This window comes from Schistocerca piceifrons, chromosome 2, assembly GCF_021461385.2.
Source record: "Schistocerca piceifrons isolate TAMUIC-IGC-003096 chromosome 2, iqSchPice1.1, whole genome shotgun sequence".
Lineage (NCBI taxonomy): Eukaryota > Metazoa > Arthropoda > Insecta > Orthoptera > Acrididae > Schistocerca > Schistocerca piceifrons.
Genome location: NC_060139.1, coordinates 495,140,920 through 495,285,098, shown reverse-complemented (window position 1 = coordinate 495,285,098; position 144,179 = coordinate 495,140,920). Strand labels below are relative to the sequence as shown.

General features: G+C 41.2%; 1 protein-coding gene across 2 annotated transcripts; it reads left to right on the top strand.

Moving 5' to 3' along the window:
* Positions 1–44,040: 44,040 nt before the first annotated feature.
* LOC124776594 (P2R1A-PPP2R2A-interacting phosphatase regulator 1-like) lies at positions 44,041–110,629 on the top strand. 2 transcript variants are annotated; one of them, XM_047251654.1, is made up of 6 exons: positions 44,041–44,925; positions 50,858–50,948; positions 63,686–63,871; positions 78,295–78,497; positions 100,394–100,558; positions 108,793–110,629. In XM_047251654.1, exons 1-6 carry the CDS (start codon positions 44,822–44,824, stop codon positions 109,019–109,021), a joined length of 978 nt encoding a protein of 325 aa, XP_047107610.1. In that variant the 5' UTR covers positions 44,041–44,821; the 3' UTR covers positions 109,022–110,629. The 2 variants fall into 2 exon arrangements, with proteins under 2 accessions (XP_047107610.1, XP_047107609.1); XM_047251653.1 differs by having other exon boundaries at positions 44,044–44,925; positions 78,292–78,497.
* The last annotated feature ends 33,550 nt before the right edge of the window (positions 110,630–144,179 follow it).

Sequence of the window (144,179 nt, the reverse complement as noted above, 5' to 3'; positions counted from 1 at the left end):
TGGACAGCAAATGGTAATTTATCCAATCATATTAGGTCATTTGTCTTTATTTGATCAATAGCACTAGATTTAACGTTCTCATTTGAAAGAGAATTAGACCTATTAATCAAGTCACATTCCTCTTCTATTTCTTCAGATAAAGAATTAAATTCCAGCTGAATCGAATTTACAGTTGTACATTACTTCTCTTGTCAAAAATCAGCATTGTCTGATTTCATTTCATGATGTTTTGTTGGGGTACATAGTTTGTATACCTCTTTGTCATTCGTCTAACCAACAACATGGCCAGATATAGCTTTCTCATTGAACTTGGAACGAATTTTCTTTGGAAAATAGACACAGAATTTTGACTCAAAAATGTGTAAATAGTTAAAAGTGTCAAACACTTTGGCAGTTAACAACTCGAAAAGTGTGTTACCTTGGGTTCTTCATTCCCCAGTACAGCTGAATAGAAAACTGAATGTATTACAATCATGAGAGCAAAATGATTTGATAAGTTGCTAGATGATAACATGGAATGAGGGCATTTTACAGATAGAGTTGCTTGTTCCGCAGCACCATTTTGCTCAGAAGTACCTGGAAAATTACGGAAAACTCAATACCACAGTCTCGTAACATCTGAAATTTAAACATTTTATGGTGTTAAACTGTTATCGTCCCACTGAGACACTGTGTGTGAATGGTACTGGGGTTTGGTAGTTGTGGGTGCTGCCTGCCTACCTCACTTACGACTTCAACACTGAAATGCTAGACGAGTAACTGCAGTTCTCATTACACATTAATTTAAACAAATTAATCAGAATCTCCAAAGTGTGGGCACTGTACTGCAATGGAAACTCCATCACAGTAAGACAACAAATTAGATACCGGTATGCAAATAACTAACAATGTTTATTATTTACAGGTTTTAGGATTAGTTGCAAGATAGTTGGATTTATAACTGCAAAGCATGAATGCAAAAGTTCTACTTAAACCAAGGAAAATTATTACTAAGTAGTTTCTATCATGAGATAATCAGTTCTCTGAACATTAAATACAAACAGTGAATCACTAGACGCTTATCTGTATGTTAATGTACCCTTAATACATTGGAGGGGAACACTACCTGGGAAGCACAACAAGCTTTTGTAATCTTCACAGCTCGAAAATCAAAGTAATCGATTTGCAATAATCGCGAAATAAGAAACATAACAAGCACAATGTGAAACTTAGAGCTCAGAAAACATGTGCCCCAGCGCACAAGTCAGCACCAATTGCAAAATGGCTTAGAGAGCATCCGAGAATAGCTGTCACCAATGTCAGGACAGGTCCACTCGATGGCAAGTCTCAAAACGGATTCCTGTTATCTCTCTACCTCTCGAAAAATTCAGTCTGGTGGGGAGGCTCATTGAAGGGATTTTAGTATGCAGAAGGTTGCAACTGATTTCTGTGCAGATTCCGCTCATTGGTTGAGTCCTTCGCGACAAAGCATGGCATCAAACAAGATTCAAATGATTGGAGAGAAGACAACGAATTTTCCCACAGTAGGCTAGCAGCACCATATCGATCTCTTCTGCGTTCTTTGTACTGGAAGGTGAATTCGTCACACATGGCTGTTCTCTGGGTGCGACTACTTTCAAAGGAGAAAATCGCATTCATAGCCGAAATGGACGGCCAGGTACTTACTACGGACGGTTCTGCGAAAAGCAGCACTCATGCGTTCAGCCTCCTTCCACCAGAGCCTTTGTGAGAGATCCCCTGTAGTCACACCAGAACCACTATGTGGCCACTCAGTCTACTCGCTTTCCACCAAGGCAAACTGATATCTTTCTCCATAGTTAGCCAGTCTTCCAAATACATAATTAAAATTGAGAAAATAAAAAGTTAAACACCGCATCATGACATTTCACTGCAATGTCACACAGTATAGCTACCATGTTATAACTAAACTCTCCATCATCGTCAGGCTAGAACACTTTTACCACAATCAGCAGCATCACACTCATTGAAAAATGTTTTAATATTGTCAGCTACTTCAGATTTATTTTGGATGACGCATATTCGAGCGAAACAAGAAACATCATCTTTGAAAATCACATTGTGACGAAAACCATTTATAAGGGCAGCATATATTGGTCTGAGGTAGCTTTCTCTGTTAGGTGCAGCGATCGTACCAGTAATGGAGATGACATGTTGATATGACGATATTGCTTTGCTGCTCATTACAGGACATACAATACATTGACATGATACAAGGTTCTGCACTGAGTCAGCCACATGTGTTCTTTAGTCAGAGATGTTACTTGCGCTAGTGTCCTTCAGACGTCCCCCCTTACACCTAGTGTGGGGCACTGGGGGGGGGGGGGAGTGGTGATCAATGGGCACCCTCTAGTAGTTGGGTTGCACATAGATGTGTTTCACTAGCTCTGTTGTGACCAGCTGCTGAGCAGGATATGATTGGACCATTTCTTGGTGTTGGTCCAACAACCATCCTGTGGCCAGATGCAAAGCAAGATATAGTTGGACCATAGTTGGACCATTTCTCATTGTGGAGTGGCCCACAGCACTGTTCAAAATGGCTCTGAGCACTATGGGACTTAACGACTGTGGTCATCAGTCCCCTAGAACTTAGAACTACTTAAACCTAACTAACCTAAGGACATTACACACATCCGTGCCCGAGGTAGGATTCGAATCTGCGACCATAGTGGTCACGCGGTTCCAGACTGTAGCGCCTAGAACTGCTCGGCCGGCCCACAACACTGTGCCAAATGTTGAGGGAGTACGGAAGTGACCAGACCTAGATTCACTTGGTACAGGCGTAATGGAGGCTGGGGCGGCTGTGATGGTACATAGATAGGAAGATCTGAAGCTGTTTGTGATGTGGTTCCCTCAGCACTGTAATAGTGAGCACGCCATAAGCTGAAAAAAGCGAGGATATAGCATTCATATGTAACAGATATGTGTATGTGAGTCTTCAAGGTGTTGGTCCATTACTGCTCTGTAACGTTCATAGCAGGTGTCCATGCACAGATCATTGTCTACAACTTTCACTCAAATATTCTCTGGATCAAGGAATCTCATGTCAAATTTGATGATGACTGGCTTCTTGGAATTCGAATTAGCTGACTGCACGTTGAGATGTAAATGACCACATGGGGCATTATCCATTTCTTCTGGGTCTGCATCCTGCATAACTGTCTGTTTAAGCAGACCTCACACTTGTTTTAGGTAGTTTAATGACACTTTGTTGATCTTCCATTCAACAAACTTTATACAAGAATGAGTAGGGTGGCTGTAATGCTGGCCAGATCATATCATCCTGTAATAATAGAAATTCACAGTTCTCAGTATGCTTTGCAAAAAAAAAAAAAATCTTTTGGACTGGTATGTGAGGTAGGCAGTTGCACCCATGTATGGTTGATGTCCTCTTCACCTGCTGGACCACTGCTGGTCAGTCTGCTGTTTCAAGCTGATGGGTCGGTAGAATGAGCTTGGCTGGGAGTGTGAATGATTCACCATGCAAGATTTCATAGGACTTCCTTGAATGCAGCACGAATACCATATAAAATAAATTAATTCTTGGGTAATCATGGCTTTTTCATAAACCTTAGTCTAACCTGGTTTAATTTTGTGGGAAAACAGCTTCAAGGTAAGATAAGGATGTATTTTAATGAAAGTGTTGTAACTTTCATTCACATTATAAGCACTGAATATGTCACTCCTGATCTTATCTCTGAGGAGTGTCCTACAATAATCGATTTTTTGCTTACTGACTACCCTCTTGGACTCTGGATTAGTGGATTTTATATCCTGAATAGTATTAACATTTAAGAAAAGGAGCCGCATGTCATGGCTGAGAGGTCATTGACTGTTGGTTTTATAGTACTATTTTGTTCATTGTACTTTTTTGTAAATATATTGTCAATGGCTGTTTTTGAGAAATTTGCTATCCTAGTTGGAAAGTTTCATCTGTATTTATGTCTACATACATACTGTACAAGTTATCATATGGTGCATGGCGGAGTGTACTCTGAACCACTAACAGTCATTTCCTTTCCTGTTCCACTCGTAAATAGAGCGAGGAAAAATGACTATCTATATGCCCCCATAAGGATCCTAATTTCTCTTATCTTATCTTCATGGTCCTTACGCGAAATATATGTTAGTGGTAGTAGAATCGTTGTGCAGTTAGCTTCAAAATCCAGCTCTCTAAATTTTCTGAACAGCGTTCCTCGAAAAGAACGTCGCCTTCCCTCCAGGTAATCCCATTTGTGTTTCTGAAGTATCTCCATAATACTTGCGTGTTGCTCAAACCTACCGATAACAAACCTAGCAGCCTGCCTCTGAATTGCTTTGATGTCTTCATTTAATCCAACCTAATGTGGATGCCAAACACTCGAGCAGTACTCAAGAATATGTCACACTAGCTTTCTGTTATGTGGTGTCCTTTACAGATGAATCACACTTTCCCCAAATACTCCCAATAAAATGAAGTCGACCATTCAGGTTCTCAAGCAGGACACTGCTAATGCTCTATTCAAATATTACAGGTTTGTTTTTCCTACTAACCTACATTAACTTAACACTTTTCTACCATTAATCACACCAACTAGAAATTTGGTCTAAGTCATCTTATATCCTCCTACAGTATATATATAAAATAATAGTAGTCCTATCACACTTCCCTGAAGCGTTCCTGATGATACCCTCATCTCTGATGAACACTCACTATTGAGGACAATGTGTTGGGTTCTATTAGTCAAGAAGACTTCAAACCACGCACATATGTGGGAACCTATTCCATATGTACATACGTTCGTTAACAGTCTGCAGTGAACCACTGTGTCAAATGTTTTTTTGGAAATCTAGAAATACTGAATCTGCCCTTTGCCCTTCATCCATAGTTTTCAACATATCGTGTGAGAGAAGGGCAAGCTGAGTTGCACACGAATAATGCTTTGTAAAACCATGCTAATTCGTGGACAGAAGCTTTACCGTCTCAAAGAAATTTATTGAAATCGAATTCAGAATAAGTTCAGGAGTACGCTGTGTAAAAGGGAATTGGGATTCCGTCCGAAACCGGCGGCTTATTCACTCTCAGCCCTTTCAGTTGTTTCTCTACGCTGGGGATGCCTCTTACTATGTTATCTATAATGGAGTCTGTGTGATGGTAAAACGACAGTATGTTTGAACGACTTCTTAAAGGCGAAATTTAAAACTTCGGCTTGGCCTTCATTATCTTGTGCTGCCATACCAGACTGGTCAACGAGTGACTGGATGGAAGCCTTAGAACCACTTTGCGATTTTGCATAGTACCATAATATTCTCCGGTTCTCTTCCAGACCTTTTGCCAAGGTACGACGGTGGTAGTTGTTGTACCATTCGTCCAATGACCTTTTTACAGACGCGTGAATATCTACTAACTTTTGCTTGTCTTCATTTGTGCGTTCTCTTTTGCACAGTCAGTGCTACAGCCTTTGTTTCCTCAACATTTTACGAATTTCGTTGTTAAACGACGATGGTTTTTTCCGTCCTTAATCTGCTTACTAGGCACATACTTCTCCAGAGCATGATTTACAGTCTGTTTAAACTTCGTCAATAATTCCTCTATGTCCATCGTACTGGAACTAAATGATGTCAATTCATTGTCTTATTGAGATGCTAACAACTGCTATCTGCTCTTTCTGGTGGAGACGCTCTCCTAGCCTTCTGGACTGGTTCATTAATTTAGTAACAATAGTCGCTATGATGCCATCATGGTCACTAATCCCTGTCTCTGTACTGACGTCTTAGATAATATCTGTATTTTTACAGTTACAAGGTCTAAGATATTTCTATTGTGTATGGGCTGCCGAAGTAGCCGTTCAAGACAGTTTTCAGAAAATGAGTTTAAAAGTATTTCACAAGACTGTCTGTCTGTACCCCCACAGTGAATCCATAGACATCCCAGTCTATACTCTACAGCTTAAAGTCGCCTCCAACTAGTATTACATGATCTGGTTATTTACGCGTTACTGCCCACAGACCTTCTTTGAATGACTCTAAACTGTCACAGCACAATTGAGTGGTTGGTGAAAGCATTCCGCCGGACATGGTGTCCGAGCGGTTCTAGGCGCTACAGTCTGGAACCGCGCGACCGCTATGGTCGCAGGTTCGAATCCTGCCTTGGGCATGGATGTGTGTGATGTCCTTAGATTAGCTAGGTTTAAGTAGTTCTATGTTCTAGGGGACTGATGACCTCAGAAGTTGAGTCCCATAGTGCTCAGAGCCATTTGAACCATTTTTTGAAAGCATTCCACAATGATGTTAATTTCACCTAGACTGTTATACAGGACTAGATAACTTCAGTGTCACATTCGATTTGGACCACAACAGAGACAATATTTTTGACAACTGCAATGAACACTCCCCCTCGTAAGGCATCTAATCTGTCTTTCTGATATACGTTATATGACTCACTAAATATCTCACAGCTTTCGACTTTGGGTTTCCGCCAGCTCTCAGTCCCAAGAATAATTTCAGTGCTTAAATTTTCCTGGAAGGCTGAAAATTTGGGAATTTTTTTTACGAATACTTCGACAATTTCTGATAAAATGTTGACAGTCGAAAGTCTTTACTCTGATCGCTGTCTGGTTTCGCTACCTGCGTATCGTCTGGTGAGTGTTCACCAGAGTACCTCAAAAACCTAAAAAAAGAGCCATGTGCACTCCACAAATACTCTACTATCCGAGCAACTGCTTCCTGTGTATAATACAGCCCAGGCCTATCAAGGCGATGTCTATAATTCCCCACCTGATAACGCAGGTCCAGAAGTCAGCAGCCAAGACCGTCACAGAGTCGGTGAAGCCTTTGACGGACACCTTCCACTCGCTCCAAACCAAAGGGCTCTGATCAACGCAGGGAACAATGCTGCAAATTCCAAGTTCTGCTTGTACCCAATTTACACAGGGAATTAAGCTTGTAGGACATTTGTGGAGTGCACATGCTTTTTTTAGGCTAGGTGGTAGTTTGATGTACTCTGATGAACACTCGCCAGACGATATGCAGATAGCGAAATCAGACAGCGGTCAGAGTAAACACATTTCGACTGTCAAAATTTTATCAGAAATTATCGAAGTATTTATAACAAAATTCCCAAATTCACAGCCCTCCAGAAAAGTTCTCGCACTGAAATTATTCTTGGCACTGAGAGCTGGCAAAAAACCCAAAGTTGAAAGCTCTGAGCAAAATAAGTTGAATAATAATGTTACTAACTGCAATAAATTGTTACTGAAATATTTATTAACCAAATCCACATTAAGATCACCAACAATCAAGATTTCTTGTTTTTTTACTGTTAAAGAGGGTTTTATGGTGATTTATGAACAGCTTATAACTACTTCCAGTTGCTCATTATACACTTACTGTCATAAAAAATTCTTATGAAGTTCTACTTCTGTCACATGTGCTTCCATACGATGCTCTAAGCAAAATTTGTGAATATGTACATCCTAAAATTTATGACAATTCCTGCTGAATGTGCCATCTCCTTCTTTCTTCATTTCTACTCTACTAAAGCGCGATCGTAATCTGAATCCCATAACCCTTAACACATCTGTATCAATGGCCACATAATGTAAAGAGAGGCACATTACATCAACTGGTCTTTATGATTGTAATTCATTAGTGCTGATAAACAGTTCATTTCTCAGTCCTCGAATATTTCGATACAATAAAGACAGCTGGCGTTTAACAAGACAAAGACACAACTGGGTGGAAATAAAAAATATGGCAATGGCTAAAACTATGCAGCGAACAGCTTTTTGTACTGATGTAGTACGTGAGAACTGTGTTGTTTAGCTCATTTCTCAGACTGAAGATTTGTTTCCGTCCTAACCTCTCTTAAAAATCTGTTTCTTTCTGTCCTCCTTATCCTAAAAAAGGTGCTGCTCTGACACCTGTAACCACTGGTATGTTACTATTGATGACAGCGTGTCCCCTCCCCTAGGTTTTCTGCTGTTACCCAAGCCAGTTTACCCTGCTATTTACTGCTAAGGTGAAAGTCATGCATAGTATACTCCCATAAACTGACAGTACCGACAGGATACACGCCGGTATGTGACCATGAACCCTAAAAAAGTAGCTGTTGCAACCCCAAATTAACTGTCCTGACAGAAGAGTTCAAATGGGGTCTTGGCATAGATACAGACTCAACACCTGAAAGTTTTGATGCTGATGTAATCTTTACCATGTCCCACTCTGTATTGTGACACAATCTCTGTCGACACCTTGCCAGCCAACACACCATAATCATGGCGTCTTCCTTGGTGAACTCTTTGCAAAGTGTTCCTAAATCCTTCGTCACCTGACCCAGACCAGAACTAGGTATAAAAAGCTGTTGATATGGTAAGCTGATCCTAGTTTTCTGTGGAAAATTAGTCACCACCTATTGTGCGACGAGGTACCCAAAAACAAAACATTCTTTCTCTTTACTGACTTCCATACATTCTTATCTTCAGCTTACTGTTGAAATTTTCCTATGTCCTGTCTGTACCTACCTCTGCCTGAGACTCATCCGTTTCTAACTGAAGGAACAGATCAAACTTATTTTTCATGTTCACCACATAGCTGCCAAATGAAGCTCTGTGCCTGTTTCTTCTATTACCTGTTGCCACTTCCTACCTTTCTTTACCCTTCTCCTCCTTTAATCTGTCCAGATCTTTTCTAGCCTTATCTAATTGAGCTGAAGAGCAGTAATTTTTCCCTCCTGATCTACTGTCTTCCTATCTCTGTTGCAGCCTACAAATCCTCTGAAGGGCCTCGTTTATTTCCCCAATTTCCATGCCAACACAGTCACCTCATTGGAAAATGTACGGCTTGTATCACACACTACCATGGAAGTAACAATTCTGTGGCAAGTTGCACACTTTTCACTCGTAGTAAAATAATAAAGTCAATTAAATTACAGATAAACAAGAAAACAGGTTCACAAAAAGTTGGCCTACAGTTACCTGTATGTTTGCAAAGTTTCAGAACCAAACAATTTAAAATTTACGTTACCACTTGGAAATACGAACTACATAACGAAGGGATGTGGTTCGCTTAAATTCTGGCAAAAAAACTGTTAAATAAGATTCTTTAACTCTATTGTGACTAAATGTAAACAAAAATACTTCAACCTGGTTCCAAGATTTTTTGCTTCTTTATGGAATAATATCTAAAGACAATTAATACCTTTAATAATAAGTTTAAACGCTAACTGACACACGTATTTACCAAATAATCAGCACTAAACTATGAGGGCACAAAACTCGCGCATGTCATCTTGCATGGTGCTATTTATGGAAAGTTAAGAGTTTGGAATTGACTTGGGTAAGACCGCAGTTGCTTCGAATTCTTTAAGAGGGAAAATTAAAACAGTTGACCTTGCACCAAACAAAGAAATAGTAATAAAAATTTTTTTGAACTGATTACCAAAAAGAATTAACAAGGTAACGTAATCTATTCGATCTGGCACCAGGGCAACCAAATACAGGGTGTCTAGAAAGTAACTTGGTATTATAAAACGGCTGTAGAAGTTTTGATATCGATACAATCATAATGGAAATATTGCGCATGTGCAGGCCATTAAATAAGGTTTGGATTTCTATACTCACGGTGAGGGTATGACTCAGCTGGCTCTGAGGACCTACTGGCCCCGATAAAGCAACAGATATGTGGCAGCCAAGCTAGACTTACACGTCACAATCGGAATTTGTTTCCGTCTCTTCCTGCTCCCTCCCCTTCCTCTTTTTTCCCCTCGGCAAAATCTTGTTTTTACATTTTCTGCAATACAAACGCTTGTCGTGAGAGGAACTGCGCACCTGACTGTTCAATAGCGAGCACAGATTGCTACACTTTATGAACTGTGGAATTCCGTCGTTCCAGTGCAAGGATGGCAGCGTGCTGGGAATGGAGTAAATGCCACAATTCGTCCTGAGACAATAAAGAATTGTCACACCGAGGACCACATGCTCCATAAAAGATGCTAGGAAACTGGTTGTCCATCTTAGTCTCGATCTGATGATGAAGTGGAGACTGTGCAGGAAATGCCTGTACACAGCCCTTCGAAATCAACAAGCCGAGCAGCACGTAAAAATGGACCCACAAGTTACACGACATATAAGATCTTGCATAAACAATAGAATTATCGTAAGTGAAAACCTCATCATGTGCAACAACTGACACTGAAAGACTGTGATCGCAGAATGGAGTACAGGCAGTCGTTGTCAGTTGTTTAATAATGTGCTTGGGAGTGACAAAGCCGTATTCCACGTAGGAGGTTTTATCAATCGACACTGATGCCGTTATTAGGTGGGGCAGGATCCTGGTGTTGCGGTCAAGAATACGCAGACTCGCCCAAAAGTGACCCTATGGTGTGAAATGACTGCCACAAATGTTATAAGGCCATTTATTCTTTATGACACAACGAACACAGAATGCTACCTGCAGATGCTTGAAAATTGTATTTGGCCCACAGTATCTGCTTGGGATCACACCGAAAATATTATTTTCATGCAAGATGATGCATCCACTTCACTTTGCAAATGTTGGACACGCTTGGTTGGATAAGAAGTTTCCAGGCTGTTGGCTGGGAAAAAGCAGACCTCATGAGCGGCCTGCAAGAAACCTAGACCCGACACCATGTGACTTCTTTTTACAGGGCTAGACAACATGAGGTGAACCAGATGAAACCTTGCACACTGGAAGAATTGGAAGCACAGGTTCGGGATGTTGTCAGTAGTATCCCATGTGGCTTCCTCCAGAGAACTGTGGATTCCATATGCGGCCATTTGAGACGATTGGTCGACATCACAGGCACCTACATTGAATTTTAAAGAATGCATCCACATTCTTGTATAATAATGCATGCATCATATTACTTTTAATAAATTAGCATTGCAAATGTATAATTTATTCGTCTTTCTCAATATCTAGATACTGAGTCTCCATGATGTAAGTTATGTGGGATAGGTGTGAATGACGTGACATCATTGTGGATAGCACTGCTCAGCTTTAGCGTATGAAGTAAAAGTTTTAGAAGCACATGGATGTGTTGCCACATGCCAAAGGGTTTACTGATTGCCAATTTAGATGTCCTACAGGAGGATGACATAGCTAGATCAAGTAAGCTCCTTTGCCACAAACAAACTGTTGATGCATTTGCATTACAGGAGGAAGTAAAGAATATACATAGAAATGACATGAAAGTGATGGAAGACTTGTTACTGTAGTTCACAGATTCGTTTTATCCAAGTGGTCCATTACCAGTGATGCCAGTCACACAGCAGACAATAACAACAGAGAACAATGATCCAATATATAGGAAACCATGCAGGGTCCTGAGAAATATGCAACCATTAATGGAAGAATTTATCATTCAACAACTGCCTGATGGGATTATTGAACATAGTGACAGCGATGCATCCTGGTCCTGCAGAAATCATTAGATAGTACAAAGAAATATAGATTCTACTCTGGTTACCAGTACCACAAAACAAGAACTATCAAGAATATGTATCCCATACCAAACATAACAGAAACTCTGCATAACTTGGGTCAGTGCAAATGTTTTTCAACAATGGATTTGAAGAAAGGATATCATGAGCTAGAAGTAGCGTCGGAGTGCCAGCCAAACACTGCCAATCATCACAGCACTCCAGGACGAAATTCTGGAGCAACTAGGTCATGAAGGTCATAGAGCAACTGACTGATGAATGACAGAAAGTTTTGGTGGAAGACTAGGAAACAGAATGACGAACAAACTAGAAGAAGACCAGCCAAAATAACATACCAATTTGTTTTTAGGTTATTATTGCTTCATAAACGCTGATGTTAAATAATTTTTTATCAGGGCCTTCCCTCATTCACTTGTAAGTTACGCTATCTTGGTGTCATGTTTTTAAATTAATATAAATCATACGTTTCTGACATTCCTATAAAGCTGTATAAATGTCATTTTAGACCATCGTCAGAGCAAAATGACATAGGAGTAAGAAAAAGTAAGAAATTCTGATAAACATTAGATATTTGATATAGTTGTACTTAAGAACAAATAAAACACTGTTTCTCAGTTCATTTGTACAAAAAGTGAAGACTGGAAGTAGAATTACAAATGTTAATTCATGAAACAACAAAACTAGTTCTGTTTTTGAAATAAATATTCTCACCAATCCTATCTACCTGCAGACATCACAAATAAAGTTTTTTGTTCTGTGGCTTACCACAGCACATTCAGTGTGTGTCCACAAATTACACTACTGACACCTTAACCAGTGTTCTCCTGGTTCTGCATGCGAGTTTAGTTCCAAGCAGTACAAACGGTGACAGTCTTCGGAAGCACCAAAGTCGTCACCAAAAAGTTGTTTTACATACAATATTTCTTTTGTAAAACTAATTTTCTCATGCTTTTTTCATTGCAGTACATTCTTATTTCTCATGTTTCTCTTCATGTCTCTGCTCAAGCTGTTTTACGTAGGAACAGTTGGTTAGCACAGTAGGTGTCTTATTTTTTTGTTGCTGTCTTTGGAATCCATCTCCAAATGAGCTGGAAGGAATATGACTGATGTCTGCAACTGCCACTTGAGTGGGAGCCACATTCCATTCCTCAGCTTCAACATGTTTGTTTGGTTCTTTGTCTTTGGTTTCACAATGTGAGGTGGTCGACTCATCAAAGACTTCAGGTGTCTTTGGAGGTTCACAATCTGGAATATCTGTACTTGCAGCTGGAGCATGGAGGTGTTCTGGAAATATGTCAAACTTATGAGGCCAGAGTCCAATGTGTTGAAAGCTACTAGCAGCATTAGCAAGTGTTGTTGCTTTCTGATAAGATTTAGTAAGTAGAGGGCACATTTGATACTAGGAAACCCTTCTTCCTGAATTATACACTCCTGGAAATTGAAATAAGAACACCGTGAATTCATTGTCCCAGGAAGGGGAAACTTTATTGACACATTCCTGGGGTCAGATACATCACATGATCACACTGACAGAACCACAGGCACATAGACACAGGCAACTGTGCATGCACAATGTCGGCACTAGTACAGTGTATATCCACCTTTCGCAGCAATGCAGGCTGCTATTCTCCCATGGAGACGATCGTAGAGATGCTGGATGTAGTCCTGTGGAACGGCTTGCCATGCCATTTCCACCTGGCGCCTCAGTTGGACCAGCGTTCGTGCTGGACGTGCAGACCGCGTGAGACGACGCTTCATCCAGTCCCAAACATGCTCAATGGGGGACAGATCCGGAGATCTTGCTGGCCAGGGTAGTTGACTTACACCTTCTAGAGCACGTTGGGTGGCACGGGATACATGCGGACGTGCATTGTCCTGTTGGAACAGCAAGTTCCCTTGCCGGTCTAGGAATGGTAGAACGATGGGTTCGATGACGGTTTGGATGTACCGTGCACTATTCAGTGTCCCCTCGACGATCACCAGTGGTGTACGGCCAGTGTAGGAGATCGCTCCCCACACCATGATGCCGGGTGTTGGCCCTGTGTGCCTCGGTCGTATGCAGTCCTGATTGTGGCGCTCACCTGCACGGCGCCAAACACGGATACGACCATCATTGGCACCAAGGCAGAAGCGACTCTCATCGCTGAAGACGACACGTCTCCATTCGTCCCTCCATTCACGCCTGTCGCGACACCACTGGAGGCGGGCTGCACGATGTTGGGGCGTGAGCGGAAGACGGCCTAACGGTGTGCGGGACTGTAGCCCAGCTTCATGGAGACGGTTGCGAATGGTCCTCGCCGATACCCCAGGAGCAACAGTGTCCCTAATTTGCTGGGAAGTGGCGGTGCGGTCCCCTACGGCACTGCGTAGGATCCTTGGCGTGCATCCGTGCGTCGCTGCGGTCCGGTCCCAGGTCGACGGGCACGTGCACCTTCCGCCGACCACTGGCGACAACATCGATGTACTGTGGAGACCTCACGCCCCACGTGTTGAGCAATTCGGCGGTACGTCCACCCGGCCTCCCGCATGCCCACTATACGCCCTCGCTCAAAGTCCGTCAACTGCACATACGGTTCACGTCCACGCTGTCGCGGCATGCTACCAGTGTTAAAGACTGCGATGGAGCTCCGTATGCCACGGCAAACTGGCTGACACTGACGGCGGCGGTGCACAAATGCTGCGCAGCTAGCGCCATTCGACGGCCAACACCGCGGTTCCTGGTGTGTCCGCTGTGCCGTGCGTGTGATCATTGCTTGTACAGCCCTCTCGCAGTGTCCGGAGCAAGTATGGTGGGTCTGACACACCGGTGTCAATGTGTTCTTTTTTCCATTTCCAGGAGTGTACTTTAGCCACTTTGTTACCTCTTGATCAAAATAAGTTTTTAGTGGGTCAAAAAATGAATCAGCTAGTGGCTGGAGCCCATGGGTACAATGTGCAGAAAAACAGAGCATCATGATACCCTTATTCTTAGTAAAACACCTTCAACATTCTTATGATTTATAAATGTAAGCTTCCACTGACATTGTCACATTCAGTAAAATTTTCTGCGTTTGTAACCGCATTGTCAATATATAAAACTACCAAGGTTTCGGTCCCTGTCGCAAGTGACCTTCTTCAGGATGTTTTGTTTACTGCTGTTACAGGAAAGGATACGCCATGTTCGAGTAAGTCTCGACACAAACAACAGGAAGCTTTGTCAGCTGCACCTCTTCCTCGCTGGAAGGCTGGACATGGAGGACTGGGAGAAGGTCGACACGTTAACCTTTCGACAGGCTACAAGGTCGAGCGATAGTACCGCCATCTATCAGATGAGGAAGTTCGACGAAATGCAGCAGAAAACCACCGAGGAAGGACTGGTGCTGGACACTCGACGGAAGGCGGTTAACCTTTCCAGCCACATCACAAGTGATGCAGCCACACAAATTCTGGATAAAGGAATGAATTTCGCAGTCGCACCAAAACGAGTCTCGAAATAAGACATAATCGAATCTGTCGAGGCTTCGATCCGTCATCTACCACAAGTTGAGGCCGAGAAGATTAGACAAGAAACGGTACAGGTCCTCACTCAAGCAAAGGCACCAAAACAAAATATCAGCAAGGAGCAACGTCATGCTATAGCCGAACTGAAGAACAGCTCTCATTTAGTAATAACATGAGCAGACAAGGGAAATGCGACCGTTGTGTTGGACACGGAAGATTATATGAAATGGATGGAGGATCTTCGGAGTGAACCCATTTATAAGAAGCTCAAGAGAGATCTGACAGCCAAGATAAATCGACACAAGCACCACTAAAGCAAACTAGAATGAATTTCGACATGGCCAGAAGACTCATCCCACTAGTCCCACAGGCACGAAGGTCCATAAAGAGCCCTTTCCTTTACGACTGAGTGTACAATTAATTCACCGACGTACAGTCTAGCAAAGGAAATGGTTCCAAAGCTCCGATGTATGGTGAGCCACACAAATTCATACTGTAAGGACTCTCCACATTTTGTAGAACTTTTAAAAGAAAAGTGTATATTGATCACAGAACCTAAGGTTAGCATCGAGGTGAAGTCTTTATTCACGAACGTACCAGTACAAGACACCATGAACATCTTAGAAGAACGCATGGCACCCGATATCTGCGATCTAGTGCGCCACTGTTTAACGACCACCTATTTCAGGTGGAAAGGGGAATTCTGTGAACAGACAGATGGTGTAGCTATGGGCTCCCCTCTCTGGCCTATTGCAGCAGACATAGTCATGGAAGCATTTGAAGAAACAGCGTTCCAGTCCGCACCATTACGCCCATAATGTTGGCTCCGATATGTTGATGATACCTTCGTTATCTGGCCCAATGGAGAAGAACAACTACGAAATTTTCACCAACACCTCAATCAGCAAAAATGGTTCAAATGGCTCTGAGCACTATGGGACTCAACTGCTGTGGTCATCAGTCCCCTAGAACTTAGAACTACTTAAACCTAACTAACCTAAGGACATCACACACACACCCATGCCCGAGGCAGGATTCGAACCTGCGACCATAGCAGCAGTGTGGCTCCGGACTGAAGCGCCTAGAACCGCACGGCCACCACAGCCGCCCACCTCAACCAGCAGCACAGCAGAATCCAGTTCAGTATGAAGATAGAAAAGAATGAGGTGCTGCCTTTCCTCGACTTGTAAGTTTACAAAAAGTCTGATAGTAAACTTGACCATGGAGTATATAGGAAGCTAACCAGTACTGACAGGTACCTACATGCCACCTCTCATCACCACCCTACGCAGAAGAAATCCGCCATGTACACTTTAACCAGGAGGGCTCACAGAATCAGCGATAAGGAACATCTAAAGGGTGAACAATAACACCTCAAGTCCACTTTTGGTGCCAATGGTTATGAAATGAAACTAATAGATAAAACTATGACAACAAAGAATGAAGGCAATAGAGGAGAGCAGAAGGAAGCACAAAACATCGTTCTATTACCATATGTTCAAAGTGTCACTGATGGGTGACAAATTCTCCGCCGAGCAGGCATCAAGCCGATTTTCCGAAGCAGCAGAATAATAAGAGATGTTCTTCATACAACGAAAGATGCAGCTGACAAACTACATGCTGCTGGAGTTTACGAAATCAGGTGCGAATGTGGATTAGTGTATGTAGGCGAGACGGGGCGGCCCATCAGCACACGGATATCTGAACACAAAAAATATATCCGTCTAAGACAACACCCCAAGTCAAGGGTGGCAAAACATCAGGATGAATGCGGCAAATACCGGGTGATCAAAAAGTCAATATAAATTTGAAAACGTAATAAACCACGGATTAATGTAGACAGAGAGGTAAAAATTGACACACATGCTTGGAATGACATGAGGTTTTATTAGAACAAAAAAAAAAAAAAAAAAAAAAACAAAGTTCACAAAATGTCCAACAGATGGCGCTGGACAGCGAAACGTCAGTGACTGCGCATGACAACCATGTATAAAAGGAGCTGTAATGAGAGAGAGAATCAGATGCGCCAGCAGTCGCAGCATGTTGATGTTACCTGAAAAGGCGCTTTTAGTGAAGCTGTATTATCAGAATGGGGAATGTGTTAGTTCAGCGTTACGATCCTATCACCATAGGAAGGGGATTCGAACGGGTAAAGGTCCGTTGACAATGCAGCGGTGGCGAGAATGATTTCGAAGTTCGAGGCCACGGGCGGTTTAGACCATAGACCCCGTAGTGACCGACCGAGCACAAGGCGTAATGCTGCTGAGACAGTTCAGGAAGAAATGGAGACTGTAGCAGGTTTGTCTATGCACGGGGACGTCAGCACTCGTGTAGTCATACGTCGCACCGGCATTACATACACTACTGTTTGGTTGGCACTGACGAGTACTCTCCGTTGCTATCCATACAAAATCAATCGGCATCATGAACTGTTACCTGGCGATTTAGTGAAGCGGAGGGCATATGCGGTGTGGGCGTTTCAAAAGAGGCGGAAGATGACGATTGATTGAGTAACGTGTTGTGGACCGACGAAGTTCATTTCACGCTCCGAGGGTCTGACAACGCCCACAACTGCAGAATTTCGGCTACCGAAAATCCTAGAACTGCCGTGGGAACTCCATTGCACGACGAAAAAGTCACGGTATGGGTTGGATTTACCACATCTACCGTTATCGGGCCTTTTTTCTTCGAGGAAATGCGTGATTCTGGTTTTGTAACTGCTACCGTGACGGGTCAGAGGTACGCCAATATGTTACAGAACCGCATCATCCCCAGCCTGGCTGATAAACACCTGCTGGAACGTACGATGTTTATGCAGGATGGCACTCTACCCCATATTGCTAGATGCGTGAAAGATCTCTTGCGCGCGTCGTTTGGTGATGATCGTGTGCTCAGCCGCCACTTTCGTCATGCTTAGCCTATCGGATCCCCAGACCTCAGTCCGTGCAATTATTGGCTTTGGGGTTACCTGAAGTCGCAAGTGTATCATGATCGACCGATATCTCTAGGAATGCTGATAGACAACATCCGACGCCAATGCCTCACCATAACTCCGGACATGCTTTACAGTGATGTCCACAACATTATTCCTCGACTACAGCTATTGTTGAGGAATGATGGTGGACATATTGAGCGTTTCTTGTGAAGAACATCATCTTTGCTTTGTCTTACTTTGTTATGCTAATTATTGCTATTCTGATCTGTCGGACATTTTTTGAACTTTTGTATTTTTTTTTTTTTTTTTTTGGTTCTAATAAAATCCCATGTCATTCCAAGCATGTGTGTCAATTTCTACCTCTCTATCTACATTATTCCGTGATTTATTCAGTTTTCAAATTTATACGGACTTTTTGATCACCTAATCGATTGATTTTGGTAAATCTCGCGTACTGGCGAAACAGCCTCTTACTTTCAGGAGGAAGATTAGAGAGGCAATATAAATAGCATAGCGGCCAGCCGGAGTGGCTGTGCGGTTCTAGGCGCTACAGTCTGGAGCCGAGCGACCGCTACGTCGCAGGTTCGAATCCTGCCTCGGGCATCGATGTGTGTGATGTCCTTAGTTAGGTTTAATTAGTTCTAAGTTCTAGGTGACTGATGACCTCAGAAGTTAAGTCGCATAGTGCTCAGAGCCATTTGAACCATTGAGCCAAATAGCAAAGCGACCCGCCAACATGAACAGAGAAGACGGGTACCGACTTCCGACGTCCTGGCTGCCAGGAATAACAGCGTTATGGGACGACAGCTCACGTGAAGCAACACATACAGGCGCGCGGGAGACCGCAGCGGCCGCAGGTACATACAGTATTGGTGCGCCTCGGCCGGCGTTAGAAAGCAGGAAAACAACGCCATGTCACATCTGCCACCTGGTTTTCCATTCGCCAATTCCCACCACTCACAAGCAGTAATGCAAACACCAATCAAAACGTCGGGTTTCCACCAACGAAATGAAATAATAATAACACCAAATAAGACTTCTAACATCCATCCCCTTCATCCTTAACAACCTATATAACAGCCTATATAACAGCCAGGTCTGCAGGTATTTAAGAGGCTAAGTTATCTCGTTCAGCACTAAACGAAAACACCCTGAAGAAGGTTACTTGCAACAGAGACTGAAACGTCGGTAGGTAATTGACAACGCGATCACAAACCCAGAAAAAAATTGTTTTGAATTCTTATGACTTGGACGTCCATGTATCTGGAGGATTACTTTATTGTGTAGAGAGGGCTTCACAAGAGAACAAAAACGCTTGAGCCACTGCAACAGAAAGTCACCTGCCATCCAGCCCAGTTCCTCGGCAACTCCCAACACAGCCCTGTCAGTTAATTCTTTTTTCCGGTGTTTTCCACAGTAAATCAGCATGGGTAGGACAAACCCAGAGGGACTCATGCAGCATACAACAGTAACATGAACACCTCTTTCTTCACTGTTATTGCGCCTACCTGCTTTTGTACCCTCTACAAAAATACTTTCAAAGGTTTCTGAACACTACTCGGACCAGATTCATCAATATTACAGGAAATACCGTCACTGTCCATTACTTCTTCAAAAATGGGAAAGAATTTTTGGACAACAGGTTTGATAAAACCTGCTGCCCGAAATGCAGATTTTGCCTCAGTCTTACTTAGGTTAATGTCAAGATTTCACTTTAAGAAGCCGGCAACCCCGTCCCACCCATCCTTCTTCTTTTCCTTGAGCATCTGTGCTCTGTAAAATTTTTCTCGGCTATTTGGAATGCAAGTTGTCTCATCAAATATGTGCGGCTCCAACAGTTTCAGGTGTTGTACCAGCTTATGCTCCAGTGCAATGTTGAAAGTTGGCGGGACTCCACCTAATCCTTTCTGAACACTATTGAAGATTTTGTTCCTAAATCTAGTTCATCTTCTAAGTGTATCCTGGGAAACTCCAAATGCTTTCGACGCCTGCAGACATTCCTTCTCGCCTCTGGTAACGGCGCCTACAGTGTGCTCCATCTGCACTGCATCCCAAGACTGTCTTGACGATTTCTTTACTTATTCCCTGCCATCAGAAAAGGGAAATTCGCGTACTTATATTTGGCCTACGTAAATTTGTTGCATTTGTGTATTATTGTACATTTATCAATTCATGTTTAATGTTTTGTTTAATTTATTTTATTACAGAGTGACCTATTGCCAATACTGTTAAATTTAAACAGTTGCATAAAACAAATAGCTTAATTAATATCAAAGAGCACACACAATAAAACTAGAATCCACATTGAGGTAAAATGCGCGGCAGCGATGGAAATGTTACCGATGATTGTGCCACTAAAGCGGAGTTACTACTCGTAAATACAGTTTTCCGTAATTCCTTCACGAAAGAAGAAAAAGTAAATATTCCAGAATTCGAAACCAGAACAGATGTTAGCATGAGTGACATAAAAGTAGATATCTTAGGTGTTGCGAAACAACTCAAGTCACTTAAGAAAGGCAAGTCTTCCGGTCGAGATGGTATACCAATCAGGTCCCTCACAGAGTATGCAGACACAGTAGCGCCTTTCTTAGCAATCATATACAACCGCTCACTTGACGAAAAGTCTGTCCCTACAGACTGGAAAGTAGTACAAGTCACACCAATATTCAAGAAGGGAAATAGGAGTAGCCCATTGAATTACAGACCCATATCACTGACCTGAATTTGCAGTAGGATATTTGAGCATATACTGTACCTGAACATTGTGAATCACCTTGAAGAATATGACTTATTGATACATAAGCAACGCGGATTCAGAAAATATCGTTCTTGTGCAACACAGCTAGCTCTTTATTCCCATGAAGTAATGAGTGTTGTCGACAATTGATCTCAGATCGATTCCATATTCTTAGATTTCCAGAAGGCTTTTGACACCGTTCCTCACAAGCGACTATTAATCAAATGCGTGCCTATGGAGTAACGTCTCAGTTGTGTGACTGGATTCGTGATTTCCTCTCAGTGAGGTCACAGTTCGTAGTAAATCATCGAGTAGAACAGAAGTGATATCTGGCGTTCTGCATGGTAGTGTCATAGGCCCTCTGCTGTTCCTGATTTATATAAATGATCTACGTGATAATCTGAGCAGCCCCCTTAGATTGTTTGCAGATGACGCTGTAATATACTGTCTAGTAAAATCATCAGATGATCAATTCCAATTACAAAATGATCTAGAGAGAATTTCTGTGTGGTGTGAAAAGTGGCAATTAGCACTAAACAAAGAAAAGTGCGAGGTCATACACATGGGTACTAAAAGAAATCCGATAAATTTTGGGTATACAATAAAACACACAAATCTAAGGGCTGCCAATTCGACTAAATACCTAGGAATTACAATTACAAGCAACTTAAATTGAAAAGACCACATAGATAATATTGTGGGGAAGGCGAAACAAAGACTGTGCTTTGTTGGCTGAACACTTAGAAGATGTGACAAACCCACTAAAGAGACAACCTACATTATACTTGTCCGTCCTCTGCTGGAATATTGCTGCATGGTATGGGATCCTTACCAGGTAGGATTGACAGAGGACATCGAAAAAGTGCAAACAAGGGCAACTCGTTTCGTGTTATCGTGCAATAGTGGTGAGAGTGTCACTGATATGATACGCAAGTTGGGATGGCAGTCACTGAAACGAAGGCGGTTTTCTTTGCAACGAGATCTATTTACGAAATTTCAATCACCAACATTCTCTTTCGAATGCGTAAATATTTTGTTGACACCCACCTATGTAGGGAGGAATGAGTGACATAACAAAATGAGAGAAATCAGGGTTTGAACGGAAAGATTTAGGTGTTTCTTTTTCCCACACACCAATCGAGAGTGGAATGGTAGACAAGTAGCATGAAAATGTTCGATGAACCCCCTGCCAGGCATTTAAGTGTGAATTGCAGAGTAACCATGTAGATGTAGATGTAAAATGATATAGTGTTTCATTTTACTCTGGCATATGGTGTGTCATTGTAGTTTGAGACGCCTTCTTTGAGTCATTCAAGAAACAATCAATGACTGTGTGCTCTAGAAGAACCTTCTGTCTTTCAAAACATCGCTAAAAGTGTGCTTTAAAAGATAATTTATACTTTTCTCAAACATGTAATTACCTGCAATACTAATAAATGTACACATGTGAATAAAGGTAAAAAGTTTGAGTCTTACTCATAACCTTTTCATTCACAGCACCAGGATGGAAACCGGCAGCTCCTCACCATGTATGTAAGAACAGGATTTAAAATACAGCTTAGTGCAGGTGCTGCCAATTAACTAGTCTTATCCATAGCCTTGCTGTGCCATTTTACCTGGGTATGCCATTATATCCTGACTCCCTTTATAAGGAACTGCATACCCAGTGTGCTATAGGCTGAGTTTATCACAAACCAATTCTATTACAAAGTCTACCAGAAGCATTGAAACCATTCAAAATGATAGGACTGGACATTTTAGGACCATTTAATAGAACACCAATGGGTAATTGGCACATATAGACCGTAACAGATCGTTTCTCACAGTTCATAGAGATGACTGCAATTCCTCACCAGCAAGCAAGTATAGTAGTACAAACAATGGTAAATAACTGGTTGCTCGCATTTGGCATTCAAGATATTTTAGTCATAGATCAAACCACTAATTTTATGTCTTATGTGATGAGCAACTGTGCCAATTGCTTTACATTTGCAGGTTTAGGACAAGCCTTTCCACCATCAAGCTAATGGGAAAACAGAAAGAGTTCATTGCCTGATTGCTAAGATGTTAAGATATTATGTGAATAGTGATCATGAGAATGTGCATCTTCACTTCATAACCATATGTAAAATTCCAAAATGCACACAGCTATTGACATTTTGCTGTACAAAGTAATATACTGAAGAGCCAAAGAAACTGGTACATTTACCTAAGATCGTATAGGGCCCCCGCAAGCACGCAGAAGTGTCACAACACGACATGGCATGGACTCAACTAACATCTGAAATAGTACTGGAGGGAACTGACAAAATGAATCCTGCAGGGCTGTTTATAAATCCATAAGAGTACGAGGCATCCCAAATATGCTCAACAATGTCCATGTCTGGGGCGTTTGGTTGCAAGCGGAAGTGTTTAATCTCAGAAGAGTGTTCCTGGAGCCACTCTGAAGCAATCCTGGACGTGTGGAGTGTCACATTGTCCTGCTGGAATTGCCCAAGTCCGTTGGAATGCACAATGTACATGAATGGATGCAGCTGATCAGAGGGGAAGCTTATGTATGTGTCACTTGTCAGAGTCGTGTCTAGACATATCAGAGGTCCCATATCACTCCAACTAAATATGCCCCACAATATTACAGAAACTCCACCAGCTTGAACAGTCTTCTGCCGACATGCAGGGTCCATGGATTCATGAGGTTGTCTCCATAACTGTACACATCCATCTGCTTGATACAATTTGAAACAAGACTTGTCCAACCAGACAATGTGTTTCCAGCCATCAACAATCCAATTTTGGTGTTGATGGACCCAAGCAAGGCATAAAGCTTTGTGGCATGCAGTCATCAAGGGTACATAAATGGACCTTCGGATCCGAAAGCCGATATCGATGATGTTTCATTGAATGGATTGCACTCTGACACTTGTTGATGGCCCAGCACTGAAATCTGCAGCAATTGGTGGAAGGCTTTTACATCAGTCACATTGAACGATTCTCTTCAGTTGTCATTGGTCCCTTTCTCGCAGCATCTTTTTCCAGCCACAGCGATGTCAAGCATTTGATGTTTTACCGGATTTCTGATATTTGCAGTACACTTGGGAAATGGTCATATGGGAAAATCTCCACTTCATCTCTACCTCAGAGATGCTGTGTCCCATCGCTCAACAACACCAGATTCAAACCCATTTAAATCTTGATAGCCTGCCGTTGTAGCAGTAGTAACCAATCTAACAACTGCGCCAGACACTTGTTGTCTTATATAGGTGCTATACTAGTTTCTTTGGTGCTTCAGTGTATATGTCAGGAAACTGCCCTTGCCTTTTGAAGTGGTAGAACTAAAACTTACTGATGGTTAATCAGTAAAACAGTTTGCGAAAAGGTTGTGAGACATTTGGCAAAAAGTGCAATTTACACATATGAATGCTTTACAGCATTAGGGCTGGATAGAACAATGTGTGGAGAAGTTGCCACAATAGAAGACTGGTCAATGCCAACCTAATGGTAAAATGAAGAAATTCCTAATCTGACAGCAGGAACCTTTCATTTGGTGGAAATGACATCGCCAATCAACATTAAGAGACAGATGTCGACAAAAACTTCTGTAATTCACATGGGACGCGTTAAGCTATTTAAGGGAATTGTGAATGCTTTACCACAAGTGACATCATCATCTGCAGTGCAAAATATCAAGTCTAAAAATGTAAAAAAAAGGAGTCATCCAATAATAATCAAAGTACACAGGACGGCTGGCCCTTGTGGCCGAGCGGTTCTAGGCGCTTCAGTGTGGAACCGCGCGACCGCTACGGTCGCAGATTCGAATCTGTGTGTGATGTCCTTAGGTTAGTTAGGTTTAAGTAGTTCTAAGTTCTAGGGGACCGCTGACCTCAGATGTTAAGTCTCATAGTGCTCAGAGCCATTTGGACCACTTAGCCTGTAAGAAATAGGCTTAAAACGGAATTTTTAGATTATTTTTGGTGGTTATGTTGCACACTAATTGTCCTTATCTATTTTATTATGGCGTAATACGAGTTTTTTGGACTATGTATCATGTGGTTTAAGGGAATTGTTTTCTTCCTCACTCTTTGTTGATAAGTTGTGTCAGGGGTTGAACTGTTGTGCGTTGGGTTGGTGTTGTTCATCTCATATAGCTTCACCTTTCGAAGGAGAAAGGGGAAGAGGTGGATGTTGCTTTCTCTCAGGTGACGTACCTACACGGGCATCCTGAAGAAATGTAACCTTGCATTTCACCAGACGGAAGTAATGATCACATTGCAGATGCAGCCTCTCAAGCTTGGAGTTTTATTTTCCGGGTAAACAGGACATTTTACTGACTAACCATCAGCAGACACTTAAATACATTTTCAATGCATGCGAAGTGAGGAATGAGGTGTATAGATTGCAGAATACATTTGTGGAGTTGCATGGAGAGGAGCAGAAAGAGGGAGTCCTGATGGAAGTGCAAGGGAAATACCATGTGTTACAACTGTTGTAGAAAAAACTAGGAAAACAAAGGCTTAAGGCAGTAATGGACTTAGTATCATAAATCATGGTACGCTGCAAAGGTCCCTAACGGTTACTACTAGATAGCTGCTCCTCTAAAAATCAGTCCATATGAGCAAACCTGTAGCTGCTTTGTCTGATATTGCTCATAATTGGGCTATGTGCATCTCAGTGTAGTCATAGAGTCAAGCTGTGCACAGCTGCTCTCAGGCCCGACAGATAATTCGTCACAAGTAATAACCTGTAGCTGTGATCCTGCTCTCAAACAGCCTATAATAGGCTAGAATTGTGAATTAATAAATTACACACAGACTTAAAATAAAAGATAAATGATAAATTTAATTACAAGGTTTCCATTTTACTGTCTGTAATTGATTTAGATGACAGGGAATTTATTATGAATAACGTTTATTCAAGAAAGGACTTCTCAAATAAATGGGAAGTGGTCCTACAATATTCAGTTGAAATACAGGAAAGTTACAGTCCATTGAGAGCGTTTCGAGAATGGTGGCAAAATCCTCAGACTAAATAGTCATCAAAGATACATGAAAACTAAGTCCATTTCATAATCATCATACACGAAATATTCACCATCTCAAAACAGTTCTGAATTCAACATGATTCACAGATTACCACATCTGATGCAAAGAATAATAACGTATAAGAGTCCTTCTCTGGAGCACATTCAAACATCTCGTAATATAAGTCCCTTCAGGACATGAAGTTTGGTAACGACCATTCACCTCCACAATGGAATAGCACTTGGTGCCGTAGGCAGGTCTGCATCCTTTCAGAACTTTCGTAAAAGTGCCCATAATCGCTCCCTTAGGCTCTTCACTCAAGAAGTCCCAGTCTCCTCTTGTCTCCCATAGTGTTTCTGCTACTGTCTGTCTGCTCCTCCCTTGGCTAAAGGCCGTCCCCATCGAAAATACATCGAACTTACGTGCTACAGACATGATTTGACTCATCTAGATCAATTGCTGAACCAAACTAGTATATTACAATAATATTTAAATAAAAAAATTTGTAAATATTTGGTCACACTCAGATCATTCACAACAATTACAAATAAACGATTGCTCATAAATAAATAAACTACTGTTCTTAAATCAAAACGAATTGTCTTTAAATATTATTTAAACAATTATTTTGCCTTCTTGACAAAAGAATCTTTTGGTTCTCTTTTCAATTGTGGTGTCCACTATCACATGCGATCGACCACTATTAAATTAGCACAGTTTTTTAATAGCACTTGCAGTCCACAGTGAAGTAATGTTACTTCGCAAAATACTAAACTGCTCATTAAATAAAAACAAAGTATGAAAATTAGTGAGGTATTCATGCTCTGTTTGCTGGCTGTGTAAATGTGGAAAATATGATGTTCTAACAAGCTTTTCCATAACAAAAAGTTATAAATGACATCATGAGTCAATAAATAAAATAGATACAGATACATAGCTTTCAGGGATGATAGCTACAGTGCAATCTATCACCTGAGATAACGTTTGTTGAACTCGCATAAAGTGATTATAAGTTGTTAATTCAGAGGGTCATTGCAAAAATCTTTATTTGCTGAGAGATATTAACTTCTCTAGTTTTAAAGATAATGAGGCATTGTTGTGTCACTGACTGCTCCTCATTTTCTTGGGATCGCAAATGTATTCTGATTTGCATTAATATTTGATGTGAGTTATTGTCGAATCTCAAAGAGCTGTAACTTGGCTATCTTTGGGAGTGTCTGACACTCCGCCATTCGCTGGAGCTCATTTTGCAGAACAGCAATGCGAGCATCAGCTTTCCAAATTCCCAACATTGGGAATTACCCGTTTCTCTCTAGGCACTCATTGTCTCTGTATCAGAGCTCACCTGGGGCAGCCGCTTGACATCCTCATCCTGCCAACTCACACACAATCAAACAAGCAATTTCATCTCTCTTCAGTTTCAGCCCTAGGTGGAAGAATAAGTCTCTCACATACTTGTACTGTTACAACATCAAAGGAAGGATGGTTAGATGCAGGTGCAAAACTGCTGCAAACAAAGTTTGGCGCAGCTGACAATGAGGCCAGCCATAACTTTAATGACACAGTAAGATAGACACATGCACTGCAGCATAGCATACCATGAAATTGTCAAGCTGAGAGTTACAGGTGCTGAACAACACGAAAATAGTGTGAAAATTAACCACTGAGTAATGCTGCACTAGTATTAGTCTTAGTCGTAGGAAAGGGGAATTTTGTTAAAAATTCAGTAAAGGCAAGGTTGGGCGATGAAGTCTGGGGCCGCTGGCAGTGTGTGGTAATAGTCAGCAGCCAGTAGGCCAGGCAGAGTAAACATGGCGCGGAGCTGTAGCGGCGTATTGCACGTACGATTGTTTGGAGTGGTGAAACAGCGAGGCAGGGAACTGAAGCATTGCTTTAAGTTATTGTGTTGTATGAGGTGACGCAGTAGGCCAGAGCCCAGAGTGGCGATGTGTAACTGGCTGACATATGGGACTTTACCTCCGCCATAGTTTCTGTCTCTCTCTGACACTATGTCAGAAGCGAGGGGAATAGCAGTATAAATAGTAAGGCACTTTTAGCTTGAGGGAATGGGCCAGCTCAGTCCAGAGTCGGGTCAGACCTGTGCTGGTCTATGCTGATAGGGGCCAGTCTGGCAGCGATGTTGTAAATACTCTGTGTAAATCTGTACTTTGTTTCTGTGTACTTGTTCGGGATGTATTCTGCCTCCGGGGACACAACACCGGGGCAGGACGGAATGGCAGATGGGTACTTGGAGATTGCATATCCTGCCTGAAGGAGAGCAGTGACAGCAGTCTGCAGCGGGTCCAGGACGGGCCACGTTCGCTTCCCACCTGGTGTACCAGGGTCTGGGCGAGGCGTACGCGACAGGAGGCGCAGCCTCGCTGCGACAGCACCAGAGACGAATGTGGGTGTTACCATCTGGCAAGCACCACTAGCGGCAAGTTGCAGCACCACATCCAGGAGGGCACGGGTTCGTGTCCAGTCCTGTCCTGGGAGCAGCAGCGGCCGAGGGTCAAGGGTGACCAGTACATCCACCTTCGTCCCATGGTCAGATAGAGCAGGCCAAACAAAGTGGACAGCAGCGGGGACTAGGGACTGTAACAGTCTTCGGAATCGTGGGCAGCCACGCGGCAACCGGGCGAGCGTGGCTGACTTCCAGCTGAGTGGCCTTGATGACGGAGCAGCAACGTCGGCATACCAGGAGTTGCTGAGCCGGCTGGACTTGCGGGGACAACACTGCGGGCGGTACGCCGACACTATGTTGCACCCATCGTAGTACTGTAAATTATGCGAATAAAGGAATACTTCTGAATACCGCTGAATCATTCTGCACTGCACCTTGATGCTATTGAACTTGGTCGGCCTCCTGACGAAATACAGCGCAGTGGGTCCTGACTTCAGCTCAGCCATCTGGAGTCCCAGTTTCGACCATCGATGCCCCACAACAGTGGTGTCAGAAGTAGTGCTGGTTACAACGCTGGTACCAGATTTTGACTCCCATATCTTATGTCGAGCAAGTAGCGTTGAAGTGTGCCTGTGTGGAGGGGTAGTTGAGGTATTTGGTTGCATTGGTTGTGGATGGTCATACACTTCTTGTTACATCTTGTCGTTCAGGAAGTGTTCGTCCAGTATAGGGACGAAAGCAGGACTATCACCTGCACACGAGTATGATGGGGATGGGTGAGTGACGTTTGATTTATTGGTTATGTGTCATTCTTTTGTGTTTTAAGGGTTTAAGTGTCAATTAGGAGGACATTCTGAAGGTGTCTTTTGTAAGGCCAGAGGAGCCTGTAGATTTTTCTGAATTCAGGGGAAATGGGGGACATGACGACATAGCTCCTAAGCGATGTAATTTTTGTAACCTATCAGGTCACAGATTACCATGCACAAAGTGGGTGCCAAAGAGTTGTTTTATTTGTAACAGATTTGGACATTTGACGAGCAATTGTTCGGAATGTAGATAAGCAATGATTCGCCGCAAGAACCAAGATTTAGGAATAGCAGAGTGGAATTAATACTAACAGTAGAGCTACATAACAGGAATGGTGGAAACATGGCAAACAGTGGAGACTGCAGCAGTGACTACAGCGGAAGCTGTAGCTGCTGTAACTATGCAAATTCTGGTATTGTCAGAGGCGAGGATAAGGGACAAAGAGAAATGTGAAGAATTAGTGGGTAGATTTGAGGCATTGCAAGTAGGGGAAGGGATGTCGGGTGAAAGAAAATTGCAGGTCAGGGAGTGTTGTAGACTGTTTGACCTGGCAATCATGGCAACTGATTAACCCATTTTTGGGTCAAACAATGGAGAATATGTCGGTATTCCTTAATGACACCATCACAATGGCTGAGGCTAATGGATGGTCAGATGTTGTAATGTTGAGAGTGGCGAAGTTACGCCTGATAGGGGATGCCAAGTCATACGTACTGTACCATGAAACGTTGAACAATGTGGAGACGTTTGCAGAGCTTGAGGCTGGGTTATGACAGAGGTACCAAAGACAGAATAGTACCAGGTTTTTTCAGGAAAAATTGAGTGCATTAGTTATGAGAAGAAATAAGACTGTGGAGGTTTTCTCAGCCAGGATTCGAAAGCTGAATGCACAAACGTTCGAACTGTCACCGAATGGGGAGAATAATAGAGTGATGTTACAGGAGGCCAAGAACAGGGCGTTAGATGTGTTTTTGCGGGGAGTACCGCCAGAGATGTCACGTCGGGTGAGAATGAAGAATCCCAGTGATCTTGCGACAGCTCTAAGGATTACCACATACTTAGAGGAGGTAGATTATGCGACGAAGCAAAGGGTGGAGCATAAAGTTCTGGCAGCAAAAAGTAAGTGTTTTGGTTGTGGCCAGGTAGGGCATATTAAGAGGCAGTGTCAGCGTCAGTTGCGGTGGTACTCATGTGGGAAAATTGGTCACTGGGCAGTGAACTGTAGGAGTAAAAGTAGGGGGGAACATCGGCGACAGCAGCCGTGAAACGAGAACGGGACTGCTTCAACCATCGGAGGACGGTCCCAGTGAAATTAGGTTCAAATGGTTCAAATGGCTCTGAGCACTATGGGACTCAACTGCTGTGGTCATTAGTCCCCTAGAACTTAGAACTACTTAAACCTAACTAATCTAAGGACATCACACACACCCATGCCCGAGGCAGGATTCGAACCTGCGACCGTAGCAGCAGCGCGGCTCCGGATTGGAGCGCCTAGAACCGCACGGCCACCATGGCCGGCAGTGAAATTAGGTAATGCACTTGTAAGTGCACCAATGGAATGCTGCTTATTAGGTTTGGTGAATGGAAGGGAACAAAGGTTTCTGGTTGACATGGGGGCACACGTATCTGTTATTAGTCTAGACCTGGTTAGAAGGAGAAAGCTTGAGCCAGCACGTTATAGGTTGCGGGGGGTGGGGGATAATAAAATGGGGTCATTGGGTACGACGGTACTTCAATTTGTGATCGCTGGAACTAAGTTTAGTGAGCAGGTAGAGGTGTTACCATGTGTGGGTGAGGGGTATTCGGTGATTCTCGTCTGGACTTCCTTGACAAACATCGTGCGAAGATAGATCTTTGGCAACAAACAGTGGAACTCAGTGGAACAATGTTTTGCGTGGGGGAAACGGTTGCAAAATGGCTCTGAGCACTATGGGACTCAACTGCTGAGGTCATTAGTCCCCTAGAACTTAGAACTAGTTAAACCTAACTAACCTAAGGACATCACAAACATCCATGCCCGAGGCAGGATTCGAACCTGCGACCGTAACGGTCTTGCGGTTCCAGACTGCACCGCCTTTAACCGCACGGCCACTTCGGCCGGCAAACGGTTGCAAAATGACGAATGTCGCAAGGCACACTTATCGCGAAGGTGATGCCAACTAAACTGTGTACGGATTCATTAAATGTTGATCAGCAGGACAACATACCGGCAGGTACAGGGAAGGTAGTCTGGGTTTCGATAAATCCGGACTTACCAAAGGAGACGTTGTGCATGGTGGAGCCACTCTCGAGTAAGGAGGAGTTGGATAATGCGCACTGTTTTGTGCAGAGGACTTTAGCTCACGCAAGTTATGTGGAAGGAGATTATAGGGTTCCTGTAAGTATAGATAACTTCGGCAGAGCGGATTTTAGCTTGTCGAAAGGGTTGTTATTGGCCACATGGGGGGTTGTTGATGAAGACGACCTCGACAGGGAGGATTTAGAGGCGAGCCATAAGCAAAACGTCGATGCAGCGAAATTGAGGGGAAAATTACAGCATTTGCAGGGAGACGACGGGGTCGCATTGGAGGAATTGTGACTGACATTTAGCGATTTATTCGGAACGGAGGGTATGTTACCGGCAACACCAATTACGAAGCATCACATACCAATGGAGGATAATACACCAATGTTTAGGAAACCATATAGGGTAGCACGTCATATGCAACCGCTACTAGAGGAGTTTATAGAACAACAACTATTGGATGGAATCGTAGAGCATATTAATAGTCCGTATTCAAGCAATGTAATTCACGTACCTAAGAAGTTCGTGGATGGTAGAAGAAAATATAGGTTTTGTTGTGATTATAGGTTTCTGAATGCGAAAACCATTTGAGACGCATATCCGATTCCGAATATCACGGACACATTGAATAATCTGAGACAACATAAGTATTTTACGACGATGGATTTGCGGAGTGGATACCACCAGTTGGAAGTAGCGGCAGAGGATAGGGCAAAGGCAGCTTTTACTGTTCCTGGGGGACACTATCAGTATTATTCGTAAGCCGTTCCAGTAGAAGAATGGACTGGCAGCTTTTCAGCGATTATTAGATGGGATTTTAAGGGGATTGAAACCAAAGACACGTATGGTTTATCTAGATGACATTATAGTGTTTTCGAAGGATATACCACAACGTGTATTGCGTTTAAGAGAAGTCCATAGAAGATTGCGGTCGGGACGGTTAACATTAAGTTTGGAAAAATGTAATTTTGCGCAGATGCAGGTCAAATATTTAGGTCATGTAATCAGTAAATGAGGGGTTTAAACCGATCCTCGGTTAACAGACGCAGTTCAAAATTTTCTGACACCACGTACAACAAAGCAATTACAATCGTATATCGGTTATGTTCATATCGTAAATTTGTAAAGGATTTTGCTAAAATAGCCGAGCCGTTAGTTTATGGTCCGATGTTGGTGTTTCCGAAATTTGAAGAAGACTTCATCTTATCATGTGATGCTTCAACTGGCACAGTAGGATGTGTTCTGGGGCAAATGGTAATGGGAGAGGAGCATCCGGTGGCGTATGCTTCCAGACAGTTAAATAGGGCAGAACGGAATTATTCCACAACAGAAAAGGAGATGTTGGCTGTAATATATGGAGTAACGTATTTTCGTTGTTACCTTCATGTTAGGAAGTTTAAGGTCATGACAGATCATGCAGCATTGAGATGGTTACTGGGACTCAAGGATCCTTCTAGTCGGTTAACGTGGTGGGCTCTAAAATGAAGTGTGTTTGACTTTGAAGTAATTCATAAGCCAGGGAAGAAACACGGGAATGCAGATGCATTAAGTTGAAAGGTAGACGCATTAGAAGTAATGGGTAACAGTGTCACGGAACGGCAAAGGGCACAAGCAGAGTGCCAGTGGTTTAGAACTCAACCACATTTCATTGTGGAGGGAAATTCATTGTGTAGAGTTACCAGGTTTGGACCACAGGTAGTGGTACCAAAGAGTTTGAGAGAGGAAGTCTTAAAGCAGGACCATAATCATGTGCTTTCAGGGCATGGGGGTCGTCAAGCAACAGAAAGACGAGTAACAGAACGATTTTGGTGGCGCACTCGGAGAAGGGATTTGGAACAATATGTAGCAAATTGTTTGTTGTTTTAGTTTTTTCATTGTATGGGGGAGACTATTTTCAGAGAATTCGATAGGAGCAGAGTGAACTATCGGGAATTTTTGAGGATGTCATACAATGTTGTAGTGACTTGTAGTGGGAATGGTTCTGGAGATATTATTAATGCAGGATCTGGCATATTTAAACTCCACGTTAGATCTAGAGTTTTTGGAAACACTGAATTCCTTTATTAATGCACAGGAAGGATCTATCACGATTAATAAAGTATTGGAACATGTTCAAACGTTACAACAGCATCGCACCGACAGACTAATTACAGTGAGCATTTTAGCGGCAGGGTGTGCCGTTTTTCTATTTTTCTTGAGTATAGCTTTGTGGAGAGTGTGGAACGTGCACCAGTAGAGGAGGTGCCAACACATCAGTTGCCTACGGCATGGGTAACAAGTGTAAACAGTGTATAGGGGTAGTATTAACGTTTTTATGTTCTCGTTAGTTTTAGTCTGTAGCATATAAGTTTTGTGAACAAGGTATGTTTACACAGCCACAGACCACATCTGTTACATTTCGATTCGGGACGAATCTTGTTGAAAGGAGGGAAGTGTGCTGCGCTGGTATTACTCTTAGTCGTAGGAAAGGGGAATTTCGTTAAAAATTCAATAAAGGCGCGGTTGGGCGATGAAGTCTGGAGCCTCTGGCAATGTGTTGTAATAGTCGGCAGCCAGTAGGCCAGGCAGAGTAAACATGGCACAGAGCTGTAGCAGCGTATTGCACGTACGACTGTTTGAAGTGGTGAAACAGCTTGGCAGAGAACTGGAGCATTGCTTTAAGTTATTGTGATGTATGAGCCGAGGCAGTAGGCCAGAGCCGAGAGTGGCGATGTGTAACTGGCTGACGTATGCTATTAGGGTCACTGCAAATTTTGGCGCTATACATCTCAGTAAATTAGCTTACCACGCCTATTTTCATTCTATGCTTTCGTATGGCATCATATTCTGGGGTAACTCATCATTGAGTAAAAGATGTTCATTGCACAAAACCATGTAATCAGAATAATTGCTGGAGCTCATCCAAGATCATCATGTAGACACTTATTTAAAGAGCTAGGAATCTTCACTGTAGCATCACTATATATATATATATACTTATGAAATTTGTTATTAACAATCTGAACGAATTCAAAAGTAATAGCAGTGTACATGGCTACAACACTGGGAAAAAGGATGATCTTAACTACTCAAGGTTAAATCTAACTTTGGCTCAGAAAGAGGTAAATTATTCTGCCACAAGTCTTTCGTCGCTTACCTAATAGCATCAAAAGTCTGGCACATAGCCATATAGTATTTAAAAGTAGTTAAAAGAATTTCTGAATGGCAACTCCTTCTACTCATTAGATGAATTTTTGGATATAGTAACTGGATAATTTCCCCACCCCCCACCCAAAAAAAACAGTATTAAGTGTCGTAATATTTTGTGTAATGTAATATCTTGTATTGACGCTTGTTATTAATGTTACTTTAAATCCGTCTTGATTGCAAATTTTTTCTTTTTTATTATTCATATGACCGGTTTCGGTTCATTCAGAACCATCTTCAGATCTGTAAAAATAATTATACTAATTTACTATTTCACGAAAGCAAATCTTTTTCATCCTATCTTATCAACATCAAATGTACCAGAACGTACCTGATATTTAAGTTACAGGAGTAATCCGTCCAATTCAGCAACTTTCACATGCTACGTCACATAAAATTGGTTGGCAGAGTGCACGTCATTTATATTAATTATGACACTATTACCGACAGGTGGCGTCTGGTACATTTGTTACATTCCATTTGCACATAATGTATTCAGTAGATCTTTTTTATATTAAAAATATGTAATTAAAATATGTAGATGTCAAAGCTAAAATCTGTACTTGTCAGGATTAAAAAACAGTAAAATTATCATTTTTATACGATCTAACAGGCATAGGGCGATTTATATATCTATGGTGCTGGTGTGAACTTGTTTTCTTCTACGGTCTGCTTCCGTGGTTCCCGCCACTTTGGTGTTGTGCCGCGGTCCGCTCAGTCGTCTGCTGTCCATCGCCGCGGGCAAGAGGGCCGCACAGGAGGGCCCCGTCAACGACGCCAGGCGTTGCACGCGTCTTCCGGCTTCTCCACCGCGCACCATCTCTCATCCCTTGGCCTGGATCTCCATACGCAACAGTTGTCATCTTAGTAGGTCGTCATAAATGCTAAAATAGGCGTTATGATTGAATTCGCGTTGTTCGTTGAGGATTAAATCCGGATCTTTATTTTTATGGGTGTATATTTCGATCTCTTCTAAAATGTTAAGGAACCGTCCCTTGTGAGCTCTATGCAGGATGTCTAAGTTGTTTTCAATATTCGTGACTGAGTGCTTTGTCGCAGCCATATGCGCCCCAAAAGCTGTTTTGTTTTGAGAGTAGGTGTGCTCCCTGAATCTGGTTTCAAAGTTCCTACCAGTCTGCCCTATATATTGTTTACAGCAGTCATTACATTTGATTTTATATACACCTGAATCCTGAAATTTATTCCTACTATTACATATTCTATGCCGGAGCTTCAATTTTAACGTGTTATTTGTTCGGAACCCTATTTTCACGTCGGTTTTACGAAAGCATCTTTCAATTTTGTCTGCAATTCTTCCATTGTAAGTGAGAGCTACATATTTTTTCTTGTTGTTCCTCTTAACTGCTACTTGCCTTCCTTCTGTTTGTTCCATTTGCCTCTTCTTTATCTTCCTATAAATATTCATCACCTGCTTACACGTATATCCGTTCGCTACGGCCACTTGTTTTAAAATACTTAACTCCTTTTCTACTTCGTGTTGGCTTAGTGGCAATCTTAGTAGCCTGTATACCATCGAAGTAAAATATGCCCATTTGTATAGCGGTGGGTGACAAGAGCGCTCGTTGATAACTAGATCCGTACACGTAGGTTTTCTGAATATGCTAAATTCATGCTTCCCATTTTTCTTTATTAGTGTTAAATCTAAGTAATCTATATGGTTGTTTTCTTCAAATTCCATGGTGAATCTAATTTTCGGGTGTTGAGAGCTCATTTTTTGTGCTAAGTTTTCGATATCATTTTTATCTCCTTTGTATAATAAAATGGAGTCGTCCACATATCTCCTGTAATATAATAAAAGAAACGATTGAGATCATTAAGAACAATCTCCTCACTCATGGTAAATTGGCACTGGGGGAAGTGATTGAGCTAGTGGAAATGTTGGAACATGTCTTGTCGTTCAATTACTTTACTTTCAATGGTAAAATTTATCAACAGAAAGACGGGCTGGCAATGGGGAACAGTTTAGCTGGGACGCTGGCTGACATTTTTGTAAATCACTTAGAAAACAAATTCTTTGATGAAAATCCTAATATCGCTGAGAAAATTGTATATTACAGGAGATATGTGGACGACTCTATTTTATTATTCAAAGGAGATAAAAATGATATCGAAAACTTAGCACAAAAAATGAGCTCTCAACACCCGAAAATTAGATTCACCATGGAATTTGAAGAAAACAACCGTATAGATTACTTAGATTTAACACTAATAAAGAAAAATGGGAGGCATGAATTTAGCATATTCAGAAAACCTACGTGTACGGATCTAGTTATCAACGAGCGCTCTTGTCACCCACCGCGATACAAATGGGCATATTTTACTTCGATGGTATACAGGCTACTAAGATTGCCACTAAGCCAACACGAAGTAGAAAAGGAGTTAAGTATTTTAAAACAAGTGGCCGTAGCGAACGGATATACGTGTAAGCAGGTGATGAATATTTATAGGAAGATAAAGAAGAGGCAAATGGAACAAACAGAAGGAAGGCAAGTAGCAGTTAAGAGGAACAACAAGAAAAAATATGTAGCTCTCACTTACAATGGAAGAATTGCAGACAAAATTGAAAGATGCTTTCGTAAAACCGACGTGAAAATAGGGTTCCGAACAAATAACACGTTAAAATTGAAGCTCCGGCATAGAATATGTAATAGTAGGAATAAATTTCAGGATTCAGGTGTATATAAAATCAAATGTAATGACTGCTGTAAACAATATATAGGGCAGACTGGTAGGAACTTTGAAACCAGATTCAGGGAGCACACCTACTCTCAAAACAAAACAGCTTTTGGGGCGCATATGGCTGCGACAAAGCACTCAGTCACGAATATTGAAAACAACTTAGACATCCTGCATAGAGCTCACAAGGGACGGTTCCTTAACATTTTAGAAGAGATCGAAATATACACCCATAAAAATAAAGATCCGGATTTAATCCTCAACGAACAACGCGAATTCAATCATAACGCCTATTTTAGCATTTATGACGACCTACTAAGATGACAACTGTTGCGTATGGAGATCCAGGCCAAGGGATGAGAGATGGTGCGCGGTGGAGAAGCCGGAAGACGCGTGCAACGCCTGGCGTCGTTGACGGGGCCCTCCTGTGCGGCCCTCTTGCCCGCGGCGATGGACAGCAGACGACTGAGCGGACCGCGGCACAACACCAAAGTGGCGGGAACCACGGAAGCAGACCGTAGAAGAAAACAAGTTCACACCAGCACCATAGATATATAAATCGCCCTATGCCTGTTAGATCGTATAAAAATGATAATTTTACTGTTTTTTAATCCTGACAAGTACAGATTTTAGCTTTGACATCTACATATTTTAATTACATATTTTTAATATAAAAAAGATCTACTGAATACATTATGTGCAAATGGAATGTAACAAATGTACCAGACGCCACCTGTCGGTAATAGTGTCATAATTAATATAAATGACGTGCACTCTGCCAACCAATTTTATGTGACGTAGCATGTGAAAGTTGCTGAATTGGACGGATTACTCCTGTAACTTAAATATCAGGTACGTTCTGGTACATTTGATGTTGATAAGATAGGATGAAAAAGATTTGCTTTCGTGAAATAGTAAATTAGTATAATTATTTTTACAGATCTGAAGATGGTTCTGAATGAACCGAAACCGGTCATATGAATAATAAAAAAAAAAAATTTGCAATCAAGACGGATTTAAAGTAACATTATAAAATCACTGATTGCTGTTATCCCATAAGACATTATGTCTGTTTTTGCAAAGCTTGTTATTAACCTGACACGTTCCACATCGTTACGAAGTGTTGTAGTCATGATCTATGAAACAAGTACTAATCTAATCTAATCTATGGGAATTTACCCCTGCCATAGTTTCTGTCTCTCTCTGACACTACGTCAGAAGCGAGGGGAATAGCAGTAAAGTAGTATTCTTATAGGGGCCAGTCTGGCAGTGATGTTGTAAATATTCTGCCTGAAGGAGGGCAGTGACAGCAATCTGCAGCGGGTCCAGGACGGGCCACATCTGCTTATGTGGCGGGAGGCGCAGCCGCGCTGCAACAGCACCAGAGATGGCGGCAGGTGTTGCCATCCGGCAAGCTCCAGTAACAGCAAGTTGCGGCACCGCATCCAGGAGGATGTGGGTTTGAGTCCAGTCCTGTCCTGGGAGCAGCAGCAGCCGAGGGCCATGGGTGACCAGTACACCCACCTTTGTCCCATGATCAGACAGAGCAGGCCAAATGGGACGGATGTCAGCAGGGACCAGGGACTGTAAAAGTCTCCAGAATCGCAGGCAGCTACACGGTGCAAGACACGACGCCTCGGCGAACGGCGGCCGGGGAGAGCGGCTGACTTCCAGCTGAGCGGCCTTGATGATGGAGCAGAAATGTCGGCATACCAGGAGTTGCTGATCCGGCTGGACTCGCGGGAAACGCTACGGGCGGCATGCCGACACTATGCTGCACCCATCATAGTAATGTAAATTATGTGAATAAAGGAATACTTCTGAATACCGCTGTATCATTCTGCACTGCCCCTTGACGTTATTGAACTTGTTCGACCTCGTGACAAAATACGGCGTGGTGGGTCCTGGCTTCAGCTCGGCCATCTAGAGTCCTGGGTTTGACCATCGACGCTTTACAACAGTAATAACAACACTCAAGAAACTCTGTGCAAACCATAAATAGCGATTTAAAAAGATATAAAAACGACTGAATACAGTAGAGGGAGACTGGATGTAGCTAGATTATTGTGTGCATTGACGGATAATCTGAACGGTGCAAGGATGGGAATGACTACGTTACAAGGAACAGTATATCATGCCATGCACAGAGAACTGAGTTCTGTGTAGATGCTTCCACAGAAAATCGTAGCCGGACTATGCAGAACACAGAAGGAATTCACAGCATAGTTACAGCAGATAGTGCAATCAACCGAGAAAAGCTTCACACTATTCTGTCGTATGTCAACCGTGGAAATGGGTACTGATTTAGTATGATTAGAGCTGTTTATTCGATTCCCAGTGGCATGTATGAACGCTCAATATAAATTTTTGCAGTTACGCACCTTTTCAGTTAAGTGGTAATTGCTCGCTGTAGTCTTATGGAGGAAAGTGGTACATTCTTCAGGACTAAAGACTCACATTATCAAGGAGCAACTTGGAATCCCTACGATGTCAGTGAGAGTGCTTTGGTAGTGTATTGGCCATGCTGCTGAGGCAGCACAGGCAACACAATCCATGCTGGGGCTAGTTCGCTGTGACGTTGCAGGGCGCCAAGTATGCAGCTCCCTCACTGCGGCAGCTGCGACTGTGAGACACACTGGTGTCAGGGCATATTGGTGTGGCTGGCACCCTTCTCCCACTGCACTGCTGGCAGCCACAAAGCAAGATAACAGTGTACCTCTGATCAATAAATGTGAATTCTCAATAAATGTGTATGCCTCATTAGCGCCTTTGGACGCTTGATAGATCCTCACCACCACATTCCCCACAATGCTATCCTGATGACTGCAGAAACCACAGTCCTAGCTCTCTATAACCTTAATAAGCTAAGTGGCACATTCTTGAGGACTACAGACTCACATAATGGAGGAACAGGTTGGAATCCCCGACTGTGAATTCAGACTTCAGCTACCTGTAGTTTCCCTAAATAGATTAAGGCAGATACTGGAATGGTTTCTTTGCATGTTCCCTTACCTTATTCAGGCTTGCTCTATCTTCGTTGGCTTCACTGTCGGTGCTAAGTCCTAATATTTCTACTATTTCATTTTTTGAAGGGCTCTTTGAAAGTATATGTAACTCTAATATTCAGTCTTGAGGGTGCCATGCTAGACTCATATGTTTCCTTAAATTGGTCATATTTCTTGATGTGATTTACTTACGCATCTGCTTTACAAGTAGATTCCATCAACAACAGTGATGGCCCTAGGCTATACATTGATATTCTGTGAGCTCTATGCTGTTACCCTCAGCTGCAGTTAAAAGTTGGGCTGCTTAGCTATACATCCCCAGTACTCAAAAATTTGTTATGATTTTACTTTTGTTTTAAAATTCATGCAAAGATATGTTTTGTAGACTCTTCATCCACAATCACACGTTTAATACAAACATTAAACCTTAAAAATAACAAATATTTACAGGGAATCTGCTATCCAAACTTTATTATTCGCCAAAGGGGTGTTTCGGATTCTTATCCTTAGCCAAGTTGGACTGGCTCACATGAAACAGCACTGCCTATCTTCTCCTGGGGCTGCCATCTGTCCCAATATATTTGGACCGTCATCTTTATGGACCTTCTTGTCCCAACATCCTGACAAGACCCAATTTTGTCCCGATTTTGCAAAATATTATTACGTTCTTGGCTCAAGTACTGAAGTAATGCCATCTTTAAAGCAACATGTAAATGCAGCATCCGTTAGTTATATTTATATCAACAAGTTTATGTTGACAAGGTTGTGTCACAGATGGCGTAGCAAGTTGCGTATCCTGTATTGACGATGCAAGGACCTTCTAGATCCTGCGCCATCATTCGAGAAAATATCAGACTTCTCCATAGTATAGTTCTGGAACTACTTAAGCAGCACCATGTGGAAGAATCAGGCAGTTCTCATTTGAATAGCGCTCTGATAAGACGATTCTTTCTAAATGTATTACGAACAAGCAGTGCAAGTTAGTAATTTTTGAAGTGTATACTGCGGGTATAGAGGGCGTGAAGCATACAGTGACGTTTACTTCCATGACTAAATTGTTATTGTCGACTGTTTACCGTCTAATAAACTTGTCTTATCATAGTTTACGAAAATGCCTAAGGATGGAAAGAGTGTCATTTTCGGATGGTTACATGAAAGATTGGTCTCTTGTTAAAAAAGGATGTGCAGACCAGGAAGTGTTATGTGAGATTTATAGATGTTGCATCTCATTAACCCATGAGGCTAAGGCAGATGTGAGACATCACATTTCTACTAAGGATCATACAAATAGATTCGCGATAGCATCGACATCAAATCCTATTTCATAATTCATGGTTAAAGAAAGACGCCAAGGAAGAACTGCTGGTTGCTACTGGAAAATCAAGAACAGCTTACAAAATTGTCGAGCATCATCAATCCTTCAATTCTCTTGACTGCACCATAAAATAGAATACCACATTGTATTCTGACTCCAAAGTCGCTAAAAAGCAGTCTGCTACAGCCAAGATCAAAGCTACAATGATTCTCTAAAATATCCTTGTCCGCTCTCCAAGTCCAAATGCATAAAACAGTTCATTTTGCGGCATAGGTGCCGACGAATTGAAACACAAAGCTCAAACAATGTTTCCTTTAGTTGGTCCATACTTTAATGAAACTGACAGAATCCAACAGAAGCCGTTGAAGTTTGATTCACTGAATATCGAAACATCAGAGACAATTGCAAACTTTGGCTAGACAATTTAAGACAACTGCGAATTCGATTAGATAAATTAATCGCTTTTTGTGGAGACAATACCAACTTCAAAGGGCTCCATCAATGTGGCCAATGGAATGTGTTTCTCCAAATTAAAGAAGAACCAGGAATAAATGTAGTGGAACTGGAGGCAGTGCCCATATTCTCCACAATACTATATCAAGAGCTGCTAGAGTCTTAACAGACGACATTGAAATAATCATCATGAAAATATTTAATTATTTTTCGATATTCGCAGTAAGGACAGAGAAGCTGAAAGAGTTCTGCTTACACATTGATGTCTCTCATTAGACTTTTCTATCTAACTCAAAAAGAATATGGCTGTTGTTAATTCTCACAGCTGAGAGAGTTCTTAAGCTTTGCATTCCATTAAAACATTTTTTTATGCTGAAGACAAGCCACCTAAAATAATTTCAGATTTTTTCAGTAGTCAGATTGGTGAAATTTACTTCATGTTTCTGCATTCAAACCTGGCTCTGTTTGAAAAAAATATAAAAAGCTTGGAGAAGAATAAAGTCTCGATAACTGAAATCAGAAATGTATTAATTGACACTCAAAGATGCCTGAATGAAAGGAAGACTGCCAATTTTATTGGCGTGAAGACTAAGATGAATCTGAACAAATTAAAGAAAGAGAACCCTAACCAAGAAATAATTAATTTGATTTCGAAAATTGAGGGAGAGACAATGGCTTTCTATACCACAACATTTTAGCATTTTAATAAATATCAAGTATCTGATTGGATGACGCTACCTAAAACTCCAAATTATTTGATGATTGAAAACACTACTATATGCATGGATAAATATGTTGTGAAGATTTCGGGCGACAATTGTTTTCAGGAATGTATGTATCTGAAGAGCTTTTTAGAAAGTAAGTGGGACTGGGAAGAATGGAAGTCTAAGCACTCTGTGGAAGAAAGGTGGATTTACTTTCCTAACGAAACCGAAAATCCTGAACGTAAATGCCAACTGCTAAGATATGCCAGTATTTGTTTTCTATTCTCGCACACAACACCACTGTAGAAAGAGCATTTTCGATGTTGTCGGTCCAGAGGACTGGTGAAAAAAAACGACTGCTGCCAGGGACTGTGGAATTAGTTTTACAGTGCCAGTTTGACTATGTACGAGCTGACTTGCTTGGAATTTTAGAAATAAGTAATATGTGAAATTTTATTAATACCTAAAAATTGCTGAAGAATGGGAAATTTTCCGAAAAATATGTTTTACCAACTACTTCTGCTGCAACAAACTCCATGTGTTCTGAATAAAAAGTGATTATATTAAACACGTTTTTTCCTTCATTCCTATACTCTGATCTCAGAGTGTCCCGACGAGATTCCAGCTAGACATGACAATCCTATCCTCTCCACACAAAATTGGAAACTATATTCATCACAGTATACTATAATTTCCAGTGTCAGAATTATTGAAAGTAGAGCTCACTTAGATATGTGTATCATAAGCTTGTGGAATCTAGGCAGTCCTATAAAAGGATCTGTTATCCATGTCTACATATAAAATAAAATTAGGAATATATTAGTTCTGAGTACAAATTAACAATTGTCTTACTGATGGATCGTGTGATCAGCCTTCAGCATCCACTGGGGTCGGCGCTTAGGTATGGTGCACACTTTGCATAACTGACTAGGGCTGCACCTGATTAAAACACGATATTCCTCCATAAAGGCTACAACCGCCACAATGAAAACTTGGGCAGCTTTACAGAAAAGTTCAGATTTTTAGTTTTTAGCTGTTGCAAATCTTTATTCAGTACGTCGAACGTGGCTTTGTCTGTACTTTAGCATTTAGAGATCCCAAATAGTGTCATTGTGTAAAAATAGGTCATAAACCACTATTGTGAAGAAGACTAAGATGTATGAAATAGGTCCGTTTGTCTAATCGAGTTAATTGAAAAGAAAATCCCAGCGGGACATCCTGATAGGTAAAAACGGTACGCAGTTTCCCAGTCTACTGTTCCGAAATTAAGGGAACGTATCTGCATTGAAACTTAAGGCAACCGAAAAAAGTTTACAGTGCGTTAATGTAAGGCTCGTTTTCATAATCTTCATGGACTAAAAACAATTCCCATTAGACAGGAAATCACAGTAGCAAAATATTATACTGGATTTGGTTTTCTAAAATATTCAATTTGAAACGATAGGCACGTTTCATAAATTTTTTTTCTGGCGAGGAAGCGTTTCATAGCTCTTTGTGGTCCTCCAGAGAATTGTTAACAGACCGGCTGTTAAGGGCGCCGTCAGTATAGTTGTCGCAGTCAGGCGTTCCGGTCTACCATTGCTTTTTTTCTAAATTTTACTTGAATAACAAACTTAGATTTTGCAACGAAGCGTACATAAATCTACATTTTCCAGAATATTAAATTTGACATTAGCTATACAGATACATAAACTGGCGTTGAGTCGTAACCGACATATTTAGAGCTGAATCAACCCAAATTTAGTGCCACGCTTTGTGATCACCTGCTAGCAAAGATCTATTGGTTTTTTCGTCACACGAAATAAAAATTGAGTTTTCTAACAATTTTCGGATATCATTTGTGATCGAAAGGGCTTGATGTTCGTGACGGAGCAAACTCACCTACGACGAAAGATCTAGTGTTTTTAGAGACTGGATAGTATCAGGAAGGGGGCAATAGGATGAATAGTTTTGCTTTTATAGTTGAAGTCCGGCGATAAAAAAATAATTCGTAGATACTTACATGAAAACGATTGCTTAAACCATTAGCAGCGAGTATAATATTTACAATACATCAGTAAAATGTGGTTACTGAGGAGAAGCCGATTACTTGGGTTGCGACGTGATAGAGTTAGATTGTGTTTTACGTGTTAATGAATGGTGATACCTAATGCAAATTAGTTTGTCGAGTTAGTTTCACCTTAAAGAGGCTGTTTTTGTTGTACCTGTGTGCTTAACTCTGGTAAATAAGTGAAATTATTAGTTAATTCTGTACTTGACGGAGGTCGGCCTAATGCTGTGAACAAATGCTAGAAGTTCTAGGTGTCGATGGGCTATGTTTTGTGATATTATAAAAACATGGATGTTGATTCACCAGTTAGTTTAAAAAGATCTAGCAGCGCTCCCATGATAAATGAATTGAATACCACAATGTCGGCAGCATCCACAACATCGTCTGCAAGGTGAGTACAGTTCACTCCTCTCATGATATTTCGTACCTAAATGTTGCCCTGTTTGAAAAGAATCGTCAGTATCACGTATAATGTAGGTACTTACAGCACAATGCTCCCCAATATATTTGTTTAGAAATTGACTCCAGTCACTGCATCATCAGATTAAGAAATTAATTATTTAACGTAAAAATTATACACATTAGACAGATAATGCTAGTGTAAACGGATTACAGGTAAACATTTTTACCATGGTTTTAACAGAAAAGTTGTACTACCAAGAAATATAATTAATTACTTACTTACTTTTGTCAGGTGTAATGATAAAGGTTTTTGTAATGGTGTGTTTATAAATTAATAGATATAAGTAACCGTAAAGGATTTCTGTAATTAGTCTGGTGCACAAAATAAACAGTCACATCTTGAATTCATGTGTTATATGAGCCTGACATTTCTGTAATCGAATACACAACTTATGTCATAACTTATTTTATTATCTAGATTTATACTAAAAGTGATCTTGCACAACGTTCACATTCAGAATAATGTTTCATTTTACTAGGGACAAGGATTGTGCACAACTATTTAACATCTCATTAGGAGTTTGTGGAGTGGTCATTCTTCATGTGGGATGTACATTAAGAGGGCAAATTATGCATTTTATGGACAGACTTCTAGCACACATTATTTTGAGTAACAGAAAGCTATCTGCTGCCCTGCATGCCAGTAAGTGTAATTTACTGAACAAGTAGATATACAGAAGAATATCTTTCAGGAGTTCTTTAGTTTTCACATTACATGATCACATTGCGAGTAACATTTCTAAATATAATGCTAGGAGGAGAAATGATTTATATTGTCCACTACCCAGCCTTATGTAGCACAGAAAGGAGTGAGGTATTCTGTGAGTACTCACCCATTGATATTAAGAATTTACTGAATAATAAAATTAACTACCAACATAAGGTTGAAATTGTGATCCATGAGACATGCAAATAATTAACTATATGTAGAGTTAAAGAGTTCCCAGGCTCATATCAAATGACATACTGTCAGCAGTCACCTGTTGACATACAATTTAATCCTAATCACTGATTTTTAGCCTGGTTCCGATCATCAGCTAATGATCTTACATGACTGCAAACTTTAAAGGGATAAAATACATTGAAATTTAGATTAAGCGAATTATTTACAAGGCATAGGCAATGGGTCACAAATTATTGTATTAAAACACATTTTTAACTAGCATTACAAAAACACTCTCTCTTTCTTTCTTTCCTTCCTTCTTAAGTGAGAAGGTTTGTTTTGACACAGCTCTACGTGGTAAGATATTCTGTGCAAGCCTCTTCATCTCTGCATAATTACTGCAGGCTACATCCTCTTGAACCTGCGCACTGTAATCAATCTTCGGTCTCCCTCTACTATTTGAGCTATCAAACATCCCACCATTGCAAAACAGACGAAGAGACAATATCTTGCTACTTCAAATGATCCCTACTTTTAGTAAAGTTGTTCACTGGATTTCTTTTCTTTCCAGTTCGATTCCATACTTCATCATACTTCATCATTAGTTACTGATATGCCCAGCCAATATTTGTCATTCTTCTATGGCACCACTGCTGCTGTTCTCTTCTTGTCTGAGCAATTTATTGTTCCATTTCACTTCTACACCAAGCTACACTCCAAACAAATACTTTCAGAAAAAGTAGTGTTAACAGATTTATGTTATTCAGAAAATTTTTTCTCGATATTGCCAGTCGGTGTTTGATATTCTCTGTACTCCATCCATTGTCAGCTATTTTGAAGCTCAAATAGCAGGATTCATATACTGCTTTTGTTGTATCCTTTCCCAGTGTAATTCTTTTAGCATTGTTTAATTTAATTTGACTACGTTCAGCTATACTTATTTTATTTTAGTGGATGTTTATCTCATAACATCTTTTCAAGGCATTATCCACTCCCTTCAACTGCTCTTCAGTCCTTTGCTCTCTCTGAGACTGTTCCCTGTTGCTCCCTGTACTTCATCCATTTAACCTTCAGAATTTCAAATTGTGTATTCCAGTCAACATTGCCAATAGCATTCTCAGAATCCATTATGGGACATAAATTGGGTTACCTTCTTCAGTCTATCTCCTAAGATAAGGCGCTAGGTCACTATTGCTTTGCTCATTCCTACATTTCTTGGTTCAAATGGCTCTGAGCACTATGCAACTTAACACCTACATTTTTCCTGAACTGAAATGGATTTTTGTCAAGATCGGCTTCTACAGGTTTTTCATTCTTCTGTAAATAATTCAAGTTAGTACTTTGCAACCATGGCTTACCTATTAAACTGATAGTACAATAACATTCAGAGCTTTCAGTACTTGTTTTCTTTAGAATTGGGATTATTACAGTCTTTCATTGTTCATTCATTACAAATAAAAAACTACTAGGTACACTTATGTTAAATAATAGAAAAACCTCTAACTTCCGTTATTTGAAAAATCTCTAATAAATATTTTGGTGCGTTTATGGTTCTATTTTCTACATCAGCTTGAGAAATGCAAAAAGCGGCCGCTATATATTATTTGCCAAGAAAGAAACCTTTATGGATTATTCAGAAAATATGTTCATTTTGTTAGTGAATAATATGTAAAATACCTTTTCCCACAGAGCAAAAATTTGTATAAGAGTATAACAAAAATTAACGCAAAGAAGGGCGAACTTCGTAACTAGAAAGGAGGATAAACCAGTACTAAACATGACACTGGGTGGGGAACAGCTGAAAATGTGGAAAGTATAAAGTACCTCTGGAGTATAATTTGTGGGAAAGTGGAAGACCAACAGAGGTATGAATGTAAGTCAAGCTGATAACTTCATGATATCTACAAACAAGTGAAATGAAGTTTTTGAGACGTTGGATAGGTTTAACAGAAATGGAAAAGATGAAATATTAGGGAGATAACATATGAAAAATCCCAAGAGAAGACTGAGGAGGAAAAATTAAAATTGGAAGGTTATGTGAAGAGAATGCATGAGATGAGGATGCGTAGAAAGTTGCATGAACTGGAGGAGAACAAGAGACCAAGGGGAGAGCCAGGGAACAAGTGGCTGAAAGGAGTGGAACAAAGCCTTCCACAGAGTCTAGAGGAATGGGCCAGAGTGTGACAGGAAAGTGATGGAAAACTAGAGAAGATTGAGTGACTTGTATTCCAAGCAGATCCTGCCAGTGATGCAGTGATTGAAAACTGTAGCAAGAGGTGATGGTGGTGATCTTAATTTGCTTATGAGTGGAAAAGTTGTCACAGATGGCACCAAAAGAAATTGGTCCTTACAGTGTGAACAATATTAGTAAAATTGAAAATAACCATAATAATTTATGAAATAAATAGGAAGAAAATCTATCCTCCATTCCAGCTTTCTCAGTATGAAGAATGAATGTTACTTTGCAGCAAAGTGTGCACTGTTTTTCAGAATTTGTGACATTAAAATTGTGTAGTGGACCAGGACTTGATCTGATCACGAGTATCTCTTCATACCTGGATAACTCATTCGATTAGGGTATTGCTTACAGAAGGCAAGGTGCTATTTCCATTTTCTACTGTGACCCAAGATTTTAATTTCTCAGGAAGTTTCAGTCTTTAAGTGTTGGTTTAGCCTTACAAATGTATTAGTGACTGGTAAAATATTTTACTCCTCAGAATGTGATGCGAACAACGAGGCATCTTTCATGACAGAATGAGCTTGCTGAAAAGATTGAAAAATTAAGTGGTCATTAACCATGAACATTTGTTCGAAGAAAATAGTGTCATATTAGGTACAGCACAGTTGCAGGTGGTATTCCGTTGCCTTCAATCGTGTAAAGAACTCTAAATCATGACAAACCTAAGTGTTTCGTGGTTATTGTCCAAGTCTTTAGACAGACAGACAGCTACTACCCATCAAGCTTTGTGAACGCAAACTTTGATAGACTCATTTTATTTTCAGACTTTCTTTATGGTATATTGCTTCCTATAATTTTATTTGGACCAAATAGTATTGAATTGATTACTTGCAGTAAAATAAAACTACCATTGCTCACTATTTTCTCAGAAGACTGAAGCCTATAATTGCTTAATTTCGAACTGGTTCTCATCAGAAGTTATGAAAGGGCAGAAGTAAGTCTCCTAACACAGTTGTTTTGATTTGATGTTACATTAGTGGTCACATACTTTGTGTTCTGTGTACAATTTGATCTAATATAGAATGGTAATGCGAGCTCTGATGTTGAAAATGTGAGTTCTTGAACTGTGTTTTTCGCAAACAAGTAATTATTATTACTAAATGCCAGGGTTTCAGCCATGTATTTTTATTTTTATTTTTGTCGCCCTGTGTCTTTTTAAGTATTTATAATTCAAAGTTCACTGCGTAGTATGGCTTGGATAATGAGACGTATTTGTTCCTAGTTGTGATCTTTGTCCAGTGACGCAGGAAACACCCAACAAATATCATAAACAGTGTGGCAATTATAACATGATATTAGTGGCATCGTTTTTTCAAACGGACTACAGATCAGTCTGTCACCATAACCAAGTTTTTTTGCTTTCACATTTGTTGGCTTCCCTAATGACAGTTACCTTCTAACATTACCTAGACTCTGGGCTATGTTGAAGATCAGTTTGTCACAGCAACCCAGTTTTTAGTTTTCATATTCCTTGGCTTCATTAACTAATGACTAAACTGTGAAGACACATACACATTAGCCATTAATAGTACGTCACAGATCAAAGCTGATAACTAGTATTGAATATTCCTCTTGAGCTGTATAGTGCTTATTTTGTCTAATTTCTGCTACAGATATATTTGTTGTGCCATTTTCATGTAATTTGTGCAGGCATTTGATTATTAGAATGTACACTTTTCAATTGTTAAATTATACTTTATGAAACCCAATTAGGTCTAACATCTTTGTGCTTTTGTTTTAGAAGTAGTTTTTAAATGACTATTTCAGCATCTTCCAACCACTCTCCCTCTGCTCACCCAGTTAAATAAGGTTGTTTCTAAAACTCTTAATCTACGAGACAATCTGTGAACTTCATTGGCTCTATATCAAATGACTTTCGGTTTTGCACACTAGTTTTTGTTACTATAATTAATACACCTTTATGAAGTACAGTTTCTCTGTTACATAATTTACTGTATTTATATTTATCTATCACTTTATATCTTTTTCATTTTCCTATTCTCCTGTGGAAATAACAGTAGCCTACACACCGATAAGAAAAATCAGTAATATACTTCATTATTTAGTTTGTGATCAATGGAAAGTAAATGCAGAGTCAACTTAAGGGACTGATCATTTCATTATTGATAGAACTAACAAACATGAAATTACTTAACGACAAAGCCACAAAAACTTTACATTTTTGTAAAGTCAAACCAAACAGCTACTTATCTCATTAACCAGAAAATAAGGCGTCCTAGAGAGTTAACGAGTTTAATACACCCACCATTGGGCAGTTCACCAATAGTCACATGCCCTGATTCCCCAAGACACTTTGGAGGGACATGTTGACACGTTAGTCAGCACATACAAAATTTCTCCTCCTTCCCCCTTGATAGTACTGGTAATGAAAGTTTCTTCTATCAGCATATTTAAAACTGGCTAAGTCTGATACTTATACCAACTAATTAGAAATTATGCAACAACAGTTTTACAGAGCTCTGGTAAGGTTGCTGGGTGCTTTGCATGTAGTTAGAAATGAGGACAAGTTAACAAATTGAAAACTCACTAAATACGTTTGGACAGAAGAGCTGTAAATACTTAATACACTTTCACACAATAAAGGGGTCTTTAATGATTACTTTCTTACACTGCTCGTGTTCTACAGCTTCCAGGTTAACTAATTCTTGTTGCTTCAAAAAAGTAAATTGGACCATTTTGTGAGCATTAATCAAACTTTTCTCTCTTTGTGTTTAATAGGGATTCTGGCCCATTTGGCAGCATATTTTCAGCGGGCCAGCCCAGGACACGTCGTTTCAGCGCAAGTTTCAGTCCAGTACATAACATGAGTGTAAGTATTTTATGGGTGCACCAGCAATGCAGACTATTTGGTGATACAAAAAATAAATATTTGGAATATATATCAGATTGCTGAAGTAATTGTTTTATGTCTGATGGAGATTATTTTTGTTTTCTGGATTTGGTACTGAGATGATATTTAGTATTAGGAAGATTCATTTTGCATAATGCACACACCTAGAGTGAACATTTCATATATTTTGGTTTCATTTGCCGTACACCAAATAATTGTGACATTTTCTCTCTAGTGCTAGACTTAAATGCCCAACTGTTTGGGAATTATTTAGTGTAATAGAAATTACAGAGATAATCACATTTTGCATATAAATTTACATAACTATTAGAGGAATGTTCACAGTTACGGACACTAAAAAACTAACACAATGATATGAAGAAACAATTTTCACCTCACAGAACTGAACATGGGGGCATTAGTGTTTTATTTGTGGACTGTTTCAGGGAGGAAGTGATATGGATGATGATGGGGGACCTCAGAAACATTGACATAGTGGGTTTTAAGCTAATTTGGGAGGAAGTGATGAGCCTGGGAACACAAGAGGAAAAACAAATGAAAAAAGAGCAACTAATGGGGTAAGAAAAGTGGAAGTGATAAATGACAAATGTGAAAAATAGAATAAAACAGAAAAACATGAATAACGAAGGTTGTAGAGAAGTGAGCTGGAAAGTGGAAACAGGGCAGACAAAAATGGAAGTCATTAGATTGGGAGAGGTTTGAGGGAACAAGTAATAGGGGAAGTTAGAGGATGTTATGGAAGAACAGCTTCCAGCCACACGTTTCAGAGGAACTGATGTAAGAAAGAGGGATCCAATTGACATAGATCGTGTAACTACATGGTAAGAGGAGCAATGCTGTACCAGCTTCATGTTCCACAACTAAATGGCCCAGCACCATTTTGCAGTCAGTTTGTAAACAACTAGTTTGGCATTCATTTCTGTCTATAACACTCTTACCACAACTTCAGTAGGAAGTGGTGGTAGAGTTTATTGGGCAATTCTTGCATCAGGCTCAAAGATAAGACTGCAAACTTTGATAGTAAATCTGAGAAGAGGAATATAAGAGTGGACTAAGATATTACATAGCTAATAATAGCAAATTAAATGTCACCTTGCAATGTGTGGGAAAGAGTTCAAGGAATTAATCATTTAAGACCACAGTGATAGGCAGTCAAAGCACTGTAGAATTTAGTTCAGTTGTTAATCCAACATATTATTAGGAGAGAGTATCTCTGTGGCTATGGTGCTTTGGAGAGGTTGATATAAGCATAAAAAAAGAGTTGTTTATGACGTAAGTGAAATGCACACTTTTTGTCCTCAAGGATTGTAGTGAGACCTTCAGCATATTTCAGTAGGTGTTATATACTGTTAAAGTTGCACTATCTTTGGGCACTGAGGTTAATGTTTTGATTAGGAAGAGCATGAGGTCTGGCATTGGCCACTTTCAGATAGATAAACCGATGGTAGTTTCAGGGATTAGTTATAAAAGTTCTGTCCGTAATCAAAGATTGCTCCCTATACAGAGAAATTGTTTGTTAGAACATATTAGTGCATTACAATCTTGCACTGTGCCCTTCAGCTTGCTCAGTCAGTCCAGTGATAATGGATGAGCAGTTGACTTTAGATATGTCCTTACACTCTACCATAAAGTGTTATATACAAAAGTGAATAAATACAAACCCTTCTGTGAAACAGAGACTTTTTTTAACTGTCAGATGCTGATAACAATCACCACGCATGTCTTTGAATGGCATGAAAGATATTCTGAGGACAAGGACTGTGTGGAATTTGACAACAGATGGTTAGCCTTATACACTATCTAGGAGAATGTTGCAAAAGTCTGAGAAGAAAGACAGAAGATTTAGTGTCTGTGGTGCTGCTGAAATTTTGCGTTTCAATAGAGAAAGTGTTCAAAACACTTTAACTGAGAAATTGAACATAAGGAACTTGACTACAAAAAATGATACCAAAAGATTTGTCTGGTGAGTGAAAGGAATGGTGAAAGTAAGTTTATTCTTATCTTTGGACTGTATTGATGAATAGCCCAGTTTTCTTAAAGAGTTTCATAACAGTTCATGAGACATGGCTTTTTACATGTATTTGAGGAACCAACTAGCAATCCATGTATTGGAAATCATATGAACCATGAATTGTCTGCTAAATATTTCATGCGTGCAATGTAGCCGCTTTGATTCTCTGCGCTACCTCTGAGCTAAGAACACTTAAGATTACTCATTGTAATTAACTGTTATGTTGTGTGTTTAAGTAAATTGCACTTTGACACACTGTAAGGTGACCCCGAGTATCTAAATCGCGCCAGAACGATCACATAACACGCTGGAAAAATTTAACTGTGCACTAGAACGATAAAATGCATCACATGTAAATTTTTGCGTCAATCTTCCCGTGCAGAATCACTTGTAAGCAACTGCATTTTTTTTAATCAGTGCTTACCATGAAAAGTGCGGACTTAACAGTGGCAGATGTGATCCGTAATCATTTCGGTGAAACTTCTGCCCTTGTTGTCAGATGATGCAGTACTGTGATTTGCCCAACTTGAGAGCCTATTTGTTTTGGTCCACATCACCATTGCTGGAAACCAATAATAAGTACTTGGTGGCTGCAGTTAATGAGCAAATGGCTACGGAAATATTAGATTCCTAGCTTTGCCGCCAAGCACTGAAAAATAAAAATACACCTCTATGAAGCACGTGCTTGTCCTACTCAGAAGCTAAGTGACTTGAAAAATTGCTTTGCACTGAAGAACTCTGCAACTGCACACAATCTCAACTACTTCATCTTCACACATTGGCAGGCAATGCAGTTAACAATGATATTCCGCAGAGTATTTGGCTATTGTGGTTAGCTGCAAATGCGCAAAAAATACTTACTGTTCGCTCTAGTGACCTCGGCACTCTCACTCAAATTGCTGACTGAGTAGGAGATATGTATCCCTCAACAAGTGGTGCAACTGTCTGTCAAAACAGACTTCTTTGGAAGTACTGCAAACAGTATCTGAAGTGTCAGAGCAAGTTGTCGTCCTATAAACATGGTGCTCCACATGTGCATTGCAGCAGCAATTCTGTTCCAGCAGGAACAATCATTTATCCACCAGGGAGAATTTCTCCTGGTATCACAAAAAATTTTGAGCTGAAGCTCAGCGGAGTTGACAAGGGAAGTGCCTCTGGAATCATGAGTGATGCGACTGATTTCAGAGAGGACAGTGATCGACTGAAGGCTCTAATAAACGGTAATTTCTCATTGACACAAGTGCTGATCTCTTAGTTTACCCTTCTTCCATGGCAGAATACTGATGGCAATCGCCTGTATACTGCAAATGGGTTACCGTCGAGACTTAATGGCTGCATCGACTTACAACTAAATTTCAAATTTTTGCTTGAATTCATATGGAAATTCATTGTTGTTGATGTGCTGTACCTGATGTTGGAGCGAATCCCTTATCTTTTTACAGTCTACAGTCTCCTCCTGCATCTTCAAATTCAATTCCTAGTTGAGTCTACAACATAGTTGTTCAGTCACAGGCACCTATGCCATGCCAAAAATGCTGGCATGAAACAGATTACAGGTGAGTCACCCTCCAATGATATTCACACATTGACTTGTTGTCTGCATCCAGAGAAACTAAAGACCTCAAAGCAAGAGTTCTCTTTTATTTTAACACAAGGGATCTGTCACTCTTCAAATATTAGCTGGGCCTCTGCACTCCAAATAATTAGTGAGAAGAATAACGGCTGGCACTCAGGTGGGGACTGTCATCAGCTTAAAGTCAGAACGGTACCTAATTGTTATCTTGTGCCACATGTCGAAGACTTTGTTATGCACATTCATCATAAGACTGTCTTCTCTACAATTGACCTCATCCATGCTTTTTATCAGATACCAGTAGTGTGGGAGGATATACCTAAAACTGCTGCTTGTGCTCAATTCGAATTTTATGAATTTGTGCGATTTCATTCAGACAGTGCAGTGCCACTCAGACTTTCCAGCACGTCATGGGTGAAGTATACAGAGACTTAGAGTTCTGTTAAATCTACTTTGATGATTTGCTTTTAATGTCACCTTGTGAGACAGAGCATCTAGCACATGTGTAGCAAATATTCATTATGCTACAAGAACATGATTTAGTGATTTGTAGGGGTACCCTTCCTGCACACAAGGACCACGCTATGTCAAGACAGAGTGGAAGCTATTTCTCAGTATTCCCAACCCAGTGCAATGCAAGAATTACATCATTTCTTGGCTTTAACAAACTTTGGAGACTTTTGTGTGCAATCTTACCTTGTTGCTAGCACTCTCAGTAAAATGCTAAAACGTCTGCCTAAACCTGGAGGTATGCTACAATAGACTAATAAAAAGAAATTAATATATCCTTGGCCAAAGTGGAAGCTGCAACTGTAGAAGCTGCATTATTAGCTCATCCTCTTCCTGAATAACATCTGGTGGTTATGGTAGACTTTCCGTCAGCTGCAGTCGGAGCCATGTTACAACAATGTATGCAAAACAGAAATTTTCGCTTTCACAAGCAAATTGATCAATGTATGTTAGGAGCTCTATGTAGCAAATACCTCTGTCAGAAAGTTTAAATGCAGGATTGAAGGTAGACATTTTACACTTCTCACAGACACTAAGTCACTTGTTTGCTTCCTGTCAGAAGCCAGACTAGGCATCACCATGCCATTTATAGTGTCTGGACTTCATTGCACAATTTACTATTGATAATCAGCGTTCCTCGTCATTTCGCTACTGATCAGGGCAACCAGTTAGTCGTCTCTTTTTAAAGCACTGTCTGCACTGCTAGGTATGAGCCATGTTTGAACCTGTGCCAACTACGCCACTCCTAATGATCTTATGGAACAACTTCATCGGCAGTTAAAGGCTTCATTTCGATCCCATGCTACAGAGCATTGAACTGACAGCCTAATTGTTGTCTACTAAGCCTCTGAACAGCCTTCGAAGAAGATCTCAGTGCAACAATGTATGGCCAGACACGTTGATTTTCAGGAGACTTTGTTACAGACACGTCAAACAGTATTATTGAAGACTTGGATTTTGTGTAAAATCTTCACTGATCCGTAAGTGTTGTCCTGTGATTTCCAAAGAAAATTCTGCTCAACAACCATTTGTTTCCTGTGATTGTCATACAAACATATTTTTGTTGGGCATGGTATTATTAGAAAACCTGTCCAACCCCCATACAATTATGCATACACAGTATTGGTACACCATGACGAAACATTTGATAACAATGGATCTTTAGTCACAATATCCATTGACAGACTAAAGCCAGCCTTCAGATTGAGTTAACACTGAGGCGCTAGGCCTACATATGTGTAGTTCTACAAGAACGCCGGACACAACTATTCTTCACTGCCAGTGACCATGCCACACAATTTGTTTTGGGCAGCGCAACGCATATATTTCAACCCAGTATACCATTGACAAAGGGGAGGGGGGGGGGGGGTGATGTGGACAGTGAATCATATGCTAAATGTTTCATGTGTGATTCTGCGAGCTGCCTCTGAGCAAAAAACAAAGTATAGATATAGACATTCTCAGCAGTCTGATTATATTTACTCATTGTAATTAACCATTACATTTTGCACCTAAATGAGTTGCCTGTACACGACATATTGTCGTCTTCAGAAGTACAGGGAAAAAAAACTACACAAGAGTTCTCTTCAGTTGAAACTTCCAGGCTCAGAGGCAGTGGTGATGTATAAAATTTCCATCTGTGACAGACATCTTCTGAGGTCGTCCGGCTACTGCCACTGAGGCTCCAGGTACTCTTGCATTTATAGAGGGCACCACCATTCGTCACGTGATGCTGACAATATGCCTATCCTTGGAAGGCGTCATCATTCTCAATTAAGAGTAATAGATAGTCATTCTGCTGGCGCAACGTCGACATCCATATTTTGTCCAACTTTAAAACTTCCTCTTTTCTATTAAAATTATTATGGTGTTTGTGAGTCTCTATTGCTTCTCTATACATGCGTGCATGATAATGGGATGTTCGTGCTAGAATGCTTGTCTCATTAAGTTTAATTTCATGGTTCCCATCTTGAAAAACATGCTCAGCTATGGCCGATTTTTCGATGTGTCCTAAGCGACAGTTTCTTTTATGTTTGGCTAAGCGGGTGTTTACACTTCTTTTCGTTGTTCCAGTATGTACTTGTCTACAACTGCATGGAATTTTGTATACCCCAGGTGTTGCTAGGGGGTGTCAGGCGTCTTTTGCAGTTCTTAAATATTCTTAATCTTCTTGGTGGGTCTGAAGATTGTTTTGATCCCATACCTGGCCAGACCTTTCCTGATACGGTCTGTGACTTTATTAATGAATGGTAGGTAAACTTTTCCAATAGGTGACCATTGTTGCTCTTCACTTCTGGCTTCTTTTCTTCATTGATGGAGGGCTCGATCAATTTCCTTGCTGGTATATCCGTTTTTCATGAAAGCTGACCGTAAGAGATTTAATTCATCTTGCAAGTAAGCTGTCTTGCAGATTTTGTTGGCTCTGTCCACCAAGGTTTTCGTGACACTTCTTTTTTGCCTAGGATGATGGTTTGATTCCCTGTGGAGGTATTGATCCGTGTGAGTGTTCTTTCTATATACCTTGTGGCCCAGCGTCCCATCCACCCGTTTAATTACTGACACATCCAGGAAACTGAGTTGACCGTTGCTCTCTTTCTCCATCGTAAACTGTACCTTCGGGTCAATACTGTTCAGATGCACCAAGAAGACACGCAGCTCTTCTTCACCATGAGTCCACACTACAAATGTGTCATCAACATAGCGGTACCATTTAGCTGGATATTTACTGGCAGTCTGCAGCGCTTGCTGTTCGAAGATCTCCATAAATAAATTAGCAACAGCTGGGATGAGAGGGCTTCCCATCGCCACCCCATCTATCTGTTAGTAAAACTCATTGTTGTACTGGAAATAAGTTGTCATCAGGCAGTGTTTAAATAAAGCCACTATGTCAGTTGGAAAAATATCTGCTATATATGAAGTAGCTTCGTTTACAGGCACCATGGTAAACAATGACACTACATTGAAGCTCACAAGAATATCACTTGGGCTGACGTTAATCTCCCTCAGTTTTTCAATAAAATGCACAGAGTTTTTAATGTAACTGTCTGTTCTTCCAATGTATGGTTGCAGCAAGCAGGCGAGATATCTGGCCATCTCTTGTGTTGGAGATCTTATAGCACTCACAATCGGTCTCATTGGGACCTGTGGTTTATGTACCTTTGGATGTCCATATAGTCTGGGTGGATAAGATTCCATTTTGTGGAGTTGTTTATTATCATCTGAAGAAAGAGAAGATTGTTTTATCAGTTGATTGGTATTTCTCAATATTTTGGTTGTAGGATCCATCTGAAGCTTTTTATACATAGTGGGATCCAAAAGGTCACTAATCTTCTTGTGATAATCTTCAGTGTTCAGCAAAACTGTAGCATTTCCTTTATCAGCTGCAAGTACAATAATGCTCTTATCCGCATTGATCTCCCTCAGTGCCCTCCTTTCCACTTGAGACAAATTGCTCGTAGGTGGTTTCGCTTGGCGTAATATCCTGGCTGTTTCAGTCCTGATTTCATCCACGGAATGCTATGATAACAAATGGATTCCTGCCTCCACATTCGCTATAATGTCCTCTGTGGGAACCTGTAGTGACGTGACTGCAAAGTTGCTTCCTTTTGATAGAACTGAATGTTCCTCTTTTGTTAGTTCTCTCCCAGACATGTTAATCACAGTTCGTGATTTGCCAACAGCTGATATTTCACTTCTACCGTTCTGTAGACCATCAAATTTCCTCTCCTGCCTAATAGGTTCCTGTAGCATGCAGTTGTAAATAAGGTTCGCTTGCGCTGAGTGAAACATTCTCCTCGCCTTCAGAAACTTCGGCACTGTCGCAGTGTCCCGGCAGTGTAGCAGGAAAGTAAGCGTACACAGTTGCTGTGCTTTCTTCTTGCGCAGTCCCTCCAGTTGCTGACCAAAACTGACATTTCCTCCCCATAGAGGCGTTTAATCATACAATGTAAGCTTTCATGGCCGGTGTTGTCTTCAGTTGAAACTTCCGGGCTGAGAGGCCATGGTCGATGTATAAATGAGACAAGTGTTCTAGCACAAACATCCCATTATCGTGTGCGCATGTATAGAGGAGCAATAGAGATTCACAAACACCATAATAATTTCAATAGAAAAGAGGAAGTTTTAAAGTTGGACAAAATATGGATGTCGACGTTGCGCCAGCAAAATGACAATCGATTACTCTTAATCGTGGTTCATGGTGTGGGTTCCTGTAGTCATGTCCTAGTTCATGAACCACGGGCAACGTATGAGTGGCCAAGTAAGTGGTCCCGACAGTCGGGATACCAGTTACTTTGGAATAAGGCTGGGCATCTCGGACATATTCTGAGTCGTGGTCACCTTTGTGCTCATATGGCAAAGACTACCAAATCCGCCGGTTAGTCCCTCAGCAGTTAGGGGTAAAACCCAATGGGACTCGGGGCAAGTAAGGCTAGCAACCTGCTTCCCTGGTACTTTAAATATGATGCTGCCAACAATCAGAGCAAAATGCCTCGGACCTTTGGAGGTGAGGGAGTCCCACCTCTAACTGACAAACCAGGGACTCCTAAGATACGACTTGACAAACAAATGGTAATGAGATGGGGAGCTATTAATATCAATGGGGGCTACTCTGGGAAGAAGGTAGAGCTGGCAGAGGCTGCAAGTAAGATGGGGCTGGACGTTTTAGCTGTTAGTGACATTCGGTAAGGGGTGAGAAAGAAGAGGAAGTGGGAGAATACAAGGTCTACCTGTCAGGAGTCAAAGCAGGTATAGCACAATGGGGTGTAGGGCTTTACATCAGGAAAGAAATGGAACCCAGCGTAGTTGCAATAAGGTATGTAAATGAACGACTGATGTGGATAGATCTGACAGTGTCTAGCAAGAAAATTAGGGTTGTGTCAGTATATTTGCATTGTGAAGGGACAGATCAAGATAAGATGGATAGTTTTTATGAGGCACTCAGTGATGTAGTTGTTAGAGTAAAAGACAAGGACAGTGTTCTGCTCATGGGTGATTTTAATGCCAGGATTGGAAATCGAACAGAAGGGTATGAAAAGGTTATGGGTAAATTTGGAGAGGATATGGAGGCCAACAGGAACGGGAAACAACTCTTGGATTTCTGTGCCAGTATGGGCTTAGTAATCACAAACTCCTTTTTTAAACATAAGAACATTCACCGGTATACTTGGGAAGGCAAGGGAACCAGATCTGTCATTGACTATATAATAACAGATCAGGAATTCAGGAAGGCTGTGAGGGACACTCGTGTATTCAGGGGATTCTTTGATGACACTGATCATTATTTAATCTGCAGTGAAATTGGGATTGTGAGGCCGAAAGTGCAGGAGGTCAGGTCCATATGTAGGAGGATAAGAGTGGAGAAACTTCAAGATAAGGAAATCAGGCACAAGTACATAACAGCGATCTCAGAAAGGTACCAGTTAGTTGAATGTAGTCAATTACAGTCATTGGAAAAGGAATGGACAAGGTACAGGGACGCAGTACTAGAAGTGGCTAAAGAATGTCTTGGAACAGTAGTGTGTAAAAGTAGGATGAAGCAAACAGCTTGGTGAAATGACACAGTCAAGGCAGCCTGTAAAAGGAAAAAGAAGGCATATCAAAAATGGCTACATACTAGAACTCAGGTAGACAGAGAAAGTTATGTTGAAGAAAGAAACAAAGCCAAACAGATAATTGCAGCATCCTAGAAGAAATCTTGGGAAGACTTTGGAAACAGGTTGGAGACTATGGGTCAAGCTGCTGGAAAACCATTCTGGAGTGTAATTAGCAGTCTTCGAAAGGGAGGTAAGAAGGAAATGACAAGTATTTTGGACAGGTCAGGAAAACTGCTGGTGAATCCTGTGGATGCCTTGGGCAGATGGAGGGAATATTTTGAAGAATTGCTCAATGTAGGTTGAAATACGATCAGTAATGTTTCAGATTTCGAGGTAGAATGGGATAGGAATGATGATGGAAATAGGATCACGTTTGAGGAAGTGGAGAAAATGGTCAATAGATTACAGTGCAATAAAGCAGCTGGGGTGGATGAAATTAAGTCGCAACTCATCAAATACAGTGGAATGTCAGGTCTTAAATGGCTACACAGGATAATTGAATTGGCCTGGGAGTCGGGACAGGTTCCATCAGACTGGACAAAAGCAGTAATCACACCAATCTTTAAACATGGAAACAGAAAAGATTGTAAAAACTACAGAGGTATCTCTTTGATCAGTGTTGTGGGTAAAATCTTCTCAGGTATTGTTGAAAGGAAAGTCCGAGTATTAGTTGAGGACCAATTGGATGAAAATCAGTGTGGGTTTAGGCCCCTTAGAGGTTGTCAGGGCCAGATCTTTAGCTTACGGCAAATAATGGAGAAGTGTTATGAGTGGAACAGGGAATTGTATCTATACTTTATAGAGCTAGAAAAGGCATATGACCAGGTTCCTAGGAGGAAGTTATTGTCTGTTCTACGAGATTACGGAATAGGAGGCAAACTTTTGCAAGCAATTAAAGGTCTTTACATGGATAGTCAGGCAGCAGTTAGAGTTGACGGTAAATTGAGTTCATGGTTCAGAGTAGTTTCAGGGGTAAGACAAGGCTGCAACCTGTCTCCACTGTTGTTCATATTATTTATGGATCATATGTTGAAAAGAATAGACTGGCTGCGTGAGATTAAGATATGTGAACACAAAATAAGCAGTCTTGCATATGCGGATGACTTAGTTGTGATGGCAGATTCGATTGAAAGTTTGCAAAGTAATATTTCAGAGCTAGATCAGAAATGTAAGGACTATGGTATGAAGATTAGCATCTCCAAAATGAAAGTAATGTCAGTGGTAAAGAAATATAAACGGATTGAGTGCCAAATAGGAGGAACAAAGTTAGAACAGGTGGACGGTTTCAAGTACTTAAGATGCATATTCTCACAGGATGGCAACATAGTGAAAGAACTGGAAGCGAGGTGTAGCAAAGCTAATGAAGTGAGCGCTCAGCTACTATCTACTCTCTTCTGCAAGAAGGAAGTCAGTACCAAGACTAAGTTATCTGTGCACCTTTCAATCTTTCGACCAACTTTGTTGTATGGGAGCGAAAGCTGGGTGGATTCAGGTTACCTTATGAACAAGGTTGAGGTTACGCATATGAAAGTAGCTAGGATGATTGCAGGTACTAGTAGATGGGAACAGTGGCAGGAGGGTGTCCACAATGAGGAAATCAAAGAAAAACTGGGAATGAACTCCATAGATGTAGCAGTCAGGGCGAACAGGCTTAGATGGTGGGGTCATGTTACACGCAGTAGAGGGTAGGAGGAGTCGGGGAAGACCAAGGAGAAGGTACCTGGATTCGGTTAAGAATGATTTTGAAGTAATAGGTTTAACATCAGAAGAGGCACCGATTTTAGCAGTGAATAGGGGATCATGGAGGAATTTTATAAGGGGGGGCTATGCTCCAGACTGAACGCTGAAAGGCACAATCAGTCTTAAATGATAATGATGATGATGATGATGATGATGATGATGATGATTACTCTTAATCGAGAATGATGACAGCTTCGAAAGATAGGCATACCATCGTCATCATGTGACAAATGGTGGTGCCCTCTATGCACTCTATGAAGTACCTGGAGACTCAGTGGCAGTAGCTGGACATCAGGCTATTTACAAATCTCTCATGATCTGTCAGATGCATATACAAAGCAAAAACATCACTTTAGTTGCCTTTTAGTTGAGTGCAGGTGCTGTTTCTTGTTTGCTTACAAGAGTATATTTTGTGTAGGTCAATCTTTCATGAGTACTGCATCTGGTTGATTATTACTTGCTAACTAATCAGTTACTGGCACCTGTCATGGCCGTATTGCTACCTATTTCCTCAAACTGCCATTGTTTACCGATTTTGGGCTGTTGCTGTCAAACTGAATCATTGGTTAGTATATTGCTTTCAACATTAGTGGGACATTCGTGTCTACATAGTGTGCCTTACAGATCTGTTTCATGGTTACAGTATCAGTAGTGCCAGATGTTGCAGAGATGTAAGTAGTTTTTTCCTAAGGAAATTTATGTATGTGCAGAAACTAGTGTTTGAATTTTTCTTAGAGACGGGAATAAATAATACAGTGCTTATGTGGAACCTCATATTTACATTATATAAGTTACGACTGATACAGTAAATCACTAGTGAATACTTCTTATTGGATGGAATAGTGTTTTTTATGCTGTAAATTGTATAAAAATCAAGTAAAGAAATTGCTGATATTAACTTTTTCTAACTGCTGTTTCTAACTGCTGTAGAAAAATGCTTCAAAAATTGTAAACCTCAACAAAAACCACAGAGAAATCTGTAAATAATTTACTTCATTTCAGCAGAATGGAAAGTGTTCGGTCATCATTATACAGGAACTCAACAGTATGAGTAAAACACACTGCTTTTGCAAATAGTTAAATGATTTTTAAATGAATAGGCAAACATTTAACCCTATCCAATTTTCATGGATAACTTGAAAGTAGAGATGCAAAACCATGTTCATTGAATTAATTGGTGTATAATTTCATGTCAGTATCTCTGAAAATTTTGTGTGCCAACAGAACTTGAATGGACAACTACTACTAATTGTTTATTGAATTGCAGAGCGGCGCCTTACAAGGTCCTCGCTTGACTCCACGTGTCAGCCAGTTACGACAAGAAGAATGCCTTGACCGTGAGGCAGCCCATGAGCGTGAAATACATTCAGCAATGCAGATGTCACAGTCATGGGAAGATCTCACACTTGTTCCCGGATCCCCATCGTCGTCAACATCATCATCAATGTGTAAGGTATGGCTCGAGAGGTTTCAAATCTTCTTTGTTCGACCCTTGTCCTCAAAATTAATAGCAGATTACCCGTTTTGTTTGGTAAACAGGAAAATAAAAGATGTTAGGACTTAAAGGAAAGAAAAGTACTGTTCACTGTATTATTTGAACTATAACAGGATACCTTGCAGCACATTGAATTCACATTAGTGAGCATGACAGTTCAAATTCACATCCAGACACCCAGATTTAGGTTTTCCACAATTTCCCTAAATTGCTCCAGCGAAATACCAGGATACTTCCTGAACCAATTTCTGCCCCCCCCCCCCCCCCCATAATTTTGTAATCAGAACTTATGCTCCATCCCTAATGACCATGCTGTTCACAGGATGGTTCATCTTAATCTTCCTTCCATCCATTCTCATAAATTTGTTTCTCCACATCTGTAAGAATATTCATTTTTTCTGTAACCACGTTTCTGAACAGTCATATTCAAGTTTGCAAGATTAGTCGCCTCTTCTCTACTTCCTGTGCTACCATCCTCAGTGGTTTCTATATTTCTTCAGCCGTCAGGACCCTTTTACTGTGTTTATTTTTGCTTTATATCTTATTTTCATGTTCTTAAAATTTTCTGTTTTGTTTTGCAAATCATCCAGGCTTATTTCTGGTTCTTCCATATCCTCTCTGATTCCTTTGATTCATCCTACTTGTTTCAAATTCCAGAGTTTCTCCATATTTTTTCTTGTTAATCTAGTTTAAGGTGTCCTCTTGATGTAGCCAAAGAAAGAATTCATCTTATTATGTTTCGTAGCTATAATAGGCTCCATCCCCCTTTGCAGCATTTAATTTGGCACTATCTTCAATTGCCCTCCTTTTTTATATTTTTTATTTATGCATATTCTAGCTATTCTTATCTGTACTTCTAGGCTTTTGTTGATTTTGTTTTTCTAAGTGACTTTAAAAAGATTTTCACATGCGTGTTATCTCTGGCTGAAACATTGTCTTATGTTTTTAAATTTATTTTTTGTTGTTGATTGATAGACATTTTTTATTGTATGTGGACCATGTTAGTTTTCGAACCTTTATCATTTTATTAGTTTTTTTCCTTGCAAGACACATTTTTTGTTAAAATTCTATAGTTTCTCCTAGGCATTTAAATTGTTTAACTACTTTTATTTTTTGTTGCTTACTGTTATGTTGTTTACTTCTAGTGGGTCTGCTACAGTCATCCCAGTGTTTTCGGATGATACCTGTAGTTCTGTTTTTTGGGCTTATTATTTGCTTTCTGGCTTCCTCTATGTTATTAGGTAGTAACATTGGTTGTCTGAAAATCCTTAGTAGCCTGAAAATCCTTAGTAATTTTAATCTTTCTTGGTTCCAATTTTATAACTGCACATTGACATATCAAAAACTAATCTTATCTGTGTGAATGCCACCTGGATCCAGTGTGGTTTAACATCACATTATGGCTGCCTGTCTTTTACGAAAGTCTCGTGTGTCTACACAGATCCAACACTTTCCGCAATCTGATATAAAGAACGTTGTGGACCAGCCGTTCTATGAAATAACTGATGGATGGTATATCTAGTGAACCTGCTAACCTGTTGTTTTTACAAGGCATCTTGCACATTCCTTGCCACCTGTGCTCAGAAATTGTCTTGTAGAAATATGAGATGTGACATTGCCTGTTGGAGCTCTACCCAGATTTTAAAATCTCTTACTAGAGTAGTTGCTCTTCATATTTTCCTCATTATGTGGAAATCAGTATTGTATCTTGTATCAATATTTTGCCTCTCAGCATGTCAGCGTGGCCACTGCAGTTCACAACATTTGTTGTTTTTGGGTAACAGGAGCCAAAAAATGGCACGCATGCCATCAGTCCGACCTGCAGCAATGTTGAATAAGCAAGACAGATAGATCGACACTTATTTTAGAGTTCCAGTGTTGGGCCAAGTCGATGAACAAAGCTTTACGTTGCTTCATTGCAGTGCTGTGGTGATGGTGGTGATTCTGATGATGATTATGATAATGGTGATGGTGATTATGATGATTGTGGTGGTGGTGGTGGTGGTGGTGGTGGTGGTGGTGGTGACAATGACGATCGTTATGTTCTATTGGTCACTTTCTGTGATCCAGTACACCTCACCATTGTCCAAGTCTGGTTCCATTCCATCCCAATTTTGTGGAAATTGAGAAGATCATAATTTATCTACACAGCTCTGGACTGAGTGTATTACTGTAGGTCGCAAGTTTTGTCAAGAGAATGTTCAATACTTGGCTGCAGCACTATGTAGGTCCTGTACCATTCTAACATATGCTGAAAACTTTTGAAGCTTAAAAATGTAAAAACCATTTATATAAAAGTAAACTTACATGGCAGTGAATAGAAAGTTACAAAGTATAAAGTCTGCGCTGTGTTTATGAAACTCAGTGAGGAGGAGGAGAAGAAGGAGTTGTTCAGAAGCATAGATTATGAGACACGCACACACACGTTCTATATTATGGCAACCACCACCACCACCGTATCTTTTTGGGTGTTCCAATACTTTTTTCCATGTTGTACATATTTGATTGCTTTTCATTGTAGTTTCTTCTCTGACATGTTCCTCCCATTTAACTATTCATTATTACATCATTTAGTGGTTCAACTTTTAATTCTCACTTAATAGCTACATTTTTTATTTATCTAATTTTATACATCCTTTCACGGCTCTTAGAAATCCCATTTCATATGATTGAACTGACCATGGGGCTCACAGCTCTTTCGCAGGGTGGTGCGCATGGGGCCCCAAGCTATTGCAGCTTTCTTCTCTCTCATGCTACATTTCCTTCCCCATATCCACTCTCCTTCCCATCCTAGCTTCTTCCCCCCCCCCCCCCCCCCCTTCACCCCCCCCTCTTTGTACTTCATGTTTCCCTTTATGACAGTCCCACTAATCCCTCACTTCTGCTATTTCTTTTCTGTTGTGTGTGTCTCGTGTTTCCACTTTCTTTTCTTTTTTCAGCTTATTCTGGTTCCCCTTGGGGTTTGACCTCCCTTTCTAAATTGTTTCCATAGTGTTAGCCATTTGAAGAAGAACATGGGCTGTTACATACTTGGCTGGTTGAGCCCCCTGACAACACAAGGATTGCACTTCTGGTACCTGAGCTGTCACCATCTCATGGATTTCTTGGAGTGGTTGCTCATCTTTTTGGAGCATTGGAACTTTCATCAATGACCACTGTGCCAGGCAGCCCTTGCCGCAGCTGGGTGGTGCCAACACGGTGAGCCCCTGATCAGATTGAGTGGTATCAAGCAGATGCCCCGCACATGAAATGTGCTAAGCTGACACTTCTGGCCACTCTCCCACAGTTGTCTCAAGGAATGGTTCTCTCTATGCTCCTACTTCTGATTCCTTGGCCTTCACCTCCCTAGACACCACTTGGGAAGAGGTCCAGACCCGATGGCTTGGAATGAAACCCTTTTCTTGTTACTTTGTTTGTTACAGGACAGACAGGGAGACTTTTGCCACTTCCAAACCTCTCCTTTTTGTTGAATGTAACAGACAAGTTTGGTGAAATTGACTCACTTAGTAACGTGATCTGGTTCTGTACTGATTAACACTCTTCTGCCAGTCAGTTGGCTTCCCTGTGTGCTTGCGAGTGGCAGACATTCTTGTGAGACGTCCTTGGGAGCATTACTCCACATCAGTACTTAAATATGACCCAGGGCGTTATCTTCCACATGGGCCTCAGCCTTCAATCTGACGAGGAACTTGGGACTGATCTGGCATGGCACAGTGTTCATTTCATCTGGCAAGACCAGAGAGGTCCAAAGGACAATCATGTTGATACTGGTGCTTTATCCCAGCTTTTGAGTGGGATACTGTTCCAGAGAACGTCACAGTTATGGTTTATCATTGCAATGTTAAGCCTTGTATCCCACCTCTCATGCACTGTTTCCAGTTTCTCCGTTTCGGTCACACGTCTCTGTGACATAAGGCAAATCATATTTGTGGTGTCTGCAGCTCCCCTCTCCATCTGGGGAGTCCTTGCACCTTACCACCCAAGTGCATGAACTATTCTTGCCCACATTCTCCTCGCTCATCAGATAGCCTTTCCTATAAAAAGGAAAGGATGATTCTGGAATTAAAAATTATTGACTATCTACCCTACTGTCTATCTTTGCTTCTGTTGCATCCTTTCCTCCTCCTCCTCCTCCTCCTCCTCCTCCTCCCCCTCCTCCCCCCCCCCCTCCCTTACCTCCAGTTCCCATTCCTCCACCCCCCCCCCCCCCCCCGCCCATCGGAAACAATTTCTTCTCCTCAACTGGAGAAGACAGTGTCTTCTATGGCATCTACCAGCTGCTAGGAGCCTCTCTTCCCCAGAATCTCCAGGACAAGAAGCCTGTTACTTTGATACAAGCATGACCTACACTCTGTGGGCTTCAAGGCTGTGCATTCTCTTTCGGATTCTGACGTTGCTGGGTCTTGCTGTCTTTCCAACCAAATTTCCTCTTGACTTCCTAAGGAGGAGGAGGAGGAGGAGGAGGAGGAGGAGGAGGAGAAGAAGAAGAAGAAGAAGAAGAAGAAGAAGAAGATATGTAAGTCCTGGGATGAGAAAATCTGTGACATTCCTATGGGTGTCACTCCTCACTTTCAATCAGGGTGTGATCTTACATTCATGGATGACAATCCGTCCTTTTCGGTGATGGATACTGACTCAGCACAATGACTGATTCTGGCCTGTTTAACATCCATCCAGCCTCTTGTACTACTCTCCTCCAGTGGAACTGTAATGGTTATAATTGTCACCTTCTGGAATTGCAGCATCTTCTTTCTCTATATTATGAAGCTTGTGTTGTGATGGAGGGATGTAATTTTGTGAATATTCTTTTGTTGACTCTTTCTTCATGGTTTCCAAGCCTTCTGCTACAACCAGGGTATGTCACTGTGCACAGATGTTGTTAGTGTTGTTAGTTCCTGGGTTCCTCCTCATACAGCACTGGAAGCAGTGGCTGTTTGGATCCATTTAGACTATGAGGTAAAAATATGCAATTTTTATATCCTCCCAGATGGCCCTATACACTTCCCACTCTTCTTGCCCTTCTTTGGTAGCTCCCACCCCATTTCTTCCCCATGGGGATTTTAATACCAGTAACCCTCTGTGAGATGGTACTGTGACCACTGACTGGAGCAGGTTTGTTGAAGACCTGCTGACAGGTCTCCTCAACAGTGGAGCCCCCTCACACTTTAGTGTGGCACATGGCATGTTCTCAGCCATTGATCTTTCCCTCTGTAGCCCTGGAATCCTCCCATTCATTCAATGGAGAGTTCATGACAATTTTTACAGCAGTGATCATTTTCCAGTCGTTTTTATTTTCTCCAGCATCACTCACTTGGTCGCCCTCCTCCTCTAATGTGGATTGAGATGCCTTTTCTTAGGCTGCCAACCAAACTGCTTTACCTCATGAAAGCATTGGTGAGTCTGTACAGTGTTTGACCGACACCACCCTTTCGCCAGTTGTTTCGACGATTCCTTTTTCCTCTGGTTCTCCCTGATGGAAGACTTCCCCTTAGTGGAGCCTTGAAATTGCTGTGGCTATTAACGATTGCTGTTGTGCCCCCCAATGCTAAAAACAGCGTCCATCTCCTGGCCTCTAAAGGGCTTCGTGCCTAGGCCCATTATCTTCTAAAACACCAGAAATGGGTTAGTTGGAAACCATGTCACTGCCATACTCCCTTGTTCTCAGAAATGGGCAAATATCAGGTGCATTTTTGCTTCCTTCTGTAGGTGTCCTTGGGAATTTCCCAGAATAGTGTTATTCCCAGCCTGGACTCTATTGCTAAGCATTTTACTCAGCATTTTGCATAGGCCTCAGCATTGGTCCACTATCTGCCTGCATTGTGTCTTCTCAAACACCATCTGTAATGACTTCAGTTACCTTTTGTTTCCTGTTACCTGGAGCCTTATAATGCCTCATTTGGCGGTGGGAGTTTGCCAGCATACTCGCTCTCTGCCCTGACATGACTCCTGGGCTGGATCAAGTGCACAACCAAATGCTTCAGCACTTATTGATGGCTAGCCTACATAATATACTTGCCCGTTTGAACCATCTCAGAGGTGAGGAGAAATTCCCTTCCCAATGGGAGAAAGTGTTGTTATTCCAGTTTGGAAACTGGGTAAATTGCCTCTTCAGATGGACAATTATCGTACGATCAGTTTAACCAATGTCCTCTGAAAGTTACTTGAATGTGTGGCGAGCTGGAGGCTGTATTGGATTCTTCAATCGTGGATCTTTTGGCTTTGACCCAGGGTAGTTTCCACTGAGGCTGCAGTACTGCAGATAATTTAGTCCACCTGGATTGTGCTATCTATCTGACTTTTGCTGGATGTCAACACCTTGTAGTAGTCTTCTACGATCTGCATAAAGCTTATGATAACACATAGTGCCACCACATCCTTTACACCTTGCACAAGTGGGCTCTCTATGACCCACTCCCATGTTTTATCTGGAACTTTCTTTCATGTTGCACTTTCAGGTAGATGTTTGCATGTCTCATAGCACCTCCCATGCAGATGAATGGGGTTCTGCGGGGTTCTGTTTTGACTGTCTCTCTCTTTTTCAGTGGCCTGCTGGGGCTGTGGGACCTACGGTGTCTCCCCCTTTGTATGCTGAGACATTTGCATTCATTTTTGTTTGTCTGTGATGGGCATTGCTGAATGCTGAGTGCAGGGATTAATTCACCAAACACTATCTTGGGCTATCACTCATGGCTTCCAGTTGTCAGCTGCTAAGACCTGTGTTACGCGTTTCTGTCATCGCCGTACAGTGCATCCCCATCCAGATCTGAACCTTTATAGCCAGTCCCTCAGTGTGGTGGACACTCATCATTTTTTGGATCTGGTCTTTGACGCCTGGTTGACATTGCTTCACCATTTTCGTCAACTAAAGCAGACATATGGGTACCTCCTCAGTACTCCCTGATGTCTCAGCAACACCAGCTGGGACACGGGACACTCTACTCTGATACGGGGTCTATACAGCATTGGTCAAGTTTTGTCTAGATTACATAAGTCTTGCATACAGCTCGGTATCACCTGTGATGTTACAGATGCTGGACCTTGTACATCATTGTGTGGTATGACTGGAAGCTGCTGCCTTTCAGACTAGCCCCATGACCAGCCTCCTAGTGGAGACTGGGGTTCAATCATTGTGGTTTCTGTGCCACAATGGTTGGTTACTTATGTGTTCTGCATCCACTGCTCCGTAGAGCACCTGAACTACCATCTCCTCTTTCCAGATATGGAGATCCACCTTCCACAATGGTGGCCCAGGTCTGGGCTTACGATCGCCATCCATATCCAGCCTTCCCCTCTACCACCTCATTCCTGGGCCTGCACATATAAACCTCTATGGTGCATACCTTGTCTAAAACTCTGTCTTGACCTGTCACAAGCTCCAAAAGATTCTGCTTATCCTGTGGTGCTCCACTGCCAATTCTTCTCCATTCTTGGCACATTTTGGGGTTCAGAAGTTGTGTATACTGATGTCTCAATGATTGGCTCCTCACCAGATGGCTGTAGTGCAGAGTTGGTAGCCATCTCTCGTGTTCTTGAGCATATCCTTTCCCACACCGGTGAATCCTTCATCATATGTAGCGACTATTTGAGCAGTCTACAAACTCTTGACCAGTGTTACCATTCCCATCCCTTGGTCTTGACTATCCAGGATTCCCTTTTTGCCCTTAAACAGTGTGGATGCTCAGTGACCTTTGTCTGGGTCCTGGGGAATGAACTTGGTGACAAGCTGGCCTAATTGGCTACCAGCAAGCTGCCTTGTCAGATCGGTATTTCGGAATTGCACCTCTGATCAGTATTACAACTTGAAGTTAGGGATAAGGGCTTGGAATACGGAATTGTGTACTCTGAATTTTCCTAACAAACTATGGAAGATAAAGGAAATCGTGAATTCACAGAGGTCCTCCCTGCCGGCCTCTTGCAAAGGACTCAATCATCCTTTGCCGCCTCTGTATCAGACATTTGACTGGCTCAGGATCATCTCCTCTGTCATGAGTACTCACCCTACTGTCGTTGTGGTGAGTGTTTGACAGTGTTCCACATTTTGCTTGACTTTACTTACCCAGCTGTACTGTGGCTGACTCTTGCCTCCTCTGCCCTGAACAGGCGGCAGCTGTCTGGGCTTCGTGGTATGTCCCAGCCTTCGCCCTACCCACTCTTTTGTTGTTCTTTCCCCTTGTGTGTTCTGTCTGACTTGATGTTCTTTCTCTGTTTTCCTGTGCATGTCTCTTCTGTCCATGTTGCTAGTCTTTTGTGGGTATTGTTGGGTAGAGTGTCTCAATTACATGGCAAGTGGTGTATGCCCCATTACACTTTCTGTCTTTGGCAGCCTCCAACTGCTCCCTGGATGGGACACCTCACCCACCTTTCTCCTTTTTTCCCCCCTTTTCTTCTTGCTTGTTCATTTCTCTAGGCTTTGTTGACCTTCAATAGACCATGGGGTTTTCTTTTCCTGGGTTTTGTGCACTAGGCCCTTCTTTGGTGTGAAGTTTTGCTGACTTGTCTGTTCCAGGTAGAGGGATTGATGGCCTCTTGGTTTGGCTCCTTAAACGAACCAACCAACTATATGGTTGAATCTTATTTCTCTGTCATTTGATAGTGTCCAGGTCTTGCAGCTGTAGACAAGTGTAGACACTATCATAGTTTCATAAAATTTTAGTTTCTTTCCTCACCTTATTTTTGAAGACCGTAACACAGTATGAACGTAAAAAAGGAATTCAGCTGCAGCAAGATTTATAGTCTTGATTATACTAGAGATACACTGTCCAGTCATGTTAATGTGACGACCTGTCAAAGACCTGAATAACCAACTTTTGCAGTGCGAACAACTGCGAGATATGTAGGAAGATTGTCAGTGAGGTGCCCGAAGGTACCAACAGTGATGTGGAGCCATTCCAAGTCCTTTTCTGTGGCCTGCACTCGGTTTCTTGCTTGAGAATCCATGGCACATACAGCTCAATTGATGTGGTCTCACAGATTTTTGATTAGATTTAAATCCAGAAGTTTGTTGGCTAGGGGAACATAGTAAACTGATCCTGGCCCTCTTTGAGCAATGCACATACACTGCGAGCTGTGTCACATGTTGCATTGTCTTGCTAGTGGATGCCATCGTACAGAGGAAACGCACTGCATGTAGGGGTGGACATAGTCCCCAGGGATAGATGCTTACTTGTGTTGATCCATAGTGCCTTCCAGAAAGACAATCACCCAGCGAATGCCACAAAAACTTTCCCCAGTCCATAATGCTCCCTTCTCTGGCATGGACTCTTCAGATGATCATTGCAGGCGGTTTGCTTTCAGATGTTTCGTGCCATACACACCAATGTCCATCTATCATTTGAAAATGCCACCTGTCACCACTCAGTGGAGGTCCAGCTTCAGTATTGGTGTGAAAATTAAATCTGTGGTGGTGATGAACAGCAGACAGCATGAGTGAACGGCCCAGGTGCCTGCTCTGGTGGTTCATATGCAGCAGCGTTCACTGAACAGTCATTGAAGAGGCACTGTTGGTAGCCTTTGGTTGATTTGGGTGGACAATTGCGTAATAGTTACAAGTCTATTTGCCCATACACATCTCTGCAGCTGTCGTTTGTCCCTGTTTTCTGTGGCCCATGGTGCACCACACTTGCCTTGGCACCAGTTTTGGATAGCACCATGTTGCAGTGCACAGTACTCATTAACCATGGTGGTAACCTTTTGCATGCATATAACTAACTATCCACCATTACAGTGCAGTTATTGTTAAAAGTAGAAGAAATAGTAGTTCTCATGACCAACCAGGAAATGCCACTATGTATTTTTCTTTATTTGAGGGGATCTTTTATTTTCTTGATCACAAACTACTATTAGAAGAAAAGTTCAACACTGTGATGGCAGGGGGACATTAAATATTCTGCTGAAGTGACATTCCACGAACAAGAAACAGAAAATAATTCTTGAAACTATGTAATGCAATTCAGTACTAACTATTGCTGAAGATTTATGCTAATTACCTGTCCACTACCAGGAGCATAGGGTATAAATTTCCTAGGTCTGCAAATGACTACACATAAAGTGTCTGAAACCATGTCAACCATAAACACCAGTAACTTCCTTTCCTACAAAAAATCCTCAACAGGTCCACTGCTAACTCTCTCAGCAAACCTAAACAAGACCATCTCCATCCAATTTCACAATTACCATGAAGTTCCAAAGCATATTCTGTAACCAGCTATTACAGGGAGTAGCTATAAATTCATGGGTCTTCACTTAGAGTACAAACCATACTAGTAACATCACATACTTCGTATTGTGTAGAGATTGAGCTTGGCTGCTTCTGAATTAAGAACCATTTCTCACATTTTTGACGAGGTCACACATGCAGCCACTTGGGCCTGCTCTTTCCATTATACCTTCTCGAAGTAGTCTTTTTCACAAAGTATTAAATCCCTTAGGAAAGAGTGATTTGAATAATTTATTGTGTAAATCCAAGAAGCTGTATCCACAAATTGTTAAGGCCATTTGGAATGCCTACCACTGTTTCACAGTACATATTTTCCCTAATGTGCCTTGTTACAAGAAAACCCCAGAGTATTGTAGAACTTCACACAGAAGACAAGACATAAGAATGACATGGTACAAAGAAGTGCCAAGTACATTTCATGCCTAAATTTTCATCTACTTCCCACTGAACTTAAATGTTGAAGAAACAGAGTTCCCTATTTAAAACAAAACTACAATATTTTAACTGACTTGACAGGGGCTTTTGGTGAAACTTTGTAACTATTATACAAGAAACACATTTTCTTTTCTATTTTATTCAAGTTTTCTGCTGTGTTATGATACAAAGTATCTACAGCTACCAAAGAAATAAAATGTTAGTTCAGAATTTGTGATCTGTGTATTATCTGGTTTCCAGGTGCCGGCAGATTCATGGTGCTTGCATCATCTGCCATATCATTGTTGAGCAAAAAGTTTCAGTTCTTTAATACAAGTCTCATTAAGTATCTAATTGATTTCTGACACATTCTTAAATATTTCTAATTGTAATCATACTGAGTGAGGTCATTACTGTATGATTCTAGTTAATACCTGTAAAATGTATTAAAAATTAAAAGAATCTGCAGCCTGAGGTCTATGCACTGAAAAGGCAAGTGAGTGATGAAGCTATACTCATTCACGAGCAAACTGTGCAAAAATTGTTGCAACTCAATTATGTTAAGCATGCCCAGACATGGAAAGCTCTCTTTAAACTTCTGATTTTAATGGACCTTATGTGGGAACTGAAGCTGCTTCTACTGGCACGTGAATAATTTTGCCTCCTCACACCAGTAACCCCACACAATCCTATGCTTTACTTACTCTCCAAAGTCCACAAACTCAACCACACAGCTTTCTGAACTGGTCGTCCCATTGTGGCTGGGTGCAATGCTCCAACAGAACAAATCTTTGCCATTGTTGATGAATGCCTCCAAACTGTTGTCCGTAATCTTTTACATTCAAGATACTGCTCACTTCCTTCATCACCTCTCCATTGTTCCTGTCCTATTATCACCTGCCTCCTTGTTGGTCACTGGACTGTGACATCCTTGTTCACCAACATCCCCCATGCCCATTGCCTTGCGCCCATGGAACACAACCTTTCCCAACATTGTCCTGATACCAGACCCATCACTGCATTCCTAATCCTCATAGCCAACCACATCCCGATGCACAATTATTTCACTTTTGAAGGCCAAATGTACAAACAAATCTGTCATACTGCCATGGGTACTCGCTTGGCACCATCCTATGCCAACTTATTGATGGACCACCTGGACGAATCCTTCCTATCTAGTCAACAACTGAAACCTCTTGCATGGCTCAGGCTCATTGATGACATTTTGAAGGATAACATTTGCTGTTTCCTCTGTAACTTCAACACTTATTCCCAAATCTGTTTCATCTGGTCCTTCACAAATCACTGAGCCAACTTCCTGGATGTCAATCTCCATGTCTCAGATGGGTCCATAAATATGCCTGTCCCATCAGGCACGCCAAACACCAGCAGTACCTCCACTTTGACAGCCGTCACCCAATCCATGTCGGAAAGTCTCTTCCTTACAGCCTCATCATCTGTGGACACCACATCTGCAGTGGAAAGCAGGATTTATCAAAATATACAGATAACCATACCAGAGCCTTTACTGACAGACAATATCCTATTCAGCTCATCCATAAATAAGTCTCCTGTGCCATCTGCTCCTCTGACACCAGTAAACCTGTTAACCGGCCACTGACCAACACTCCTTTGATCACAGAGTGTCACTCTGGCCTTGAAAAGCTCAACCACATCCTTCACCAGGGTTTCAACTACCTCAAGTTATGCCCTGGGATGAAGGATATTCTACCCAAAATCCTACTTACATCCCCCAAAGTAGTGTTCTGCCACCAAAGCAACCTACAGAATATCCTTGCCCATCCTTATACCAATCCTACTCCTAATCCTACATCCTACGGGTTGTTCTCTCGTGGTTGCCCCAGGTGCAATACCTGTCCCATACACCCACCCACCATGTCCTACTGCAGTCCAGTCAAAGGCATTTCATACCCAATAAAATGAAGGGTCCCATGTGAAAGCAGCCGTGATATATATCAGCTAAGCTAAAATTATTGTACAGCATTCTATGTGGGCATGACAAGTAACCAACTGCCTCCTCGCATGAATGGCCACTGCCAAACTGTGGTGAAGTGCAAACTTGACCATCCTGCTGCTGAACATGCAGCACCCCACTTCACAAATGTCTTCAACAGCTGCATCAATATGCAGGCCATTTGGATACTCCGTTCCAGTGTAAGTTTCTCTGAACTACGGAGATGGAAATTCACTCTCTAACACATCTTGTGCTCTCACAATTCCCCTGTCTTAAACCTCTGCGTACCTGTTCCATCTGGCTCACCTTGCTTTTCCCTTCTCTCTTCTGTCAATACCACTCCTCCTCAGTCCAGTCCAGTCCCCCACCACTCTTCCTCCTCCTCCTCCTCCTCCTCCTCCTCCTCCTCCCCTCCTCCCCCATGCAGGCATATTCTCCCTCACCTTCTCTCCCTTCCTCCCCCCCCCCTTTTCCCCTCTTTTCAACCCCTCTCCCTTCTCTCTCTTCTGCCTCTTCATCTTTGCCTCCCTCCTTATTCTCCCTCCCCTTTTTCTCCCTTCAGTTTCTTCCCTCTTCCTACATCTCTTTTGTTGTACCCTCTGTATTTTTTTCACCTTGTTGTGAGCCCACAAAGTCGCCTGTCTAAAGACCTGCATCTTTCCCACTGCCTCCTCTTGCATTCTTCCCTATCCCCTCCCCACCTCCATCAGCCATCAGCTGAGGCAGCTTTTTTCAGCAGTCAAGTATCAATAATTAAATTTGTCGTGACCACAGGAGTGTGTGTTTGGGTGTCTGTCTGGTTGTGTGTTGGTATGTGTGTACCATTGCTGGAAAAAGAGCTAGTGCTCGAAAGCTAGTGCAAGTGCTGTGCTCCATGCAGCAATCCGCTTTAGGTGAATTGTTGCCTTACCCTTATTTTATGTATTGCTCAAAATACTTGCAAAACTATTCTAAAGGATTTGGATTGGTTGTCAAGTAGTTTTGGGAACCATTTCTATTGAGACAAGCAACCTCTTAAAAAGTAATAAACTGATGGCGTACTAAATTGTAGTAAAATAGCATGTCACTCTAAACCTCAATATGCCTGTTGTAACTTCCAAAAACCTACTGAATATTGTGATGATTAATGTTACGAAAGGATGAAGGAGTTTGCAGTAACCAGAATGTTATGAAATGGTTAATCTCCAGTGTTATATTTGTGTTCATATTGATGGTTCCTCGTGAACACATGAAGTCTACTTTTATAATCTTGAGATTAGACATTGCACCTCATCTGTCAGTAATAATGCTTGATTCGCCACTCTTCTCTAGCCACATTTTCCATTGAAGCTTTTATATTTAACCTGTTAGTTCTGGAATTAGAATCTAGACTTTTAGGTCCTTTCCTTCTTCTGGATCTGGTATGATGAATCTCCCATTACCTCTAGCACTTCAAAATCTCACTATCCTTTTTAATTTTTTAATACCTGTTTACCTTCTTCTCTCAGTGACAGAACCATTAAAAGCTTTAAAACCAAGAGGTTCAACTGGATTTTCTAATTTGTGTGCTTGACAATTCAACTTCAGATCTTCCTGTTTTGACTGTTGGTTAATAGGAACTCTTGTCTCAAACATTGTTGATTTTCAGTTCCCAGCATTCATCTTGATTTGAAATTATTTACTGCCTGCATTCCTTCTTGGTTTTCCTAACAAATGTGTACCGGCAGTATAGGCTAAAAAAGTTACATCTATAAAATGTAATGAAAATGTAACTGTATCTTTATTATCTTACAGCAGCAGGAGCAGAATGAAGCAAATCGACGTATGTTGCAACGTTACATTGATCATCCCTTGCAACTGTCACTTCCAAATACTGGAGGACCACCTGTGTGTTCATCACCATCACCAACAAGACAAGGTCTTGGAAGACAATGCTTTTCACCAGGCTTTTTCAAGAACAGCTTATCACCAAGCCCAACAAGAAAGGCCTTTGCCACCAGGTATGTTAAAAGAGTTCCAAATGCTGCATTATTAAACTATTTAGCTCAGTGTAATGGTATTTGTGATGCAGACACCACTATTAGTCAGGAAGGTCACTTCTGCCCCAGAACAGTGTGTGCAGGAACTGTGGGTTGTATTCTATCAGTGCCATAGCGAGTGCAAAGTCAGAAGATCTCATTCAGTATAAACATTCTTTAATCAGCATGACTTCTGTACAAGAGGTCATTGTCAGCATCTTGATTGCTTGTCCGGTCATCCAGGCAGCGGTGTGCTACCTCATCATGACTCCTTGGTGTTCATGGCCCTCCACCAGCAGATGTGTATGTTAGACAGTTGGCTGCTGCCTCAGCGGAAGGGGAGCAGCCGTGCTGACACAAGGGAGGCATCACCCGACAAGCTTACAATGTGCACCTTTGAGCAGCAAGACAAGCACACAGAAATCTTGCACTGAATCCAGGAACCTTGGAGTCACCCAGAGTTCTGAATGGAGTCATCCTAGATATGACCTCTACTCAGTGGCAGTGGCTCAAAACCCGGAACAATCAGGTCTAGTGGTGGCTCATAGACCAGTGGCTACCTGATGATGCTGCTTAGCAAGGTTGAAGCTGCTCGGCCTGACAGTGGACTGATAGCTAGTGTGGAGACTGTTACAGCAGGGGCCGTAGTTGAAAGTCAATGAACCAGTCAAAGTAAAAGTACAAATGCCACTAATGGCTGGGTGGGTAAGCAGTTGTAGTTGCTCTGACTAGCTGTGTTGTAACGGGAGCCCGCCTGTCATGTAAGTGGCTACAGAAGTGCAACATTGTCCGTGGCGTGTGAAAATCCAGCCTACCACTATGGCAGACTGCTGTATTGCAGAATGCTACATCAGCAGTAGTCTGGCACCCATTGACAGGATTTCGTAGACGAATCGCCGACACGCCTCTCAGTGGGGTGCGAAGTTTGGTCTGTGGTTGTTACTGCTACAACAGTTATGTACTGTCAACACGTTACCTGCTGTATATGAGATTTGGTGTGTACATTTGCATTTTTCTATATCCCTTCCCCTCACCATCCTTTCCCCATCCCCATTTAGCCTAGCGATATCACTTATATTTGATTATTTTTCTCTACCAAAAAATTAAAAAAAAGACTTCACATATTATGTTTGCAGTTCTCAAATTATGTAAGCTTTCAGTTTGGTTTGGGTTTCTTTCTTTTATTCCCATTCCTTATGCCAAATGGAGAATATGTCTTGCTTCTGATGTGTCTGCATTGCTGTGAAGTTTGGAGATTAAAATGGAAAGTTTTAGAATTGCAGAAAACAGGCTCATTGTATTCCCAGCAAGTTACCTATAACATGCAGTCTGAGCTAAATCTTGGAGAATTTCTTAAAAATTGTTTCAAAAAATCATATATTTAATTCATATCTATCATAATCTGCTGCAGGACTTGAGCACTTGATTGTCTCACACATTTGAATGTATTATGGCCTCTGAATGTGGTAAAAAGTTCCTGAAATGTCTTAACAGAGAAGGATAGGAAGTTATGTGGCTGAATGCTGCAACACAAACTGATTGAGGAAACCACTACAGAAATGTATAGTAAAAAAGTAAACTAGTGTTAATCAACACTGGAAGAAGAGATTGAAAACTGTACTGCTGACACTAGGGGTGTGGAAGAACTGGACGACACATCGAATAAACTGGGAAAAAAAAGAGAGAGAGAGAGAGAGAGAGAGAGAGAGAAAAAACCTCCTAATTCAGATAGAACTCTTTATTATAAATATATGTTGGAGAAAGGATAAAGGATGATACTAATATTGAAAGGAACATAAGCATATTCACTCTGTGCTAAGACGAAAATCACTGGTTTTCAGGCAATAGTTGAAAAGGATTGTTTCTTCAAAGGTAGGTCATGTATCGACACAGTTTATACTTCACAGCATATTGCAAAAAATTATAGGAATATGATCTGTAAATATATGTAGCTATTACGAACACTTTAAAGATCTTTGAAACAGTTGTCTCTCTCCAGCTATGGAATATATTGCAAGAGAGAGCAGAGGAGTGCCAAATCTTGTAATGAAGATAACCAAAAGTCTCTGTATACCAACTGCTTCTTTAATATGTTGTTGATGGTTAGCACAGAGTCATTAAATATTAACTAGGTTGTTACATAAGAATATTACCTATCAGGTATTCTGTTCATTTATTATTTGGATGAATTAATCAACTCTTCATTGGTCATTAGTGAATGAAATCATCCATTTCTGTTTATATGCAATGTGAATGACTTCCCAAGATTTCTAGGCATTAATTGCTTTATTACCATGTATGCTGATGACCCATTGCGATGCCAGTAGTGATATTGAATTAACATGTTTAAAAACATATAAGGCACAGAGGCAGTTATACAAGAATGGCACAAATGCAACACTTAAGCAAAATATTGTAGCTAATCAGGGCCTGATTGAGAAAAAACGCGCAGCAGAATCATCAGTATGGCTAAACAATAAAGTGACATTGAAAATACTGACATTATCTCCCATTTAAGACTTAAGATAAAGTATGTTCTTAATTCATAAACTGTAAATCATACGAAGGGGCGGAACATAAATTACATTGATGTGAGCTTGTGGGTTGCTGTGTAACAGCTAAGTGCATATTGGCTTTTTTGCCAAATGATTCTTTCCGAATTTTGCTGAGTCCACTGCAGGAAACAATGTATCACTAGTTTTATACTTTGTTAAGTGATCAGAATGAACTACAATCTTCTGATCTGGCAGATGTAATTCGACATTGACAGACAACATGAAATGTAATATCTGAAATGATTCATCCCAGTGCCCCATAAATTTCTTAGTTTTGCCAATACTTGGTATAATGTTGATCTGTTACAGTAGCCTTCGGACTTCCAAAAACTCGTTCTAAATGATTGCCAAATTCTTTCACAACTGTCATGTCTTCAGTAGGATCATAATAAGGTAGCAAGATAAATGGCCAAGGTAGATAAAATGTATCGGTTATTTCAGGCTGTTATGCAGAACAATTCAACAACATTGGGTGCTACAGTCTCAACATTTGAAGAGAGATATTTGATCTTTGGCCTTGTGCTCTCTTAGTGCACAGATATCTTGGACATCTTTCATTCATTGGGGATGCCAATAATGGCTCGTGATGCACACTTGTATAGTGCTTTCCCCATTTTATTTCAAAAAATGTCTTGTAATAAAATGCAGTGAGGTAGCCAGTGTCTTACAGTCGGGAATGGATTCTTGTGCCATTTTTAATTCCTCAATAAGAACATAATCTACTACCAGGATCTTAATTTTCGTACTCAAAGCATCTGCATTATAGTTTAACCTTGGCAGGTTCTTGTGTTTGATTATGTAGTTATATTCACTAAGTTTCAAAGCCCATATTAAAAATCTGCTGCTCTGATCTGTTAAATTCAAAACCCGCGTGGTCTGTAATTACTGTGAACTGTCACCCATATAGGTAACACTGAAAGTAACGGGTGATAAGTTTCCTTCTGTCATGCTGTAGTTTTGTTCAGCTTGATTCAGCTGATGTGACGCATAACCAGTTGGTTTTTCTTTGCCGTCTTGTAATTGACTCAAAATGCAGCCAATAGCTATGTTGTCAGCATCTCACAACAAGATAAAAGGTAGCGCAATATCCGGATAAGACAAGAAAGGTGAACATGAAGAACTCCTTTCAGTTTTAAGATGGCACTCTCTGTTTGTTGTCTAGACAAAAGGAGTTTATTTCTTTAGAAATTTTGTGAGTGATTTCTTGGTGGCTGCACAGTTTTCCCACATATGGTGGTAGTAATTTGTTAAACTGAGAAATGATTGCAATTTTTCTCGGTGCTGGAAAATTTGTCACTGAATCCATTAACCACGGATCTGATCTTACACTTCTGCCAGTATTATTTGGGCTAGATAGTGCACTTGTGGTAGCATGGAACTGCGCTTTTCTAATTTCAAATTTAAATTAGCATCACTAAAATGAGTTGGCACATTTCTCAGTCATTATGCATGTTCTCTCATCATACTTGGAAAAATAATCACGCCATGCAGATAAACTAGAACATAGTCAGCTTTAAACCCCGTAAGAATAAATCCGCAAAAAACTGAAATGTAGCAGGACCATTTTGGAGGCCAAAGGCCATCCTTAGGTATTCATAATGCGTAAATGGCAAACAACGGCTATCTTTTCCTGATCTTACAGAGCTATAGACATTTGATAGTAGCCAGAGTGCATATCTAAGGTGGCGAAAAATTTGCATTTGCCAAGGTGATCCTTGGAAGGGTCCTTCTTGAACGCTCTCATATCTACACAGATCGATAAACCATTTCTCCATTATTGATTTCCTTCAGGCCAACCACTGTAGGTGAAGCCCAGAGACTGAAAAGAGGTTGAATTAATCATACTTCTAGCAAATCTGAAATATTTTTCTCCACTATGGGCTGCAAGTGATAAGGTAAGCAACAAGGTTTCTGGACCGCAGGCATACCATCACCTGTAGGGTCCCATAGTATGTTAAGGAAGTTATTGGAAGCTGTTTCTTTTCTTCAGACAAACTTGCAAACTGGGCTAGAACAGGGTACAATACTTCCTGATCTGTCTTACACAGGTGTTAAAGTTTCTTTTCAATTTCCGCTTTTACAGGTGATGTAACTGTTCTTTAAGGCTGTTTGTTTTCTTGGTATGCTGTTATCTAATCAGTATTTAATTTACACACTTTGGCTTGTGAGGTACCTCAGGAAATTTTAACACATCTGCTTCAAAAATCATCCATGGTCAATGACAAAAATGGACTCTCTTCTGTCTTACTCTGTCAAGATAAACTGTGCTTCACATGCACCTGTTTACTATGTAAATCTTTATTTCTTCTTAATGGATCCACTAAGTAAATACTTCGTCTTAACAAATCTTTATTGACCTACAATTTTCCCTGTACCATATGATATTTTCTAGATTTTGTTTAACTTCATTGCTCTGGTACACTATTTAGTGGGTTGTCAGAACATAGTCATTCATTCTTATAGTGAGAACACTGCTAGAATGGTGGAAATTTCCCACAATTTTGGAGCTCATGTGTTTAAAAGTTAACTATGCCTAGAAAATGGTGCAGGATATCATTGCCTAAAATGGCATCAAAATTGTAGTGACGCTTCCAGACCACTTCAAATGTGGACTCGTACTTCCTTCTGCCCGTTTCCAGTCCCACAATTTCTGAAACTACTGAGTAGGTTACCTTTTTGCCCAATCCAGTTAGTCTACAATGCAGTGATTTTAATTCATGACCGCAAGTAGATGTAACAAACAAAACACTTACTGTGCATCTGTATCAATGATAAAGGTAGACTGTCTGCTGTAGATTTTACCCTGCAAAGTTACGTTTGCCACCTGAGTGAGTCCTACTTCTCTTATTGGATGCGCTTTTGGAAGGAAAGTGAGGAGCAGTGGCAGAACTGTTCCATTTTGCATTTCACGTATTGCCATTCCTTTGAGCACTTTGGTAACCTGTTTCGCTAGCTGAGTGATGGCAGAGACAAGCAAATTTGCAAAAACTGCAGTGCACTGCCAGTGAATGCACATCTAGCGGGGCTTACTCTGGTGGAAGATTGTACGAATTACTGGGACTCCTCATGTAGAAACAAAAGTCATATGGCCTCCCTTAGTGTGCCTGGTGAAGCACTCACCTCAGCACCTACCTGCGGATCAGTCCTGCAAACAAATAGGTCTACACAGCAAGCTCCTGATTCACTGAGTAGTACCTCTTTTCTTTCATTACTGACCATTAATACAAGTGTACAACATGACACCGCTGTTATTGTGTCAGCAAAGTGCTCTAAATTTTCTCCAGAATTTTGGCATAGGGTGGAACTTTCTCTGTAGTTTTCACTGTGCTTACATCTATGGCCACCCCCTAGTCCTTTAGCAAGGACATGAAATGCTGTGGTATTTCTGAGCCCTTCCATGGAATTTGCATAACCACATGCCTCTCCTTGCAACTTAAGGTTAGCAACTCTTCTCAGAACTTCATCACTACGTATGGACAGTTTCCCTACATCTATTAAATTTTATATGAAAATGTGAACATTTTCACCTGGTTTATCTTCGAAGGTAGGAACCAGCAAACCGTTTGCAGCATCAGTTACAGGCTTAGATGTAACCGGCTGTAGGAACTCCGGAAATGGAGAAGAAAGGTTAGCTACAAGCACAGTGCTGCTTTGCAGTGTTAAATTTACTTATGTTTCATTTAGGTGCCTTTGCAGGTCTTCATTCTCTACCCAGAATTGATCCAGTCTTGCTTGCTCTCAGTGACATTTCTTGCAGCATAGTAGCTCGGCGGCGTCTTTTCCCTAAAACTGAAGCTCGCAACTTACATTTGTTGCTAGATGAATGGTGTGACGGTGTTGGGCATTGACACAACAGTGGCACTCCCCATCAGGGTGGTGCTGGGTCATTATACCTGCTGGCCGGCAGGCCAGACTGTATGTGCCAAACACTCATCTGTTGTGTTGCAGCATGAAGCCCTCCACAACTGTTTCATGCATCCATTCATGGCTTAGTAATTTGTACGTGACACCTTAAATGTAAAAACAGGGTGAATTCAGTATCATATTCCTGACACTAGTTTGTATATGCCCTAGGGGGTGTATTCAGTGCTGGAAAGCAGTGTAGGCTTGTAATTAATATATGAGGCTCGGGTTTAAAATAAGAAACCACATCAGTTTATTTGCTCATTGGGATTACCAATGGGACAAGATAGGTTAACTCCAGTGACTCCAGACCCATCTCAGAGAAAAGTTGCTCCCATGTGTGTTTGGCGACTTAGCTATAACACAGTGAATAGGGAGTACTGCATGACAGATTTGTCATTGCGATGTTGTCAAAGCTACCTTTGTTGTTGTTGTTGTTGTTGTTGTTGTTGTCGCTCTTCCACCTTTTAGATTTGTTCTCATGGTTCGGCTACTCCGTACTGCAGCTGTGTGTGAGCTTATTCCTGTTGCCATCATATTCAGGCAGGGTGATGCTGTAAGAGTGTGTCTCACTATGTCCAACTACCGAATGATGAACACATCTTCAACAATAATCTTCTGTGTTGTTCCAACACATTGATCAATATTTTGACTTGAGGTCTAAGAATTACAATCTTCATTTGTCTTGAGTGTATATCTGTTGTCTTTGAAGGTGTCCAGGACACCTTCAAGGGGTATCACCAAGGTATACATGTCCACATCCATCAAGTGCTACTGCACTCACCATGCCGCACCTTGCCCTTGTTATTTTATGTCACTGCATACACGTCATCTGCATATCGATCGAGGAGCGCACTGTGGATTGTCCCCACTACATAAAATGTATATGAGAGATATGGCCATCTTTCGCCAGCATGAGTGTCTTCAGTGGAACATAGGTCATTCTCATGAATAAGCCATATTACAACACTACATATTCACTCACAGAGACAGAAGATGCCATGCAAAACTCCTGTAATGCACTCTTTGATGCCATGCAAAACTCCTGTAATGCACTCTTTACAATTCAGTATAACATATCTGACATCATATTACAATTTGTTATCCATTTAATGTATCCTTAATGAAAATAATGTTTTCTTTATAAGTTTATGCATGATTATTTTTTTTTGGTCTCGAAGAGTTAGCATGGAAGATGTCTCTAGTAGGTGGATTCAGCTAACCAAATGACTAAGCCCCCCTACTTGGTATACCTGCCCCCAAACTTCTCCTCACAAGACGCAGCACAGGACGTTTCTTTCTTGAATGCACCTGTCCACAGGCGTAGGACAGCCTCTCTATAGGTCTGCCTGCTCATTTCTACTCCAACTAACCTAAAGCAGGGTACACTTCACCATATAAAATCTGTCCACACAGTATCTCAGTATCATTTTTCACCATGACAGGAAAGATCTCCTTCAGTTATGTCTTGTCTTTACCCCAGTTTTAAAGCATACTGCACCATACTCCATATACAAAACTGCTTTTACCTACGTTTCGTGCTTTGTGGAAACACATCGGTGTTAGCATATTACTTTGGGTTACGATAATCCCATGTTCATTTCCTTTTCTCAGGATACTTTAGGTCTGCTACTATGTATGTATTTAAAATTATCCAAGCCAACACATACAGCTCAATTTATCACTAAAAATACCTCAAGAAATAATAAAGCAATGACTGAAATTGCCATTTCTGGATTTTATATTGACGACAAAACCTGCCAGGGTAGTCAACATAAGTATTTTCTTTTCTCCATTGTCACTTATTTTATAAAGCACCTATATCACAATATGTATCCGGGTGATTAGCTATCATTTGTCTTCTCACACTGATTGAACATTATGTTACTTGAATACTGCCTAATTTTCACGTCCACTACTACCGTTCCTTGTGTAAGTCCTACTCTCTACTTAAAACTGATAAAACAATCTTGTTTTATTGATTATGCATCTGCACTATAAATTGATCAATTTCTCTCTAGATGGCACAACTATCTTGTGCTCATTACACTCGCATTAGCACATTGTATTTTAGAATGTTGGGCTGCAGACACGGGCTTTCCTCCATTATCTTCCCCCACAATGTGTGACATGCCTTAAAGCAGTGTACTGACCCCATACACAATATGTGTATGGCACAAAACTATGTCCATTTGTCCAAGTCATATTGTCACACATGTGTTGTGCTCCTCAGCCATCCTGTGGCAACAGGTTGTGATAGAAACATGGGTAAAAGAGAAGGGATTCACTGATAGACACATACGGATATCGACAGTTAGAGAAGGAAGAAAGGAAAGAGAAGAATTGATTTGTTAAGGTCGAAGAAAGAAATAAAGAAAGAATATAGCCCCGAAAGGCAAAATCTCTTACCACACCCCACCCCAAGGAATTTCCTCTTTTGCTAAAGAATGTATCTCTTTCTGTAAGAAACATACTACCTCCTATTAAGACTTTCAAAATTATGGTACTTACGCTTATCCACATGGCAACTTTTAATGCTTTCTTGCTTTCACAAACAAGGATGCAGTTTAGTTATTTAATAAGGTAGAATAGTAAGAGGTACATGATATAGAATAGTGTAGGGGTAAGGAATGCTTTTAGAGAAATTAAAGAAGAAATACAAAAGCCATTAATTCTGATTTCCAATGGGTGTTATTCTGCTAAATTTGTGAAGTGTGCAAATTCTCCTGGTGGTTCACATTTCTTAATCATATTAACATTGTATAGTCCCTTCCCCTGGCCTGTATCTGGATCTGCCAGGAACAGTGCCTTCAGACATAATAATCCCACCACCTTAAAAGGTCTGCAATACTGTGGAAAGAACTTTCTAGTCTCTTTCTTTATGTTTGAACTATGATGAACATCTTTTACAAAAACAAAGCTATGTACACTGAATATAGGTACATCTGTTGTATTGTTGAACTTGCAAAGTATGCGCTGGACTTATTCATAACTTGCTTCTTATCTTAATGTCTATTACTGCTGCCTCTTCTTCCTCTGAAGGGGGGTATCTAAACAATTTTAATAATGGTTCTCCTATAAATCTCTTATTCATTATCTCTATCGGTGATAACTCAGTGCAGATACGGGTTAACTCATTCAATGTGACATGGAATTCTGGTATCGTCTGTGCCCATGTGGTATGTTTGTGGGATCAGTATGTTGTACATAATCAGCCAAACTCTTTCATTACTGTCTCTCACGCATTAGAGTGCAAGTGATATTTTGATATGGTTACGTTATATACTCCTTTCCTTGCCAAAAACTTGAAAATTGTAGCTGGTAATCTGTGGTCCATCATCAATAGTTATTTAAACAATAGATTGCTGTGGTTGTATTAGCTTGCTTGATTGGATAAAGCATTACACATTTCCACCCGTACACTACCAGCACAAAAATATAAGTCACATACCCTCTACCCATAGGTAGTTGGCCAAAAATCTGCTGCAATAAGATCCTGTAATCTTTTAGATACCATGGGATACGGCATGTATTTTATACCACTATTATATTCTTTGACCTTTTGACATATAATAAAACTCTGCAATAGTTTAATTACTTTTTGACAACAATTTTAAAATAATAAAATTTATTCACATGTTGTGTGCATTTACGTGTTCCAAAATGTCCATAACGTTTGTGTATGATTCATATTAATTTGTCCTCAGCATACTGAGACATGCATAATATCCAACATGGAGCACGTAAATTTCCAAAATAAAATATCATTTTTTTATTGTCCATGAAAGTTGTTCTGATGGCACCAGGGAACCATTTTTACACTTTTGATATTTCTCACTGAGTCCACAGTTCGTGGTCTTGCGGTAGCGTTCTTGCTTCCCGCGCATGGGGTCCTGTGTTCGATTCCCGGCGGGATCAGGGAGTTGTCCTGCCTCGTGATGACTGGGTGTTGTGGTGTCGTCTTCATCATCATCATCATCATCATCATCATCATCATCCCCATTATGGTCCGAGGAAGGCAATGGTAAACCACCTCCACTAGGACCTTGCCTAGTACAGCAGTGCGGGTCTCCCGCATCGTCCCCTATGCTCCTCGGAGTATGGGACCTCATCATCATTTCTCACTGAAGTAGTCATCATCTTTTATTTCTTGCATGATCTTGAGAGCTAAATTGCATACCTCATCATTGGCAAAGCTAATACCTAAGAAATTAATTTCGAATATCATCCCAGAGCCCATTGTACATTTCATATTGTTCTTACCTAATGGTAGCCTAGAGAATACATCGGAAACTTGGTTCTCCGATACTTTTATATAGTTTATCTCTAGTGGAAATTGCTGTAAAAAGACAACCCACCTCATCATGTGGTAATATAGTAGTATGCTCTCCATGAGAAAGGCTAATACTTGATGGTCAGTATGTTTAACTACTTTCGAGCCCCAAATCAATGCCTGCAATTTCTTTATGCTCCAAACGATAGCAAGCTGTTTCTTCTCTGTAGCTGTGTAATTCATCTCATGTTTACTTAAACTATTACTTGTGAAAGCAATTGTTCTGTGCTCCCCTATTTCCAGGTCCCTTTTTCCTTGGGATAATTCCATGACTGTACCATATTCTCAGGCATCTGTGTCTAATTTGAAAGGTTCATGTATCACAGGATGCTTCAAAATAGGTGGTTTCACAAGTGTCTGCTTGATATTACCAAATGCTTCTGCTGTGCCATCATTCCATATCCATTTTGCTTTCTGTTTCAACAAACTTATTAAGTGGGGGTCATTCATAATTTGTCCAGGTCTATAACGATGATAAAACCCTTCTAATCCTAGGAATGAATGTAATTGCCTAGCATTCTGTGGTTCTAGACAATCTTTTACAACTCTTACCCTATCGAAGTCTGGCTTTATACCATTTACCCCCCCCTCCTCCCCCCCCCCCCCCCGCCCCCCCCCCCCTCCTCCCAAAGTGTCCCAAAAACTTAAGTTTTTCCCTAGTTTGATTGTAATACCTTTTTCATAAAACTTTCTTATGGTTTTAGTTAATAGTGTACAATATTCTTCCCATGTTTTTGACACCAGCAGAGTATCATTAACTTCTATGAGTAGCTCTTATTGTAATCTTCATCCTAACACTTGATCCAGAGTGTGAATAAAGACTGGCACAGAGATATTCAAATCAAAAGATAAGATGCCAAATTGGTAAGATTTTCCATCAAATGAGAAAGCTGCTGCTGCTTTTTTTTTTTTTTTTTTCTCCCCTTGGAGCTTCCTTACAGACAGTAAATCCATTGAACTACAATACTGGGTCTGCTCTAATTTGGCTAACAGTTCACTGATACTTACAGGTTTATCCCCTTCCATTTCTGTGTGTTTATTAAGTGTATGTGTGTCTGAAACTAAACATTCACCTCCTGTGGCTTTTTAACCACTTTTAATGGGTTGTACATGCCTGTAGTCCGTTCAGCCACCTGATTATCAACCAGTTTGTTAATGTCATCCTGTACTACAAATCTTAAAGGCACAGTATAAGGTTTGCAAAAGAATGGGTTGTTAGTCTTGATATCAAAGGGAGAAATGTAATCTCCTATAACTTCTGACTTATTGGAGTTTGATAGAGTATGACACACTGCCACTTTCTGATCGTCCATTAACATCTTAGATTTGTAAGCTTCCTTGCTTAGTACTTTTGCTTTTGTGACTAACATCTGTATGACCGTATTACATGTAACTACTTCATGGCTTATTTTGGAGGAGTTTAATATACACGTAGCACCAACTTCATATGACAGACTAGCTGTATGAAAATCTAAAATCCCTTTGTATTTTAGCAGCCAGTCTATTCCCAAGAGTATACGCTTAAATTAATATTTGAGACATCCAATAAAGGCTGAATACATTGAAACCATACCAACTTTATGAGACTCTTATCTCAGACTTAATTGATTTATTTTTTATTTTGGTAATACCTACAGTAGTACACACTCCAGTAACTGGTAGTGTAGGATCTAATTGTTTCTGTTTTATATTGTGTAATAATTCTTCTGATATCAGTGATACTTTAGTACCTGAATCAATGTATATATCTGCCTTCTCCTAGCACAATAGGTTTTGTGAGGATACTCATGGTTTCCCCTTCCTCCTCCTCTAGTAACGATTCGTTATTGGAATTGTGTTTTGCACTGGCCACTAAGTTATGTATTTTAGGGCCAACTATGGATTGGTCACATTCTGGATTTTGGCCCTCAACCCAGGAATTTTATGTTTTCCGTTATAATTACCAGATAACTGCCTATTATTACATATTTATTAACTCCGACATATGATCCGCATTATTATCCACATTATTAACAGGAGTGGGTAGTAATACCTCTGACTGTATATTATTATTGATAGTTGTACTCGGATTATTACATCTGTCGTTGATGCAACAGTCATTTCTCTGTTCTTTGCAAATGAATTTGAAAACCATCTTTGTCGCCCTTGTTTCGATTAGAATTACGAACATTTTCATTGTGTTCCTTGTTGAGGGTATCTAATCCCTGAGTAAATCATCCACAGTTGTCCAGCCTCTATCCCAAATTTTTTTATGCATGTAATGTGGCAGTTGACTTATTAACACCCTTACCAAGTGTGGTTCCTCTAATGGGTTATCTAAATATTTCAGTCTCATCAGATACCACTCCAGGTACCTTTTATAGCTACTCCAAGAACTATTTTGATGCTTTGGGTCAACTAAATCCAGTAGTAACATGCCTTGTTTGCTAGGAGACCAATATTTCCTCTTAAAACTTTCCTGAAAATCCTCCCAGGACTTGAAATCTTCAGAATGGGCATTCGCCAATTCTGCTGAATCACTAACTAAATAACTAAGTGTAAAATCTGTCTTCCTGGAGTCCTCCCATCTTTTTGATGATGATCTGGAGAACATCCTTAAAAATGTACCGGATCCACGTCCCCATCTGGTGTGAACTTTTTAAACTGTTTGGAAAAATTTAGTCTGTTTCCCATTTGAATACCCTCAAAAAACTCACAAGAGACACCAACATTATCATTAGTCTCATTAGTTCTAAATTCCGTTTTTACAATTTCCAAGGCGTCCCACAATTTCTGCGTTTCCTTTCTGTGATCTACAGCATGTCCCAAATAATTGGTTTTAGTACTAATAGATTCAACTGTATCAAGTACTTCTTGTTTTACAAGCTTCTGTAATGTCTCTTCCAAACCAGTCGATATTGCTTGGGTACTCAGAATTTCATTTAATAATTTTCTCTGCTCTAACATTTCGACCTGCTCCTGTAAACCTGAGATTTGGTTGTCTACGGGTTGTACTTTGTTATGACTTCATTATGTAATTCATTCCTCACTAAATCACACTGTGCATTAATATCCATTTGTGCTTTTTTGGGCAAATAATTTAATTCTTTCTCCATAGCAGTAATTTTATTTTCATGTATGTTAACTATCGATATTGACTCTTCTTTAAATACTTCTGCCTGCAATTTAATTGCTTCCAACTCGGTAATGGTAGCCTCTGACTTTTGGTTGATACTTTTTTCTAGCTTTTTTAAAAGTAGCATCCTCTTGAACAATGATTGTACCTTCCAATTTTGGATTAAGCTCTTCTTCTAATTTTCCATTAAGGTTATCTTCAAATTTCTTACTACTTTCATCTTGTGCTTTAATAGCTTCCTCTAATTTTTTCGTCAATACTTAAATTCAGTTCTACTTTAATATCATTCCCATGTACTTTAAGGGCTGTATTTATATTAAAGTTTAATTTGGCTTGAAAGGCTCCCTTTAAATTCCTTAGCATTTCTTCTAATTTCTTGTTAAATGATTCACTGTTTTCCTACATAACCTCACTGTTCTGTTCCACAAATAACCTACCTGCTACCATTTTACTAGTCCACACAGACATACACTACTAACTCCAAACTCATTATTTAAACTCAATGTTCACTGAGTTTCTTCACTCACAAATGTTGGTGACTAATCCTGTAAGTTCCCGAATGCACAACAATAAAATTTTTGTGGCGGCGTTCGTAATGACAAACAATTCGCTGTAGAAACGGCTTACGAAGTCACCGCCACACTTTTAATAGCGGGCCGACCGGTCCGCTGGAACAGTGAACAGAAAGATGAAAACCCAAACACTCTGATTAAATAAAAGTCGGTACTTATCTTTATTAACGAAGATACAGAAACACAGTAGTGAACTCCGTGTCTACAAAATCTGTGTAGTCCGAGTCGGAGCGGCTAGGTCAGCGTCGGCTGACGACAAACAACTACTCTGCTGCGATGAACACACAACTGACTAGCAAGTACACAATTCGGTGGCGAGTATACAACTGAGCGGCGAATACAGAACTGTCCTAGCGCTCGCGACTCCAGCGCTTAAGAACCCAGAAGCCAGCGGTGGCGCGCGCAGACTTGCGGCGATTTGCTGTCTCGCTGGCACTGCTTATGCAGACGGCGTCTGGACTTTGATGCTGCCAACCTCTTGGCAGCGGGCTCGGGTGGCATTACTGGCTAGGATATAACACTCCTCCCCCCCAAATCGCCGCACCTTCGTTGAGTAATGACATGGCGAGCGTCGACGGCGGGGGAGGGGTCTGGCCGCAGGCGTAGCAGAAGAGACCGGGGCGGAGACTGTTGTTGGTGGCAGAATCTGGGCGACCAGTGCGGCGCAACTGGTTCTGATGCCTCCTGTGCACCCCAGTAGCACCTTGAACAGTATAAAAACCACGACCCTGGACACTTATCACGGTACCACGTTCCCAACGACGGCGACCGTGATAAACTCTGATAAAAAAACGGCGTCGTTGCGCTGAAAACGCGTGCGATGCTCAGAAGCGGCGGGTCGATCCGGGGGGTGCAACAACCGTAGTAGGGTGCGATGACAACGGCCGTGGAGAAGCTCCGCAGGCGAAGGGCCGTCGCGTGGCGTGGTCCGGTACGATGACAGGAACGTGATGAGGGCCTGCTGACGAGAGTGCGTAGCACGAAGGCGGTCCATATGATCCTTGAATGTGCGTACAAAACGTTCCGCTGCACCATTCGATTGAGGGTGGAATGGCGGAGTAAGAACATGGCGAATGCCATTGGCAGAACAAAAACTTTCAAATTCAGCAGAGGTAAATTGTGGACCATTGTCAGACACTAAAACTTCTGGAAGACCCTCAATACAAAAAATTGAAGTCAATGCCTGTATAGTTTGTGCAGACGTTGTAGACTGCATGGGCACAACAAACGGAAAATTACTAAATGCATCTATCACGATGAGCCAACGAGAATTCCAATATGGACCAGTGAAATCAATATGTACTCGCTGCCAGGGACCGGCAGAGCGTGCCCACTCAAAATAGCGTTGAGGCGGAGCAGCTTGGTGTTCGGCACACGTCGAACAATCTATAGACATCTGCGTAATCTGCTTATCAATGCCGATCCATGTACAATGACGGCGGGCAAGCTGCTTGGTGCGGACCACTCCCCAATGACCTTGATGCAACAAGTCGAGGACCTAGGATTGGAGCACTTGGGGAACCACTACACGAAGCTGGTCATTCTCGGTGCGTAACAGCAAAACTCCGTGCGAAACAGACAACAGATGACGTTGCGGATAATAGCGACGAACCACAGGATCCAGTATGTCCTTTGCCTTGGACGGCCAACCACGTTGAACAAAACGTAATAGTAAACTCAGATGAGGATCCGTAGCTGTCTCACGTGCCACCTGACGATAATCAATCGGAAAATCCCGGAGGGATTGATGCTCATCGACATCAATCTGATGGCAAGAGTCGTCAGAGGAATCGAAGACATCATCCACAGCAATCGGCAATCTAGAAAGCGCGTCAGCGTTTGCATGCTGAGCTGTAGGGCGATACAGTATCTCATCCTGGTATTGTGATAACAAAAGAGCCCAACGTTGTAGTCTCTGAGCTGTCCGCTGAGGAACTGGTTTAGACGGATGAAACAGTGACATCAGGGGCTTGTGATCTGTTACTAAATAGAATGGTCTACCATAGAGGTAGTGATGGAATTTTGTGACACCGAACACAATAGCCAACGCTTCCTTGTCCAATTGGCTATAATTACACTGAGCTTTGTTTAGCAATTTAGATGCGAACGCAATACGACGTTCGGTGTTACCGACTCGGTGAGACAACACAGCACCGAGGCCGAAAGAAGAGGCATCACAAGCCAACACCAGAGGCTTGTTAGGGTCGTAATGGACCAGACAACGATCATTCAATAAAGCCTCTTTAAGCTGCTGAAAGGCTGATTGGCAATCAGCTGACCACACAAACGGAACATTCTTACGGCGGAGACGATGCAACGGTGCAATAATCTGTGATGCATTAGGTATAAACCTAATATAATACGTCAATTTGCCAAGAACTGCTTGCAATTCATGCAGATTGCGAGGGGCGGGCAAATCACGAATAGCTGCTAAATGTGACTGGGAGGGATGAATGCCTTGAGCATTAATAACATGTCCCAGATACTCCATCTCCGTAAGGAAAAATGAACATTTATCGATGTTGCAACGTAGGCCTGCCTGAGACAACACTTTAAACAAACACTCCAAATTACGGAAATGTTCAGCAGGCGTCCGACCGGACACAACAATATCGTCTAAATAGTTGCAACACGATGGCACATTAGCCAGAAGTTGTGACAAAAAACGCTGAAAAACAGCTGGAGCTGACGCACAACCAAAAGGCAAACGCAGAAAACGGAACAACCCCAACGACATGTTGATGACAAAATACTGTTGTGATTGCTCGTCGAGGGGCAGTTGCAAATATGCTTCACGGAGATCAATTTCGGAAAAGAAACGACCTTCCCCTAACTTATCCATCAGCTCGTCCGGTCTAGGCAAAGGAAAAGAATCAATGACAGTCTGAGGATTAACTGTCGACTTAAAATCAGCACACAAACTTAACTTGCCAGACGGTTTCTTTATAATAACTAAGGGAGAAGCCCACTGGCTCGCTGAAACGGGTTGAATAACACCGTTGTTTTGCCAACGATGAAGTTCATCTTCTACAGGTGCCCGGAGGGCGTGAGGCACTGGACGAGCACTACAAAATCGAGGCTGAGCATTATCTTTTAACGTAATATGAGCGGCAAAGTTCGCAGCACAACCTAGTTCGTCTTTAAATATGTCACTGTATCATTTACACAAATCGGTTATGCTGTCTTGAGGAACAACAACAGAATTAATTTGCAACACATTGTCCTGGATAGACAGGCCAAACAAGTCAAAACAGTCTAATCCGAAAATGTTTACACTGTCTGTAGCGCGGAGCACTGTGAATGAATGAAACTGTTTTGGTATTGCCACGGAATGTGGCTGGCACGCTACATACACCTAACACAGGAATTTGTTCTCCACTATAAGTAGCCAAAGAATGTTTTGCCGCTGAAAGTTTAGGGCGGCCGATAGCCGCATACGTAGCACTATTTATGAGAGTCACATACGCACCAGTGTCTAATTGAAAATTGAAGGTCTTATCCTGGATGCGTAGCTTCACAAATAGTTTATTACACTGTCTCTGGATCGGTGCAGTGGAGGCGGAAGACACAAAATCAGCGCGTTTAGCGCGTGTTCGCTGCTTACGACAACTCGTGGGTTGGGCGGGTGGAACAACAACGCCCGCTTCACTTGCAGTCTGTACATTACTTTTTACAGCGTTTGAATTACGCTTGGGTCGCATAGCAGAGGGCTGGGTGGGTGAATTATTGCGAACAAGTTTATTACCCACACGAACCGTGGAAGAGTCTTTAAACGTGACCTTCTGGGCGGGCTGGCTTTGAAGAACATGAATATCCATGGGCTGGGCAGCACTAGAATTGTTCTTGCGTTTACGCAAACAAACAGTCTGGATGTGTCCTTTCCTTTGACAAAAGTGACAAACCGCGTTTCTTAACGGGCAACGTTCACGAGGATGAGCAAGAACACATTTAGGGCAAGACTTAACTCTATTATTTTGCACACGCGGCTGACGAATGTGTTTAACATGACGCGGCCGGCTAGTGTTTACAGTCTGACTCTGCCGGTGGGGCCGCGGGCATGACATAACTTGCTTAGCACAGGCAATTTGAGAAATACATGGCTGATCTAACTCACACTCAGCATAGTCAAAAGTATCTTGGGCTTCAATGATGTTCATCACAGTCTCTAATGACGGGTCAGGCAACTTTAAGATGGCAGCACGAATACGAGAATCTGCAATGTTTTGAGTAATAGCATCTCTTAACGTGACATCACTGTAGGAAGCTCCACACACACAATTAAATCGGCACTGACGGGTGAGGCCCCGTAAATCTGTTAACCACTGTTTATTAGATTGATGTGGCAGTTTCTTTAATCTGAAGAACTTGAATCTGGCTGCTGCCACATCAACTCGCGACTCGAAATACTCAGCAAGCTTGTTAACAACAACGTCATAGTCTAAAGCTTCTGGCTTGGATTCCGGGAACAACTTACAAAGTAGTCGATAGACTTCCACGCCTGCAGTGGAAATTAAATAAAGCTGCCGCTCAGTACCTGTGATTTTGTAGACTGTCATGTGCGCCTGCAACTGCGCGAAATATTCTCGCCATTCTTCTCTTGATGCATCAAAAGCACGGAAAGGGGGTGCTGCCTGTGCTTGTTCCTTTTGTGTTGGAGGATTAGCCGCTTGTTTGGCGATTGCTTCCACCAGACTTTGTATTTGCTGACTCTGTAACAAGATCAACTGTTGTAATTCGGCAGACATAGTGAACACAAATTAAACCAGCCCCCAAAATTTTATCGCTATAATTAGTATAACCAGAAACAAGTTGAACCAGCCCTGCACACGAGTTCGGAAGCCCTCGTCACCAGTTTTGTGGCGGCGTTCGTAGCGACAAACAATTCGCTGTAGAAACGGCTTACGAAGTCACCGCCACACTTTTAATAGCGGGCTGACCGGTCCGCTGGAACAGTGAACAGAAAGATGAAAACCCAAACACTCTGATTAAATAAAAGTCGGTACTTATCTTTATTAACGAAGATACAGAAACACAGTAGTGAACTCCGTGTCTACAAAATCTGTCTAGTTCGAGTCGGAGCGGCTAGGTCAGCGTCGGCTGACGACAAACAACAACTCTGCTGCGATGAACACACAACTGACTAGCAAGTACACAATTCGGTGGCGAGTATACAACTGAGCGGCGAATACAGAACTGTCCTAGCGCTCGCGACTCCAGCACTTAAGAACCCAGAAGCCAGCGGTGGCGCGCGCAGACTTGCGGCGATTTGCTGTCTCGCTGGCGCTGCTTATGCGGACGGCGTCCGGACTTTGATGCTGCCAACCTTTTGGCAGTGGGCTCGGGTGGCATTACTGGCTAGGATATAACAAAAATAAAAAGTGCTAAACTGACAAAATCGCAGCTCACTCAATGTGTAGAATGTGAACTGTGAACACTGCTGTTTACTGCACAGGCAAAGCTGGTGCATCATGTTGAGCAACTGTGGCAGGCGGCTGCTGCTCTGGCAATGTTCTGCTGAAGTGATGTGCCATGAAAACTTATGCCCCCATAATCATCACATTAAGCTAACTGATGCCATTTGGTCTGCCTGCTACTATCCTGTCATTAATCTTCCATGCCAAACCCTCCACAAACTCCTCCATTTCATAATTGATATGCACGTGTGTGGTTTTTGAATAATGACCACAGTGCTTGTCGCAGTGTGGACAACCGTGATTATTTGTCTTGTGGTTGTGAAAATTTCTTATTATCTTTTTTGTTATCTAGAATATTATTAACTTGTTTTCATTAGATCGCTTTTTGGGCACTATGCAATGTGTACCCACTTGTAAGTTCCAATGTTGATCCGTGAGTTGCCCCTGGCAACCAAGTATTTCTTCGAAATATTTACAAAAAAAATTACCAAATCTCTCTCCTTTCTAACACAGTTACCTGATTAAACGTATTCACTTCTGCACAGTTAGAATGGTAGTCCGAGTCAATTACCGCATTTACTCGAATGTAAGCCGCACTTTTTTTCTGGTTTTTGTAAACCACAAAACCGCCTGCGGCTTAGAATCAAGTGGAAGTTCTGAAAAATGTTGGTAGGTGCCGCCACAACTAACTTCTGCCGTCGAATATATGTAGTGCTACACAGGGATGCTTTGCAGGCACAAAGATAAATACTGGCACCAAAACCTCTGCGTTAGCAAATAAATTAAAAGAGAATGTAGAAGAATGTAAACATTATGCCGTGTATTCTTTAGTGTTTGCTGCCATCTCATTTAAGTCCTGTCTGCCTAATAAACTACGAAACTAGAGTAAGACAACAGCAAACATGGAAGAATATACATATCATGTCATATTTAAATTCGTATTATTCTTATGCTGAATAGTGATACAGTCAGAAATGAAGCACAGCAACTGACTAAATTCTTAAATCTAAAATGTCTCTAATTTCTGTGCAGAATGTAATGTGCTAAAGAGGCGTCTGCAAAGATTTTCAAACGGAGAAAAATGTTCGCTAAACTCTTGTTCAGAACATCTTCTATCATACGCAGTCTATCATTCGGTTCTTGTTGATCATTATCGAAGAAAGCAGCAGTGTAAGTAACAACAAATAGCAGTCTATTGCTTTTGTTTCACTTATGAGAACATTCCTTTCTTTTTTTTATTGTAAGCGGCAGTAGCACGCACAAAAGCAAGCCATGCCGCGAGCGGCTACAGGTCATAAACACTCATTATCAGAATGCGACAAACAATGCATGACACAGTACAATAATGCATTTTGAGCTTAGAGTGGCGTAAACACCTATAACAAAGAGAATGGCACTTATCAGATCAAAGCAAAATAAGCAATCGATTCAAACTAGACGAAGCACGTGAAAAAGGAAGGGTACCCATATAAATACGAACGGAGTGCCTGACACATAGCAATGGCTACTTGGTAAATCTTAACTGTTAAGCTTACGACTCGAACCAAACTACTGTAGCTGTATCTTCATCCTTTCGATCTAAATTGTCTCTCATGCTACAATGGACCAACTTTGCTTCGATTTGGAGGTGCGGTCTAAAACTTTTCTCTACCCTTGAATTTCGAGTCTCAAATTTCAGGTGCGGCTTAGATTCAGGAACATTTTTTTCCGTGATTTCAAGTCTCATTTTTCAGGTGCGGCTTAGAGTTGAGTGCGGCTTAGACTCGAGTAAATATGGTAAGTAACCTGAGGGACAATGACATAGTTCGACAAGACTGCATCTCCACTCAGTTGTTTGTGCTATTTCATTTTGTCTGTCTCGTTCATCTGTTGTATTTAATTAGATTTTCTCATCAGCCATGCATTGTTTGCTCCTGAATTATTTCTTAGTTTGTGTGTGAATATACCACGCTGTGAGACTCTAAAATAAGAGTATTTTTTTTGCAGGAGAAGCTTAAGTCCTAATACTGTTCGAGCTAGTTCACTGGGCCCTGTGAAACGCAAATGTGAAATAGAGGATGAAAAGGTTGATCCCTATGTTCCTCCACCAGCCAAAAGGCCCAGTTACTATGGAACTGAGAGAGCTGGTCTTCTAATGACTCAGAATAACAGGTAATAATTCCAACAGTTAAGCATTGCTGGAGTGAAAACATTTGGTTTTCTGTCACCTCTGTATTTCAGTGAATTTATTGATTAATTTTAATGCTAGACAAAGAATTTATAGCTTATACAGGTACTTGTTGTGTAATATGTATTTCTTTATTAATTGCTTCATTTTTTGTGACTGTTCATTATTTCTGATTTCTGCCTAGAAGTTATTACAGCTGCAGTAATAATGCAGTAGTTCTGAAGAGTTTAAAAAAATGTATACAAATAGACTTGTTTACAACTTAAAAATAAATTGAGATTTACAATATGAGTAAATAAAATCAAATGATGGGAAGTCCCGGCTGGAATAACAACAATATTGTGAAAAGGATCTATTACTACTCACTGCATGGAGGAGGCACTGAGTCATAGACAAGTACAAAGCAAGGACTGGCAAATATTTAAGCTTTCAGACAAAAAGTCCTTTGGAAATGGAAAACGTGCATATGTGTCCGTATATATATATATATATATATATATATATATATATATATACATATATATATATACATATATATATATACATATATATATATATATATATATATATATATATATATATATATATATATATATATAAAAAATAGAGGGAAACATTCCACGTGGGAAAAATATATCTAAAAAGAAAGATGATGAAACTTACCAAACAAAAGCGCTGGCAGGTCGATAGACACACAAACAAACACAAACATACACACAAAATTCTAGCTTTCGCAACCAATGGTTGCCTCGTCAGGAAAGAGGGAAGGAGAAGGAAAGACAAAAGGATATGGGTTTTAAGGGAGAGGGTAAGGAGTCATTCCAATCCCGGGAGCGGAAAGACTTACCTTAGGGGGAAAAAAGGACAGGTATACACTCGCACACACACACACATCCATCCACACATACACAGACACAAGCAGACATTTGTAAAGGCAAAGAGTTTGGGCCGAGATGTCAGTCGGGGCGGATGTACAGAGGCAAAGATGAAGTTGAAAGACAGGTGAGGTATGAGCGGCGGCAAATTGAAATTAGAAATTAGCGGAGATTGAGGCCTGGCGGATAGCGAGAAGAAAGGATATGCTGAAGGGCAAGTTCCCATCTCCGGAGTTCTGACAGGTTGGTGTTAGTGGGAAGTATCCAGATAACCCGGACGGTGTAACACTGTGCCAAGATGTGCTGGCCGTGCACCAAGGCATGTTTAGCCACAGGGTGATCCTCATTACCAACAAACACTGTCTGCCTGTGTCCATTCATGCGAATGGACAGTTTGTTGCTGGTCATTCCCACATAGAACGCTTCACAGTGTAGGCAGGTCAGTTGGTAAATCACGTGGGTGCTTTCACACGTGGCTCTGCCTTTGATCGTGTACACCTTCCGGGTTACAGGACTGGAATAGGTGGTGGTGGGAGGGTGCATGGGACAGGTTTTACACCGGGGGCGGTTACAGGGGTAGGAGCCAGAGGGTAGGGAAGGTGGTTTGGGGATTTCATAGGGATGAACTAAGAGGTTGCGAAGGTTAGGTGGACGGCGGAAAGACACTCTTGGTGGAGTGGGGAGGATTTCATGAAGGATGGATCTCATTTCAGGGCAGGATTTGAGGAAGTCGTATCCCTGCTGGAGAGCCACATTCAGAATCTGATCCAGTCCCGGAAAGTATCCTGTCACAAGTGGGGCACTTTTGGGGTTCTTCTGTGGAAGGTTCCGGGTTTGAGGAGATGAGGATGTGGCTCTGGTTATTTGCTTCTGTACCAGGTCGGGAGGGTAGTTACGGGATGCAAAAGCTGTTTTCAGGTTGTTGGTGTAATGGTTCAAGGATTCCGGACTGGAGCAGATTCGTTTGCCACGAAGACCTAGGCTGTAGGGAAGGGACCGTTTGATGTGGAATGGGTGGCAGCTGTCATAATGGAGGTACTGTTGCTTGTTGGTGGGTTTAATGTGGACGGACGTGTGAAGCTGGCCATTGGACAGGTGGAGGTCAACGTCAAGGAAAGTGGCATGGGATTTGGAGTAGGACCAGGTGAATCTGATGGAACCAAAGGAGTTAAGGTTGGAGAGGAAATTCTGGAGTTCTTCTTCACTGTGAGTCCAGATCACGAAAATGTCATCAATAAATCTGTACCAAACTTCGGGTTGGCAGGCCTGGGTAACCAAGAAGGCTTCCTCTAAGCGACCCATGAATAGGTTGGCATACGGGGGGGCCATCCTGGTACCCATGGCTGTTCCCTTTAATTGTTGGTATGTCTGGCCTTCAAAAGTGAAGAAGTTGTGGGTCAGGGTGAAGCTGGCTAAGGTAATGAGGAAAGAGGTTTTAGGTAGGGCGGCAGGTGATCGGCGTGAAAGGAAGTGCTCCATCGCGGCGAGGCCCTGGACATGCGGAATATTTGTGTATAAGGAAGTGGCATCAATGGTTACAAGGATGGTTTCCGGGGGTTACAGACTGGGTAGGGATTCCAGGCATTTGAGAAAGTGGTTGGTGTCTTTGATGAAGGATGGGAGACTGCATGTAATGGGTTGAAGGTGTTGATCTACGTAGGCAGAGATGCGTTCGGTGGGGGCTTGGTAACCAGCTACAATGGGACGGCCGGGATGATTGGGTTTGTGAATTTTGGGAAGAAGGTAGAAGGTAGGGGTGCGGGGTGTTGGTGGGGTCAGGAGGTTGATGGACTCGGGTGAAAGGTTTTGTAGGGGGCCTAAGGTTCTGAGGATTCCTTGAAGCTCCGCCTGGACATCAGGAATGGGATTGCCTTGGCAAACTTTGTAAGTAGTGTTGTCTGAAAGCTGACGCAGTCCCTCAGCCACATACTCCCGACGATCAAGTACCACAGTTGTGGAACCCTTGTCCGCCGGAAGAATGACGATGGATCGGTCAGCCTTCAGATCACGGATAGCCTGGGCTTCAGCAGTGGTGATGTTGGGAGTAGGATTAAGGTTTTTTAAGAAGGATTGAGAGGCAAGGCTGGAAGTCAGAAATTCCTGGAAGGTTAGGAGAGGGTGATTTTGAGGAAGAGGAGGTGGGTCCCGCTGTGACGGAGGACGGAACTGTTCCAGGCATGGTTCAATTTGGATAGTGTCTTGGGGAGTTGGATCATTAGGAGTAGGATTAGGATCATTTTCCTTCGTGGCAAAGTGATATTTCCAGCAGAGAGTACGGGTGTAGGACAGTAAATCTTTGACGAGGGCTGTTTGGTTAAATCTGGGAGTGGGGCTGAAGGTGAGGCCTTTGGATAGGACAGAGGTTTCGGATTGGGAGAGAGGTTTGGAGGAAAGGTTAACTACTGAATTGGGGTGTTGTGGTTCCAGATTGCGTTGATTGGAATTTTGAGGTTTTGGAGGGAGTGGAGCTGGAAGTGGGAGATTGAGTAGATGGGATAGACTGGGTTTGTGTGCAATGAGAGGAGGTTGAGGTTTGCTGGAAAGGTTGTGAAGGGTGAGTGAGTTGCCTTTCCGGAGGTGGGAAACCAGGAGATTGGATAGTTTTTTAAGGTGGAGGGTGGCATGCTGTTCTAATTTGCGGTTGGCCTGTAGGAGGATGCTCTGAACAACAGGTGTGGATGTGGGAGAGGAAAGATTGAGGATTTTTATTTTTATTTTATTTATTATTTATTATTTTTATTTTTATTTTATTTATTATTTATTATAAAAATCCTCAATCTTTCCTCTCCCACATCCACACCTGTTGTTCAGAGCATCCTCCTACAGGCCAACCGCAAATTAGAACAGCATGCCACCCTCCACCTTAAAAAACTATCCAATCTCCTGGTTTCCCACCTCCGGAAAGGCAACTCACTCACCCTTCACAACCTTTCCAGCAAACCTCAACCTCCTCTCATTGCACACAAACCCAGTCTCTCCCATCTACTCAATCTCCCACTTCCAGCTCCACTCCCTCCAAAACCTCAAAATTCCAATCAACGCAATCTGGAACCACAACACCCCAATTCAGTAGTTAACCTTTCCTCCAAACCTCTCTCCCAATCCGAAACCTCTGTCCTATCCAAAGGCCTCACCTTCAGCCCCACTCCCAGATTTAACCAAACAGCCCTCGTCAAAGATTTACTGTCCTACACCCGTACTCTCTGCTGGAAATATCACTTTGCCACGAAGGAAAATGATCCTAATCCTACTCCTAATGATCCAACTCCCCAAGACACTATCCAAATTGAACCATTCCTGGAACAGTTCCGTCCTCCGTCACAGCGGGACCCACCTCCTCTTCCTCAAAATCACCCTCTCCTAACCTTCCAGGAATTTCTGACTTCCAGCCTTGCCTCTCAATCCTTCTTAAAAACCTTAATCCTACTCCCAACATCACCACTGCTGAAGCCCAGGCTATCCGTGATCTGAAGGCTGACCGATCCATCGTCATTCTTCCGGCGGACAAGGGTTCCACAACTGTGGTACTTGATCGTCGGGAGTATGTGGCTGAGGGACTGCGTCAGCTTTCAGACAACACTACTTACAAAGTTTGCCAAGGCAATCCCATTCCTGATGTCCAGGCGGAGCTTCAAGGAATCCTCAGAACCTTAGGCCCCCTACAAAACCTTTCACCCGAGTCCATCAACCTCCTGACCCCACCAACACCCCGCACCCCTACCTTCTACCTTCTTCCCAAAATTCACAAACCCAATCATCCCGGCCGTCCCATTGTAGCTGGTTACCAAGCCCCCACCGAACGCATCTCTGCCTACGTAGATCAACACCTTCAACCCATTACATGCAGTCTCCCATCCTTCATCAAAGACACCAACCACTTTCTCAAATGCCTGGAATCCCTACCCAGTCTGTAACCCCCGGAAACCATCCTTGTAACCATTGATGCCACTTCCTTATACACAAATATTCCGCATGTCCAGGGCCTCGCTGCGATGGAGCACTTCCTTTCACGCCGATCACCTGCTGCCCTACCTAAAACCTCTTTCCTCATTACCTTAGCCAGCTTCATCCTGACCCACAACTTCTTCACTTTTGAAGGCCAGACATACCAACAATTAAAGGGAACAGCCATGGGTACCAGGATGGCCCCCTCGTATGCCAAGCTATTCATGGGTCGCTTAGAGGAAGCCTTCTTGGTTACCCAGGCCTGCCAACCCGAAGTTTGGTACAGATTTATTGATGACATTTTCGTGATCTGGACTCACAGTGAAGAAGAACTCCAGAATTTCCTCTCCAACCTTAACTCCTTTGGTTCCATCAGATTCACCTGGTCCTACTCCAAATCCCATGCCACTTTCCTTGACGTTGACCTCCACCTGTCCAATGGCCAGCTTCACACGTCCGTCCACATTAAACCCACCAACAAGCAACAGTACCTCCATTATGACAGCTGCCACCCATTCCACATCAAACGGTCCCTTCCCTGCAGCCTAGGTCTTCGTGGCAAACGAATCTGCTCCAGTCCGGAATCCTTGAACCATTACACCAACAACCTGAAAACAGCTTTTGCATCCCGTAACTACCCTCCCGACCTGGTACAGAAGCAAATAACCAGAGCCACATCCTCATCTCCTCAAACCCGGAACCTTCCACAGAAGAACCCCAAAAGTGCCCCACTTGTGACAGGATACTTTCCGGGACTGGATCAGATTCTGAATGTGGCTCTCCAGCAGGGATACGACTTCCTCAAATCCTGCCCTGAAATGAGATCCATCCTTCATGAAATCCTCCCCACTCCACCAAGAGTGTCTTTCCGCCGTCCACCTAACCTTCGCAACCTCTTAGTTCATCCCTATGAAATCCCCAAACCACCTTCCCTACCCTCTGGCTCCTACCCCTGTAACCGCCCCCGGTGTAAAACCTGTCCCATGCACCCTCCCACCACCACCTATTCCAGTCCTGTAACCCGGAAGGTGTACACGATCAAAGGCAGAGCCACGTGTGAAAGCACCCACGTGATTTACCAACTGACCTGCCTACACTGTGAAGCGTTCTATGTGGGAATGACCAGCAACAAACTGTCCATTCGCATGAATGGACACAGGCAGACAGTGTTTGTTGGTAATGAGGATCACCCTGTGGCTAAACATGCCTTGGTGCACGGCCAGCACATCTTGGCACAGTGTTACACCGTCCGGGTTATCTGGATACTTCCCACTAACACCAACCTGTCAGAACTCCGGAGATGGGAACTTGCCCTTCAGCATATCCTTTCTTCTCGCTATCCGCCAGGCCTCAATCTCCGCTAATTTCTAATTTCAATTTGCCGCCGCTCATACCTCACCTGTCTTTCAACTTCATCTTTGCCTCTGTACATCCGCCCCGACTGACATCTCGGCCCAAACTCTTTGCCTTTACAAATGTCTGCTTGTGTCTGTGTATGTGTGGATGGATGTGTGTGTGTGTGCGAGTGTATACCTGTCCTTTTTTCTCCCTAAGGTAAGTCTTTCCGCTCCCGGGATTGGAATGACTCCTTACCCTCTCCCTTAAAACCCATATCCTTTTGTCTTTCCTTCTCCTTCCCTCTTTCCTGACGAGGCAACCATTGGTTGCGAAAGCTAGAATTTTGTGTGTATGTTTGTGTTTGTTTGTGTGTCTATCGACCTGCCAGCGCTTTTGTTTGGTAAGTTTTATATATATATATATATATATATATATATATACACACACACACACACACACACACACACACACACACACACACACACACAGTCCAAAGTCTCCAGCAGTTGTTGCCCAACTCATCTATTTCCAAAGGAGGACTGTTTGTTCGAAACCTTACATGTTTAATAGTAACAGTCTGTTCATTGTATATGTCTGTGTCTCGGCATCTTCTCTATGTGATGAACAGCAGTCTGTCCTTTTCATAGTACTGTTGAGTAAATAAAATTTTATACATATTTTGCTCCTCTTGATTGGTTTCCATCTGCAGCAGATAGTGTACAATTTGTGTGTTAGCTTTGATGCAAAAATTCTTCCTTCCTCATTTTAGTCTTACCAAAGTTCTAGTAACATTAGTAAGTTTATGTTTGTGAAAATACATATTTTGACATTAAATAATTTTTAAATGTTTTTGTTTCGAATTATGCTTTCAAGTATTTCATTTCTCACACATCAGCAAACTGTTATTCTAGGACAGTATGTGATCTGCTTATTGTGACAGGAACTGATTGAGTGACTAATAAATTTTAAATTAAATAATTATGAATTAGTGAAATGAACTTTAAAAATTAAGTTTGTTGTTCCTGTGGTGAGTATAGATTGTGACAACACTACATCATTGCCAAATGTGAAATCCGTAGCTACTGCACCAGTTGTCATTTGATTTGGTAGGCTCTGATTTGGGATAGCTTATTCAAAAATAAAGCATCATGTAATTTGAGTGGACATGTTCAAACAAATGACAGTAAACTTATGAGTTTGAGCTCAGGAAATGAAAAAGAAAGGTGGTAAAATTATACTGATGCAATATGTATCCTATACACCAAATATATTGGCTTGTGGAGAATAAATTTAATACTTGAGCAGTAAACTTGGTCGTTCTCAGGAGAGTTTTGAACATTAAGACAACACATTGCAGAAAAAGATACTTCTCATATCAGAAATTTCATGAAATTGAAGTAAATGGTAAAAATGCATTGCACATTCAAAGAATACAAGAATCTGAAAGCACAAGGTCTATGATAAAGATGCTGACTGACTAAAAGTTTGAGTTCCCCCTAACCCACACTTAACTGCAGGTGGATATTATACAAAAGTAAGATATAAAACAAATCTCATGCAGTTATCATCATCTGTAGTTGTATTATTCCTTTAATTGTTTGGATTATAGTTCCCTATTGCCTGCCACTACACTTTTTTCCTTCCTACCATCACAGTTAGGATAGAGGTATCACACATACTTACAATGTGAAACATCTGGTATAATGGTTGTGAAACCAGGTTTTCTAAGTTTTTGCAATAATTGCTGATCAATACCAGTGCTGTTTCTGCTATTCTTGTCCCAGTAGTGAAAGTCGTTCATATTCCACTTCCTGTTAAACTTAAATGTTTGTTTACTTCTTTCATTAATAATTTCTTTAGTTAGGCAGTCCCCAGTACCATTCTTATTTTGTAACCAAATTAAGTGCTCTTATCATAACACTTTTAGCTTGTTTGCTATTGACAATAATTATGTTAGATGATTGTGTAACTTTAGTGCATGGCAATGAGTGCAACAATCTTAATAAGCCTAGCATATAATTTTAGTGGGGCATTTTTCTCAAGTAAACTTTATTTTGCAGAATGGATGCTTCCTCAAGTCCATTACCAGGTTCCTTGAGTTCAGTGGGCACTCCAGAATCATTATCTAGTGCTGACTCTCCTGGCTTCACATTCCGGCCTGTTGACAGCCCATCACCAGGACGTCCTGCAGCCTCCATTAATGATGAACCAATGCAAGAGGAGAGAACACCTGACCCAAGCAAAAGTGACCAGATCATGACTCAAGTTGGGGAAAAGAACCCTAGCTAATCCAAACTTGCCTTAAACTGCATTTCTTTTCCCATTTTCTAGTCTGCACAGCTTCCCAGCACTTCAGTTCGTTGAAAGCTTTTTGTCTGTCACTTGAACTGTGCCAGACGAATATGCTGAAGACACAAAAACCAGTTCATTGGGGTTTCGTGTTTCACTATAGGAATTAAAAGTTCTGTAGTGCATTTTTTGACTGAAAGATTTTTCTATGTATCTTGCCAATGAGAGGGGTATCTGCTATACCAGGAAAGCTTCAGAGATTAATTTTTGTTGTTTCCTGTGCAAACCTGGTAGCAGTTGCTGTATTATTTGTAATAATCCTCTTCGAAAAGTGGAAATACCTCATTTCTCCTATGTATTAAAATATTTCGTATGACTTGTGTTTTTAAGTATCTTTAAATATGTAATTAGTATTTATCATTGTGTAGTTCAGTGTACTCTTTAATGTAAGTCTTTTTCAGTGACGCTTTTTATGCTGGCGTTATAGTCAGTTTTGATGCATTGTGTTTAGATTTAATGTCTGTCTGTGAAAGTTTGTACACAAACTTTTTTTTATGTAGCAGTAAAAGAAAAATTTCTGCACACTAACAACTGCTGATCCATTCTTTTTTGCCCCCTTACAAGGACCTGTGTGCAGTTTCAAAGATGTCAAGAAGTGTTTAAACAGTTTCTCATTGTTTTGAAAACTAGGCAACTGTATTTAAAAATATATATTTATAAAATTTTTATGTTAGCTATTATGTTTGATCCAGTAAAATCGGTAATACCAAACATAACTTGGCCACTTGTGATGCAGCATACAGCATTTAATACATCACACTCTTCTCAGACACTTAACTATTTCTGTTTCATTTATTCTTTTAAAGGCATTATACTTTGGCTCTTTCCTATTCTGTACATCCATGTTGCTTGAGATCTGTATATTTGCAGTTGTGAACATGATGACTTAACCTGAATCTAGGAAATTGACTTGTACCCCATTTAAGTATGCTGTCTAAATGTAAAAAGCAAGATTCTCTCTCTCTCTCTCTCTCTCTCTCTCTCTCTCTCTGTATTTAGTAAATACTTACTGCATGTAAGTACTTATTAAATACTGCCCATCAACTGTGTTCATCCTTCCATTGGTTTCTGCAGTTCATAAACACAGATAATTCAAGGCTTCCAGTCTCTGTTTAGCAAACTGAATTTTGTTACACTGTGTGCAAATATTTCCAAAAAAATCTTCATTGTGTGCGTGAACATAATATTTTAATCTATCTAATATACAGTTCTCAGAGTTCTTAATTTTTTGACACACAGTTACCAAAGTAGCAAAAGGAAAATTATGAAATTCTTGTTAAATTAGTCTACTATGCGGCATTCTGTGGGATATCTTGTGAGTTCTGAATCTGCAATGTCATGTGAATATCACCAGGTGCAAGAACATCCATTTATTTTTGTGTCTTTTGGAATTAAAAAAGTTTGTATATGAGTACTGTGTTTGGTTATATTGAAACTGAAATTTTATTTATGGGCTGGAAAGGATTATGTGCCACTGGTAGGCACCAGTATTCATTAAAAAAATTTATGTTTGGCTCCATTAAATACATGTAATTTATTTTCTGCAAATCCGCTTTTCATTCATCTGTGTGGCCTAGTAGAACTAAACTGACCTGGTAACGTTTGTCTACTTTCAGTTCTGTTTGTTCTTATATTGTGAGAATGCAGTATGTCCTGTTTTAGCAATATCACAAAAAGATGAAACAAATATATGTTAGTATGCCAGAGAATAAAAGTACCCAACACATTGTTCTTGGTTGATATTTGGAACCAATACTTATTGACTGTATTTTGCTGCAGTACTAGAATGATTAACAAGTCAGAAATAGAGAATTTAGCATGTTAAAGTGTTAGACTGCAACATGTTATTTTACATCCTGAGATGTAATTAAAAAAAAAATCTCGAATCTTATGTGCCATGTTCAGCATTTATTGTGCCATATATTCTTTAGTGCCCAAACATTGTAAATATGGCAGTGTCATATATAAATATGTAAAATACAGTGTAGAATAGTTGCATAATATACAGAACTTTTAAGGAGAAAATAACTTCGCTTCTTATATTGTGATTTATCTTTCAGTAAAAGTATGTTTTATACAATTTATACTGTGTGTGTGTGTGTGTGTGTGTGTGTGTGTGGCCATATTTAGAAAACTGCTGGAATGTAGTTTGATCTGGAAATTATTGGCTCCACAAAATAAGTTTTCAGCTTTGCAAATCGTCATGAGTGCCTACATCTCTAGTATAAATTATGGAAGAAATTTTCCAACTGTCTCCCCTGACTTCAATTTTCCAATTATGTTAAATAATCTGGCCCAGAACTGCATCAAAATAATATTAGACATTGAAAAGTGTGGCACTTAAAAAGTAAAAATTACTTGTGCTACATATTGAGATTGTTAGAAAATATTTAATAAGTAATTAAATAATAAAATTTAGAGAACCGGCATTTGAAGCTGACGGCTGAACAATTCTACTGCTGCCAACATACTTTGCGCTTAAGAACCACAAAGATATGACATGAGAAATTAGGGCGCATATGGAGGCTGATAGTCATTTTTCCCCTGCTGTATGTGCGAGTGGAACAGGAAAGGAAATGACAAGTAGTGGTACATGATACCCTCTGCCATGCATCGTACGGTGGCTTGCAGAGTATATATGTAGATATATATCCTTGATTCACTGATCTCATTGGAATAGTGGGATTTATGACACTCAGACAGCTCATTAAAAGAATTAAACATTAGTATTCTCTTACAGTGCTGTATAATTTTGTTAAAGCACTTTTGACATGGACCATAAATCGTGTAGAGTCTAGTGTTTTTATATGGATAAGTTCTTTTAACACTATATTAAGTTGGGTGTAAAGACTGAGATGTGGAGAAGAGCATATTCAAGCACGAGAATTATTTTTTTATCTTTGAATGGTATGGAATTATTCATTCTGTTTGTCTGACAAAAGTGTCAATATTCAGATCTCCTCTCCATCTCTCCTGACACCACCTTCCCATAACCCCCTCTCCCCCCTCCTGCTCCTGTTCTCCCCCTCCCCTCCAACCTTCCCTCTCCCCCTTCCTTCTTTTTCCCCCTCACTCCCCTTCCTCTTTTTTCCATCACCCCTCCCTTCCCACTTACCCCGTCACTCATTCATCTTTGCACCCCCTATGCCCCACAAGATACACACATGCTTAAAGGGGACAGGGTGATAAGTTTTGTGTAAGGTAATGTTGCTTCAGCCAGCACTATAATAATACAGCTTTTCCTCAAAGATGATAACTTTTTTACATGTATGTCAGAAAGGCCCCTAGTCTGTCCATTGTAAAAGTTCTTAGCAGAACAGTGGTGACATCTTCTAGCTGATCCCTTGTGGTAAAATTAATCTACATGGTAGAGCTGTTCAGTAATAACTGTACAGCATGGCACTGAACCCAAGCTGTAAAATGTGCTAAGTACTCAGTTGACAGTTGTCACAACTATCTGCAGTGCTGCTGCACTTGCCAGAACAGCAGAGCTCATTCATAAGTGTGAGGGATTTATTCATTGTATGCCCAATAAATCAAATAGTGAAGGGGAGCTTTCAGGGATATGAAAAGTTATCCACCGATAGGCAGAAGCAGGTGCTTTCTGTAAAATGTACTAACAACAAATTGACTAGTGCTAACCTATTCATACTGATAATTAATGGACATTAACTCTGGATTACTATAATTAGATAAGGTGTGGAAAGTTCTGGTTGAAGGTAAATAATTCAGAAGTAACGGTGATAACTCGTTGAACATTAGAGATGTTGAGCTGTTGACAGGTAGACAAACAAAAACTGAAATTCTGCTAGCTTTTGGATGAATCCTTTCTTTGAGCTAGAGTACACCTACATACACATATGCCTCCACACCTGTACAGCTACATTGTGTCTGCTGAATATACAGTGCTGGGACTGCAGTTTGAAAGGTAGGCGGGGGTGAGGAGCAAAAAGAGGCAGAAGTGGAAAGAAGGGTTGGGGAAGGGTGGCTGATGGCTTGGCGCCCCGCATCACGTGTACAAGATAGGAACTTTTAAGGGTGAGGCTTCAGATGCATGGGATAGAAGTGTTACACACGGGCACCAGAACCAATGAGTTCATGCAGCACAGGCTGATGACGACGGCAACAACAATGTGGGAGGAGTGGATTGGGAAGGAGTGACAGAACAAAAGAAGGGGAGGGGGGGACTTGGGAAGAAGGTGCGACTGCAAAGCATTAGGAGAGATTGAGGGCAGGACAACTACGGAAACGAAGGATGTGTTGCACAGATATTTCCTATCTAAACCATCCATTCAAAAAGGCCAGACTGATTTTATTCTTGGCATATTAGTAACTATGGTGACAGCTTGAACAAACAACTGTAAACAACAGGTGTACATTCAGCAAATCAGTTGTGAGCAGGCAGTGTTAAGCCTTGGATGTACAGTCCTGGTGTGTCTACATTATCACAAATTGTAATGGGACATCATCTCTAAATCAGATGTTAAAGACATTCTCTGGAATGCTTTGAAGAAGAGAAAATTGTGCAGAGTTTGTTCTGCACAACTTGACTTCGGAGCAAAAATGATGCATGAACATTGGCTGTGAATTGATTGAAGTGCAAAATATGAGCAATTCTTTTGTGAAAAAAAAAAAAAAAAAAAAAAAAAAAAACTTCGTGGATGATGAGACTTGGTGTTACAAATACAAACGTATGACAAAATATGGAAATTCACATAAAGAGTCAGTGCTTTGACAACGTAATTGACATTCAAGACAATGTGACATGTGAGATGAGCATCATCCCAAAGTGCTTTTCTGACAGTTTAACATGGTTGTAGGGATGTCCTGTGCATGTTAGTCAAGAGGGGGATACTACAAAGAACACCTGAAGTGTTAAAACTACCATCTTAATGTTTCTCTACTTTTTATTAATCCATTCTCAAAACTATTTGGACTTTCACTATAACTCACATTCGTCATGAGAGTACAGCAACTGTCTTGCTATTTAACACATTTCCCATTTATTCTCCAGTTTAAGTTGCACATTTTTATATATGTGATTCAGATGAGGTTCTGTCACAGACATAACAGGTTGCAGGTGGAATTACATAGGTCTGTCAGTGATCCAGAGAGGTTGAAACATGTCATCCACGTAAAAATGAGCAACTGATGCTGAAGAATAAATCTGAATTTTTGTGAACTTTTTTGCCTGTCGGGGTATGTAGGCAGTTCAGAGAAGCTGGAGATGGAGGGAAGGCTCCAGGTGATACAGGTTGTGAAGCAGCCATTGAAAATGAGCATGTTGTGCTCAGCAGTGCGTTAGTGTGTTTCCCCTGCAGACCAGAGTTTGGAATTGCTCTTGTAAGATTAATGGTTAAGCTGTACCATACCATTATTCTCCTGACTGTTTACACCAAGGATGCAGTCTAAGAGATTCCTCTTACTTCAGGTTATCTGAAAGCTCACCCAACAGGCCAGTAAATTGTGAAACATGGCAGAGTAGATAGTTATCAACAGCATAACCAAACATCTGTGGAATAAAAAGAGTTCTGACAGAAGCAAATTTACACGAATGCTATCATTTTAAAGAATCTAATGAATAAGAGACTGACTGACTGAACTTAGCAATACGAAGACTATATGTAAACAGCCACTAGCTGAAGGAATTCTTTGACCACCACCTCGAACAGAACACTGTAGTCTTTTTATAATGTGCTATGGTCAAGGAACATATAATAAGAGAAACAGTGGATCAAACAGTTCACAGTAATGAAGTTTTGATTTGATTTGATTTTTTTTTTATTTGCTCCTCTTGATTACTTATTGTACAAAGGGTGTACTAGTAATAGAGGACAAGACAAGACAAGACAAGACAGAGTAGTTGGGTGGAGTTTGCACAGACAACTGACAAGAAAGAGCACTTCAAAGAAAATTCTCCACAGTAGAGACGAGTAGTACCATATAAGAAAAGGTTACGGAACAACGAGTGTGTGCCTAGACTCTAATCAGAATAAGTAAATATTGAGTAATGGAGATGTTATGAAACCAGTGTGTGAATCCAGTAAAGAACATTACGAATGTAGGAAAGAAAGACAAAGCGAAATAAGGAAAGGAACTAAGGTCTGGGGAGAGTAGAATATGAGAAAGAAGAAACTAAAGTGAAATGTGTCGAAAGAGTACACACAGTAATAAATAGAGAATGTAGGTACGAACATTAATTTTTTGTTGCAATTTCAGATAAAGCAACAGTGCTTTGGTACTGTATAAATGGGTAAGATGTGTGTTGTTGGTCAATAATATATTACTATAGGCAGCACAGTATGTAAGCTGCATTTGCGAGTCAGCTTCTCTCCAAAACCATCCACAAATGAGATGGTGTGCCACCTGACTTCACAGCTCTACAATTTGTCGAGCAAATGGGAAATGGATGGGGATAAAGGCACATTTGGCCTCGTATGGACATTTTGTTTATGCACAGCAAAGCACATCATTTCAGACAGTAAGAGTAAATAATGACCTTGTGTGATTAGTACAAGTGAGACCTCGAGAAAGAGAGAGAGAGAGAGAGAGAGAGAGAGAGAGAAAGAAATGACATTAAGTTTAGAAGCTCACTATCTTGTCACCTGCTTCCTGTCACTCCATTTTGTCCCATTATGTAATGCACTGTCATCTTATTCACTGAAGAAAGTGTTTTCATTCCTCCTGAGGTATAGTGAATAATCAGTGCTGGGTTATTGGGTATGTAGAACTGACTTACAACCAGTACTGTAACCTTTCTAGACCATATTGCACATTCATTCTGGCATCAGTGATTTGTGGACAACAGTTGCCTTGAAAACCACTGCAACAGATTCTGTTTATTGGCCTCTGTAACTGAACTGCAGAGGAACCTTTCCACAACTGTTAGAAAAAATATTTGTTGATAAATTTATGCACTTAAGTTTATAATCTGATAGTCCTTGTTAGTTAATTTGTTAGTCATGTGAGAAAGATGATTAGATTTAACATTTCCAAGACATTTTCAGTTTACATGGACTTATTTGACAATGGTCCTGGGCACCAACAGCTTCTACAAAATTTGCCAAGAATTCTGAATTTTAGGTTACCCGCAATCTTTCTGTATTTGAACTTACTCAGTTTTCTCCATTGGCTTTTTCTGACATAAAACACGACAGTAAACTTGATATTGTGCTTGAAGTAGTACTGCCTCACACACACACGCTTGTGCTAAAGAGCATGTGCTGTTCTTGGACAATGGTCACATTAACGTATTTGGAAATTTCAGCATACAATTTCAAAAATATGAGACTTTTCTTACAGACAAACTTCTAATCCAGTGACCTATCTTTCGTGATAGTAGCTTGAGGTACTGACTTTTCTCAGATTTGCTCAGCAGTGTCAGTTTGTAACTGGGCAGTTTGTAATCTTTAGAATTCAGTAGCAGTCAGTTGGCTTTGTCAAACCAGCCAGAAGACAAATGTCCAAATGGTTCAGTTTTATAGTGATGTTACTGATCATAATAGCAACAGGTACCGTACTGTGTGGTCCTATGGGGTATGGGTTATTGTGGACAATCCTGAATGCTAAGAATTTTTACAATAGTCATCATATGTGGAAAGGTGTGAGTGACATTGTAAAAGCCTTGCTGCAACACACTGCAAGAATTCCACTTCAGGTCGTCATATTGGGACAGCAGAAATTATTTTTCAGTGGCCTACTAACTTGCCAAATGTGCTGTCAGCTGGACACATGCCAGTGTCAGTTTGTTACTGGGCAGTTAGTAATCTTTAGAATTCAGTAGCAGTCAGTTGGTTTTGTCAAACCAGCCAGGAGACAAATGTCGAAATGGTTCAATTTTATAGTGATGTTACTGATCATAATAGCAACCTCTGCACCTAAGGAAATGGGTATTTGGGATTCTTACATTTTCAGATCATTCAGTTTAGCACAATCACAATGCATAGTGATGAAATTACCTCATCTAAATTACGCAAAATTAGCTGCAATTGAAAAATTTTCATAGTACTGATGTCACTAGCAGGTGTACAGTAAAATTCTTGTCTTACAGGAGTGGATTATCACTAACGAAAATTGTCAATTTGATTTTATGGTTTATTGCGCAGTAGTTAGATGGAGAGACAGCAAGGTGAACCAGACTCATATTGAATTTGTGTGCTGCATTGATTGTTGGTCTCAACAACTACCAGGTAAGTAGTTTCCAACAGGCAACTGAACAAATTTCTAGTCTCTGCATCAGAAACCATACACACGAACAGCTTAAACATGAGACTACACAAAACTACATTTCCACAATTTGCGATAGTGTACACAACTTTCACATTCATCATAGGGTGAATGAAAATGCAATTACAAATAGCATGTGGCAAGAAACATACTAATTTCATAAATAGTACTACATGTCTGCCCATCATATATAAATTCTGAAAATGGAAACAATACCGCAACAAAGAAAGACTATTCAAATTAGTCACATTTCAATGCCTGAGATGATGATGTACCTTAACGATCACACTAACTTAATGAAAAGAGTATTAACACTTAAAGTAATAAGGGTGGGGGGATACTTTGTGGCCACCTTTTGTAAATGCTGTAGTGTAGATTGGTATTTAACATTTTAAAATTCAGATAAAATATTTGTTGTTTCCTATTATTTCCTGAATCAGATTTTATAAATGTATAAATTTTTTCAGCTAAACTCAATCCGTTAATTTAAGTCTAATTGTTGGTGTCATAAAGTCTACCTCCCATAGTAGATGTGATGTGACAACGAATGTCTTATTTCATAAATTATAACATTTCAGTAGTGTAGATCCTCTGGGCATTGAATTTCTCTGTGTGGGTAGCTACAGTGACCTCAAAAATTATTCGTTTCTCTTTGATTTATGATTGTCTCTTGTTGCTTCTTGTTCAGTGCCATTTTGTCCAGTGTTGGAGACAACTGTGATTGAAAATGTACAGTCGCTCTCTTACTGAGAGAGAGGTATTAGACATTTTAAAAGAATCTACAGATCCTGAAATTGAATTTGATGATAGTGATGAAGTAGTGAAGGGAACTGAAGAGGAATGTGTAGTGCACGAAGATGTGGACAGTGATGGTGTATGAACAAACTCTGAAGATGAACTCAGGGCAGCGCGTGCAGTGGATGATGATGGTGCTGGGAAATTGTTAGCGTCATAATAAAGCATACCAATGAAGAAGCATTGACACAAGATGTACCCAAAACATGCAGACTTGAGTTACTGACTTACATAGGGTTACTTATTATTGTGGTGAAGGAGGGCAGTAATAAGTCACCCATTCGTGATTTGTGGTCCAACACTTAAGGAAGGTTCTCCTGTACTGCTACTATGAGTGTTAATATTCTGTCATTTTACTAAAATTTGATGACAGAGAACTGGGAAGTGAATGTAGGGAACATGACAAGTTTGCTGTAATGTGAGAAGTATTTGGTAAAATGAATGAATTACTGACAAGATGCAATTCTGCTGGGATTCACACTGTTACTGATGAAATATAATCATTGTTCTGTGGCAGATGTCTCTTCAAGGTCTTCATGAAGGAGAAACTTATTAGAGTGCTCATGGACTCTAAAACCAGCTATGTTCTCAGCATGAAGCAATATATAGGGAAGAAAAATGATAGTCCACAACAATCAAATTCAGCTGCAGCTGTTGTGAAATGGCTGGTTGTTCCTGTACATAATTCAGGGTGCAATGTCACCACAGACAGATATTATTAAACTTCAGCTGATTTGGCCGAAGATTTGTGGAGGAATCGCAAGCTAACTCTTGTGGGAACTTACGATCTAATAGGAAGCATATTTCTCAAGAACAGAAAGACATCTCAAGAAGAGGATTATATTCCACTATATTTGCTTTCAGTGATTCTAGTACTGGAAATATGCCAATCACAACTGTTCCTCATATCCCCTGCGAAAAACATAAAAAAAAAACCTTATGTTGCTGTCGACTCTACATTATACTGCTGCAATTGGTTCACCTAATGACACTAAGAATAAACAGTCATAAATTTACATTATAATGAGGTAAAAGGTGGTGTTGACACAATCAATCAAATGGCAAGGAAATTTTCAACTAAGAGAACTACAAGATGGTGACCACTATGTATTTTCCATATTATTGTAGACATACCAGCATTAAATGGTTGTACATTGTTCCTTCTCAACTACCTAGAGTGGAATAAGAGAAAATCAAATAAGCAGCAGCTTTTTCTTCAAGAATTGGGAGTACAGCTCTCGAAACGATACATTGAAGAAAAGGCTATGAGTATTAGAGGACTCCAGATGTGTGTGTGGTTTCAGCTATGGGTTGTATTCTTGGATGGAATATCAAGCAGAAGGCAGCTGCAAAGGAAGCTGAAGGAGGAAGGAAAGGATGTCATTTATGTTGTCATGAAAGCCATTCAAAAGCAGTGAAGTACAATAAAGTGAATAAAAAAACAGTGACCTGTAGCAACGATAAGAGGTACAAATGCAGTAATCACAGCAAGAAAACTGTTTATACACTATGTGATCAAAAGTATCAAGACACCCCCAAAAACATTCATTTTTCATATTAGCTGCATTGTGCTGCCATCTACTGCCAGGTACTCCATATCAGCAACCTCAGTAGTTATAAGACATTGTGAGAGCAGAGAGGGGTGCTCCGCAGAACTCACGGACTTCGAATGTGGTCAAGTGATTGGGTGTCACTTGTTTCATATGTCTGTACATGAGATTTCCACACTCCTAAACAACCCTAGGTCCACTGTTTCTGATGTAATAGTGAAGTGGAAACGTGAAGGTACATGTAAAGCACAAAAGCATACAGGCCGACCTCGTCTGTTGACTGACAGAGACTGCCGACAGTTAAAGTGGGACATAATGTGTAATAGGCACACATCTATCCAGACCATCACACAGGAATTCCAAACTGCAACAGGATCCACTGCAAGTACTATGACAGTTAGGTGGGTAGTGAGAAAACTTGGATTTCATGGTCGAGCGGCTGCTCATAAGGCACAGATCATGGCAGTAAATACCAAACGACGCCTCGCTTGGTGTAAGGAACGTAAACATTGGACGATTGAACAGTGGAAAAATGTTGTGTGGAGTGACGAATCACTGTATATAATGTGGCGATCTGCTGTCAGGGTGTGGGTATGGCGAATGCCCTGTGAATGTCATCTGCCAGTGTGTGTAGTGTCAACAGTAAAATTTGGAGGCATTGATGTTTTAAGCACCTTCTTGCATCCCACAGTTGCAGAGCGATTCAGGGATGGCGATTGCATCTTTCAACATGATTGAGCACCTGTTCGTAATGCATGGCCTGTGGCGGAGTGGTTACACGACAATAACATCCCTGTAATGGACTGGCCTGCACAGAGTCGTGACCTGAATCCTGTAGAACACCTTTGGGATGTTTTGGAATGCCGACTTCATGTGATACCTCTCCTCAGTGCAGCACTCTGTGAAGAATGGGCTGCCATTTGCCAAGAAACCTGACTGGACATATGCCTGCAAAAGTGGAAGCTGTCATCAAGGCTAAGGGTGGGCCAACACCATACTGAATTCCAACATTACCAATTGAGGGTGCCACAAAATTGTAAGTCATTTTTAACCAGGTGTCTGGATACTTTTCATCACATGGTGTATGTTCTAAGTGTAAAGATGTCTCTGAGGAAATTGATCCCGGAAACTATGTGATGTAAACTTCTGTATTTGACTTAAATGTCTGTAATATTTTTGAATTATAATGAAATGTTCTTCAGTAACTCTGTAATGACTTTTAATACCAATGTACTGTGGTATCTGTACCAGAGATACCTCAAGTTCTGTCCTCTCCTGTGGATGCTGTCTCCTGCACAGAAAGCACAGTGGCTTGTCAGTGGTAGATCTGGGTATCCTGGATAGGGTGGATGGGGACCAGGAAAGACTCTGGGTGTTGTACTGATCCCCATAGCCAAAAGGTTTGAAGTGCTGTCTCTCACTAAAACTGAAACTGATACAGTGGGACTCAGTTCACCTGTTATGGGGAAACCTGTTCTGCCCGGTGTCAGGAGGAGGTAAATGCAAAAGGGTAGGAGTTTATTAATCGTCGGCAGTTCAAACGTATGACGAATGATGGTACCCCGTAGGGAAATGGCAGCAAGGGTCAGGAAAGGATACCAGGTGCACTCAATGTGCATGCCTGGGGCCCTCATTCAGTATGTTGAAGAGACTATTCCAGCAGCCATTGAGGGAACAGAGTGCAACCAACTGCAGATTGTGGCACAAGTTGGACCAAGTGATGCCTGCCATCTAGGCTCTGAAGTCATTCTTGGGTCATTCCAATGACTGGCAGAGAAGGTTGAGAAGACCAGCCTTGTGCATGGAGTTTCAATGAAGCTCACAATTTGCAGCATTTCCCCAGAATCGATTGTGGCCCTTTGGTTCTGAGTCGAGTGGAAGGACTGAACCAGAAACTTTGAAAGTTTTGTGACAAGCTAGGCTGCGACTTCCTGGACATACGCCACAGGTTTGAGAACTGTATGGTCCCCCTAAAGAGGTCAAGTGTGCACTACACATTAGAGGCTGCTACTCAGGTAGCTGACTGTGTGTGGGGTGCACACAAGGGTTTTCTAGATTAGGCGACTCTCCAGAAAATAATAGTGGTAGGAAACCCAGAAGTATCAGTGTAGCATCGAAAGAAATGCCTCCCACAGGTGAGAGTATTAAAATCTTAATGGTAAACTGCTAAAGCATATGCAAGAAAGTGCTACAGCTTGAAGTTTTCATGAAAAGCAGTGAAGCTCACATAATACTAGTTACAGAAATCTGGTGGAAACCTGAAATTTTTGATAGCAGTGAGATTTTTGGGAAAAATGTAAGTGTGTGTTGAAAGGATAGGCAAATGGGAATTGGAGACGGTGATTTGTCGCAGTAGACAAAAAACTCAAATCCACCGAGATAGAAATTGAAGCTGGATGTGGGATTGTTTGGGCAAGACTCAGTATGAGGGGTGGACATAAAATGATAATTGGATCCTTCTATTGCCCACAAAACTCATCACCTAATGTAACTGAAAACTTTAGAGAAAACCTCAGTTCACTTGTACGTAAGTTCCCCATTCGTACAGTAATCATCAATGGAGACTTTAATCATCCAACAATTAATTTGGAAAATTACAGTTTTGTTAGTGGTGGGCATGAGACATCCTGTGAAGCTTTACTAAGAGCCTTCTCTGAAAACTACCTTGAACAGATAGTTAGGAACCCTACACTTGATGGAAATTTATTGGATCTATAGACAGAGAGATGCTGAATGAAACTCTTTTGGCTGTCAAGAGCTCAGTGAGTGATGCCTTCAATGACTATTGTGGCAGAATATTGCCAAGTGATCTTTCACAGAATCCAAAGAAATTCTCATTGTATTTGAAGGCTGTTACTGACACCAAATTTAGTGTCCAGTCCCTAGCAAATGAAACAGGAACTGAAATTTAGGTAGAAAAGCGAACACTGTTTACAAATGCTCTTTTACAAAGGAAAATCCAGGAGAATTGCACCACTTTAATCCTCGCACCAGTGAAAAGATGAATAAAATAAGTATCAGTGTCAGTGTCAGTGGTGCTGAGCAACAGCTGAAATTATTAAAACTGAATGAAGCTCCAGGCCCTGATGGAATCCTTGTCACATTCCATACTAAGTTTTCAGTTGAGTTAGCCCCCTCTTCTAACTATATTCTATCGTAGATCCCTGAAACAAAAAACCATGCCCAGTTCTTGGAAAAAGGCACACGTTACACCTATCTACAAGAAGATTAGCAGAAGTGATTCACAAAACTACCGTCCAATGTCCTTGACATCAATTTGTTGTAGAATGTTAGAACATATTATGAGTTCAAACATACTAAAGTATCTCGAACGGGATGACCTCCTCAATGCCAACCAACATGGTTTTCGAAAACATCAATCACATGAAACACAAACCGCACTTCTCTCACACGACATAATGAAAGCTTTGGATGAAGGCAACTCAGGTAGATGCAGTGTTTCTTAATTTCTGAAAAGTATCTAACCCAGTGCTGCACCTACACTTATTGTCAAAAGTATGATCATATGGGGTAATAAGAGAAATTTGTGACTGGCTTGAAGGCTTTTTGGTAGGGAGGACACAGTATCTTGGATGGGGAGTCATCGTCAGATGTAGAGGTATGTTTGGATGTGCCCCAGGAGAAGTGTGTTGGGACCCTTGCTGTTCATGTTGTATATTAATGTCCTTGCAAACAATATTAATGGTAAAATCAGGCGTTTTGCAGATGATGTAGTTATCTATAATGAAGTACTATCTGAGAGAAGGCATAAATATTCAGTGAGATCTTGACAATATTTTAATGTGGTGCGGAGATTGGAAACTTGCTCTAAATGCTCAGAAATGTAAAATTTTGCCCTTCACAAAAACAAAAAGCTTAGCATGTTATGACTATAATATCAATGAGTCATTGTTGGAATCAGCAAACTCATACAAATACCTGGACGTAACAGCCTGTAGGGATATGAAATGGAATGGTCACATAGGTTCAGTCGTGGGTAAAGCAGGTTTATTGGTAGAATACTGGGGAAGTGCAGTCAGTCTTTAAAAAAGCAACCCATCCTAGAATATTGCTCAAGTGTGTGGGACCCATACTAGACAGGACTAACAGAGGATATCGAACATATACAAACAAGGGCGACATGAATGGTCACTGGTTTGTTTAATCCATGGGAGAGAGTCACAGAGATACAGAACAAACTGAAATGGCAGACTCTTGACGACAGATGTAAACTATCGCAAGAAAGTCTATTAACAAAGTTTCATGAACTGGCTTTAAGTGATTACTCTAGGGATACACTACAGCCACCTATGTATCACTCACACAGGGATCATGAAGATAAGATCAGAATAATTACTGCATGCACAGAGGCTTTCAAACAGTCATGCTTCCCACGTTTCGTATGTGAACAGAATAGGAAGAAACCACAATAACTAGTACAATGGGACGTACCCCCTGCCAGGCACCTCATTGTGGTTTGTAGAGTATAGACGTAGATGCTCAGGAAAATATGACTAAATAAATGATGAAAAACGTGAAAAATACCTTATGCGTTTTTGTAGAGAGTGCTAAAAGAAATTTAGTTTCTGGGTCTCTATTAAACAGCAATAGCTAACAGAACTTTGAATTATAAAGATTTTTGTGGCGGCACAAAGTACCGACCCCGCCCACCTAGGTATAGCGCATTGAAAAGTATGTTGGTACTGTAAAGCCCGGTTCACTCAAGCATCTAATGTGGCGCCACAACTTGTGGCTTGCTGTAGTGGCATCGTGGGCTAGTGAGCTACCGTTCACACAGGACGCCACAAATTCTACATAGTTGAACAGCTTCCAATATGGCGTTAATTGAAATCATTTGGGAGGATATTAATGTTACAGTCAGATTACGGACTTAGAGCTGTGACAATAGTTAAATACAAGGAAGACGAAACCCAAATGCAGGACCCGAAAGTAGATTTCTAAAAGTTACATACCCTAAGTTACGTCACGAAGAATGGCAGTTTGCACATGCAACTTCAATGCAATTTTTGTGTTCTACCAGCTGTGGCGACACTTTTGTTGTTTGTGTGAACCCAGCTCAAGGGTTAAAGCACTTTCCCATGTCGTACTGCGGAGCTTAACTGCAAGCAAGGCAAATAAGCAACCAAATTTTCTGGTTCTGTGCTGGTGAATTTTAATTTCTTATAGAGCCTGTCTTTAAAAAAACAGATCTTGGGTTCTGCTAGCCACTATATTTAGGTTTAGTCCTCTGCTCTAATTCTCCAGGAATGGAGCTACAACTCATAATGCTATAGCTACTGTAACTAAAAGTATCGTTCGCGCAAACAAAGTTGACACTCGGCGAGGTGGCTGATGGGAGCGACTGTAAATGGGAAATGCCTTTACGGTCACTCCCGTCAGCCACTGCGCCGAGTGTAAACTTTGTTTGCGCATGTAGTACATTCTGAAATATTTTTCGTTTACTTATGGCATATAGTTACACTCCAAAAACGGGATTCTGGTTATAATCCTATTACGAAGTGAAGCTAATAGATTTTTAATTCTGACATCACATATTGTACCCAGACGTAGATCTTGCATAATGTAACTGCGGAATCTTTTCTGTGTTCAGTGGGATGTACTAAAGGAAATAAACTATCAGCTGTTCTTGGAGATGCATTTCTCGGTACAGAAATTGTAGCATTTGAAGGAGAAGCAATTTGTCTGGAGATACGTACAAACTCTTTCAATTTTCTTTTTCTAAGGTAAAGGTACAATCAGTTTCATTCCTCATGATCTGTAACATTACAAATAATTGATGTACGCGAACTATAAACAACTAGTAATGCTAATAAATCGGAAACTAAACGTCTCTCTCGCAAAGCACAATTTATGATTAAACTTTGTACTACATTACTTTGTTGTTCTTAACTGGAAAACGTTTTTATTGATATACCAATACCCTTTCAATGGCAATGTATTACATAACTTTGCAGTAATAAATTCCACATCTCGCAAGTTTACTCATAGTAGCAACAATGGCGACTTTCGAAATCCTTGCAAACATGTAGTACCCTGTGTGCTCAGAACAATATGGTAAATGAATGGCGAAAATAACTTTGTATTAAATGCGTGTAGCGTAATAATGAAAAATGACTGTAAGTAAAACGTCCATATGTGGATCTGTTCTGTTCTGATTCATTATCTTTTGTAGGTGGGTTCACACACGCAGCTATATGGCGCACAGCTTGCGTCTTCCGGTAGTGGCACCTTGGGCTACCATTCACACAATACACCGCAAATTCTACGTAGTTGCACAGCTTTCAATATGGCGTCAACTGAAATCAAATTGGAGGGTGTAAATGTTGTAGTGCAGGCTATGACAGTAGAGCTGTGACAAGAGTTAAATACAAGGAAGATGAAACTCAAATATTGGTTACGAAAAAAGATTTCACACACGAATAAAGCAGGGGCCACAGACACATTTATGAAAGAAATAACACACGACGACGAAAATGCTGTCTGCAACAGCAGACTAACCAATAGCTGTCATGTAAGTACCATCTGCAAACACGCCTCTCTTCCGAGATTTTAGAATCTTATTGTATTTGTTGATATAGGCATTTCGAATAACTAATTTTTAGTTTAACAACTGCCACATCACACTCGGAAGCTATTTCCTGCATGTAATACACAACATATACAATGGTTGGTATTACAAATTACGAAGTTTATACGATTCACTTTTTTGCTTATATATATCAAGTTTATTTATTCATTCATCCAAAAATCTATTAAGATTGTGGAGTACGTCATTGGATAGAAAATATTGCCCCCACACACATGCACACTGCTGCATAAAATCAAATGTAAGTTGCTGTTCTCGTAGTTCCAGAAGCTGCAAAAGTGTGACTGGCAACCACTGTTTTTGCCCTTTTCAGTAATAAAATGAAAAAAAAAAAAAACACTGAAAACTGAGTGGAGTACAGCAACAATTAGTCCACGATCATTGCAACAGAGTGAGAGGGAGCAATGATGGAAGGAAAGTGGTGCAACAAAGTTGAACTTTTTGTGGCATGACACAGTTGCTTCTCTTAAGTTGCACCACTAAAAACTGGGAGTTCATACATGCAACTGCAGTATGTCACTAGCTGTGGCGACATTTCTATTGCTTATGTGAACCCAGTTTAAGAGTAGCATCAAATCAAGCAGTGAAATCTTGACTGCTGCAGAAAATTCCTGGATTAGATGAGTCACTGTATTCGTAATGTCCACAAAGTGCGAGATCAGAACCACCACAAACCTTAATACACTATTTTAGAGGGTATGTATCGATTTTTGGGAATCTGATCATTGTGTTTTTCAAGCGACTACCTATAAGCATAATCCAATTGTTGTCTAATATTGTGCTTCTTTAAAATACTGTGTTCTCGCTGTGCAATTAAATACAGTATAATCTGGAACACTCACGTTTTTTTATCTTCTGTGATTGTCAACACCTCATGGCATCCAAATCGTTATCCAATTTGAATTTTCTTTTGCAAACAATAAAAATCGGAAACAGAAGAATTTGTGATATCACAAACACATATCCAATCTACATTCTTATCCAGGGCTTACAATTTTCTTGCTTTTATTTTAATTTTCTTGAGTAACTTTATTTCCAGCATCAGTCTCCTTAAGCCTTTGATATGTAGCTTATGTTCAAGTGACAGAGAAAACAAATCAATTTCCTTGCACCTCTGCACTAAAATATCACTCATGTTGTTGTTGTGGTCTTCAGCCCAGAGACTGGTTCGATGCAGCTCTTCGTGCTACTCTATCCTGTGCAAGCTTCTTCATCTCCAAGTACCTACTGCAACCTTCATTCTTCTGAATCTGTTTAGTGTATTCGTATCTTGGTCTCCCTCTACGATTTTTACTCTCCACACTGCCCTCCAGTACTAAATTGGTGATCCTTTGATGCCTCAGAATATGCCCTATCAACCGATCCCTTCTTCTAGTCAAGTTGTGCCACAAATTTCTCTTCTCTCCAATTCTATTCAGTACTTCCTCATTAGTTATGTGATCTACCCATCTAATCTTGAGCATTCTTCTGTAGCACCACATTTCGAAAGCTTCTATTCTCCTCTTGTCCACGTTGCACTTCCATACATGACTACACTCCATACAAATATTTTCAGAAACGACTTCCTGACACTTAAATCTATACTCGATGTTAACAAATTTCTCTTCTTCAGAAACGCTTTCCTTGCCATTGCCAGTCTACATTTTATATCCTCTTTACTTCGACCATCATCAGTTATTTTGCTCCCCAAATAGCAAATCTCATTTACTACTTTAAGCACCTCCTTTCCTAATCTAATTCCCTCAGCATCACCCGATTTAATTCGACTACATTCCAATATTCTCGTTTTGCTTTTGTTGATGTTCATCTTATATCCTCCTTTCAAGACACTATCCATTCTGTTCAACTGCTCTTCCAGGTCCTTTGCTGTCTCTGACAGAATTACAATGTCATCAGCGACCCTCAAAATTTTTATTTCTTCTCCATGGATTTTAATTCCTACTGTGAATTTTTCTTTTGTATCCTTTACTGCTTGCTCTATATACACATTGAATAATGTCGGGGAGAGGCTACAAACCTGTCTCATTCCCTTCGCAACCACTGCTTCCCTTTCATGCCCTCTATTCTTATAACTGCCATCTGGTTTCTGTACAAATTGTAAATAGCCTTTCGGTCATTGTATTTTATCCCTGACACCTTCAGAATTTGAAAGAGAGTATTCCAGTCAACATTGTCAAAAGCTTTCTCTAAGTCTACAAATTCTAGAAACGCAGGTTTGCCTTTCCTTAATCTATTTTCTAAGATAAGTTGTAGGGTCAGTATTGCCTCACATGTACCAACATTTCTACGGAATCCAAACTGATCTTCCCCAAGGTCAGCTTCTACCAGTTTTTCCATTTGTCTGTAAAGAATTCGTGTTAGTATTTTGCAGCCGTGGCTTATTAAACTGATAGTTCGGTAATTTTCACATCTGTCAACACCTACTTTCTTTGGGATTGGAATTTTATATTCTTTTTGAAGTCTGAGGGTATTTCGCCTGTCTCATAAATGGCTCAAATGGCTCTGAGCACTATGTGACTTAACTTCTAAGGTCATCAGTCGCCTAGAACTTAGAACTAATTAAACCTAACTAACCTAAGGACATCACGCACATCCATGCCCGAGGCAGGATTCGAACCTGCGACCGTAGCGGTCGCTCAGTTCCAGACTGCAACGCCCAGAACCGCACGCCCACTCTGTCTGGCACCCTGTCTCGTACATCTTGCTCACCATATGGTAGAGTTTTGTTAGGCCAGGCTCTCCCAAGGCTGTCAGTAGTTCTAATGGAATGTTGTCTACTCCCAGGGCCTTGTTTCTACTTAGGTCTTTCAGTGCTCTGTCAAACTCTTCATGTAGTATCATATCTCCCATTTCATCTCCATCCAAATCCTCTTCCATTTCCATAATATTGTCCTCAAGATAGACCCTCTTTATACTCTTTCCACCTATCTGCTTTCCCTTCTTTGCTTAGAACTGGGTTTCCATCTGAGCTCTTGATATACATACAAGTGGTTCTCTTTTCTCCAAAGGTCTCTTTAATTTTCCTTTAGGCAGTGTCTATCTCACCCCTTGTGATATGTGCCTCTATACCCTTACATTTGTCCTCTAGCCATCGCTGCTTAGCCATTTTGCATTTCCTGTCGATCTCATTTGTGAGATGTTTGTATTCCTTTTTGCCTGCTCCATTTACTGCATTTTTATATTTTCTCCTTTCATCAATTAAATTCAATATCTCTTCTGTTACCCAAGGATTTCTATTAGCCCTCGTCTTTTTACCTACTTGATCCTCTGCTACCTTCACTATTTCGTCTCTCAAAGCTACCCATTCTTGTCCTACTGTATTTCTTTCCCCCATTTTTGTCAATCGTTCCCTAATGCTCTCACTGAAACTCTCTACAACCTCTGGTTCTTTCAGTTTATCCAGGTCCCATCTCCTCAAATTCCCAACTTTTTGCAGTTTCTTCAGTTTTAATCTACAGTTCATAACCAATAGATTGTGGTCAGAGTCCACATCTGCTGCTGGAAATGTCTCACAATTTAAAACCTGATTCCTGAATCTCTGTCTTACCATTATATAATCTATCTGATACCTTCTAGTATCTCCAGGCTTCTTCCACGTATACAACCTTCTTTCATGATTCTTCTTTCATGCTCCGTGCAAAATTCTACCAGGCGGCTTTCTCTTTCATTTCTTCCCCCAATCCATATTCACCTACTACGTTTCCTTCTCTCCCTTTTCCTACTATCGAATTCCAGTGACCCATGACTATTAAATTTTCGTCTCCCTTCACTACCTGCATAATTTCTTTTATCTCATCATACAATTCACCAATCTCTTCGTCATCCGCAGAGCTAGTTGGCATATAAACTTGTACTACTGTGGTAGGCATGGCCTTCGTATCTATCTTGGCCACAATAATGTGTTCACTATGCTGTTTGTAGTAGCTTACCCACATTCCTATTTTCCTACTCATTATTAAACCTACTCCTGCATTACCCCTATTTGATTTTGTATTTATAGCCCTGTATTCACCTGACCAGAAGTCTTGTTCCTCCTGCCACCGAACTTCACTAATTCCCACTATATATAACTTTAACCTATCCATTTCCCTTTTTAAATTTTCTAACCTACATGCCCGATTAAGGGAACTGACATTCCATGCTCCGATCCGTAGAACGTGTTTTCTTTTTCTTGATAACAACATCCTCTTGAGTAGTCCCCACCCGGAGATCCGAATGGGGGACTATTTTACCTCCGGAATATTTTACCCAAGAGAATGCCATCATCATTTAACCATACACTCATATTGTCTTCTTATTGTAGACCTGCGCATTTGAGAACTCATGTCTTCAACACTCACGACTGTATATTGAGTCTTCCTGCACGCTGTAGGTCAAGTCATTTCAAAACCTTAGTCCCATGAAATCTTGTGCAGATTGCACTGGTGCATACTTGCCCAAAGCTGCAGTGTGATTCCGGTCTCAAGTAGATATGATACCCGTTGTGACAGTTGGCGATAAAGAGTGTATCGGACAACGAAACTTTTTTTTTTAGATATTGTTCGTCTGGCCAGTTTAACATACTAAAACGATCCTATCCAGCTGTTAGGATAAAATGAGGTGGGTAGCACCCCAGGAGGTATGTTTATGACTTTGTAACAGGTGTAATGACGTATATGGACTTAAAACTAAACTAATACCGATGTTATCCGAAATCGATGACTACAAAATTTCTTCTGACTGGCTCCACTTTTGTAAATTGTTCACCTACTACATTAATAGTACAGTTAACGAGTTCAAATATATTTGCATGGGCAAATATGCAAGTTTTTAGTGGACAGTCGTTTTTCTTCCGTGCTCCAGTGCCACACAGTAAAAATGGATCAAAAATGTCGTTAGGATTTTTTTGTAGAATTCTTGGGAAGCTATTCAGAATTTTGATCATAATTTTTTTTCTCAAATTGGCAAAAAATGTTTTTAGAGGATCGAAATTTCTCCGAGTAGTATTTTCTTTTCACGGAACACTGTAGAACTATTCAAATAATGTATCTAACTCAAGAACTAAAATATATCTAACAAGAACCCTGAAACAGAGCCGGCCGGTGTGGCCGTGCGGTTCTAAGCGCTTCAGTTTGGAATCGCGTGATCGCTACGGTCGCAGGTTCGAATCCTGCCTCGGGCATGGATGTGTGTGATGTCCTTAGGTTAGTTAGGTTTAAGTAGTTCTAAGTTCTAGGGGACTGATGACCTCAGTAATTAAGTCCCATAGTGCTCAGAGCCATTTGAACCATTTTTTGAACCCTGAAAAAAACATATGTTTCTCGAAAGCTGGGTGCCATCTTCACAGGATTCCCAATATTCTGCAATAATGCCCAGTGCTGACATTAGTCCGCATAGTTGATATGCTATAAACGAAGCTTCTCCTTTGCCGATTGGGCGGCTATCTAAGGATTCACAGGAAGCTCAGAATAAGGATACTCGGCGTTACTGAGGTGATCTTACATGCAAATATTCTCGTGAGAAAACGAGGCATGTCGTATTCCATTGGCTTCTGGCATCTTTGGATCCATTCATCTCGAGGGTCCAGGAAATGACAATTGAAGAATATAAGCAAACGCCGCCTGAGATGTAAGATCTGCTTTTCGAACCATCTCCCATTGTATAACATGACAGCGGTCTGTCTGAAAGCAATAACGACATATGTGATGAATGTGACTATTATTTCGATTGCAAAATGTAAAATATCAAGTAAAACATTTCACTACGGCAGTTTCGACTTCTAATTCGTTATCAGCGACCTCACAGTACTTTATACTGAAGGTTGTCTCGAATCTGGTAAATTTATAATTTTCAATCCGTCAAATTGGCTCCGCCATTTTGAATTTTGTGATTCTGACATCGAATTTCAAAGCAACGACGCAAAAAACCTAAGAAACAGAGTTTTTTTCGAATTTTATATTCATTTTTCCATTACGACCAGATTTTGAAGCGAGCTGGTCCACTGTGCTGCGTGACAAACAATAAAACGCTAATAGCTGGTCACAGTGTTGGTGACTTATCTGCAACAAACAAGAGCAAACGCCTGCCTGTAGTGGCTGACTAGACTCCAGTTTAGAAATATAACTGCTCCTAGGGATCAATGACACGTAAGTTACAGAATAGTGTAGCTACAAATTAGATCGAGAATCTACTATTTATGTGTAATGTTGGTGCACATATTGGGGAGGAAGAGGAACTGCGCTTTGGTAAGGTTCAACAACAAGAGAGGAAACGGAGGATCTGACAGGTACAGCCTGGAGCGTTGCTCCAATACTCAGAATAGTTGACACCTGCTGCCGCCACTCCCTTCTCCACGCCTCGCTAACGAACTCAGCAACTGGAAAGTGGTCTTCGGAGGTGCCAAACCGGAATTATGCATGTGTCGAGCCGACCATGTGAAAGCTGAGTGCCAGTTTCAAGCATGACTGTAGACTTCGTCAGGGAAGTTCATATACACTCAGGAACATTGAAAATAGCACACCAAGACGGGAACATCGAATCGAAACAAATTTATTAGACATAATGGTACATTCCGATCAAACAAGGAATACCACCATGAAACATTCATCACACGTAATTACACTATTCAAACTCTTTCAATCGAGAAGTACGGACCATCCACCGTCCCCCATCTGCTGGCCCGGGCAAAGCGCCAGCTCACGCCACTGCACACATAGGCCACTTGGGGTCCTACAAAGCGACATGTCCATCAGATGCCGCACCACGCACCAGTGCCCAAGAGGTGTTCGTTCGGGTCCCATGACTGACAAACTGCATGTTGCACTAATGCCCAAACAAAAGCGTCAGGTGGCGGCAACCCTTTGATACTTGAAAACCGAGAACTTCATGTCTGCGCGCTCTCTCTCTCTCTCTTGTCCTGTAGCGTACCAACGCTAGTCAGATAGAGCTGCAGACAAAGCAGCATTTACATGGTAATCCCCCAGCTTTGGATGTCTTGGAACTATTCCTTCACTCTATCAGATTGATTGACTAATAAATTAAATCGATATTCGTTGTGTGGGACAATTTTTCCTTGCTTCCTCTTGATGGATACCAGGATTGGAATCCTGGCAACGACCTAGTTTCCAAACCCTACTGGATTTTTTCTCCCTTGCCACCTATTGGTACAGTTAGGTAATTTGGTAGGAAGTCCAACACATCCAAATTTCAGCTCAGTTGCACACTATGTCCTTAAACAATTTGCGAGAGGAGCTGGACACTTGCATGGTCACAATATACTTGTAAGTACTGGAAACAATAAACTTATCAACCAGGAATTTGACGTTGCGACTGCGTTTTTAAAGCACTATAGAATTCCTAAATTAGTCCTCTTCGCTACATTCTGAAGCAGTAGGAAGGGTCTACCAGGTGATAGGTTAGAGACGCTGTAAGACAGAGACCAATGGGATGTACTGAGAAGCACTAAACACGACACACCTTAACTGTGATCCAATCCTTAGTTATAAGTTGTCATGGCAAGATGTCAGAGATCACTATCAATCTGGAATTTGACGTCGCGAGTGGGTTTTTAAACCACTATAGGGTTCCTAAATTGGTTCTCTCCCCTACATTCGGAAGGAGGAAGGCCTGCTGCGCGATAGTATAGAGACAACAGCAAATACCGCTGCTATACAGAGTCCACTGCGATGTATTGAGAAGCACTAAACACGACACACTTAAATCATGATCCAGTCTGTAGCAGTAGTTGTCATGTGTAGAAGTCGGAGATCGCTGAAACGCTCACACATACCTCGCACTCACCTCCCAGATGTCTATACCCAGCATGCCAAACCCCTCATACGCCGCCAGTGCCGACGATCGGAGGTCGGTTAAAATTACCGCCACGATCGCAGTAGCAGTTGCGGATGCGTATGTATGCCAGAGTGCACCACCCCTGGCCATGAATGGCATCCAGGGATGACTGGAGTTGTAAGAATTCGGATGTTATCAATACATCCAGTGCAAACACCCATCATTTTGAAACTTCTATCACACGAGACACACAAGACTGCTTTGTTACGCTCACACAGCACACTGGTCACTTCGCCAGACCTCGCTACCATGGACCAGATAAGAAAGATTGGCGTATTCTTTGTACCCATCACAGGCTCAGCTAATCCATTACTTCTGGTCGCTGAAGCCTCACGACCGCCGTTGCAGCTAGCTGCAGTGCACTGCGAAACAAGCAGCTGCAGGTTGGGCGTATACGGAAGTTCTAAACAATTACACCCCGACAAGGACCCATCAGTTTAAAACATGTATTTCACCCAATCCAGGGCAGCGATGTTGTTGACCATACACCTCGAATTTCTTACGTGAAACATGTATTTCTTCCGTTTATACGAGTTATTTTCGAAGACAGAAGAAATCGTGGCACTCATGCATTCTCACATTGCTAAATTATCGTTACACGTTATGAAAATCCGGTGCAGTATGACATAGGCTACATTTCCTCTAAGTATTTTCTCATCAGGTTGAAAAAAAAATCTCATCTTATATGTTACATCATGCATCACATGACTAGAATATTAAACTCACATTTGGCTCATGATGGAGTGCTAAGACCTACCTCTATCACAGGATGCCTCCTAACTTTCGAGCTCTCTCTTAAAGTAACCAAATGGCTTGCCACATACGAAGTCTGTTAAGGTAACAGCACAGAGAAGTTGTAAAACGTAGTTTTATACTACACATCACTTTATAAATTCGCTAATACATCTTATTTTATAAGGATGGTCGCCTCTCCCTGTGTAGGTGAGAGGCTGAAATATTGCTAAAAGATATCACTGAAGAAAAATGAAAATAAAAAAAAAATAAATTGATGGCGAGTAATTTTTCTTTTTCGATATCGGACTACATTCACCAGGTAGTTCAAATGGGAATCTATTAAGGGAAGACGATGTTCTTTTCATGGAACACTACTGAGAACCAACACTTGAAGCTGACCACAGAAAGACTTTACCGCCGCCAGCATACTTTTCGCATGTGACGCCTCTATTATAATCACAATCAGAAAGATTATGTTACTGTCTCACTGCATAAAAAGCGGTCCTGGTTCTGCAGGCACCAACAAGAGTCGTTGATAGCGTTACGCTTTCTGGCAGAAATGCTGTCTGCGTTTTGGAATCGAGTCGCTCCATTCAACCACATACTTAGGTTGGATTCTATGCAAAGGTCGTTTACTGATTACAGACAGTGCTGAATCATATTCATGACACTCTCATATCTCGAACCGAGTCACCTTTTTTGAACATATCTGCTACAGCAAAACTTCAACATGGCTTTAGACAACACTCTGCAATTTGTAACTGTTCCTCAGTCTCTGCTCTCCCTGCCTGCAGCTTCATCCACTGATCTGAAGTCAGAGAGTGCTATATCTGCCACCTTCTGCATCCTGTAATGCTACAGAATCGTCTTTTTTGACCACTCTGTGGAAATGGGGACATTTTGTCGTAGCTCCGCAAAACGAAGCCATCTTCTGCAACACGAGGTAGTATAAAAGACAGTATAGGAACTGGAAGGAGGATGAGGGTTTTGCTACTGCAATGCTATGCACCTCCAAACTACATACAGGTACTGCAGTTCGAAGGAGATTGTATCGCTCAGGGTGCATCATGTCTGTCACCCAAATATTCTACCATCGCTATTTTGTACCATCCAACAGCGAAACACTACAGACTATAGAAGCTCTACTAACTTCATCCAACAGAGAACTCGATGAGATTTTACCGCATCTTTCTCTTCCAATATATTGAAAACAAACACTGTCTATGTGCTGGCATCGAGCATGTGTGATGATCCTCTTAAATTTACAGCAGGAGCAGACCAGCGTGAAGTTTCATTGCCTGCACTGGACCATATCCCACAGACTGTCAGCCGCAAGAGAGGGTCGCTGATTTGCTGACTTATACATTGTTTTTTTTCTGCTGTAACACGTCCAAGCAATGTATTACTACAGCTTTGTACACTGCCACACATTTTATTTTTCACCACGACTTCGAGGTCTGTGTCTGGTTCTAAACTGACATTAACATGTTTTGATCCATTGGCTCTCACAGAAAAGTGGGCATCGCACAGTGTAAATCATGTTGCTGCTGCTCCCACAACACTCACACTGGATTATTGAAATAAAAGAGTCGCAACATAAGGAAACTGGAAGAGTTTTGCAACATTGTAGAACGTTTCCAAAAGTTTTGCAACATTGTAGAACGTTTCCAAACAGCTATCCAAAGGTGACTAATGACCACTATATTTAAGCTCATCTTTCACGGTGACATGGTAGCAGATGGGTTGGTGTTCCATTTTGATTGATTCCTCATATTGCAGTCACATACGCAATCACTGTTTCGGTGCTGGCCATCCGTGGAAGGTGTTGCTCCTCCACCAAGACTCTTTCTCCGCCTGAAACAAGTGACGGTAGTCAGTCATTTTGTGGTAATCAACAGCATACCAGTGGACCAATTGGATGGAAAAGACACCGTCAAAGTGCTGTAATAAATACCACAGTTGATAATGTGATCAATTTTAGCAATTTTACCATTTTTTCTGTAATATCTGTAATTTCTGACCAGCGACACAGCAATTTCTGTATCATTGCTATACCGTCCCTCCACTACTTTGCAACTACCGTACACTAGATTGCGAATGTAGATAGATGATTGTGCAGTACACCCATTCATTGTTAATTCTTGAACATATACACGAAAGTATATGAGACAACAATATACATATTTCTAGCACTTCGATCATAGGGCGTAATTTACGATTACGATTGCCCATCTTTCCGTATGCGGATGGGAGTCACAGAGCATTCTTGCATTCTTAGGATAAATGTAGAGATTGAAAGATCTCCTCGCATTGTCTTTGACCAACACTCGCAGCAACACTGTTGTCGAATTAATTTGCAGCTGGCCAGCAGTAGACCACTCTCGAGAAGGAACAGAGCGAGCTGAGTCCGTAATTGCCATTCAGCAAACCACTGTTCCACACCAATCTTACACGTGGCACCCATACAATTGGACAAGATCTCTCCAGGTGCGCGCATGTCGTGGACGTTAGCACCGCTTATCGGTGATAGTAGATATGAGAATGTTGTGGAGATATAACAGATCGTTATAAAGAAGAAGTGTGTGGTTTATGCATGATGGAGCTCCAGACAGACATATTGTGAAGCATTTTACGTAAATCAACTGCGCTATCAATTCAAAAGTATTGTTCTAGTGTCTGAGGTCAGTACCAAGAAGGTATTGGTAAGAGACACATTGTGGAACACTCCAGAAGCTACACGGTTCTGCACTTAAAATACGCTATAACGCAGGAGCGGTGTGGCTTCCGACCTATTATTCATGTGGAAAACAACACTGTTAATATTCCAATGTCAGAAATATATCCCCAGTGCATAACTTACATTATCTGCTGTTTATGAACTTCATGTCCGATTACGGTTCGGAAATTATGATATGTTCACAACAGCCCTATAAAATGATCGTCGACAGGCGAAAATGCATAGGAAGAAGCATTGGCATCTTATGAGAAAATAAACACTAAGATCAGCGGAGATGTAACAGTCTTACCGCAGTTTACCATTTCGCTCCTGCTAACCTTCCTCTTGCACACAGAAGTCATAGGCCATTGTTAGGTTGTACTGCTCATGTGCGGGACATATTGCCGGTTTGCGTTGACGCCATGTCTCTAGAATGCCTCCTCTATCTACTATTAAGGTGTGTATATGTAGCATCAGTCTACCCTCGTTCTCCAAAACACGCAATTTTATTGAGTTTGCTCAGTACTTTTTCATAGTATTTGTCTCTAATTTTATGTATTCTCAGTTAATTTCCGTTTATACCAGTCGATCGCAGGTTATACCATACAACTCCAGCACCCCGAGAGAACAACGGAAAAAAACGTAACCTGCATTAAAACGACCTGCAGCAGCATCTTCCTCTCCCCCTCTCAACCATTCACTCCATCTACTTCTTATCGGCAGATCCATGTAAGTTTAGGGGCAAATGACTCTCTTTTTCCAGGCGAGCATCAAAGACAGCAGTCAACTTGTATGTATCGCTATTACCTCAATAGACATACAGTAGAATGTTGCTATACAGCAATTGTTTGTTAGCCGACACCACAAAGTTGTGATTGGTGGAGAGTACAGAGAAACACATTGTAAATACTGCTTGTTAGAGCTTGAAACACCTAAACAGTCCTTCACAGGGTCTAACAAGTGCCCATTCTGTAGTTGTATACTGCAGTCACCCCAGCCAGAAATACAATGCTCTTTCGCTAAGGACACTTTATAAAAAATTACAAGGTGATTGCCAATAACTTTGGAGTCACACCTGGCCTTGTGATTCGAGCCGGCCGGTGTGGCCGTGCGGTTCTAGGCGCTACAGTCTGGAACCGCGTGACCGCTACGGTCGCAGGTTCGAATCCTGCCTCGGGCATGGATGTGTGTGATGTCCTTAGGTTAGTTAGGTTTAAGTAGTTCTAAGTTCTAGGGGACTGATGACCACAGATGTTAAGTCCCATAGTGCTCAGAGCCATTTGAACCATTTGTGATTCGACACATATAAATTTATTGCTCTACACTTAGTGGTCATTCAAGTTAAAACTCTATTCCAACCGTCTCATCGCTGTCGACGAAAAATGACTGTTTCCCTGGCACGTGGTCATATCATCTCAACGTTTTCTCGTATTCCTCTTGCTGTCGCATCCTCGTTCCCATGTATAGGAATTGTTCTGCACCAAGCAGGAGACATGCAAGTATTCTCTCGATTTCTCCGTAATTCGGCGTATTTTCCTTCAATTTATACGTATTTTCCCTATATGCGTATGTCAGCAACATGGCCATTCACATATGGAAAACTGTGGAAAAAATATGGAAAATATGGAAAATGACATAAAATCGGTAAAATGCAAGGAAAAACTGGTATAATCACGAAAAATTGATGTGAGATACGAGAAAATTGAGAGAAATACAGTTGCAGTGTGTTCGCTCTGTATGTTTGCCCACGTCAGTGCATGTGCCAAGGACAACTCCCATGGCCCAGTCCTCCTGCTGGACGAACGAAGATGTATGCGAAGTCGCCCATTTCCATGCCGCATCTTGGACCTAAATTGAGCGTCCAGTTTCATATAGGTACAAAACGACTGTTACTATACTTGTCATGTTCGTCCTATCCTAAATGCATGCAAGTGGGTCATTGGGGTGGGGATAAATCGTGGATTTTTTGGAGGTTGGTGTATAAGAAACGCAGATATTCTCATAGAAAATCAAACAGCATATGCGTATGTCAGCAACATGACCATACACATGTGGAAAACCGCGAAAAAAATATGGAAGATGACATAAAATCTGTAAAATGCGGGGAAAAACTGATAATCACGAAAAATTGATGTGAGATACGTGAAAATTGGGAGAAATATCATAAATATGTAAAATCGCAAAAACCTAGTAAAATTACGGAAATTGACTGAGAATACATAAAATTAGAAACAAATACCATGAAAAAACACTGAGCAAAATCAATAAAATTGCATGTTTTGGAGGACGAGGATGGACTGATGCTACATATACACATCTTAATAGGGGATAGAGGAGGCATTCTAGAGACGTGGCGTCAACGCAAAATGGCAATATTATCCCACACATGAGCACTACAGCCTAACATCGGACTATGACTTCTGTGTGCAAGAGGAAGGTTAGCGGGAGCGGAGTGGTAAACTGCGCTAAGACTGTTTCATCTCCTCTGATCTTAGTGTTTATTTTCTCATAAGATGTCACTGTTTCTTCCTATGCATTTTCGGCTGTCGACGATCATTTTATAGGGCTGTTGTGAACATTTCATAATTTCCGAACCGTAATCGGACATAAACTTCATAAACAGCAGGTGTCATACACCTCTGGAAACCTATGTAGTGTTTGTGTTACAAAGAATCGATGTTTTCTTCGGGGTGCAAGGTAGCAGATTTATCAATTTACAATTTCTCATCATAGTTTATCGTAGAGGAACTTGCATGGATAATGTATATCATGCACTGGGGATATATTTCTTACACTGGAATATTAACAGCGTTACATTCTAAATTACTAATAGGGTGGAACCCACACCGCTCCTGTGTTATAGCGTATTTTAAGTTCACAACCGTGTAGCCTTAGGAATGAAAGTGTTAATTTTCCACAGTCATGTCTCTCTTACCAATACTGACCCAGACACTAGGATAATACTTTTGAATTGATAGTGCAGTTGATTTATGTAAAATGCTTCACACTACATCTGTCTGGAACTCCATCATGCATAAACCACACATTTCTTCTTCATAATCATCTGTTATATCACCACAACATTCTCATATCTACTATACACCGATAAGCGGTGCTAACCTCCACGACATGCACGGATCTGGAGAGATCTTGTGGGCTTGTATGGGTGCTGTGATTAAGGTTGGTGCGGAACAATGTTTGCTGAATGGCAATTACGGACTCAGCTAGCTCTGTTCCTTCACGAGACGTGCAATGTAGAGGCCTACTTCCGGCCAGCTGCCAATTAATCCGGCGGAGGTTCAAGTCCTCCATCGGGCATGGGTGTGTGTATTTGTCCTTAGGATAATTTAGGTTAAGTAGTGTGTAAACTTAGAGACTGATGACCTTAGCAGTTAAGTCCCATAAGGTTTCACACAGATTTGAACTTTTTTTTTTTTTTTTTTTTTTTTTTTTACAAATTAATTTGGCGACAGTGTTGCAGCGAGTGTTGGTGAAAGACAATGCGAGGAGATGTTTCATTCCTCTAAATTCATCCTAAGAGAGCAAGAATGCTCTGTGACTACCATCAGCATAGGGAAAGATGGGCAAACGTAATCGTAAATTACGCCCTATGATCGAAGTGCTAGAAATAGACAAGGTGATTATAATTAAAATAAAACTTTCAAAACGCTGTAGAAATAACACCACTGGTCAGAATGATGTCTAATTGCAACAGAATATTATCGGAGAAGGGGGAAAACGTATAGCAGATGAAAAAAAATAGTGTGAAAATTGATCAATGGATGGCGCTGTATGTGTCAGAATACGCAAATGAAAACAACTGTCATTCGCATGACCCATTGAAGTTGGTATAAACTCGCCGGGTACACAGCTTTTCCTTCTTTCACTTCTACGACGTTCGCCAACGCAGGATCACACTCAGCTTGTACAGCTGTATTACAAGAAGGATGACTGTACACACGTCGCTCTGTAGAAGTTCTGGACACTGAAGGGTTTGAAAAAAGGCGTTGGTCTGCTACGCCCACTCTCCATGGATCTCGGCCCCTCCTACCTTTTACAAATCCGTTCAAATCCTAGAACGTCATGCACTCCGCCTCGCCTATCGCATCCGTCTCCCCTCCTCCCCGTGGATCCTATACGTCCTCACTCGCCTGTCTCTCCCATCCTCTCCCACCCCCGTCCGCTGCCGCACCTGTATTCCCATGTTCCGCCCGCTCTCCATCTCTCCACTCTCCATACTCTCGCCCAAGGTGGCTTCCACCAACTCCCCCTCCCTGATGATGCCCTCATCCCCTCCATCTACCCCTCCTACCAACTTTGATCCTCCCCTTCCACACCCTGTGTTTTTTTCTTAGGGCACCCTCTCTCCAATCTCTCCCTCCTCCCTTCCTCCCCCCTCCTCCCCCAAGGCTTCCCCTACCCCCCTGTACCTTCTTTCCTTCCCCTACCATCTCCTCTGCCACTGGCATCTCCACCCTCCCCTCTCCCTCCTCCCCCACCTTTTCCCCTTTTGGCAGGTCCCCGGACTCGTACACGTCAAGAGAACATTCGCGCGCCGGAGATCATCGCCTTCGGTTCTTTGTGTGTGCCGTCATGTTAGTGCTTCAGTGTTTTCACCGCACACGCTCCATCGTTCACGTGTGTCATTTCTGTCATCAGTGTTCGTGTACAAGTGCTGAACGTTTTTTATTTTCCTAGACCTGTGAATGACTCCGTGTTTTTTACTCATGTGTCTACTATATTTTTGACCACCATTATGTTTTGTTTTTCTGTGTCATCAAAATGGTTCAAATGGCTCTGAGCACTATGGGACTTAACTTCTAAGGTCATCAGTCCCATAGAACTTAGAACTACTTAAACCTAACTAACGTAAGGACATCACACACATCCATGCACGAGACAGGATTCGAACCTGCGACCGTAGCGGCCGCACGGTTTCATACTGTAGCGCCCAGAACCGCTCGGCCACGCAGGCCGGCTCTGTGTCTTCCTTGTTTCTATTTGTACTATCTGTGGCCGAAGAGTGGCGTAATATTGCCGCTGCTGGCCCACCTTTTGCATAAGGTGTTAAAATAACAATAAAAAAAAGATGACTGCTGTGGGTCTGGAGAAAATGATTCGGAAATTCGAAAAGACAGGTTCTTTTGGTGCGCAACCTGGTAGAGGGAGGAAACGAATTGATTCGATGTCAATGGAAGTAGTGGCCACAGCAATGCAGGAGGAGCGAGTGGTGGTGTGCAAACGTGTAGTGCATGGAGAATTGGACATACTCATGAGCACAATGCGTACAATCCTTCAATCACTGGCCACCTTCTCCTGCTGTAAATTTAATAGGATCATCACATATTCTCAATGCGAGCACACAGACAGTATTTGTTTTCAATGTATTGGAAGAGAAACATGCGGTAAAATCTTATCAAGTTCTCTGTTGGATAAAGTTAGCAGAGCTTTTATACTTTGCAGTTTTTCTCTGTTGCATGGTACAAAATAATGATGATAGAATGTTTGGATGACAGACGTGAATGATCTTCGCCGGCCGCAGTGGCCGAGCGGTTTTAGGCGCTTCAGTCTGGAACCGCGCGACCGCTACGGTAGCAGGTTCGAATCCTGCCTCGGGCATGGATGTGTGTGATGTCCTTGGGTTAGTTAGGTTTAAGTAGTTCTAAGTTCTAGGGGACCGATGACCTCAGATCTTAAGTCCCATAGTGCTCAGAGCCATTCGAACCATTTTTTGAATGATCTTCTTCAGACTGCAGTACATGTTTGTAGTTTGGAGGTGCACAGCAGTGCAGCAGCGAAACCCTCATCCTCATTCCAGTTCGCATACTGTCTTTTGTACTACCTCGTGTTGCAGTGGAAGACTTCGTTTTGGGTGCTGGCCTTACACCTCATAAACCATTGGCGGAGCTACGACAAAATGTCCTCATTTCCACGGAGAGGTCAAAAAAGACTGTTCTTTCGCATTAATTCAGCTCACCCTGCTTCTCCACGGAACGCAGAAGGTGACAAATTTAGTGTTCTCTGACTTTAGCACAGTTCCGACTTGAACTGGGATGATCACTAGGATGAAGCTGCAGGGAGGGCGGGGCGGAGACTGAGGAACAGTTACAAGATGCAGAGGGACTGCCTAAAGCCATGTTGGAGTTTTGCTGTAGCAGATATGTTCGAAAAAGGTGACTCGTTTCGAGATATGAAAGTGGCACAAATATAATTCACCAGTGGCTATGGACCAAAAATGAGTTTAATAATCTAGTCCTGCGATGCATGACGTAACAGATAAGAAAAGACTTTTTGCTAGCTGGTGAGAAAATATATGGCAGTGAGGACTGCCGAAGTGACCAGTGTGCTCTGTGTGCGTTACAGAAGCAGTTTTGTGTGTGTCATGTGACAGAAGTTTCAAGATGATGGGTGTTTGCACTGGATGTATTGATAACATCCGAATTCCTAAAACTCTAGTCGTCCCTGGATGCCATTCATGGCCAGGGGTGGTGCACTCTGGCATATATACGCATCCGCAACTGCTACTGCGATCGTGGCGGTAATTTTAACCGATCTCCGATCGTCGGCAGTGGCGGCGTATGAGGGGTTTGGCATGCTGGGTATAGACATCTGGGAGGTGAGTGCGAGATATGTGGGAGT

What these genes read in the sequence shown, in the direction of transcription:
- LOC124776594 (XM_047251653.1), top strand. Translation starts at nt 44,822, where the DNA reads ATGGATGTTGATTCACCAGTTAGTTTAAAAAGATCTAGCAGCGCTCCC. An exon ending in TCCACAACATCGTCTGCAAG is followed by an intron (nt 44,926 to 50,857) that starts GTGAGTACAGTT and finishes TGTGTTTAATAG; the next exon opens with GGATTCTGGCCCATTTGGCA. An exon ending in CATCATCATCAATGTGTAAG is followed by an intron (nt 63,872 to 78,291) that starts GTATGGCTCGAG and finishes ATTATCTTACAG; the next exon opens with CAGCAGGAGCAGAATGAAGC.